The following is a 112,679-nucleotide window of genomic DNA, read 5'->3' as shown; positions in this document are numbered from 1 at the left end:
GCAGCAGACGAGCAGACGAGCAGACAGGCAGGCAAGCAGACAGGCAGACACGCTGCCAATGGCTCAATATGGAATGGGCTTTTTATTGTCCTTCGAGGAGCCGGCGGGTGAAGTGTCAAGTAGTACCAGACCGTATCGTATCCCTCTCAAAACCGTTGGGGAAAACTCAATTTTCTGGCTCATAAATATTTGTTTAAGCTCGAGCTTTGATTCAGTCTTGTTTTCTTTTCTCTCCTCTTCTCTTCTGTACCGTACCCCCATTAAAATTTGTTTACAATTTTCTCGTTTATATTTTTACTCCTGGAATATCCTGCATACCATATATATTACCATCCAATGTATGTCTGGCTCTTTTTTAACGTTTGTGTTTATTGATTTATAATGTTTGCAAAATATAAAAATATTATCCGCATAAAAATATGCATATATGTACGTACTTGCCCCTGCAGCGATATTTGTTCTTCCCGTGAGTTGGAATTGAATTCGTTTGATTGATGGGTAGCGTATTAACATACGTACTCCATATGTACTCCGCATACCTTTCTCCTCCTCTCCCCTATTTATTATTGAATATTGTTTATTTATATGTGTGTTTTTTGCATCAATTTTGCTTGGATTTGGTTCTGTTTTTCGGTTTTCATTGCAACAAGTCAATTTGCCGCATGCTGCATATTCGAGTTCAATTAAATGCATAATAACTCATTTCCAATGACTGATTTATGGCTGATTAATAGGCGAGTGGTAAGCGCTAGGCTTACCTTTAATAATGGCAAATTATCAATTGTAAAATGGCCGACAATTCCAATTATAGATATTTTACACTGACCCCCAACTGAAGAGCTTTATTTGTGCACAATTCGGGAGTTACATTTCATTTTTTACCATTCTCACATTTATGTTTTTTTATACCCGATGCTCAAAATGAGTATAGGGGTATATTAGATTTGTCGCGAAAGTGGATGTGTATAACGTCCAGAAGGTAGCGTTTCCGAACCCATAAGGTATATATATTCTTGATCAACATCAATAGCCGAGTCGATAGAGCCATGTCTGTCCGACCGTTTGAGCGACATTTTGTATCCAGACTTCTGTAATATGTCACTGTTACAAAATACAGCCCTTCCGCCCCCACAAACAACGAAAATCTGTGGAATCCACAATTTATAAGATACGAAAAAATTAAAAAAACGCACAATCATAGATAATGACCATATCTACCAGATTGCCGAATCTGGTTCAGATCGGATCAGATTCCCCCTCGTTTTTTAAGTGTTGTTCCACTTAACGAACCGAACGTACGTTTTCTGATCGATTTGGCGCTTTAAAATTAATTTTTTAGTTATTAAAAAATGGCTAACCATTTCTGACCGCATTAACCAAAAAATCAATTTGTCCCTTTTGCGAACAGCAATACCAAAAGACAGTACCCGCTATAAAAGTAAATCCGCGGCCCTTGCCGCATAACGTTTTTTATATAAGGTAGATTTTAAGTGCAATACAATACAATTTTCAGAAGAATACCGAAAGGTATGGAAATCGATTCGCCTATGGAAATGGAAGGTTTTTATGGTTAAACGACACATCTCCGTTATTAATTAAAACAAGTAATATTTAGCACTCTCATAAGCTTATTGTGCAGAAGTCCAGTGGGTCTACAAATAAACCCGTACCAAAGTTAAGCCGATTTGTTGCATTCGTTGCTTACAGCTGGCCATTTAGCATTGAAATCTTTTTAGCCCTGTTGTCTGGCACTTGTAACTAACCGTTTACTAGGAAAAGGAAAACTTGGTCCCTTAGTTGTGGCCCCCCTCTCTCTCTCTCTTCCTCCATCTTCGACGTGGCCAATTAATGCTCACTTTTGGACAAAATTTCCCAGTAGTTTTGCTGCAATTTCCTTACACTTTACCAGCCCCCCGTAGAACCCAGCCCCATCCCCAGAGCTCACACCCAGCCTGTGGCAAACAACTAATTTGAGGGTGGAGGGGAAATTGCATTGTTTACTTTGAATGTGGCTAGGGCGGTTAGGGGGTAAAGCATTTCCCCAGCCGGCTTAAAATTTCTTTACACTGTTGCATTTTTTTTGTTTTTTGGCTGTTCTGTTATTTTTCAGCTTCATTTTGGTTTTGTTTTTGGGTTGGTATATTTTTTTGTTTTGCCGGCTCTTGGCTGCTGGCTGAAAAAAACTGAAAATCCCCAAACAAGCCAAAATCATTAGCAACAAAATTGCGCCCCCTTTTGGGGCACCACCCCCTCCCTGACTCGCCCATGCAGACTTAACATTTTAATTTAATTTGCGCACAGCACAAAAAAGTGGAATACATTTTTTGTTCAGCTCTGTCTCTGTTGACATTCGTTTGTTGTTTTTGGTGGTTTCCCTGGAGATTTGGGGGCGGAGCAGGCAGATCTCTCTCTCTCTCTCTCTGGTTTGCATATTCGTGTGGTATCTCCACTGTACCACGTATATCCTTCTCTCTCTGTGGGCTACCCTGGAAGAGGGTGTACGGCTGTAATTCAATTTCTATGCAAAGCAGCTCCCGCTAGTTCCGACTGCAGCATGGATGGACCCTTGCCAGGATCGAATCCCAGCCCAGAGATCGTTTGAAAACGATTTGTGAGGAAAATGTGTGCACATACATTACTCACCTCAATCCACCTGCAAGGGTATAAACAGTTTCGCATTCGAGTCAGGCCTGGCTTCTTGTGTTTTTGCATGTCTCGTCCTGTGGCAAACCCTTTTTCGCCTGTTGTCACAATCAGCAAACAGATGGGGTAGAAGGAGAAGAATGTGGTTGCACGGGGGCTGGCTGAGAGGGGCGGGAGAGGCAAAGAATTCCAACGCTCTTGTTCGCTCTTTTAATGTGCATTTGACATGCAAATTTATTTAATTTTCTGCTCCAAATACTATGGTTTCCTACCCGCCTGTCAACCATTCTCCTCCAGCCCTCGCCCATAATTTCCCTGTTGCGCTTTTAATTACGCAACAAATTCCTAGACACCTCCCGTCACCTCCTGGCCAGTTAAAGCTTGCACGCGATGGAGCTTTAAGCCAAAATCAATAGAGTTTTGAAGCGCCTGGCTCCATCAGAAGGTAGGATGGAGAGTGCGGGACCATCCCCAGCCCAGCCCTTCTCCAGATAAATTTGTGCATATATGTACATATACGGCACCCCACGATTATGTTTCGGTATATTCCCCATATGAAAAAACTTTCCGAACGGATGCGGAAGTGTGTGGATCGTCGGCGGCGGTTCTGCCATCGCCTCTTTAACTCACCTCCACCTCCACCTCCACCTGCTTTCACATGCTTCGTCCTACCCTGCCATTTACTCGGCAAAAGTTACCAGACGCCAATGCCAGACGGCGGGGGGAAACGAGCCCAAAACCGCGTCTCATTTTCCAGGGCAACCCCAGAAATATTTGAGCTTGTTATGATTATGCCCTATCTTGGGGGACCGGGACTCGGGCCAGTCCTGCGGGAATACCCAAGGGACATGTCCAACACCAGGAGGGTTTCCAGCATCGCAATTTGTTAGTTTTCTTTGGGTTTCTGCTGCTTTAATAAAATATACTAGAGTCTCCGGTATAGAGATTTACATAGATTTCATTAACTGAAGCCAAGAATACAGTATTTCTCTATGAAACTAATTGCTCATATATTTATACATATTTCCTAAATTAACTAAATGAATTCCTCTTTGAAAAGAGCATTTGCCCGTCTGCTCTGTGGCCGGGTCTTCCGTTTGTGTTTACACTCTTTATGTGGCTGGCTGCTTCCGTTTAGAGCTTGAAGAGGTAGAGGCCCGGCCAGGTCTCTTACCCACATTCCTCGAGTCGCCGTTTGATGTTTGGGGGCACGTGGCTTTGGAGCAGCGCAGCGCAGCGCAACGCAACGCAACCCTTAGCCGAGGTCCAACCCTTTGGTTGACTCCTACCACACGTTTCGGCCATCAGGTGGCGTTAATTTTAGAGTCAGCACACGTTCTGACCCTCGCCGAAAGTTGGCTAAGTCGGCTTCATTTCTGGGTTTTCTCTTCCTTTTGGTTTTTTTGTTTGCCCTCTTCTGTAGCTGTTTTTGTTGCTAGTTTGTGTTTTGGTCTGCCATTTTTCCAGACGATATGTTGCCGCCGCCGCCGCCGCCACCGCCGCCATATTTAATTTGTTGCAAGTTGGCTGGGTGGGTGGCTGGGCCTGATAAGCCCGAAATGAGGGAATGGCTGGCGGCGAGGCTTCCGCTTCCGTTTTTTTGGGGCTGGCAACATCTGTGGCGTCTGCCCCTTTCGGAGGTGGCAAATGCATCACAACGGAAAATCTCTGGACCATAAATTAGTTGTGTGGCAAATTCTCAACAGAGGGCCATAAAAAAGAAAGCCGGGCAGATTCTGTTTACGAGGCAAAATAGTTTAATATAATTGAAGTGGCTCCAACACGGCCCAGCACAGGCCCATCGCAGGTTTGGGTTTGGGCTTGGGTTCAGGGCTCAGATTTTGTTTAGGGATCAACTTGGGTCAGTTCTGTTAATTGGTTGAGGGACTGCTAATCAAATTTGCTTTGAGTAGGGTGAGTCTTTAGCTGTCTCTGGAGAGGGTATACGATTAGTTAATACAGAAAATGAGAGAGAGGGACCTCTGAAAATCCTTAAACTATTACTGGAAAATTCCTTGCATACTGTTTTCAATTAAAGACAGAACAGGCTGAGCCCAAGAGGAGCCGCTTCAGACCCCAAACCCAACCTAAACCCGTCACCAGAACTCTGTTACGCCCAATTAACCAGCATGTCGACAACTCCGCACAAGTCCCAGCTCCCAGCTCCCACTTCCCAGCTCCGTTTCTGCTCGATTCGCCACTCCACTCCATTCTGCCTGCCACAGAGCTCCCCCTCCCGACTATTGGCCAAGTACAACCCGTCGACGCTTCCTCTCGTCTTACTGCATGTAAATCAAATGCAGTTCAAAGTTGAAAATAGGCCGAACAACAAGCGAAAAATCTTTGAGGCCCCGCAGCCAAAGTTGATCAAATCTTCACCCATGGATACGTTGCCACTTCCCCTGCCCGAACCACGGGCAGGCCGGGAAGAGTCGTAAGCCAAATCGCATAAATAACGCCCTAGGCCAAAGCCCCCTCCCTCGCTTGACCGTGATCCGCTATCCGCTGCCAGTTAGAGCAGGAGGAGGAGCAGGAGGGAGAGAGGGCGAGGCACCCGTAGGTGGGCACCGCACACACATTTCCGCTGCTCTTTCTCCCCCCCGCCAGCCTTTACACGCCACACCACGCCCACGCCCACGCCCTCGCCGGGGCACATTTATCACGCATACGCAGCGTATGCTGGTTAGCCAGAGGTACCCCCGCACCGGGGGCCTATTGCAGTGCCAACGCCCAAGCGAATTGCAAATTTCCGTAGCGTAGCCCCAAAAGTGAGTGCCGACCACCGAACGCAGTCAAGGGGCAGCCTTAACCAAATATAGCCGCACGGAACTACAGTATTTCTGACCTCCCGCCGCAGTGTGGGCCGGGCTCAGGGGCGGGGAATGCAATTAATTATGCGAGTGGGTCTAAAAGTACAGACAAGGCAAAAGTCATAAAGATGCAGGAACGAGATGAAAAGAACTTTAGGGTTATGAGGAGAGTCCGCTTTTACGAGTAGTTGAGCTGAGAAAATCAAATGTAGCAGGCATTATGCCTCGGGGGATAGGATTTGCCAGGCTCAATGTCTTAAAAGGTGATTTCATTGGAAAGAAGATGAAACACAGAGCTCTGTCTTACAATGGGCATATCTGAGAGACTGTTTAATTGGTTCAATCCTTAATCGTATACACTCAATATTCAAGTTTTGCCCATTCATTGGCAGGAACCATGCGCATCATGTTCTTTGAAAAATGTCTGTTATTGCCAGGGTAAATCGTATGAAATTGAATATTTAATATTCCATTATAAGGTTATAAGGTTTTAGATACCGTATTTAGGAACTGGCAACCAAATCGATGCACTGGCCGGTCATTCCGTTCCCATTACCTCAAAACACTCGCCCAAAACGGACAGAACGAAACAGGTATCCTAAATTTGTACTGTGCCACATACTGTGCCCTTTTTGAGCCAAATAAAAGAACAAATATTCGTTTTCCAGAGCAAACAAATGTGCACACGAACTCCGTGTTATTCAGAGACTACGCACGAAATTCGGAGTGCTCGAACTAGATGGCGCATGAGTATGGCTGTGATTTTATGAATACTTTGAATACTCTCTAGCCAGAGATCTTAAATTGTGGAACATATTTATTTCTTGCATGGCATTGATTGGCTCACCGGGGATTGACCCGTGAATGTTACAAATATTTCAAAATCAAATGGTATTCCCCGTTGTGCTCCCTCCATGCTTTTCCATTTCCCCCCCAACGCCCGCAGGAATGCAACGTCATGCAACAGTTCGAAGGGAATGGAACGCGAATGGGAGAGACTTAATGAGATTCCGTTTTGCCCTTTGATTGATTGCAGCAAAACGATGCGATGCTGACCAGGTCCATTCCAGTCTCCATCCTCCATCGTCCACCCACCGCCAGTCGTCTCTCCGCCCTGGAACACCGGCCGCAGGACTTTGGCAATTTTTCAAAAAATTTAATTGAGCTTTTGGCCGTTGGCTGTTTTTGAGTAAATAAATGTTTTATTTATGAGAAATGTCTGGATGGGCCTATGGCCGATAGCGCGATGGTTGGGTGGGGAGCTCGGCCTGCCTGGGGCATTTGTGATTGCACAAATGGCAACAAATGATCTGTAAAAATCTCGAACCCAACCAAACACTGTAAACTTTTAATCAAGAGATACACTTGAGGGGCTTTTACCCCAATCCCCAAATAGCCGGCACCCTCTGGAAGAGCTTTTACATCTAATTAGAGGGAAGTATACTTGGTTAGTGGCTTTTCGTGATGGGGAGGGGGTGAGTGGCGACCCTGTTAAAAGTTGACATTTTACTTTGGTTTCTCTTAGTGTGGAGCGGGCCCTGGACGAAAGTTTTGCCTGCCACGTGACCTTTTCGTAGGTTAAGAGTGGGCTGTGTTGGGGGTTAACTAATGTGACTTGAGACGCTCATCCAGACAGGATGGCGAGGGGGAGGGGGAGGGTAGGGGAGTTGGAGTTGGAGTGTTGGTAGGTCAGACGGAAAGTAAAGTAAATACTTGTATTTTTCTATGTAAGTAACTGAAAACCCTTTTTATGGCTTAGGGCCAAGTCCCTTTTGCATTAGGACGCCACACATGTGAGTCCTTAGGGGGGTTTCGAGCGGTGGCTGTTTATTTTTTGGCTTTGGCTTTGGCTTTCCTTTTCGCTTTCCATGCGAGACACGAGACATGACTGAACTTGTGCGGATTGATTTGTTTATCCCCATGTATTTTGTAAGCTACAAATGATTGAGGTCCTGTTTTCTGTTTGTTGAAAAACAAGTCGAAACTCCTTTGTGCGCAAATCAGACTAATTGAAGAGGGAAATCAGAATTAGAAAACCCCATTCAAAGTCCACCAAAGCCAAGAAAATCTCTCCCAATATGAGTTGGATATTTTGGAAACAGTTCTTAAGTTCCCTTGTTCCCAAACCATAAATTAGCCCCACATTAACCATTAAGAATCCAACGCAACGATTATACGTACATATGTATGTATGTATGTTGGATCATTTTAACAGTTCTTAACTTCATTTAAAGCATGTTCTGAAAACCCTTCATTAACTATCATTATACTACTCACACAAACATACATACAAATGTACATGTATAATTATTCTCAATATCAACTACCTCCAAAGCGGGAAGTGGTGGAGCGGACGACGAGGAATTTTCAATTTTACTTTCGCTTATCTCAAGAAGTTCATCTGATTCTTCGTTCCTTCGTTCAGAGTATTTTTTTCTCAAAGCAATTCCATTTTAATTACATTAAATTACATATTCCAAAAACAGACGCGAGAGAGGCGAACAGCAGCAAAAACACTTTCTAACAGGGGAAGAGCGGCAGAGCAATGGTGACGGAGAGAGCGAAACGTCAAAGTTCGTTCACTTGTAAACAGCAAAACAGAGGAACAGAAGGTAAGCTTCGCTGGCCGAAGCTTTAGATACCCTTGAAAGCGCATGGTTCCAGTAGCAGATCACTGAATATGAGCTATATTGCGGGAAAAACTATTAACATAGAACTGCACTGCTCTTGAGGTATCACGAATGTGCCTGTCTTAGCCGATTCTGGGCGCTATGTTGACTCGGATTTCGATTTGGGCAAAACCATAATACCCGCACTTTGGAAGGGTACAACAAACAGCAACGGAAACCGTCGCCGACGAGCAACAACAATGAAGCCAAAGCAAAAGGCAAAAGGCACAGAGAAGAAGCAAAAGACAGAGATAGCGACACCGACAACGGCAACGGCAACGGCAGCGACGGAGATTGGGACAGAGAAGAAAGAGCCTTTTTATGCGGCGCAACTTTGGCGCTTTTTATTAAACAAGCCGACGAAGTGTGGAGCGGGGGCCTGGCGGTGATGATGCTGAGGCGGGTGGTTGGGGGAACAGCATAAGGTGAAGGAGCATAGAATGAACATTGCCGGCTAAACCGGTAACACTTGTTTATCAGCGGCAACCAACCCACACGACCGACAAAAGAGAGATAGAAGGAGAGAGAGAGAGAGTGAGAGAGAGCAAAACCCGTATGTCAGTGGATTGAGCATGGAAATATGTTAAGCAGCGACTGAGTAAGAGGGAGATAGAGCCAGAGGATGATCAGTCAAAAGGGTTGCAGGTGACAAAGACAAAAGACAAAAGAGAGAAACAGAGAGAGAGAGGCAAAGACTCCTCTAATGTCATCATTATTGTCAATATAACAAGTTTATTGACTGCCATCCCCCCGCCCCATGCACCCCTTGGGGTCATTAGAGAAATGCTTGGCATCGGCGAAGTTTGTCCCCCCCTTTTTTCGCGACCCCACACTCTCCGCGCTACTAAGCTTAGATAAAACGCAAGTTAATGACTTAATTAAGTGCATGGCAAAAAAAACAAACAAATGAGAGCCGAAAGAAGAGATGGAACAGATAGATAAAGATAAATGATAGATATTGTCGCAGCAAATTGTGTATATTAACGCGTGCAAATATGCTCCGGCAGAAGAGAGTAGGAGATTGATGAGTGCGGGAGAGGGGGACGACGAGAGCAGGCCTAATGTGTTTTAACGGTACCAGTGCAGGCAGAAATTAGCAGCATAGCGGAGAGGCAGAGGACAATAAGAACTGTAACGGCATCGGCTAATAGATAAAGGTTGAACGACATTTCCCTGAGAACACACACAGCAAATATCCCCAATTACCGCTATGGGGATACCCTCTAACCTTTGAGAATCTCCAAGAAGCCCATTGATAGCTGAATTTAAATTCGAATTAATTCCTTCAGCCCACATAGAACCATTTGTTGATATTTCTTTCGACTAATCAACAGGAGGGAGAGACTGCAAGTGAGAGAGAGAGAGACAGCAGCATCAACAGCAAGAGAGAATATAAAGAGAGCGAGAATCCAAAACAAATGTCCAAGCAGGCCGCGTTGCACTGAGAGCGGTTCAAATTCAAGGTCGCTGTTATATTTAGCAGCCAAAGAGAGCCTATGTTATGTTCCAAATGGCATTCGTACGGCTAACAGCGCTGGCATTATCATCAAGAGAGCCAGAGTCAAGTTAAGCTGTTCTGCTAAGTTCGAATATGTTAAGAAAGCAACCAAGAGCTTCGGTTAAGAGCAAGCGATGTTGGCACTGAAATTAAGAGAGTGGAGTAATAGCATGTTTACACTACCGCGCATTTCCTATCGATGTAGGAAAAGAAGCAATGCGAAGGATTTACTCTGCCAGAAGCAGGTTATTGTTTATTGAGATTAGTTGATTTATGTGTTTAATAAAGAAGGAAGCAATAAAATTTTGAAAATCAACAAAAATATGGAGCACGACATATGTATACATATATATTATTCCCAGCCATTTCTCTGTGGAGTTTGTGGGCAGTGTTTCTACCTTTTTCAGACCTGCGTTCGACAACTATTAGCCACCATTAGACCTGTTTGCTTATCCCTTGTAACATAAAACTGCGTATCCCGCAAGACGCAAAGACGCAAGACGCAGCCGTGGTGGTGTGAACAGCCTATAAGAGAGGCCATAAGAGAGCCCGACCGGTTGTGAGAGCTCGAGCGCTCAATGCTCACTTTTGCGCTGCAGTGCTGAGCGTCACTGCTTCAATGCTACTTCATTTCGTCAATTCGTTTTCAACTTTTCCGAAGGCATGTTGTGTTTTTCCGTGTCACTCCGTGTCCAAGTCGCGCGCGCTTTTTGACGTAAAGTGCTCGAGAAATTCCGGAGTCGCGCCGCGTCGCGAATCAGTGATAAGAGAAACAAATATTAATATCAAATATTTACAGCAAGCAAAAAGCAAAGAAAGAAGGGAAAATAAAAATAAACTGAAATTAAGGGAAATATTTGTCGCGGGCAAACGATGGAAGAGTGCTAAGTGTTTGTATCCCAGATAAATACTACCCCTCCTCTCTGTAACGGTGATTTTTTTCGAGTGTCGCGAGTGTCAATATGTGCGAGATCTGAAGATAAGATAAAGAAAGATATAAGGAGAAAGAGCATAGCGAAAGCAGTCAAGAATTAACCTCTGAAAGCAGCAAATTGCAACGGCGAGAAACCCCAAAATGTGGCTAAAAATCCTCCTCCTAGTGCTCCCCACAATCATCCAGGGCGTCCAGCGGTACGACCAGACGCCCCTGGACGCCAGTCCCTACTACCGCAGTGGCGGCGGCCTGATGGGGCCCGACCTGAGCGGCACCTCCGCCACCTCCTTGGACGGCTTCCCGCACCACAACCGCTGCGAGGCGATCACCATTTCGATCTGCAAGAATATACCCTACAACATGACCATTATGCCCAATCTGATCGGACACACCAAGCAGGAGGAGGCCGGCCTGGAGGTCCACCAGTTCGCGCCGCTAGTCAAGATCGGCTGCAGCGACGACCTGCAGCTCTTCCTCTGCTCCCTGTACGTGCCCGTCTGCACCATCCTCGAGCGCCCGATCCCGCCCTGCCGCTCCCTCTGCGAGTCCGCGCGCGTCTGCGAGAAGCTGATGAAGACCTACAACTTCAACTGGCCGGAGAATCTCGAGTGCTCCAAGTTCCCCGTCCACGGGGGCGAGGACTTGTGCGTTGCCGAGAACACCACCTCCTCCACCCCGGCCCCCACCAGGAGCGCCCCCAAGGTGACCACCAGGAAGCATCAGCTAGGAGTCGAAATACCCCATCGGAACATTGGATTCGTCTGCCCCGTCCAGCTGAAGACGCCGCTGGGCATGGGCTATGAGCTGAAAGTCGGTGGAAAGGTGCGTTCCCAAATGATTATTCCTATAGGAATTGAATAAAAAAATGTTTTCCAGCCCTTAGAAATGTTTAGGAAAGTGTGTGTTTCAGATATTGGTACTGTACATTTCCCAAGGTTTTTTTGTACATTTTTGCCTGTTGCTGCCATCGAAAGAACTGGAAGCAAATGTGTGAATGTCCGACGGGATTCTGAAAAGTTTTTAGGCAGTGAAAAATCATGAAAATAGCTATCAAATATACTGTATAGTTTTCCCGATAGTTTCAGATAATCTTTGGTACGGTTGTAGATCGAATTTTCTTGGGATCGGATCCCATTCGGATTGTTCCTGGAAGTTGATCGGTTACAGATATCGCCCCATCATATAGGTCAAATGTGTTGTGTTTTTTTATGTCTTCATCTGGGGTCTGTAGCAATTTGCTGGCAGGCAGGCAGGTCGGAGGAGAGCAGAATGCATATCCTGTTGCGTTGAGCAGTAAACAATTTCCAACCACCACCAGGAAAACCAGCAGGAGGTCCTGCCAAGACACAGAGCCATAGGACAGGCAGAGACAGAGACAGGGAGAGCGTGCGAGCGAGAAGGAATATTGTATTGAGGAGCCCGCATTCCGATTCCTACCTGCCCGTACCCGTATAGTAACTCATCGAAGAACAGCATTAACCAACGTCAGGTAGATCGCTTCTTTGGCTTCCCTCGAGGAAAGGTAAACCAGTTTTCTCAGTTTTCATCTTTTTTCTCAAGACAGAGACAGGGACAGAGAGAGAGGAGAGAATAATTCTGTAATTTGTAATGCCTGGTTATGTAACCCACAAAAAAAGAAGAAAAAGAAGAAACAGAAAACCTAACAAGAACTGGAGAACATTTAATAATTTGAACTGAACGATGGGGTCAGGCCTGTTGCATTTTCACGTTCTTTAATTAATTTTCCAGCCATTCGCAGCTCATCAGCAAGCAGCAAGCAGCAACATTTTTTGAACATCGTTTGAGTGATGATCAAATGTTTTTCCAATGTTTTTCTTTGGGATTTTGTCCGCTTTTCCTTCAGTCCTTGCCGCTTGCCGCTTCCCTCTCTTTGGCATGTGTAAAGCGCATTAAATACTTTGTGGCAGGATAATTCACACTTTGCTGGGAGTCTGGTGTTTGGTATCTGGCGGATACATGTGTATGTCTTAGCTACTTTAGCCATGCGATTCTGTTGTTTTTTTTTTTCTCTCCCTTCTTTGCTCTGTGTGCTCTCTCCCTGGGTGTGTGTGTGTCATCAGTAACACTCCATCTCCATCTCCATCTCTAGCCCCTTTCCATCATCCTTGCCAGACACCCTGGCAGTCGTCGCAATCGCAATCGTAGTCGTAGTCCGTGCCTGAATGCCTTTCGAGAGCTGCGTGCGAAATTTAGCAGCTTGTTTTCCTCGCTTTCGATTGCATTTGGATTGCCCCCATATCATGATTGTCTGCTGGGCTCTCAGTGTCTGCTAATGATAATGCCACGGCGTGAGAGCGTGAATTAATGCTTATTGGATAGATAATGATCCCGATACACGGGAGGCAGCGGAGGGCCAAATGCGATACATCCCAGAGCATCCCTACTGTTTTTCCTTGTCCCTACAAGTCCAGCTTATTCACTTCCTCAAATCATTAGCCCTAGATCTCCTTTCAGGCCGGAACCCGCAGTTTAGGCAACGCCAATGCCCCATTGATGGTTACATGTGTAGACACCCCTTCCGCAGGCCCCGCCAAAAATAAATTAATCAACGAGCGCGAAAGGACACCGGCTCGAAGGGGGCGAGAGGCGGGGGCTTGTGTAAAACCATTAAAAGCCTCATTTGGAACGCTTTTGACGCATTTAGAGGACGGCTCTATCCCCATTTTGGGGATTATTTGTAGGCGCCCAAATTGATTCATTTCGGGGCAGCCAGAGTGGATCCCTGGCTTCCACTTTTAATTGTGAGCCGATTCCGTAATTGATTGCCCCTGCCCTGCCCACCCTGGAGGAGTAAAAGGATTGTGGTTTTCTGCACTTTTAGGCCGCTTTGGGCCGCTTTGCCTATGATTATTATTTCAGCAAAGACTGAGACCATTTCTCAACTCGATTCAATTCAAATCAGAGTTGCCCTTCGGGCGTTCTGGCTCTCCGACTACCCGACGCCCACGCGCCATCCGACGGGGGTTTGGGTAATTGATTTCCGAAATTACATATTTCGCATGCGGCATTTTTGGTTGTTTGTGCAACATTTTACTGTTGCTGAGTGACTGCTTAATTTAGGCAAAAAGGTGCGGGACGGACGGCTGCGGGTCTGGGTTTGGGCCAGCTTCAATAGAGTTAATATATAATGGATTTGGCATTCGGCATTCGGCATTCGGTTGCTTGTTTCGTTTTCAATAATTCACAAATTCTGGCTAAATAAATGGTTATTTTTGGGATTATAATTAGCCAGTGTTTGGATAGCATTTAAATTAAGCGAATCAAAGTGAAGCCTCCAAAGGCTCAAAGGCTCCCCAAGCTGTTTATCCGTGGCCCATGGCTCAAGCACAAAAGATACAAAACATACGAGTAGATGTACATTCAAAGATACATTTATCACTGTCCAGGGCTACGGCTGTTGCCGTAAAGTAATCCCCGGACTACCACTGGACTTTCAGGCGCTGCTGCCATTGTCTCAAATCAACAACATCATCATCGGCACTCATTCGTGGCAACAACTCACGAGTAAAGCCCACAGATAATCTCTCCCACTACCACTCTCTGGCTAACTTTCCCCTGTGTCCTCCTCATGGAATGGCCTTTAATGTCCTGTGTGTGTGTCTGTGTGCTCTCCACGCATTCAAACTATAATCCACTTTATATTTTACGCTCGAGCTGTTCAATTTATAACCAATAAATGTTAAGCCCAAGTCGATTATTTATTTATTTTTACACACACACACACACGGCTCTCAGGCTCCTCGCAACGAAAAGCGTTTTCAACTCAATTAATTTGCCGGTAACAAAAATCCTGCATAGTACTTCCGGCTACTTAGGCACAGAGACAAACAAAGACAGTCCCCCCCCTCAGCCCCCGTAAAGCCATAAAAATTACCAGAAAATGGGAAAGCAATTTTTCCTATACGTGCCCTGGCCCTGGCCCTGGCTTGGGATCTGGCTTGGGCCCTGGCTCTGGCTCTGGCTCTGAGCGATAAGAGCGCTTTGTTCTGCCGGACAACAATCCTTGTAACAGCACAGCCCATTATAGACTAATATTGTAAGGATTAGAGATTGTTTCGTGCAGAGAATCATTATCTAACAACACACTAGCATTTACACTAGCCGCATGATTATCCAGATACTGTTGCAGGTGAAAACGAGCACTTGCTTAGCCCCATTTTAGGGGGGTACACCCAGTACAATATGCAGGCAGATACAAATACAATTTCCAAAATATGTATCTTTGATGGATGGATTGATAAGCCCCTCCTCGGCCCCCGTACGTTCATGCCCCATTGCTTCGGAGCTGGCACTGGAAATGAAAAAGAAAATGAAAATGAATTTGAAATTGGAATTGTTAGCGAAATGAAATGATAATGCCTGGCTTTGACATTTGCCTGACAGTTTTGGCCACTTAAATATGCCTAAATATTTAATTACTGGCAACCATTTAATGACAGTGCCGTGCCGTGCCCGACCAGTCCGCATTGGCCATTTGCAAATTTACAATTTTTGGCTTAATAACTCCGGCTAACCGCACCTCCATGGCCCCAGCCCACACACCAGCGCCGCCACCCCAAACCCACCACAAAATACAACGCAAAAAATATTCGGAAAATACAGAATTCGATTGACACCTTTTGTGCATTTTAGCCTGGTCTTTTTGTGCATTTACTAAACAGCATGTGGCCTGTTGCCTGTTGCTGTCTGGCTTGGTGGGCGTTCGGGGGGCCGAGGGGAAGTGTGATATCCATTGAAAATGTAACAAGTTTCGGGTAACCTTGGTACCAAAAGTGTCCAGGTCGATGATGGATCTGGGCAGAGAGGCGTTTGGTTTGTTGCCAAAGAACATACTTTTTAACAGCTACAGATACAGATACATATCTGTATCTCTAACTGTAGAAATTGTGGCCCTTTCAGCCATCTATTAGTTGATTTTCTCGTCTTCAAAGATAGATTTTCTGCCTCCAAGGAGTACAATTCGCAGAAGGCTCCAAGTCCGTTCGCTTATGGGATGTTTCGACGTATATCCCTCAAAATTTGAGAAAAATCCCAGTAATGCTGCCATGCCTTCGAATATTTACTTTGGGTCATTCTTTGTGGAAATTCCCTAAGAAGAAAAATGGCTTTTGCTTTGGCTTTTTCTTTGGCTTTCCAAGATGTTTTCTGCCGAGTAATTCCCGCTTGTGTTGTGCAAACTGGAGCATAAAACTGAAACACATACTCGTAATATTCCCTTTTAATCAGAGAAACTAGCAACACCCCTTGCCCCACCCACCCTTCAGATCTGTTCTATGCAGATGTTTTTGTTAGGCTCATGCCACAGAATTCTTTCAATGAAGTGGCTTTCATTTGCACCCACGTGCCCCACTTTCCGCACTCCGCACTCCACCCCCCCCCCGAAGCCCATGGAATATTTGACACAATTAAAAACAAAAGCGAACTGTACAAACAAATGTCAACCTCAGACAGAGGCAGGATTCTTCTTGGCCCAATCTCAGACATAGGAATCCTTTTTTTGTGTTCTGTCTTCGGTCCTCGGTCTTTGCTGTTGTTTGCTGTCTGTTTTGCTGTTTTGCATTGTTCTGTGAAGCGCTGCGCCATTTTGCGATGGCAAAAGGCATCTTACAGATACTTGAGATACACTCGGATACATTATGCAGACCATCCTTTGAGGCTCCACTCCCCACTCCCCACCATCCATCCAACCATCCATTCATCCATTCATTCATATGTAAGCCAGAGAGTAAGTCGGTCTCTGATGAATTTATAATGCCCATTGTCTGCCCGTGCCCAGACAAAGGCAAACACTCACTCTCCATAACTTGTCGTTCTCCATCCACCCTACACTACACCCTACACTACACTACACTACCCTGCCCATCCTGGCCAGAGTAGATACAATATTTGGGTCTCCACAGATGCTCCACCGACTGACACACTAAGTGGGCTCGGCTCCGTTCGGCGGAGGAGGAGGAGAAGGAGAAGGAGGATTATGGGCCAATAAACTACGATATTTTATATGAAAAAGAATTGAAATCCTTGGGGCCACAAATTGTTGCTGTGCCTCGGCCTGGTCAGGTTAACACCTCGCCGTCGCGGATGGCCAAGACTTAATTAAAGAAGTCCGATGGCACGCAGGCGCAGGCCCAAAGTCCACAAATGGCAGGAATGGCTGGAAACGGGTTTCACAATGTGGCACCACCACCGAAAAGGCAAATCATAAATTGTCTGCCCCACCATCTGGCGGGGGGGACTCCGGCTTGTCTGCGTGTCTCGTGTGTGTGTGTGTGTGTGTGTGGGTTCGGATCTGGTTTATATCTAAAAAGCAGACAACAAGAAAGAAAACCAAAGGTTTATGGAGCATCCCAATTGACAAAAAAAAAAAAAACGCCAGCAGTTCTAAGCAGCTGCTGCCAGAAAAGCCATAAAGAATGAATGAATGGGTGAATGGGTGAATGAGTGAATGAGTGAATGAGTGAATGAATGTATGAAAATGAGATTCATTAGGGATCGGCTGGTGTTTCCAGGCCATAAAGATAATGTCCTTTGAGGAATGGCTGAAATAAATATCTTTTGGCGCACTAAAATGAATCCAGGAAATGCCTAATCCATAAAATTGCCATTAATATTAAGAGCCGTCTGTGAGGATCTGAGCAACTAATGAATCTTGATTGCCATGGATCCATGGACCACAGATTCTTTATTAAATATCGTAAGATCAGAGCTCTGCCATTTCTGTGTCTTCTCCGAACATCGAAACATTTTCCAGTCATGAAATCCCGTCATAGCCTAATAGAGAAAGTTCTCTGCTGTCAGGCATTCAGGAAGAAAGAATCTCATCCGAGCAAAAAAAAAAAAAAATCATTCAATTAACGTTGGATCCGCCGCCGCCTCCAACGCGCATGCATGGCCAGCCCGCCAGCCCGCCAGGCACGGGTTAGAGAGAGGGGCGTGGGGGGGGGGGGCAGAGATGAGATACGTAAACAGCCATTAGTTGGATATAATTTAGCGCTTTAGTTATGGCCATAATGCAGCTACTTAAACGCAACTCCAAACAGCAGGGAAGCAGTGTGGCACGAGGGGCAGCAGCAGCGAAGCTGGCGGATGCTTTACTCAAAAACGCTGACAGTGGCTATTAATTAAAGTGCAGGCACACACCACCACCACCACCACCATCACCACGAGTGTGGAGTGGGGCTGGGTTGGTGGTGGTGGTGGGATCCAGACTCCAAATGGATAACGATCGGAGTCACGATGGGGGAGAGAGGAAAATAGTTGTATGCAGTCCATAACAAGACGTTTGTAATCATCTTCAATCATAACACAGCAGACACGACAGACGGATAGACACGACAGACGGATAGACACGCATACAACACGAAAGAGTTACGAGTGCATCTGTGTGTATCTGTGTGTGTGTGCCACTAATGAACCAACTTAAAATTGTCATAACTGTAAATCATCTAAGACTTATGGAGGGAACGGAACGGAACGGAACGGGACGCACATGTGGAGCAATCTTTTGTATGTGACCACAGACGTGGGCAGAGGGTAGGACCCATAAACAATGGGGGGGGGGAAATCGGATCACAAGTACAGGGAATTTCGTATACCCTCACCGACTTTGAAGGCAGATTATTGGACTTCCCCTAGCCAATATGCCTCAAGGCAGAAACATCTTCGAGTCCCATTCAAGAGCCCAAAGATACAAGATGGATCGCTCTGGGAGGGGGGATAACGATGATGCCGCATGATGCCCGACCAATCTGTGGGCAGTTGTGGACCATTGTGCCCCATTCGAGGGGAGGGGCAGGGGGGGGCTTTGACATGGCCGAATGTTCAGATCAATCATGCGACAACATTTGGTGGCTCCGATTTGATTGTCGCGTTAATTAGAATGAGAGGAGGAGGAGGAGCAATCCCCATGGACCATGGCAACGACCATTATCCCGATTGGGTCCCTTGCCCTCTCCCCCCCCGCCCCCCCATCCATCAGTGCCGTGACGAATCACCATTCCCGGCATGATTTGTGATTTGTCTGGATTTATGTTTACTGCAAACTCGAATTGCGTTTGGCGGATCATTTCCACGTCTCGGCGGTGCTCCTACCCGAAATCACATTTTCCTTTTTGACAAGTGGAAATTGTTTTTCCCGTTTTCATGTGTGTGCGTGTGTGTGTGTGTGTGTGTGTTGCTATCGAGATTTGCGTGACGCGTCACAAAACTTCGATTGTTCCCCTCGTGCAGGACACGACACGACAGAACAGGACAGGACAGGGCAGGTCTCTTTTGATTTATGTCGGGAGCCATAAAAGCTAGTTCCCCATTTGGTGGGGTAGCCATCGGGGTGGGGGGGGGGGACGAGTCGTCTCTGCTCACATTACAGTGAGAAATTTGGTGTAATTTGGCGCATGTTTTTGGCTAAACGCTTCTTATCAGGCAAATTGGATGATTGGATGGATGGTCCCAGTCCGCCGAGAGCTTTGCATGTTGATGAATTTTTGGCGTGTGCGTCCCCCAAATCGTGACCAAATTGTGTTAAGTTTATGTTCCCCTCTATTTCTGTGTGCATGTTTCTTCTGCCATCTATTCGCCGCTTGGATACGGTCTAAAGGGCTCACAGACACGATAGATCCATTGACTGAGTGGCTGAATAAGTCAAATGTTTTATGGAAAAGGTTATTTATGGGCCAAGCGAAAGTTTTCTCGGTCGATGTGGGTCAAATTAGCTGGAACAAGTCAAAGTCTCCAAATGAATGGCTTCAACTATTTTTTGGAAACGAAAAAAGTGCACGCAAAAGCCAGATATTTCGTTTTTAGATGGTTTTAGTGTGCCCCTAGTCCACTGGAAGAGTTTCCCATAAGCGAACGGATCAAATATTCCCTCCCTGCCAACCCCCGGTTCACTCGCTTCGATTGTTCGGCTCGATTGCTTCGTTCGTGCTCGCTTCGCTCGTGCCTGCTCCCTATCTCGCGCAGATATGAGCTAGATACCCAAAACTTGTTTATATAATAGATACAACTTTAAAGATATGCGACTCAATGATGGCCAATCTATAGCTCTTCGATGTATATATTTCTTGAATTTTTTTGCCCCACCTGTCCGCTCCGAGGCCTTACCGCCTGACACTCTATTTCCATATCCTGGGAACGGACAGTCCCAACTTTAATTGAATAACACGAACCAGAAGAGATGGTAGAACAAAGCTGTCGTTAAAATGGTACGGCCCAATCCGCATCCCAGTCCCAGTCCCTGGGCCTACGATGGGAGGTGCGAGATGTCGATAGCGAGTGATATGTGAGACGCTCGAGGGGAGTGGAGTCTGCCTGTCCACCTGTCCATTCGGTCCCCCCAGACACGTGTCTCAAAGTAAAGTTTAATTTAATTAAAATTTCTGCATTCACTTGGAGGGGTAAAGGAGACGGAGAGGGAGACGGACACGGAGACGGACACGGAGACGGAGACTGCAGATCATCTTCGGCACGCATGCCGGCCAAGGCAAACACAATCAGAGCAGCTGCACCACCTGCAGATACCGATGCCGATGCAGATGGAGATGGAGATGCCGCTGCAGAATGGGGGCTCGGATTGAGGCTGCTGGTTCGAGCGTCTCTTTGGTGGAAGCGATAAAATACAATTTAAACTAGTCCACATTTGGACAGGGTCTATATATAAATATATATATATATCCCATATTTAACAACCTGGAAACACTATATACCCCGTCAACGAATGGCATACCCTCGAAAAAGTCCTTCAGTTTTCTAGGGCCATCCTCGTCCTCTGCCCCCCCTGGCCGTTGCCGTTGCCGTTGAGCAAACAATCAAGCAGAATCTCGTTTTTCTTCGAGTGTTTGCTGCCACATTCTGGATATACATTCTACATACTCGTATACCATATTTTTGTGGTCAGTAGGCCCCCCGTTCCCCCCTCATCCCGTGCTGGCCGTTGCCTGCTGCTTTGTTGGCCAGCTGTCAATGCTTCAAGTGAAAATTGCTGGCCATGTCAGGGAGCCGAAGTCCCTATATGGCAGGCTGGCATAACGCCTATGGCCATCGAACTATTACCAGAGCATTATTTTAATGCCGAGCAGCCGCACCAAACGGAGCCGTTAATAGCCCCCGACAGGGGTCGGGCTGCCACCACTATATGCTCGGCTGTGCCACTTTTTGTGGCAAAGATTTACAATTAAAGTTGGCGATTAAATTGTTGCGATAGCCTTGCTTTGATTTGCAATATGCGTTGCATTGATTATATTATTTATAGAGTGAAAGCCGCAGCCCCAGCCACAGCCACAGCCCCAGTGGCCAGGCCTCCAGTCGATGCATATCTAGAGACCATCGGCCGATCGATCCGATGACCACATTTATCCAAGGCACTCGCCTATGCAGTACCGAAGTGTAACTCTTGGCCAGCGCTTCGAGTGCGTAATTTATGGCCATTTCTGTGACTATGACTTTATCTTGAAAGGAAATTTGTTCGGCGCTGGGGCCATAGAGGCGATAAAACGATAAACGATAAATGTTTCTTGCGTCTCTGGTGTTTACGGTGTTGGCGTGTCAGAAATGGGCGGACTGGTAGGGCGGGGCGCACTGGGCGGGACTCTAAAAATGGCCACCGCCAAATCAATTTGCCATGGCTAATACGGGTTAAATGCCATGATTTTGGCTTTTACAACTTCAACCGTTACTTAGCGCATTTATGTGCCGTTATAATGGCACAAAACGGTACAAAATATGCTCGCTACCCGAATTCAATTGTAGCTAAATTAAATTCAAATTGCCGCCCTAATGGCTCCGAATTATTAGGAGTTTTTTCCCCTCATTTCTTTTAATGTGGTTCCTTGGAGGTGTCTCGGTGCGTTGATTTTATTGCCGTACTCGTTTACGGCTAATCAATAAAGGGAGAACCATTAAAGGTTCTATCTCCCATTCACAGAAGAGCCACACTATCCGAAAAATCACAGCTGTTTTCGATCCTCCTTCGGATCACCCCGAATCCCTCAAAGCCGAAGGCGAGCACTGCGCAAATTATTGTATTGCTTGCTCACTCACTCTGCCTGAAATTCAAATGGAAAGTGAGCGAGAAAAAAAAACCGAAATTTTTTTTAGATTTAATTTAGACAAATAATTCACTCTTCGGCAGCTGTTTGACTCAGATCGAACATAATTCCGAAGATCAAACAATTGTGTATTGATTTTAGGGCATTTTCCTGTAGCTTCCTGTCTTTTGGCCACACTTTGAATATTCATTTGCATAGTTTTTGGGGAATACAATAATATTGGATGCCATACCTCGGGGAGTACTGGAAGTAGATTGAACAGGAAACCGTTTGCTGCAATGCCTGTCAACAATTAACCTTTCAGTGCATTGAGTTCTTGGGTATATTTAAAGCTACACTTTTGCCTTGGCACCCAGATTAGGTACACTTAAGCACTCACTTGAGACGAGGCTAGGCCCACTCCACTCGGAGCTCCAAGCTCCAAGCTGCAAGCTCCAATCTACTCCACTCCAGTCGAAGCAGTAGTCCCACCGAAAAACCAACCCCATCATTTATAACTGTCATCAGTTTTTGTGGCCCCAAACACACAGCAACAACAACAACAACAAGAACAACAAAATACGGTAACTGGAAAGAGCAACAACTAATGTTTAAGCCATCAGCAGCGGTGTGGCCGAAAGGAGGAGCAGGAGGAGGAGGAGGAGGTGGAGGAGGCCTCTGAGGCAATTGCCACTCCACTGCCACTTGGGCACTTTTACGCGGTCCGATCCCCGCCAGCCCCTGCCGCCACTGCCGCCGCTAGACAAACAAATTATGGTTACTGTCAATAGACGTGCATTTCGAAGCCAGACAACAGGAGAACGAGTCAAACAAGAAAGAGACGAGGGACGGCACGGAACCGGACGGAACAGGGCCAAGAAGAGATGCACCCACAGTGGCGGCAGTTGGACGTTTGACTGATGCCACAGCATGAGGCAAGCAGAAGTGGAAGAAACGAATTTAGCTGCACTTTTTCTTGGCCATTCTTGCTCTCTCTCTCTCCTCTCTCTCTCTCTTCCTTTCTCTCATTCTGTTTGACAAACTGTGAAAATCGCCGTCGGGCAGTTTGGGCCAAAAACCGAAGCCAAAGCCAAAGCCAAAGCCAAGAAAGCAACAGGCAGCAGGCAGCCCCCGGATCCGCAACAAGACCTGCAGCTAATCACAGTCTGGCCTGCCACATGTTGAACGCTTCGCCAATTGCAAATTTCTAAGCCAACTCAATAATTGACCCAAAAACAAAAACAAAAACCAAAAACAAAGAAAAACGTTGGTGTTTTTTTTCTTTCAATTTATCTAAAATGTTTTTTTTTGTTTGTTGTTTTTTTTTTTACAGAAATTTTTGTTTGTTTGTTTGTGTTTTTTTTTGTTGCTTCGTTTCGTGCCCCCAGGACTTTTGTTGGAGATATTTGGGCCAGGCCAACGAGTTTGTCAGGAATTCAGTTTCCATATCCTGCAGCAGTTTTTGTGCTTTTCTAAATTATTTGTGCACTGCTTTTGTAGTTTTTTGCCTTTTGTTTGGCTGCAAAATATTTTCTGATTGTTGAAGTTTTCGTTTCGTTTCGTTTCGTTTCAAAAGCTGTTGATAGCGAATTTCCATGGGCTTTCCAGTGGGATGTTGAGAAAGTTTTTCCAACAACAACAACAACAAAAATGAGTGTTGTACAGCTGAGAATTTAAGAACAATTAAAAAAATCCTTAAGGAAGAATTGCCCGATAATCCCACAACCAAAATAATTTTTTAAATTTCCCAAAAATCTAACACAAATCTGATTTTTGTTTGGGGTAAAAAAAATCTACAAAACATCTGCGATGTCTCTCGCGCCATCTTCCAGTCTTTCATGGAAATGTTCCGCCCCTCGTGCCCCACCCCATTTTCCGTTACTTAAATACACAGTTTCAGTGGCTTTTCAGTTTTCTTTCCTTCGGCCTGGCTGCAATTTGCATTTTGAGAAATGACCAGAGCAAGAGCCAGGAGTTAAGTAGAAATCGCAGTCTGGCACTTGAAGCGTATCCCCGAAAATAGAAGGGGCGCCAGGCCGCAGGGGGGCCCGAGGGGGCATCCTCTGTGGCAGTGGTCCGTCTCGGCTCCATTTCGTGGCATAATTAAAAACGTGCTAAGCGTTTTAACGATGCCTGGACAGTGTCGGACAACTGCGATGATGATGATGATGATGATGATGATGATGATTCCTCAGGCTCTCCTGCCCTTCTGCGACCCTTCTCTGGCACTCGATTGTCGGACTCTCGGACTCTTGGACTCTTGGGCTCTTGGCCATGGCCAACGCCAACGATGATATGCCAGTTTCAAGAGCTTCATACACACGATGAGAGGCAGCAGCAGAGGCAGCAGCAGAGGCAGCCAGCAGAGGCAGCCAGCAGAGAATAAAATAAACTTCAATCTTGGTCTGGTATGCGTCTGCCTTTCCCTTCCCCTTTCCCTCTTTATTGTTGTTTATTTATTTAGCATTCTTCGCTTTTTTCCATTCAATGATTTGAAAACTGAATTTCCAGTCTCAGATTTGTTCCTCCTGCGTTTGGATTTCTTTTTGCTTATGCTTTCGAGTGCTTATGCTACCGTTAAGTGGCGAAGGGAGGAAGACACTAAGGGAAGTGCTCTAATGAGATGAGACTTGGACTTGGAGCCCGACTTGGACTCGGACTCGGACTCGGACACGGACACGGACTCGGGGCCTGGTCAGGGAGCGGCTGGCCCAAGGCAGTGGCTTCCCTCTTGCTGGATTGCATGGCTTTTATTTTTTTTAATTACGAAAATTGGATTTTTATGTACCACAACTGAGGTGGGGCATGGGGCAGGGACCAGGGGGCAGGGAGCAGGGGGCATGCGAGCCAGAGACACTTGACATGCATGGTGGCGATGAGTGGCCCTGGCTCTGGCTCTGTCTCTGCCGCTGGATGGGGTCCAAATGAGAGTGCGAAGATACATAGATGGGAGGAGGGGCAACAGTAGCCGGAGACTGGGGCTGATGCTGGGGCTGTATGCTGTCCCCATTCGAGTTTTTATCTCCTCCGCTGTGTGGCTTAATTGAGTTGGTGGTGAGTGGTACAGTCACCGCTCGCCACCGCTCACCCCCCCTGGGTAATAAAATTAGGTTAAAGCGGTTGTAAATAGGCAAGAAAAGAGAAAAACAGATGCCAGATGCCGGGAAACTCGGACTCGGAATCGGACTCTTACTCGGACTCTTACTTGGACTCCAATCCAACGAGAATAAGTGATTCTGCCCGCATGCATGTGCAACATTGCACAAAATTGCAGCACCTTCCCCCCGAATGGGAGTGGGTTGGGGCCTGGTGGGGTCCCAGTGAAAGCCTCAGAAGTCGAGGCCTGCCAATTGGAATACTTCACCGCAATTGCTGTCGGTTAACTGGGGGGGATTGGGGTTCTGTGGGTAAATGCTAATGATAGTAATAGGATAGGTGGATTACAGGAGCCGAACGAGCCTGTGGGTGGGTGGGCACCACACAACTTTCCCATCAGAAAGGAGGAAAGACCTGGATACTCCTCCGTCTCCACTTGTCTTGAATTTTGCTTGGAAAACGTGCTAGTTTTAGACCAAAACGGATTGAACGAAGCTGGTATCCGAAAATTTCGGTTTTTCTTTCTCGCTCACTCTCTGTTTGATTTGATGAATACTCGGGACCCATCTGTACAGAACTTAACTGTTGAAAGAATCCTTCGAGATGATAATATTCCAAAATCACCTTTGAAGCTCCCCTGGATCAATCGGTCGCCTTTGAACCCCTCTTCCAAGGTCACACGCAGGCGATTCGCATCGAAAACTCCCCTGGTGGAAACTCTAAACCTTGCATGCTGGGCTGCTTCCTGTCTGGAAGTGTGGAAGGGCCACACACTGGCCAATTGTTGCACTACCGTGCACTCTTTGCGCTCCTCCCTCGCCCACAGATGGCAACAGGAGCCCCTCTGGTGGCTCTGTAGTTTATTTACCGCATATCATATCGTGTTTCCCAGCCTCGACCACAATGTGTGCCCTGGCGATACACCCAATGCCGGTGGAGTTGTCAGCGGGCCCGCAACTCCCTGGAACTGCAGCTCCTTGGTGCTCCGTCCCCTGTAGATGGATGGTTATGGATGCCTCCGATCCATCTTCATAATGAAACGTGTCAATTTACATGAAAATGATTTTTCCCTTACTCTCTTGCTCTCTCTCTCTCTGTGGCTCTCGGGAAAAGTGGCAACGTGTTCTTAAGCAACCCATTAGAGGCTTATTCCTCGGCTCTTTCCCGCAGCACACCAAGAGACGTCTCTTACCTCCATCTCTCACTCGTCGCTTAAGTGTTTTTTATGGCACGCTCAAACTTTTTATGGGTGCCTGCATCCTGCCACAAAGACAGAGAGAGAGACAGAGAGAGCTGGAGCTGGAGCACTCCTCTTGTTTATTATTTAAAGCAAATTATCAAAATGCGTTTGCATATCGTAAAAAAAGGATTTTTTATGTTGTACATCATTAAGCATAATAATCTTGCCACCGGTGGCAGATGCACGTCGGGGCATGGAGTATGCCCGCCCGACGAGTGGGAAATTCACTTTTTATGGCTACTAATTTTTAAGCTGATTAAAAGCCATCAAAATGAAATCAGTAATTCCTCTTATATTCGTATTTCTTTTATTTTTTGAGTGATTGTATCCCTTGCCAAAGGTGTGCACTGAATTTCGATGTGGCCAGTGCTCCAGAGACGATTGCGATGAGGCCTCGTTAAGCGCAAAACTCTCAGGCCGAACCCCATTTGATGGCCTCGGCTTTTACGAGTATTTCAAACTCCTTTTGGCTGGGATTCATGTTTTTTTTTTTGTGGTATATTTTTTGAAGATGTTTCTTGTTTCTTCTGTCTATTGCAGGTACGTGTGTGTCCCCCCCCCCATTCCCCCATGTGTGTGAGTAACGAAAGTCCTGCCTCGAGCTTCAAAACTGTCAAAACTTTAGCCCGAAGCCAATTGGGAAGAAACTTTCCAGGGGGGGCGGCCCAAAGGGTCAAGTCAACCATAAATACGCAATTATTTGGAGAGCTCTCTCTCTCTCTCTCTCCAGTCCTCTGTCGGGATTAAAGTTTCCCGGCAGCTGTCTTACCTGTTAGTCCTCTTAACTTACTGTCTTTTCGTCTCCATTATCTCGCAGAGCCAGACCCAGAGCCAGACCCATACCCAAAAACCCACAAACATTATTATTATTCTAATTTTTTTGGGCAATTAACAAAAAACCGAAAATTGTCAAAAGTTTGTAGAACTTTGACGGCCTTCGGGGTTTCGTATCTCCTGGGGATTGTCTTCGCTTGAACAAGTCTCAAACAAACATTTTTCTGATTCTTTGACGAGACTTTCGCCTCGTTTTTTGGTGCCACGCATTGTTGCAGGTGCGGCGGACTCCTAGTTTCGTTTCGAAAATGTTTTGCAAAATACGCAAAAAAAGAGGAGAACTTTTCAGGGGTGTGGCCGGGGAGGAGGGTCGATGGCTTAATTTGCTTTTCATGGAATGGAATATCCACAAAACAAACAGAATTCCATTTTTTTCCTCTTTTTCCGTGTGTTTTTTTTTTGTTATGCGAGCCATTGACTTTTATATCCAGAAACGAGTACTCTATGTGGAAGAATAGAACCAGAAGCAGGACCAGAACCCAGAACCCAAACCCGAACCCGAACCTCATCGACTCTGAAACTGAACTGAACTGAACTGAACCGAATTGAAGTTCCAATCTCTCCCACTCTCCGTCCCCCGCTCTGTGGCACTGTCGTTGTCGCACTTCTGGCTGGCACTGTTCACGCTCAAGTGAAGCGATGTTGTTTTTAGCTATTGCCTATAAATTTTCCTGTGGTCGTCGCTCTACGGGGAATGAATGGGGGATTTCGGGCAGAGTTAGTGTTTGGTTCATGGGGCGGGGGCGGGGGCGGGGGGAGGAGGCGAACGGGTTCTGGTATATCGGTATTTTTGGTGCCATTTTTGGGGCAGCCATCCCAGGCCCTACCATCCGTTCAGCCATTCATCCATTCTTGTGCTCCTTTTCGTAGGTAGGTGCGTTGGAGAACGCATTTTTGCATGCCCCCCCACCCCACGTCTCTGGGCGCCTCCAAGCCTCAGTGTTGACAAATGGCTTAAAGTTTTCGGCCATGGGTCGTTTCATGGCTTTAATTTGAGGCAATTTGGAGGGGACTACAGACCGGAAAAAGGATGGCGATTAGCCGTGAGAGGACACTCGATGGGCGAGTAGGGTTCTAGTTCTAGTATGGGAAAAAGAAAAAAAAAAAAAACGGGAAGCGGAAGTGCCACCTTTAGGGACGTGCCACAATGAGCTTTATTTCGATCACAATCGTTCCGTGTTGCACAATATTTTCAGCGAATTTCCCATTCGTGCAAATTTTCAGGTCTCGCACATTAAAGCTTTTTACCATAAGCCCGTAAGAGGGTTTCCCAGCCGCAGCCGCAGCCCCACTCCCGCCCCACTCCCAATCCCAATCCCATTGCCCGCTCGTCTATCGGTACTCTATCTTATTGAAAAGCAAAAACCTTTAAACCGCGCACACTGATGACTGATAAATGTGGCCTGAAAGCAGCGCTTACAAATAATTCAATGCCAAATGCTGAATCACTTCCCTTCCAGCCCCAGCCGCAGCACCGGCCAGGGCCCATCCTGTTCCGTCCTGGCCTGTCCCCCCACTGATGATCCCTCGACCAGAACAGCAGGTTGGGCCTTCATTATCAGATAGTTTTCCATGGGCGCAAAGCATTTTCCAGCAATTGAATATCCAGCGATGCCGGACAAAGCATTTGAATGTCAGTCCGTCCGTCGGTCGTCTCTCTTTTTACGCTTTTTATTTTCCCTTTTATGCTGTTGTTGTTGTTGTTGTTGTTGTTGGTGCGGAAATTAATGAGACTGACAGGCTTTTGACGCAATTTGATGCCCCGCAGTTTCTGTTTCTGTTCGCCATTTTTTTTTGTTGTATATTTTTTTTTATAAATATTGAAATCATTTATCAGCAGCAGCCACAAAAGAAAGACCGACGACGATGGCCCGGCAGTGCGGTGTGGGTCACTGAGGAATGCGCGAAATCAATGAGCGATTGTGTATAATTTTTTTTTTTTTTCGCTGGATCCGCGTAAATAGAGTTCTCGTTGGGGCGATAATCATTCCCAGAATAAATTCAGAAAATTATCCGTAAAGGCTTTTTGGGGACTTTTTGTTTATGCTAAAGTTTCGGATGATATTGGTTTACCAGCTTTGATGATCCGTTGATCTGTTGATCTTTGGCTGGATCTCATTTGCCTCGAAATTCTGAGATCTCCTTCTGTGGAAAGAACAACATTGAAATGGGATATGTACCGATGTTTAATGATCCAATTCATGGAATCTGTAGGTGTTTATCTCCAACTGTTTATCATGGAAGCGATTTTGAAACACAGCAGAAGGGACAAAGCACCGCTTTAGCCACACAAATAAGGACCTTCAAACAGAAGACGAAGCAAAGAACCAGTAGATTTGACCAGAAAATCAAATAGAGAGTGAGCGAGAAAAAAAAACCGAAATTTTCGGTTCAGAAACCATCAAAATTGCGAGACCTGCTTCGTTTTGACCGAGCTTTTTGAGGCAATGAGAAAAGTGAGACGCTGAGCGACCGAAGCGAATACCGAATCCGAATACATCCGATCTTTCATCCATTTTGAGACGCTTTTGAATCTCCAAGCGAAGCGAAAATACAGCTGGAATACCATCTGAAATAAACTGCCCAACATTCGGTACAAGAATCGTATACTTCTACCAAAGAATACTGGAAAAATGCGATCTGTATTCATGGAAACCGTTTTGAGTGCTGCGGGGAATCGGTTATGTCTGCTCGCTTATGGGAAATTTGCTGCCAAATGAGTTCTAAAAATGCACTACAACGGGGGGGCGGGGCGTAGCAAAAATGAATACCAATGGGCTCCTAATGTTAGTCATACACACTCGTAATTAGTACCAAAGTCCGTAGCTTGAACAATTGGACCTACTCTGGCAAATGCCTTCCATCCTGGACCTGGAGGCGAGCGGGCGAGCCCGCATGGATAATTAGTGTAACCTCAGTTGAAATTTACACTGAGAGAGGGATACGGAGGGCACTCTTGATACAAAGAATGCTGTCGGGCTGTTGGGATGTTGGGATGTTGGGCTGTCATCATCGTGGGTACACGGCCGAAATAAATACGAAATCATTTGTATACCGAGTATTTCCCGGAGTTTCGAAGCTTGTATTTGCTGAATGCTGAAACATTTATCGCTGTCGTGGCCCCAACAGATGAGCGGCGGAGGAGCAGAGGACGCGGCGGAGGACAATGCGGATGCGGACATGGCAAATGGCAAATGGCCTGGCAGGAGATGAGTCCGATGAGCCTGCCGCTGAGCTGCTAAAAACTTGCAGAGGGCCAGCAGTCGGTTTTGTTTAGACTGCAAACTGTGAGATAAATTGTGGTGTATCTGTATCTGAGCATGGCATCTGCAGCAAATGCAGGCCCAATACCAGTCGCAGTCGCAGTCGCACTCCCAAACCCTCTCTCCCTCTATCCATGGTTGATTACAAAGCGTTGGCCAGTCTACCGAGAAATGGAAATGAAAATGCAGTCGGGGAATCGCGAACAGTCGCTCTATCCGCAGTCCTCGTCCTCGTCCTCGTCCACGACCTCCTCCTGCCACTGCCGCTGCTCCCCATCTAAACGTCATCGTTTAAAGTGTTAAAATAAAAGCAAAAGATTCTCATCCGACTCGGGCCCGGCACTGGACCCCATGTTCATCTGCGGGGTTTTTGTGTGAAAAATTATGGCAGCTGACTGTGAAAAATTGTTGCAAATAGTTTTCAGTGAATGTTTTTTATTTCTCCTTCGTTTTTGCCCGCCACACCGTCAATAGCTCCGCTTCGCTCCGCTCAGAGCTCCACTGGAGTGGAGGCTTTTAGTTAATGCGCACTCGACTTGGCCCAACCAACCAACGTCAAGTGGTTTCGGTTTATCGGCAGTGGAATGGGCAGTGGAATGAGGATGGGGACGGCTTTGGCTGTGGCTGTGGCCATGGTTATGGGCTGGAGGGCTGGCAGGAGGAAAGATTATGCTGCAGAAGCACCATCGATGGGATCGATGTCAGTGGCTTTGGATGCTGGAAATGTGGATGATGTGCACAAGTGCCTCACATGTGTTGCTGTGTTGCCAGCATCAGTTTTGTAAGCATTTCAAGTGTCAGTGGGGTTCGATGTTCGCCCAACTCTGACATTTCCCAGCATCGGGAGATACAATTTTTGCAATTTGTACGTGATATGATAACTGAAACTTATCTATCCCTAAAATGGCGCCCAAGAGGGGAGCCAAAGCACACTGATTGATTGTTTTTGCCAATCAACAATCACAGAACAACACCAAATAAGAGATAAACGCATCAACTCAATGCGAAATGTCAGAAATGGGGAAGAGAAGGACTAGGTAGGACCCACTAGTACCCATTAGAGCCCTGCTTGAATCTACAGTATTTATAAATTTACAGCCATCACTCCTGCCTCTTCGGATCCGACCGAATCACTAAAAGCCGAGTGCGAGCACTGCGAAAATTATTGTAGTCCTTGCTCTTTCTCTTTACTAGAAATTCAAAAGAAAAGTGAGCGAGAAAAATTACCGAAATTTTGTGATCGGCGATACCTGAAGCGCGATTTTTGATGGAATGAGAGACGAAGCGAATACCGAATCCCAGCAAAGCCCACCGAATAGATTCGGTTTTCTGTTCATGAAGGCCTCCCCTACTCCCCATCTAGAGGAAAACAAACGAAGATTCTGCGGAACAACTCTGATTTGGTGGTCGTTTAAACGCACTACCAGTATTTAAACACTTAAACACACACCAATTCCATTTAATTGCCTGCCATTCGGCACCACTTAAAGCAATGAAAACTCTTCGATTCCACTCCCTTTGCCAATGGGTCAGAGCCAGTGATCCTCCAGCAGAGACATCAATCACGGCCTGGTCTTTCATTTCGCTGACGCTTCTGCTGGCGCACATTTTGTTGATGTAATTTGATGCGTTATTATTCAAATAATATATAATTTGCAGCATTATATCGCCCCGGCTGACAGCCAGACCTGAGCTTTTGTTCACTTTTCCTTGTGGCTGGCTGCCCCCTGTGCGCCCCTGACCATGGTCCGTGGTCCCTGCCACCTGCCATAAGTTCTTGTTCTTGTAATTATTATGGTGGCAGTGTCCAGGAGCGAGGCAAACCGGCTTGACTGTGGCTTCTTTTGCGTTGGCTATCGGCTGAACGCCTTCGTCTAACTGTACGCGCAGCCAGGCACCACCAGGCCTCATCCCGATGCCGATGCCGATGCCGATGCCGATGCCGATCCCGATCTGTGGCATACCGAACATCTCCGATGTTCCGTACGTGTATGTACTCGAAGAGGTAGGTTTCAGGCGCACACTTTTTGCCGTTAGCCGCGTGGTCTTGTGGCGTATCTGTATCTCGGCTGGTTGCATGCCACAGACGCCATCGCTGTTGGAATCGCCATCGTTGCCGCCGCCACCACCGCCGCTGTCGTCTCCGAATCGTAACAGTAACAGACTTTATGCAAATTGTTGTAATATTTTGTCTTCTTCCTACTCTTTCTCTTTCCATGATTTCGTTCTTATTGCGTGTAGTGTGTCCATGCTACAGGGGCGGGAGGGGTGGCTAGGGGGGCTGCCTGCTGGTCAGGTGGGGGATTGGATGGCACATCAAATGGACCGTTGCTTGTTACGGTCCGCATAGGCGACACTCCATGAAACGGAATTACCGTTTTGGTAGTTTGATTCTGACAAAGCTCATTGGGCATTTATTTGGCTTTATTATGCGACTTTCGGGCGGAACTCTGCCCTGCCTCCTCTTTCCGCCAGTCCATCTCTGATATATGGTTAATGGCCGCCGTTAAGCCGGGGATTTGTCACAGATGGGAATCTATTAGTGAAGAGACTGCTGGAAATTCACGCCACTCACGGCAAGCGACCGAATGATTTTCCAGTCATTTTTTTCATGCATTTCCCCTGTACGGATTACATTTCTTACATTTTCGAATAAATAATCACAAAACTCTCGCGTTCTTCTCAATTTCATGGACAAATTGTCTGAAATCTTTCATGGACATGACATAAGTAATGGGGGCCTCCCCTTCAGGCAGACACGCCTACTTTAACACAGTTCCCTCCGCCCCATCCCCTCCCCCCACTCTGGCATATACATTTCACTGAACAGAGAGAGAGGGAGAGAGAGAGAGAGAGAGCCACCACAAAATTGTGGCCACGCAAACACGTTCCTCTCTATTAAATTTCATAAATTTATTAAATTATGCCCCACCAAAGCCAGAAAAACGAAGACAACAGAGAATCCCCAATGAAGTCGCTTAAATATAGAATAATATGCGGGGCAAGACGAAGGGGTTGGGTAGGGAGAAGAACAAGTTGGAAAACTAGAGGGGGGGAAAAAAAAGAAAAGAAACAAATGCCACCAACTGAGAGACGAGTGCAATTGGGTGCAGATACAAAGAGGCAACTCAACGGGGGGCAAAATGCTTAGGAGGGTGGGGAAAGATGGGTATCTGAACTAAACCCCATCCCACCCCCCTGCTCATTAGTTGTTGTCAGGCAGGAGACACGACAGACACGACAGACACGGCCTGCTAAAAATTAATATGTCAAATTATGCAGCATTCGGGAGGGGAGGGGAGGGGAGAGAGCATTAAAAGAGAGACTGAAGCGTGTCCAGGCAACATGCAAAGAGGTTCCACTGTGCCACCAGAACTCTCTTCCCTCCCCCCGGCATCCCTCCACTCCGTTCTGCGTCTTTCGTGCAATTAGAAAGAAGCTCGACTGAAGCTCCTGCCAAAATGTCAAACCGAAAATATGCTGCGTTTGCTGCTGTCTCCATGTCAATGTCACAAGAGAAAGATAGAGCGAAAGAGAGCGAAAGAGAGCGAAAGAGAGAGAAAGAGAGTGGTGCCAGGTACTGGTTTTGGGTGAAAAGTGGAAAATGGGAACTGGGAAATGCACCTGCTTGCCGCCCCCTGTGGCAGCATCATCTGAGAATGTTTCCAATAAGCCAAGTCTGATTTTCGGGCCAACAACATCTTGAGCAACATGTAGCAAGTGATTGTCCAACAAATTATTTAATTTGCATACGAGCTAATGCCTCCTGATGCTGAATGATGTGACAGGGGATCTGTTACGCCCCCACCACACTCCAGCCCTCCCACCACAGTCTCTCCATATATATAGATATACATATATACGAGTTGGTTAGCATGTTTAACGTGTATTTGAGGCCGTCAGATGGTCAATGAGTGTTAGCGTCACGTTGGCGTCGTCGTCGTCGTCGTCGTCGTCGTTGTCCCCCTGCGGAGCTCTCTTCCCAGCTTTACTCCACTTGGGAGTACGTGACATGCATGACCGATATGTATTTGTTGTACTCCGGCATTATACGCATACGTATACGGCGTGAGATATCTCCTTGTACGACTATGCGTAAAACTTTGCCTGGCAGACGCTGAAACTGAAGCCGAAGCTGGAGCTCGAGCTTAAGTTGGTTTTAAGTTGTAAGCATTTAGTTGACATTAACTGGGATTTGGCCCTCGGAGGGGAAAGAACTTGACTGGGATTATTTATCGGATGATTCCTTTCAGGGTGGAGGTCGGAGAATCGATAGAAAAACCCCAACAAAATAATTACATTTTATGGCAAAATATCACTTTCTAGAACAGCAGCCATTTTGCATGAGAGTGAGCAGGGAAAAAAAACCGAAATTTTTCACATTAAGCGACTACCGAAAGCCAGATTCGGTTTCTCTTTTTTTGTTTCTCCTTTCTTTTTCTTTGATCAAATTAAATGCAATAAATTTGAATAATTAAATGAATAATAATAAAAGGACGAGCAAGAGGGCAACCCTAATTCATATGCACAGCCATAGCCACAACCACAACCCTTTTGGTAGCCTCAATTTTCAATGACTAATTACCAGGCTGCAAAGCGAGGCAGAGCGGCACGGGCACCGACAGGGAACCACCTGTGGTCCTTTATAAATACAATATTCATACGTGCGACACACGGAAAAAATTCCCCCAGCTTAACACCTTGCATGTATAATGGCCTGTTGGTCGGTCTTCTGCCTCAACACCGCCCCCAGAAAAGACCAGACCAGACCAGACCGGGCCTACAGACCCTACAATGACCCGACAACAATTCGCATAGCTTCGGGGCGCGGACCTTGTGCCGTGTCACCTTTCCGAGGCCGAACGGTGCGGGGTACCAAAAGAATACGAGTCAAAATTTAAAACAGATGCTCATTATAAATATCCATTAAAATTACATGGGCTGTAATCAAGGGGTGGACCGTGGGCACACGCGGGGGGACGGCGGGGGGGGGATGCGCGCGCGGAGTTGCCTATTCCCGTCTTCTCGCTGGAGGCATAATTTGCATGTAGTCAAGTGTAGACCTTAACAGCATCTCTTTTTTTTCTCCTCCTGTTTCTCGTTGGCTCTGAAAGGGTTAAGCGAGCAGCCGGCCCCGGCAGGGACATGGGCGAGGGGGCGTTAACCGAAAAAGGAAATCGCGCTAAAAGTTGTCGGGCCTCGGGTTGCCAATCCTCTGCTACTCTGCTCCTCTGCTCCCCTTCCGCTTCCTTCCGAGACCCGGCTAACATATGGACGGGTCGACATTTTATAGCCCCGGGATCAGTTTCGTTTTTGGCAGACCGCAAAAAATGTTCGCATAAAAAAAAAGGGGATTCGAGGAGGAGAAATCCTCCAATATCGAATCGGAATCCTTAAAACCCTTTTTTGTCTGCCTTTGGTTTGGCTTTTAATAAAGTGTCGACATGTGTAATTTGCGGGGCCTTTTGTAGGCACCGGGAAGGGACCAGGGAGGTGCTGTTGGTGACCCCGACACCGACCAATAATATTAATAAATTATGGGGGACAGGAATTTTGAGCATTGTGTTGCGGTCAGGCAAGAAAATGTGTGAAATGTGCTTGTTGACTCTTTGACTCCTTTTTACGGGTATTATTATTATTGTTTTGTGTGTGTCTGTGTGTGTGTGTGTGTGTGTCCATTTGAACTTTTGACCCGACTTGGGGTCCGGCGGGTAGCACTTCCTGGTATTCTACTCCTTCTCTTTCGTCGCATCCTTATTGAATTCAAATTGTTGTTTTTTTTTTGTCTGTGTCTGTGTCTGTGTCCGTGTCTGTCTGGGGTTTTCTTCTTCTGCTTTGTTTGTGTTTCAAGAGGAAAAGGAAAGAAGAAGAATAACAGCAAAGAGAAAAGAGAGAGAGAGAGAAAAACAACAACAGTTGACAGCTTGTCCTTTTGGGCCTTTCAATCGGCCGGCTATGCCAGTTCCATCCTGTACCATCCTGCTCAAATCAACCCTTAGGACAATCCAATTCTCTCTATTACTCCATCTCTCTCTCTCTCCCTCTATCCCTCTCTGTCTCTTTCTGTGTGTTGTTGCTAGTCTCTTTACGGTGCTGTCTGTTGCCCTGTCTATTTTGACTTTAACAACGTCAGCAACACCCCCAAAAATACGCAGAAACATGCATATACTCGTACATCGTCCGAGGGGGGGGAGTCAGAGTCATCATTAACGCTGTCCGAGGGTTGTCTGAGCAGTCAAGAGGGGGTGGCATGAGGGGGGCATCGGTCTGAAACTGAAGGCTAAAACTGAAGTGCGTTCGAATAAGGTGTTCGGCTGTTGTCGGACAGTGGAATCTACAGATAATAACGGGCACCAAAAGATGGGGAAGAGTGTTTGCGGAGGAAGTATTTCCCATTCAAATGAACCTCGTTTCAATGATCAAAACCCATACAGATTCTCTCCGTGATACCTTCGTCTTTTATGCCCCCATTCATTCCGTTTCGTTCCACTGTATCCCACAGGATGACTGGCTCTTCCGCTGCCTCAACGCTTCGACTCTTAATAATTTGCAGCATCTCCACCATCATCATCAACACGCCCCCAACTCAAACAACGGCCAGCTGGAAGAGTTCTCTTCTCTTCTCCCCTCCCCTTCCCTTCCCTGCTGTACCTCTCTTGCCCTTTGGCCTTTCATAACTCGCGCTGGGCATAAAATGTATCTGCAATAAATTAAAAACTCCTTAAATGTTGGCAAAACTTCGTTTATTCCTCAACGGTCTCTCCTACTCCATACCGGTCTTCCCCCGCCTCGGAGTCCCACCCCCTTTGGTCCATTGTCTGCCATCTTTTTTGTTGCATTATATTTGTGGCCTCCAGCCAAAAATACAAAAACTGAAACATTATTTTTATATTGTTTTGTTCTTGTAGAATTGCCACTTTGGACTAGGCGTGGCCAGGGGGGTGGGGGGGCGTAGAAATACAGGGACTGGGATATACTCGGTTTGAGGGCATTTTGGTCGGTTGTCCGGCCTTTGTTGCTGCTCCTGGTCGGATGCTCACGCGGCCGGCATGAAAACTTATGTCGGCGGCCTTTGGGCGCAATTATTTATACATGCCTCATAAAAATCGCAAGACAATGGGACCCCAGACTGGGACCAGAGTCCCAAGCCCCCAGACCCCAGACCCCAGACCCCAGACCCTAGACTCCAGGCAGAGGCCCAGACCAGATCAGGCCGAAAAGGGACAGCACCAAAAACAACTTGGAGTCCACTCCGACTTGGGCCTAACAATGCAGTCTCTGGACTCCTTTTGTTGTGGTCAATGTTGCAACTAGTTGTTGTTGTTGTTGCTGCTGCTGTCGATGGTTGCTCTTGGGGCATTCTCTTGTAAGCCGAGGTAAGGGCTGGCTGAGGGAAGTCCACACTACAATTACCCATAGAAGAGGCCGTCTGTTTGATTTTGGTTTGGTAATAAAGATAGATCGATGGATCAGTGGAACAGGAAGCGATCGTTGCGAATGGATTCGAGCATGATAAATACCCATATGGATGGACCTATATGAACCTATAAACTGATGCATCAGCCATGGCTGTGGGGAAAGTACTAGGAATTTTCCATAGAAATTTCGTAGAGAGCGGACTGGCAGTTCCAGCTGTTCGCTGGGGGAATAGATTTTTGATAACGATAAGTACAACCCCACCCCGCCCTTAAAGCTAAAGTTGAATTGGCCCAATTGTCTTGCCGCCCTGCCGCCTGCCACTTGGCCCTGCCAATCCCTCAAAATGAGTTCATTAAAATTTAAATTTTCAACGCTGCCTTGGCTTGGCAGGAAGCTTAAGCTTGAAGGATAATTTCAGATAAATGTGGCTACTTTTCCATGGACTACAGACAACAAAAAAAAACTGCGGGCAATTTAGAGGAGTACCGAGCCCCAGTTCCAGTTCCAGTCACAGTCCTTCTCCCCAGCCAGGCAGGGCTCTCTCTTTCTTCGCCAGGCTTTATGTTATTGTTGCGGATCTGTTGCTTTATGCGTCTCAAATATGCGTAAATATTGTTCCCCCAGCAGTCTCTGTTCTCTGTTCTCTCCGTATAACATTACCATTGGCTGTTGGCATCCCTTTTGCTCTCTCCCTTCCTTGGAGGAAAAAACGCAATTTGCGCCGCTAACCTAACGATGATTGCCAAAAACGATGCCCACGGATAGCCGTGGGGGGGGAGGATTTTAAATTTTTAATGGGAATTTGAAATAAGTCCCAGTGCCCAGACAGCCACAGGGACAGGCACAGCGACAGCGACTGGGACGAGAACGAATACGAGGACGAGGACGAATACGAAGACGACAGACAGGGGCAGATAACACTTTTTGGTGGAGTTTGCTCTTTGACAGAGAGACTGACGACGGCTTCTGTTGCTCTGCTTTCTCTCAGCCTCAGTCACAGACTTATGGGGGGAGGGAGGGGAAGAACCTGCAGTCACTGTCAGCCCGAGTTTGAACGACTCTTCCTCGTTCTCCTGCCTCCTGCCTGCTGCCATGCAAGAAATTGTGATACCCAGCAGAGTCTGCTCCTGCGTGTCTGAAATCTGAATATTTGCACTTCAAATAGATTTGCCTCGAGAGGAAAGTGCTTTCGCTTGTATTTTGACATTAATATGAGATTATTCTATTGAAATTTACACATGTCGTATTTAAAACAACATATTACATTCAAGTTAAATAATTTCTTAGTCCGATTAAAGATATTTCCTAAAAATTGTGCGTTTTGTGCGAAAAGTTTCGTTTTCGTTTTTAGGTGCTCGCGTTTTCGCATATTTTTGTCCACAATTTAGTGCTGTAAAGAGCACATTTGGTGCTGTTAAGCGCACATTTGGTGCTGTTATGTGCAAAAATCGGCCTGCGTCAGCTGTTTGCCTGAGACCGCAAGGTGTTGTTGAGTTTAAAAAAAAGAATTATTACATATAAAAACAGACAAAAGCTAAGTTACCCTCGAAATGGTGTCGGATTTATGTCAATAAGCCCTCTATTTTGTTCCTTTTGCAGGGTACCTCAAGCCTCGACTACTTCTTCGTCTGCTTGCCTCTTCTTTTCTCTTCCTTTCACGAATTGTTTTCGCTTGCCAGCCGCCTGCCTGCCTGCCTGCCTGCCTGCCTGCGTGTGTGTGTGTGTGTGTGTGTGTGTGAGTGTGTGTGTGCGTGTCGAGTCGAGCTATCTAAAATTCAAATCTTTTGCGGTTTACAATGCGCCACCAGAAGAGAACAACTCCGCTTTTCTCTCTTCTCTCTGCCACAAAACGAGCAGAGCCTTGGGGCGTCTGTCTGTCGTTGTTTTTGTTGTTGTTGTTGTTTGTCCGTTTGCATTGTTGCCACACTTCGTAATGCAATTTTGTGGGGGTTGATTTCGCCTTCAGTTTTTGGAGTTCAAGGTTGAGTCCCGGGTTCCGGCTCCCGGGTCCCGGGCCCCTGTTTCGGGCAAATCTCATTAAACTGCAGTTATTTCGATGAGATTTTTGACGCCGCTGAGGGTTGCAGTCGTCCCACCAGTCCCTGGTGACATTTCTGTGCTGATTCCACCCTGAAAGTGGTAAATATATTCGAATATATCTCAAAATTTATGCTAATATTTTCGTTACATTTCGAGTCAGTCTTTTTGGCAATAAAAAAATGAAAGAAAGATTAATTAAATTGAAATCTATGAAAAGCTCCCAATCCAAACAATTTCTTTATTCTTAAAAAAACTAAGATACAACTGAGGCTTGCTTAAGATACTTTTCAAGGTATTTACTTATAGATCTGTAAGTTCTGTAATCCCAATATGTACATGTGATGCTGTAATTCGGATTTCCCCGAATCTGCAGAAAATACCATACAGAGTGAGCGAGAAAAAGCACCGAAATTTTCGGATCTGACACAGTAAAGGCTACGATACCGGATTCGTTCAGTCCGCGAAAGCTGTGACGAATCCGAATTGATTCGGCTGCCTATTCAGGCAGGGCTCTAATATGTATCTGTCCATATAAAAATTGTTGAATCTACATATTGTTTGTATGTAACTCTCTATCCCTTAAGTTTGTGTACACATCGTTTGTCCTCATTACATTAGCCCAATCCCCTCCACTCCCCTCCACGGCAAGCCACGCCACTCATTCATATTCGTTTTCCATAAGTCTCCTCCTTTAATCCCCTTTAATTACAACCCACAATCCCATTTTGCCCACATTTAATTTAAGCCTTATTAATTAATCGCTGCCAGCAAATGAATTTGCCTCTTTGTGGGCTTCCCTTTACGCCCATAGCAATTTAATCATTTGTATCTCCTTTATTCCTCCGCAGGATCTCCATGACTGCGGGGCCCCATGCCATGCCATGTTCTTCCCGGAAAGAGAGCGGACCGTTCTCCGCTACTGGGTGGGATCCTGGGCGGCGGTCTGCGTGGCGAGCTGCCTTTTCACAGTAAGTTTTTGATCCGATGCTTCCGTTGAGAATCATATGATATAAGATATTGTACCATAGGGGCCTTCGGCTACCCTCCACTTACGTCTTCCTGCTGCCAGCCACACATCCAGCCACCCAGCCACCCAGCCACCCAGCCACCCAACCAGCCACCCAGCCAGCCATCCACCTTTGTTATCCTTTGCTGAGTGCTGCCATATTTTCTTTAAGTAGAGCTGAAAGCAAACATCTTTCCCCACGTAAAAACGACTGAATCCTGATGCTCTTCTCCTCCAGCAAGTCTATTATTAAGGGGTACAGCGAGGGGTACAGCGAGGGGTGGCGAGAGGTAGCGTGAGGTAGCCAGGACGAGGTCGTTTGGCACTTTGGCAAATCCCACGCTTTGACATATTACCTGTCAGTGCATATTTTTCAATAAACTTGGCAAAACATATGCAGAAGCCAGCGCCAGCGCACATCCCTCCTCTCGGCACCCTGCGGCGCTCTTGGCAAGGATCAAGGTAGCATGATGGCGGAGGAGGGGCAGCAGAGCACGGCAGAATGGCTGGCGGGCTGGCTGGGTGGGTGGTTGAATGTATCCATAGATGGAAGGACAAATACCAGAGAACAAAAGTAAATTTCAAATATTATTAGAATTGCCCTTTGATATTCCGGAATGTCCTGACATGCCTCAATGTCTCCCATTCCTTTGACTCGCCCCGAGCATAGATGGCCTCCAAACTAATATTGGAAATAGTTCTCGCATAGTAATACGCGGTGTTTTATTCGCTTTCGTGTGTCGGAAGTCAGGCGTGGATAGCCTTCAAGTGGGGGACCCTCTTTAAGGGTTCAAAGATAGGGATTACGGATTGTTACAAAGTAATCGAACAGGATGGACAGTCCTTCGATAGATGGGATGCCATAATTCATTGGTAATACTCTTCGTACAAGGTCCTTCTTTGGCATTCTGGCAACTCAATTCCAGTGGCAGCCGTTTACCATAAAATATCCATTCATTTCGAACAGTTTAAACAATATTTATGCCTGCCTTCCCTTTCGTTTCCAATAACCATAAATCAATCAATTTTCGTTGTCTAATTATCTCGTCTCGTCCCGTCTCGCTGGAACTCTATTCATCATGTGAAAGGTCCTGTGGAGGAAACTCTCTTGCTTCCCTCCCTGCCCCTCCCTCCTCTCTGATCTGTCACTTTACTTGAGCGTATGGAAATCAACTTGTTAGCAAAGCATTTTCCCCATTTTCCCTCCACCCCCCCCCATGCTAATATTTGTTACCTTTTTTACGTATATCCATCATGTTCAGGAAAAGGACCATAAGTTGGAATAAAAAATCAATTTAGTTGTGAGGTCTGCTCCGAAGCAGGCTCACGACAGGCCCTCGAATCAAAAGCAACCAAAACGGGGAGACCGAACCTGCTCCAATGCTAATAATTCCCAAGTAATCACAGGGACCAGCCATCGGTAGGCTAGGGGGGGGGACCCAAAAAAGAACATCTATCAAAGCGGGAGAGGCCCCAGCTTCCAGCTACCAGCTCCCAGCTACCAAGGACTCTGAGTGACACACACACGTCATAAAGTTGTGCTACATCCATCAAGCCCTGCAGAGGTCTTGGGTCTAGGGGCGGGCCACCCCCTGGGGGACAGTGTCACTCACATGGCGACATGTTTTTGCATGCTGTCTCTGGTTTTTTCACCCTCCACACTCCACCCCTCTCTCCGTTCACCGTTCTCCACTGCGATACATTTTTGTCATTGCATATAATTTGTCGCCCATTGTCAGCGCCAGATCCTGCCCACGCCATGCGAGGGCGTGGCATATCAGTGCAATCCAGAAGAAGAATAACAACAGCAACAACAACAACAACAACAACAGCAACAAATTCTATGCAAATTTCAAAATTGTTTTCCCAAAAAGGGGGGAAAAAGCAGAGAGAGGTTTTTCATTTGCCTGCTCATTCTACTTACTTTTTACGATTATGATTATGTTCTCTCCGAGTGTTCATTCCCATTCCCATTCCCATTTTCATTCTCGTTCTCATTCGTCGTATATTTATTTTGTAATTTTTTTTTGCCCTGGCTGAAACATTTTGCATTTTCCACGCATCCATCAGTCCAGACGGAGCTGAGTTCATGCAAATTTTCTCCATGCTTTCCCTTTCCATTACCATTTCCCTTTCCCTTTATTCGCTGTTATTTAGTCAACTGCAACATTTCCACTGATTTGATTATTTCTTTTTTTCTATTTATTTATATTTCTTTGTTGGATTTACTGATTGATTGCAATTCATCGAAATCAGTGCATTTGAAGCTATTTATGGAGTGTTTTTCACGAGATTTGATCAGAGACAAACCAGATTTAATTTGGTTTTTAATCACCCCGAAAAGTGTCTGGCCTTTAAGGATCCCTTTAAGATTTTCCCTTGGAAAGCCACAAATATTCCGCCCCCCCTCCCACATGCTAAATATGTGAATGGTTTTCATTTTGATTCCTTCTCCGTTTGCCGTTTTCCATTTTCCATTTTGCAGCTTTCAGATGTATTTATATTTTCGTATGCTTATATTTGTGATGCCCCTGCGAATTGTAGTCAATACATCTCAATAAATTCCCCATGAAATGTGGGTTATGTTTGTTGTCTGTTTGTTGATTTTAATAAACTTTCTCTCCCCCCTCTCTGTCTCTATAGAAAAACTGCAATGCCACAAAAATATGTCAATAAAAATGGCAATAGTAAAAAAAATATATGACACATGAGAAAGCATTAGAAAATTGCAGTTGAAGCTTAGAGGTTGTCGGAAAGGGGGAATGGGCGGGAAAAGGGGGTAAAATACTCGATGATTGTTTGCCTTTGTACTTGAAATACTTCGCATTTATTCAGATTTAGTTGTGACATTTCTGGGCATTTGGTATTCAATAAATAAAGTACTCAACTAAATGAATGGGTTTGGAAATTGGCATGGAAATGATTGTTAAAGAAAACAGATTTTTGTTTAAAATTTTACTAAAAATTTTTGAAAACGAATTTGAGAAAATTGAACAAAAATTGCTAAAAAATATTGAAATTTAAATGAAGTAAATTCAAGAATTTTAAAGAGTATAGCTCTCGGATAAAAGTATCTTTAAACCAAATGAAAGAAAGCATTCTCCTCCTTCAGCATATTCGCCAACCAATTTTCCACTGACAGCGGCCCCGGTAAGACCTTTGGGGGCTTTTCATTTCCACTATCAACAGAAATTATAAGCAAACAAATTTTATTTCAATTTTCGCGAAACTAAAACTAAAACAAAAATATTTTCGCCCCAGAAACTTTTGTCTCAAGTTGAGGGCTCCGAATGTCAGAATGGAGCCAGGTAAAAGTGTCAGGAAATTTCTGAAGGGAAAACTTATTGCCATGCGGTGAGGGGGTGGCTGCTGGGGGAGGTTTGCCGGTGTGGAGGTGGGAGTGTGTCACATCAACTGTCAACAATCAACACCTTTTTCATTAAACGCATTAGATGAGATGAGACAATGACTCTGCCTGACGTGCAGACTGTGTCTCTCTCTCTCTCTCTCTCTTCCTCTCTCTCTGACTTGACATTTGTTTTTCAATGAAAAGCGTAAAGAGGAAATGACAATGTGTGTGTTTGGGTGGAGGAAAATGGCTTGATAGCTGAGCAGCGGCAGGGGGCAGGGGGCAGGGACATAGAGGATGAGGATGTTCGTTGCTGACTTTGATGACTTTTCCTTAATTACAAAACCTGTGAACAGGGGACCTTCAATTGAAAACAACGAGTAGTACACGGGCAAACCGAATGCAGTTCATCGAGCCGCATATTTCAATAGGTATACACATGTATGTACATCTGTTGGATATCCAAATACACACAACCCTCCGACAGCTGAATAGCAGGAAGCCATTTCGGGCTCTATAGGGCCTTTAAAGGCTTCAATGTTGATACATTTTTCACTCTAGATATTGTTTTAAATATATATAATAATTTAATCTAAACTAAAGCTCTTTTTGTGATGTCTGAATTCAGGTTTTAACATTTGGCGTGTGCTCTCCCCTGAAACGATTAATAATAGTTATTAAATAGGCTTGCGTGCTCGTAATTTTTAATTATTGAAATGTATATTCCATAAACGTCAAAACTGTCAGAGACAGCAAATACTCGCACAAAAACCTCAAACATTTACCACAAATTTATGCCACATTCGCTGTGGCTGCCGCTGCCCCCAACCTGACTGAAATGTTTATGTTAATAGTTAGTTGTTCTAATAGACGATCCGCCCCGCCCCGCCCCGCCCCGCCCTCGACTAGACCCGACTAAAAACAATAAAAACTATCCCATTGCTGATGCTGTTTCCCTATGCAAATTTATGCAATTTTTGTTCAAAGTATTTTCTTTTTTTTTTTGTTGTCAGTTGAGTTAAATCTAATTTATGCAAAATTCAAAAACTGCCAACCGCTGGCAAAGCTCTCAAAGCTTTTCTGTGGCTTTTAGTTTTCAACACTCCTTAGCTGTGGGTGGAGATGGACGGGGAGGGGGAGGGGCTGCCGCGGAGGTGGGTGTAACCACTTTAGTTTTTGGGCTGATTTTAATGACCCAAGCCAAGGAAATTTATGAGCGCTAAAAATTGAAATAAAATTTGTTTTTTTTCTTCCCCTCTTTTTTTTTTGGTTTCTGTTGACCGTGAAAGGCTCTGTGCTAGCGAAATAATTTATTCAGAGTTGAAGGAAGCCTAAACGAAGGCGTTAAGGAGGTTATTATTTTGTGTGTTTTATACCCGATACTCAAAATGAGTATATTAGGGGTATATTAGAGCTTTCCAGTGGCGTCTTCTGGTGTGAAGATTGTAAACTAATCTCAATTACTGGTTTAAATAAATAATTATCAAGTATTTTACACAAACGCCTCCGCTGTAGTGGGTTGAAGATATAGTTCCACCTACAACAAATCCAAAAAAAGGTTCAAAAAGGTACATGTGCTCTCAAAAATGCACATTTGTATTGTTGTAAGTCTTAGGACTTGAGGACTTGAGAGATGGAATTGGAGAAGAGCCCTGCTTCGTTTCGTTTAGTGTTTTTGTATGTTTTGTGGCATGAAAATGTTTTTAAAATTAATACTGATTACTTGTCAAAGAGCTCTATATCGGCCGTCTGCTCCTCGGCGGTGAGCTCCTGCAAATCATTCGATTGTATATCTAGGATAATGGGAGGACCTGCTTCCATATCCGGCATGGGTTCACACTCGGCATTCTTGTCACCTGAGGGACCTCCAAAATCCGCAATATGTAGCCTCTCAGCATAGATTCCGACTGTGGCTTGGGATTGGGGGCACTGGTTATCACAGAGTCCGTGTGGAGTGGCCACAGATTTAGATTATCCATGTGGTTCAGCCATCCCACATCCCACTCCTGGGCGCCGGCACTCAGCGTTTCGCTGTCCATGAGCTCATCCGTCTCCTCGGCATCGAGGGAGCCCACCGTCGAATTGAGCTTTCCAAAAATCAAAGTTTCCTTGTTCTTTGCCAACTTCGATAAATTCCTTTTGGGCTTAGGTGCCCCCTGCGCCACCTTCGATGTCACCTGGAGGTCCCTCAGGCAAGCCTGTCGATGTGCGAGCATTCAAAACCGCCGACATACGCAATGCATCGATGTAGACCTTGGCCGAGGCATCCAGCCAAGAGCCAGCCATCTGTGAAGGTAGAAAAGTGGGTTAGGAGCTCTCCATATTGGTCGGAGGGGTAAGGAGTAGCTTTTTGAGACGTCTATCCATTATCAACATCAATCGACGACATATCCAAGGCATTGTCCTTGCTCAGCTCATAGCGTTTGTAGAGATCCAAGCAAGAGCGTAGCGTCTCGATCGGATCGACGCAGTGGGATCGTGTATAAATGAAGAGTTGCGGTCGCAGCAGCAACACACAACGTTCCCCCTCGTTTTTTGGGTGGATTCAAAGATGTTATTCATCCAGAGCAGGACCCGCACCATGATGGTTGACAAGTCTTGAAGGCTTTAAAGCAATTAAAATCCACACACACACATCAGGCACAAAGAGAGGTCAGAGGTTCTTCACTCCATATCTGATTACGCGCCATTGAAACAAATTCATTATCATGCCCAGGCCAAGGCGGGTTGGTCCTTTGTCTACGAGCAGCAGATCCCCGAAAACCCCCCCAAAAAGTCATTTAATTCGAACAAAACTCGAACTGAGAGAAACAGTTGGGTTTTTCGGGTCAAAATGGAGTTCAGAATACGCACTCGCATTCCCATGTGTGTGTGTGTGTGTGTGTGTGTGTGTGTGTTGTTGGCCTTGCATTAATGTGGCGAGTATTATTGTTACCACGACTAGACCTTTTGAATAATTCATGGCTGCAGCAACGCACTTCTCAGACTCTCGGAAATTTATTCATTTGGAAATCGTTTTTCTCCTCCGAAATTATAGTTCTCTTAGCCAGCTTACATCTAATTTCCACCTACGCAACCCCTTCCCTTCCCTTTCCTTCCCCCTCTCATCATTTACATATATGGTAAGTGAAGGGGTGCGGTGGGGGTAGGTGTGGGGTGCCAGTGAGTCACTTCATTTTGTAACTCGTTTTGTCGACAGACAGAGAAAAGCTGAGAAATTGAATTGAATTGTTTATTTATGCCAAGCTGCAAAAACAGTCAACAAAAAAGGGGGTGGGGGGGGGGGGAGTTCCTGTCGCATCTCCCCATCCCTCGTCCCCTGTGTCTCACTACCTCTGGCCGTCTAGCAATTTGTTGTGCCACGCATCGGAGGGGGTTTTGTAGGTGTGACCAGATACAAATGAAACGAAATCAGCTGAAAATGTTGCGAAAACATTTGCCCCGGACCCGCCCACAAATGATGCGTCAGTGGGCGGCCAGAAAGAGCGAAAGAGAGACATCTGTGGGTGAAGTTTCCTCAAGTTGGGAGACTTTTGTTTGTGCCACACCCACACACGAAAAACTTGAGAGGAAAATCGCAATAGTAGAAGAGTTTTCCCCCACTTGAAGACGGAAGTGTAGGAAATTGTAGGTTTCGCAGAAACCATCGACATTGGGTGTACCAAAGACAACAGATTAAAGCCGTTTTTTTTTTGGGGCCCATCTCCACCTCAGAGACCCATTCCAGCTAAGGAATTTTTTGGCCATATTCATTAAGGCCAACACCAACCCCAAAGGAGAAGCAAAATGAGACCCTCTTGCGAGTTAATGCCACAACAATCGCAATCACAATCAGCTAATGTGTAGTGCCTAATGACCAGGGCCGAGCCCCGAAGATCCTTAATAGGTCCAGCGACAAGACAAGACCGACTAATGCGATTTTAAGAGATTCTCAAAGAACAATCTCTTGGGTTAATTAAGGCAAACATAATTAAATCTAAATTCATATTTAATATGTTGCATTCTCCTTCTTTTTATTCCATTCTCCTCCTGCCAGGTGCTCACCTTCCTGATCGACTCGTCGCGCTTTCGCTACCCCGAGCGGGCCATCGTCTTTCTGGCCGTCTGCTATCTGGTCGTCGGCTGTGCCTATGTGGCCGGCCTCGGAGCGGGCGACTCCGTGTCGTGCCGCGAACCATTTCCGCCGCCAGTCAAGCTCGGACGACTGCAGATGATGTCCACCATAACCCAGGTAAGATGACACGAAGGCAGAGGCCCCCCCTAACCCCTCCCCTCGCAGAGAACTTTCACACACAGATGGTAATCATTATGGTCCGTAAGTCAATGGATTATTCAGATCTATCTATGAAACATAGCTGAGATGTGAACGATCCATAGTAAGACTTTACTTCGCGTGATCTATAAGCGTTTTCCGCATAAGGAAACCCTTCTTTATGAACAACTATCCCCATAGTTCCATCATATCATATACCTTAAACAAAACAGACCTCCATATGCTGAGTGTGTGGATGTTGTTGCTTATTTTTGTTTTTTATATTGACCAAAATCTCGGTTTGCCTTTGGTTTGATGCAGGGCCACCGTCAGACGACCTCATGCACCGTATTATTCATGGCATTGTATTTCTGCTGCATGGCCGCCTTCGCGTGGTGGTCGTGCCTCGCGTTCGCCTGGTTCCTGGCTGCCGGCCTCAAATGGGGCCACGAGGCAATTGAAAATAAATCGCATTTATTCCATTTGGTTGCCTGGGCGGTGCCCGCCCTGCAGACCATCTCCGTCCTGGCCCTGGCCAAAGTTGAAGGTAAGTCCACCGCCACAAAAAAAAAAAAAAAGAAATAACCAAAAAGAAAACAAAAAAGAAAATATTATTATTGTTATTGATTTACTAACACAGCGACCTTGAACCTGGGGGTTCATTCATCCATTAACCACATAAATCTCTATCGGTAACACCCTACCCGGCCCCAAAATAGACCCCGGCCTGGACCCCAACCATTTCGTCAGTCTGGAGGCAATTTCATCGTGTAAGGCGAAACCGTCATTAGACATCATTTGTGGCATTAACTGTATCTGTATCTACTTCTCGTGGCTCGCACCGGACGAGGGGGAAAACTTGAAGAAAACCCTAAAAAATAAGCGATGAAATAGCGCGAACGGTGGGCCCTGTGACGCGATTTGAATGTAAATTTTAGTGAAACAAATTTGTGGCGAGAATTCGTAAGGAATTTATAGAACAACGATATCCACAGTTTCCCACAAATTTCACACTTGTTCTGATAAATCCCAGCAAACAAATGGAAAATAATATTAATATTTAGGCTCTTGGCATCAGTGCCTGTCCCACTGTACGCGCAGTGTGCGTGTGCCGTGCCGTGCCTTCCGTTTCATAGTCATTTTGTGGTTCATTTGAAAATGTGGCCTCAGCATGGGCTTGGGTTGGGTTTTGGGCATCTGAGCACTTGGGTCTTTTGCCTGGTAACTGAGATACTTTCGGGAGGAGCTGAAGCAGAAGCTGGGTTTACGTCCGCGATTTCTAAACAATTTAATGACCTACGTGGTCGAAAGCAGACACGAAATAAATCTTGTCGGCCACCAAAAATGCCTGGCTAAAATGGTCACGTTAAAGTGCCGTAAAAATTGTGTGGACTTTGGATGAGTTGGAGTTCAGGTTCGGTTCGTTCTTGGGGTGGAGTCAAAGAACAAGACCCAAACTAATTCGCCTAACGCGCGCTCTCTCTCTCCCTGTCTCTAAGCCTCTCTCCTTGCCAATTCGACGGCCAGAAAAGAATTGGAGACTTTCGGCCATTCTTTTGGCTCATTTCACATTTTCGGGCTTAATTAGATTGCGGCTTAATGACTCAATTGTGTTTGGCATTATGGAGCTTTCGAAATTCGGGGCCCAAAGTCGTATAGCCCATCCGCATCCCCATCCGCAGCCTTCTCTTGCTCCTCGTCTTTCCCCATTCCCGACAATTTCCAATATGACCAGACGGCAGTAATTAAATACAGCAGCACATGATTATGGCTTGTTAGGCAAATCGAATGAAAGTCATAGACAATTGGGTTGCGGGTGCGGGTGCGGGTTGCGGGTTGCGGTAGGTAAAGAGCGGGTGCGGAGGGCCACTTATAGCCCAATAGTAGCTGGGCCTCCTTAATGGACAGTTAAGTAATTTACGGTGGTGGGGGGGGGAGGAGTGCGAGTGCGAGTGCCAGGCCTGTGCTTATCACTGGATCATTGCTGCATTTGGTGGGGCCAATCGTTGTGGAAATTATCTGGCTTCGGCATCGCTTTGTGAAATGCGGATTTCGTATGATAAGTCAATCAATGCGAAGGGGCAATCTCATCACAGAATTTGATGGATTAACGATGGATTTGAGCCAAGAACTGTCTTAGCTTGAAGGAGCCCTTATAGATGGATCATTTCACGGAAGTCAGTTGCTCTGTATTCCCTCCCCAGCAAATTTCCTTTAAAATTCATGCCTCCATGTATCCGTTTTGTTATGAGAAATTTATGCAACGAATGAGCCCAAGTGGAACAGAGTTATTGGTCATTGACTGACCAAGCTCATTGAAAATCTGGGAAAAATGTTTATTATTTTTGTCCCTGTTCCTTTCGAATCCTACGGTCTCTGTCCGCCTCTCATTTTCCGACACTTTGAGAAGCAATTTCCATATCGGAGCTCCCTTCTCTCCGCCTAATTGCTTTGCGATGCAAAATTTTTCAATTGCTTAACAAATATAATCAAAAATGTTCACTCTACCAAAGAGGCAGAGACCCAGCCAGCGACCCGCTAATGCATGCAAAATGCCAAAAGCCATAAAAAACATATTTACCTCCCCCCCCCTTCCCCAATCGCCATCCCTATGCGCACCCCTCCATGGCATCTTATATAAAAACATTAACATCCGTGAGTCAAAGGCAAAGGCGATTTATGGGGAAAATCTACCGAAAAAAATGACGACTTAATGCACTGCAAAAGACGAACCATCGGGAGGGGGGAGGGGGGAAGGGGGGAACTGTCTGCCTGGCACTCCTTGTGATGGTTCGGCGAGAAAACGGTAAATGGAAAGGAGTCCGTGGCCGGAGACGGGGCCTGGCCCGCAGAGGAACGGCTACGTAGCAGCCCATTCAGGAACCATTCAGTGACAATTAATGTTAAATTTAAAAATACATTATTTTAATGTGTCGTCGGTGCGAGAAGGAGATGGCAGCAGAGACAGTTGTTGCTGCCTTGGGCGTTGATGATGGAAGGAAGGGAGACAACAGCAGCAGCAGCAGCAGCAGCAGCAGCAGAGCTTTGGGTAAACAGAGACAGGGCAGAGGCAGCGTCAGCGGCAGAGGCAGAGCGGCAGCTTCAGGCTGGAAGCTTTTGCCGTCGGCTACGTGCATTGAATTTGTAATTTGCGCACGTTCGTTGCAAACATTGAATAATGCTCACAGATATACCCTACCCTGCCTTCCCATCACTGCCCCCCCCTCTTCCCTCACCGCCGTCCGACACTTCCAGAAAAGTAAATAACTGTAGGAACAGAGCGGGAGGGAGATAGAGAGAGTACAAAAAGGGAAGCTAACAATTTGTATTGACTGCACAACGCGTTGGCAGCTCATTTGATGGATTTCCCTTTCAAGAGAGTGGAGAGTGCAGAGTACAGAGTACAGAGTGTGGAGAGAGCCAAGGCCTATGAATCACCTGCATAAATGTCCAGCTGAGGACATTTGCTTCATTCTGACACTTGCTCTGCGTGTGGCATACTAAACAAACTCAATTGGTTAACCGTTTGATTCCGAACAGACACACACAAACACACACACACACACACAAGCACTTCCTTGGGGAGACGTCCAGCCAGAGGCAACAATTATCTTTACTTGTCTAGAATTTATTACCATTTATTTTTTGCTTTTGCTGCTGCTCAACAATTATTTTACATTTATAAGAAGAAGACGAAATATGCAAATTACAAAAGAGACAGAAACAGAAACAGAAAAAGAAACATAGGCGAAGACGAATACCAAGATGAAGCAGAAGGCAGAAGGCAGAGCAAAGGAAAATTAGCAATTTGTTGCGCTTTAGCAAAAATTATACGCCTTGCCAGGCAGTCAAAGAGAGAGGGAGAGTTCTCTTCTTTATTTGTCAAGTTATTAAAGAGTAACCCGAGAGAGGGAGCGGGAGCGGGAGTGGGAGTGGGAGGCTGCTGTGAAATTAGCATAATTTATCCAAGGCGGAGCAGTGCTTGAGGACAAAATGAGGGAGGGAGGGACGAGAGCAATTGAGAGCAACGCAACTTATTGAATGGCATAAAAATACTACCGTATGAATGATTTATGAAAGGCAAGGCAAGGCAATGGTTCCGTTCGGTACGGTACGGCAGGAAGCAATGAGTGGCAGTAGAAGCTGCTGAAAGCTTTTGGTCAGCCAAAAGGGAAGTCCGCTTAAAATGTTATGCAAGTGGCAGAGGAAACTCGGTTGAAGGATCGCATCACAGAAGCCTCCACTCTGCGAGGCTCTCTCTCTCTCTCTCTCTCTCTCTCTCTCTCTCTAGCTGCATAATCAAATAATGCGCTTGGCCATTGCCATGGCAAACTTTGGCCCAAACATAACCCCCCACACAAAAAGGCGAAACGAAACAGAATGAAATGAAAGAGAGTTAGAATGATGAGCAGAAGAAAGAGAGAGAGAGAGAGCAGAGCAAAATCGCATGCGAGTCACATACAGTTGGACAGAAGACTGCTCTGCTCTGCTTGCATGGAATTCATAAGCAAGCTGTGGATGATGAACGGAAGAGTCGACTGCAGCGATACCCTGCATTTTAAGCATCTACTCACATACATATACCTTATAGTGGAGTACTCCATGCTGAAACTGCTGAAATTGAATGTAATAATTGCGCATTTCTTTGAACTTTTTGTGCGCCGCCTATAACCGCTGGTGGTTGAGTGAATATACCCTTGAAATGATTGAATTTTCAATCCTTAAGAAGAATCCACAATGCAGCTGGACAAGCTATCAGCAGCAGCAGCAGCAGCAACAACATAGCAGCACGAACAATGTGCGTTGAATGGCATGTGGCAAAAGTTATGGAGACTTTGGCGCGTAAAACCGGTAGCTAAAATGGCTGCCAATGACGCTGGAGCAGGGGAGTAGGGTGGAACAGGGGGAAACAACAGCAAAAAGCGCGAAACGTGTGCGTGAGCCCCAGCGACAGCGGCAGAAACAGCGTTGCGACAACAGCAGCGGCAGTGGCAGTGGCAGTGGCAACTGATACGCATTTTGAGATACCGCGATGTTGTTGCTACACTGGGGGTACATGACTACAAGTTGCTATTCACTTGGCGCTGCCTGTTGGCATGGCCACTGTGGAGTGCCAAGAGTGTCAAGAGGGGAGTCAATGAAAAAGTATCTTTTTTTTTTTTCAGTCGCATCTTTGATTTCATTTACAATTTGAGAGCACATCCTCGAATACCCTACATACAAAATGGTATGAGATCACCGACACCATTCTATCCACACAGTGAGCATTGTAGGGGATTTTCCTTACACGTAGGGTATTCTGCATGTCGACTATCTGTGCAAGTCACGAATCAAGACAGCTTCCAGTTCCCTTACGAGTACTCCATGGTACGCGCTTCATTTGTGGGGCTTCTGTTTCTGCTTCTGCCTCTGCCACTGCCTCTGATGTTGTTTTCCTCGCAGATTATTTGTTTGATTTCATTTTGATATTTTGTTTATATCCCAGCCCTGTGATCCGCTGTCGAGTCATCTTTGACGCTGATGGGAGGGGGGGTGGGGAGGGGTGGCTGAGAGTTGAGGGACTACGTGCTCCATTTGTCTAATGTCGTTTTTATGAGGTTTTTATACCACTCGTCGCCATAATTTGATTGTCATGACTGATGCTTCTCTTTTATGGATTTTTCTATTAGATAATTGTTCGGCAAGTCTTTTCGTACATAAATTCTGCGATATTTAGCGTAACCCTTGATTACCTGCCGGCTAAAGCGGTCGGGCCAAGTTTAATTTTAATAATTATGTAGAACTTGTAACGGCTTGGCGATCATTATAACTCCATAAAGCTTTTGTCGGTCCGCGGTGGTCTCTGGTGGTCGTCGCCCGTTCCCACTAATTTGTGGCAATTAAATTCATTAATTCAAATTAATATGATTCGAAAAACATTAAATTTAGGCAAAAGATACGCGGCTCTTGTGAAAAATACTTTTGCGTTCCGCTTCTGACATGCCCAAGGGCGAAATGAAACAGAACTGTAAAAGACCAAGACAAAGAAACGTAGGGCCAATGACCAGAAGAGGGAACAATGGAATGGGTGACCGTGCAAAGTGCGGCCAAAGACGCCAAAGACGCCAAAGACGGCATAGTGTGAAGAGAGCCATGTTAATGATGCGGGATCCGAACTAATGAACAGCGCCGCGACGGAGGTTGAGTGGCCATCTGGGAAAGCTTATGCTGGCGAGTGTCCTTGCGAGCACTTATGGGATTGACAGAGGAGGTACAGTACGGTAAGCCACTGGACGGAAGAAAGGCATTCGACATTCTTAAGCCACTGATTGATGGTCAGAAAAACCAAGAAAGGCCCCTCCAATCTGCTAATTAATGCGGGACTGTACTAAATACTATGTAAGAAAACAAATTATCTATTTCCCGTTTATGCATGGCTAAAAATCCCATTTAAACGATTTACAGTTCGATTTGGTTTCAATCTCAAAGAAAACCCAAACCCCAAACAGAAACCCCAAAAAACCAAAGAACTTCTTTAAAATTTCATCGATGTGTTCAGAGTTAGGGGAAAAAAGTGTACACTTATGTTGGGAAAAAATGATTCCCCCTCTGGCAAATTGATTCCAGGCCTATAGCGGCTGTTTCTCTTCGGCCGGCATCCCCTTGGCGGCATCCTGCTGTTCTGTTTATTTCTAATATCCTGCCATCGTTTTTCGGGGCGACAATAAACACGCCCCCACATGAAAATTCGGGTCGAAAATTGTCTTTTGCGGCGGCGGCCATAAAGCGCAGCCGACACGGCGATGTCATTAAAATCTCTTTTCGACAGAAAGTTTTTCTCGCCCCCCCATCCCCCCATATCGATGGGATATCCTCGGGTGCCAGAGGCAATTCAAATGCTTCCTGCGGCGCTTGCCAACACCTTTGACCTGCTCACCAGCCAACCAGCCTCCAGCCCCCAGCCACCAGCCACCACCCGCCAGGAAAAGCCAGCTCCATCGACAACAGCAGCAGCAACAACAACCTCATTGAGAGGCATTCGAAAAGGCTTTTCCACGAAATTTCTCCCCTTTGTCTAATTTGATAAGCGACAGAAAAAAAAACCCCGAAAAATCCTTCAGCGTGTAAATTGCTTTTGCCTCTCATTTTCGGGATCTTCTGCTTTTATTCTTTAGAAATACATTTTCGGGGTAGCCGTGGGTTAAAGTGCTCAAATCGCAGGCGGATATTTCCTTCCTCCTGCCGCTTTGATTTCCCACGATTTCAATTGTGCCGTGGAAAAACTTTTCTTAATTACGTTCGGTCATAATTTTTTCAGAATTTCATTTTACTGGTTTTTTTTTTGTGGTCTTTGGTTTTTGCTTTTGTTTTGTTTGCAGGGAGAACTTTCGCTTAACCCCACTGTGGCCCGCAAAATTTATTGGCACAACTTCAAAAAAGTTTTTCCAGGGTTTTGCGTTGCGTTGCGTTTCGTTTCGTTTTTCTTTTGTTTTTGCTTTTGTTTCCAGCCAACACCTTTAGCATGTTTTTGGCAGCCCTGGCAGGCAAATAAAAAATGTGCAAAAGTGCCCTCCCCACTGCCCCTCCCGCTGGCACTCCTTCGTCCTTTGCATGACGCGTTGAATAGTTTGCAGTTTTTTGTTTGTTCATGTGCCAGGTGCCAGGTGCCAGGTAATGGGTTAATTACCGCTACGCCTGGACCACCAAGGGTTAATTAAGTGGCATGAAATTTCAGCGAAAATCCAAGCTCAAATAGATTATAAAAAGGAGAAAAACTTGCTGGCGAAATTACCAAATTGAAAATGGGTCAGCCAAGGAAAGTGTTTGGACGGAAAAAGGTAGGGCAGGCCCCGTAGATTGCCATCGAAAGTAATTGTGATTTGGGTTCGGCTTTGGGTCTCGTCTCGGTCAGAGATCGGAGACTTATAACTGGGTGTGCGATTACGTTGATGGGTGGATTTCTTTGATTTTGCGGCTTAAAGTAGAGTCGCTTTGGCGGTTATGTGGTAAGAAGTAGGTATTAGCTGCTGGGTTTTATTGTAGAGGGTTCAAAGGCAAATCTTGCCATTCAGTGGCTGTGGCTCTCTATAAAATAAAACAAATTTCTGCGTCGTCATCTGATATATTACTCATATCGGCGCGAGTGAGCCGGGGGTTGGCTTTAAAGTTTTGCTGAAGTTGGTATGGGGGCTACTTCTCCGACGTAAGTTAATTAGGATTGCAAGACTTAGATTTCTGGATGGATTCGATATTCTTTGAAGTAAAGACGTTCGATTTATTTACTTCACAAGTGTCTCTGTCTCTCCCCCTGGATGTGGTTGTGTTTGACTTGGGGGTGACTTTCGATCGGTCAATTTATCCAACAAATGGACTACTTTCCTACCCCAAAATTTCAATTACTTCTTCGCCCAACAATAACTCAATCAAAGATGCGTGTGCCCGTGCCCACAGATGATTCAACCCCACACACATGGGGGAGATTTCACCCCCCCCTTTTTCAAAAATCATGAGAAATTCAAGTGTAATATCATCCCTTAAAAGTCTTGTGGTCTCCCCCCTCAGCTGAATATTTATTTTATAAAGCTTACAAATTTTTTCGCAAACATTTTTTGGGCAGACCCCAAGAATGCATTAGATCTGTTCGAAAGAAAGAAAGAAAGGGAGAAAAAAAAAACCAGGAAGGAAGAGCATAAAAGCCAAACACAAAGGAACTAACAAGCGGTTCCCTTCTCGTCTCTATCGTCGTCTTTGTCCCAGCAAACTCTTTTAAGTGATTTCAACCCGGAAATGCCCATAAATCGATTCTGGTGCGGGTGGTGACAGGGGGTGGGCTGGGGGGAGGGGCTCTCTAAGAGTTCCCCTTGTCGGATGCATCAGACGATGGCGTGGGGCTTTATGGGCTAAATGAATGAATTGAAATGGGTGTGTGTGTCTGTCTGTCTGTCTGTGTGTGTGTGCGGTTGTATCGACTTGTGGCCCACTTGTCTACACCCTGTACATGGATGTATCTTCTACCCTATACCCTCTATCAGCCTCTTGTGTAGGCTACAATGCAAATAAAAGTTCATTACAAGCTTAGGGCCAGGCATTGCAAGGCAAGGCAAAGCAAGGCGCTTAAAAAAGCTCTCTCTGACTGAGGTTTTTGTTATATTCTCTTGTCTGTCTGTCTGTCTGTCTCTCTTTCTGTCCCACATTGTATTGTGTTTTCTGGGGCTCTTCCTCTTTTATGCTGGTCAATGTTCCCGTCCCCGTCCCCCATCTCTGCTTAGGATTGCGGGGGTACAGAGTGGGAGACGACTCCTTACCGGAAATGCCACATCCGTGTACGAGTCCATAAAGTCAATAAAAGCGAGAGAGAGAGAGAGAGAGACAGAAAAAGAATGGGGGAAAAAACGAAGGAAATTTCCACAGCCAAAAGGGAAATAAATTAACAATAAGCAATGATTTTTCAACTGCTTTTTCATCACATTCATGATATGCGATCTGGGATCTGGGATATAGGATATCCGGTAGGGAATCGACAAATATTATAACGCAAAAATTAGCCCCAAAGTCTGTTCACAATTGAATGGAGTTTTATCGGTGACAACTGTTGATACAGTGAAGCACCGAATTAATTGAAAATGTCACAACTTCGTGGCAATTATCGTAAATTATACACACGCGCTGGGTGGGGTGGGGTCGGAGTACGGCTTGGGGTAGGGGCAAAATATTATTATTATTTTTATTACGTGTGTAGGCAAAACAAAAATCTGGATATAGCAACCCCCGAAATCCGGAAAATCCCTTAACATCTCGCGGCCAGGGGTGGGTTATGCTGTGCATAATGAAATGTCAACAAATGCGGAGATGATGGGTCTCTGGATTGGGGAACTGGCGTTACTCGCATGTCCATGTGCCGGTGGCTTTGTTTCTGCGGGGGTGGCATCCCTCGAGCATCTTTGAAGTTGACTTGCGGAAATTGAAAACATAATTGGCAGAGCCGTCATATGCCCATCTGTTGTATGAGAACTGGGAAAGGGAACTCTCTAAGAAAGGAATCTCGGAAATATATTTAGAACTCCATTAGCTGAAATGCCCCTAAAAACCATTCGAATACCTTCATAAAATGACATAAAAATGTAGACTTCTAAGAGGCGATTCACGATTTCCACTAATGAAATATTTCTTCAACACAAATCCATTAAAACGGCTATAGCCCACGATCCCTTCACTGACCCATTTGGGGCCTGGGCCCCCCCCCCCCCCCCCCGCTGGTTGTGTTTACACTTTCAATACCAATTCCACTTTCCACTTTCGGCTGGCCACGTCTAGAGGTGGCCCGCCCCCTTCCGGCGCACAATTATGGCCTTTAACCCTTTGTCAAGATCTCGAGTTTATTTGAGCTTTACGAGAATATGTGCACATGCTGAGTCTGATTTTTGGCCGAGTCCAGGAAGGCCTCCGAGCCACGTCCCTGCCTCACGTTCCTCGTCACATAATAATTTTATATGCTTTTTGGCTGCTGCATTTTTGCATAGTCAGACCCTGAATCCTCGATGGGGATGGAGATGGAGCGAGCGGTGGAGCTGCAGCTGAAGCTGTATCTGGAGCTGGAGCTGGAAAGGGAACGCTGAGCAAAGCTGCGACAAAAGCAGAAAATGTTAAAAAAAAAAAAACGTTGAAATTATTATGGTCTGTTGCATTTTTTATGGTTTCTTTTTATATACATATATAATACATATACGGGGAATGTACATATATTTGCTTGTCTGGCTCCTCGGCGGAGAGGAGGAGTGGCGAAAAAATGCATAGAAAATTTGCGATTTACTGAATCTGGTTGGCTCTGATTTTCCTGTGGGGTTTATGTGTTTTGCTTGCTCATGAGTCAGGCCGTGATATATTTGAGGGAGAGATACGTATGTACACTTTTTCGCTGCGAGAAATGGAATAATAAAAACTCTATGAAAATGGGGGGGGGGTGGGGGGTGGCTGGAATACTAAGTGGTAATAATCCAAGAAGATAATTTTAAGAGCTTTTCAAAGATGCTTTTGATTCCACGCTCCGAATTCTCCAGTTACAACTCTCCCTCCTCCCGCCCCCCATTGCCTTCGGTTTTCTGTGTCCTTCTTTTTCTTCTTTTTTTTTCTCTTTTTTTCTGCAGAGCTAATAAAATGTATTATCAAACTTTTTGCAGAAGTTCTTTCAAACGCAAGTAGATAAAATCAAATTTATGTATTACCTGCATTCCGACCAAGGCACTGGCACTAACCCTCCCTCTTTCATTCATTTCCCATATACCACCGACACCCACCACCCGCTGTTTCGGGTTGTGCTCGCACTTTAAATAAGCATTAAATTGATACAGGAGCAAAGTTTTTCCTGCTCTCTTTCTGTCGCTGTCGCTGTCTCTGTCTCTGACAACCCCCAAAGAAACACTCCAGACACATTCTAATCGCTTTATAACTTCTAACGCAGTTTATCAGAGCCCCACCGCAGCTCACCCCCCCCATAAGCCCCGTCCCCTTACCCGTACCCGTACACCATTAAAAAGGCTCAAAGGCAAAAGTTATTGTCACGCACTAAAGTCGCTTTCACATGAGAGAAAGCAAAGCGAGACAGAGAGAGAGAGAGAGAGAGAGCGACAGTCAGGGAGCTACTGAGCGAAGGGGCAACAGAGAACCTCAAGCCCATCAAACCAATCTCCATATAAAGCCGGCAGACAGACTCCTTCCATAGAAGCAACCATCGTCGTCTCTCTGCCGCTGTCTCCCTCTTGGGTTTTGTTTGGGGTCTCCAGTGTGTTCTGGCTTTCGTTTCCTCTTTTTTCCGGGTTCCGTTCCTCCACGTTTTCCACGCTTTTCCATACCCTGGCTGAGAGTATCCCAAAATTAGTCATACGTTTCGTACAGAGATCTGCAAAAATCTCAATAATACTCGGATCATGAATAAGATCACCTTTGAGTCACTCACCCAAATCACTCAAGACCCCAAGAGAGCCGAACCCGAGGAGTCCCACCCGAAGAGGCCTTGGCTCTTGGCGCTGGGAGCTCTAGAGCGTCGACCACTGCTGCACATGAATCAAATCAGACTAGTTGACGTTTACTCATTGCGGTTTTACTCACAATCAATACGATTATTGTTGAGCCGAAGCAGCAAACACCCGATACGGAAATGAGCATGAGCACATGCAGGGGATTTTCATGTAATCACCCAATCATGGCAATCACCCAAAGCCGTACTCGTACTTGTATTGCTTCTCAGCTTAAAAGTTGCCATTTGAATGGGATAGGATTGAACCTTTATATCAAGGGTATATACACTTCGGTGCGGCCACGCTTTTACCTATTCTATCTGGTAAATAAGGCGGAAAGAGTAGAAGTATTCTTCGCTCTCACTCGCTTTCATGCGAGCACCTCGCGGTCCAAACTAAACAAAGAAACGGCAGAGGAGTGTTATGTGTGTTCTAAACATCCGTTTGTATTCAATATATTTGATTAGTGGCATGGAAAGTACCCGCAAAGGGAGGGAGTGCCAGAGTGTGGGTATTACTCATGGATATGAACAATAATACAACCATCTTTATGATCCGATTGGCGTGCTAGAGTACAGTGAATCCCCATTGAGTCACCCGCAGCAATTGCCTCTCGATAAGATACAGCAATCGAAGTAATCTTATCTGAACAAATGTAACACAACAAGCGATATTCCCATGTATGATGTATATAAGCGGGCATTTCGTCAGGTTGAAAGCACAGTTCGCATTCTACAGCCACGGAGAGGAGGTCTGAATACACAAAGGAATTAATCACTAGATAAAAAGAAGGAATCTAACCACAAAATGCCGCCACCACATCACGAGGAACGAGGCTTGTTCGGCATCACCCTTGGCCTGAATGTGGGCGGTCATGGACACCATCACCACCACCACCACGGACCACCTCCACCGCCGCCCCACTACGATCATCACCACCACCACCACCACGGACCACCGCCGCCGCCCCACTACGATCATCACCACCACCACCATGGACCGCCGCCACACCACTTCGATCATCACCACCACGCACATCACGGACCCCACGGACCCCACGGACACCATGGACACCACGGACACTTTGACCATCACCATGGCCCTCCATCGCATCATCATCATCATCACTGCTAGAAAAGGGTAGTGATGAAAGGGCTCAGCAGTGATCCATAGCCAGGCCAGTGATGAAATCAGGCAGGCCGATGATTCATGCCCCATAATGCCTCCTGCCTTCTCTACTGGTGGAGTGATAAGTGATTGCCCAATTTTTTTTTCATAAAACGAATTTAATTTGTATAACACTAAAAATAAAAAAACCACAAAAAAAATAATAATAAAACACAACAAAAAAATATTTATCAAACCAAAATTCTCAAAATATCTTTCATTGAGAAATGGAAAAAATATGAATACCTCGAACAAAAATACTACGAAAATAGTAATTAATATTCGGTAATTAATGGGAGTGCCCTTACCTTATATACTCGTATTTCATATATAATTACCCCCATCGATATCTGATTGGAAATGGGCAAATAGACAAGCCAAGTTCTTGCCAAGTTAGTTCCAATCAATCAAGATAAGAAACACCAAAAAATACCCTATCTTATCATCTTATCTCTGATGTGTACAAAAAAAGAAATCACCCTAAACGAATTCTCGGACTTGTCAGAATATACAGATGTACATTTGGCTGCGCTGAGACGTTGGTAAGCTGCTTATTAATTCCCTGTCATATTTTTAAAGAATTCTCAATTGATAAAATTTGGAAAAATAAGAGGCTTATATAGAACCCGAGATCCGACCCGGAACCAGACCACCCACCCACCAGACGGCAGCGACGACAAATCAATTTGCTAAGTCCAAAGCCGATAAATACAAATGAAATTAAATAAATAATTTTCGCTCGGGTCAGGCAAAATGTTTGCCAATTACAAAACTATTTCAAAGTGTTTTTTTTTGTTCTCTGCTTGTCACAAAACGCTAATTAGACAGCAGCTACCATATACAGTGGGTTTCTGCCAATAGATTTATACACGAGTGTACGAGGCCTGGACGAGTGTGTGTGTGTGTGTGTTTTGTCTGTGGGTTATATGGCCTGTCATAAAATGCAAAATGCTGCCCCTGGCGTGGGTCGAGTGGGTATCGACACCTGGAAAATATTGGTAATTAAAATTGGCCAGTGGTTGGTCTGCAACCGAAAAACCAAACAAAAAACTGGCTTCCATTTCGGCCTGTCTAATAATGTTGTAAAACATGTTGCCATTAAGTAAAGCGACAGACACCAAAACGCCCAAAAGCCAGGCGGCGGGAAGAGAGCCGAAACACTCGTAAATTTCGAGAATATGCGTAGCCTAGACTAAGGGATACCATATATAAAAAACACAAATTGTTCTGTACATATAAGAGCACTGACCGAATCCACAGTATTCATAAAATCAGAGCTATACCCATGCCCCTTTTAATGCTTTCGATCATTACGAATCCTTCAGTGGGAATTCTGATGAATATCAGCAGACTCCGAATGAACGCAGTCTCTGAAATGACTCAATACATAATACACGGAGTTCGTGTGCCTTTGGCTATGCAATGAATATTTTCTTTTATTTGGCTCTATCTGCAATTCATTTTTTTTTCAGTGTAAAGCAAGAAAACGTACGCACACACAAGTGAAAATCAAATGGAGAGTGAGCGAGAAATAAAAACCGAAATTTCGTATAAAATATCGATGCAGAAAAAAGGAAAAGGTGAAACATTCTCTGCATTCTCCGATCAAAGGGTATTTGCGTAATACTATCGCTACTCCGCTGACAAGTCGCGCTAATGGAATTGGTAGCACTGACAGGCACTGGCACTCGCACTCGCACTGGCACTCTCTTTCAGACCAGCCCCAAACTGTCAATTAAATATGAAAATTATTTTCGGTCTGCCTATCAAAGATATATTTCGATAGATAGATATATTTTTTTTTTTTTGACAATTTCATGGGACAGGCCTGTCCCGGCAATTGACGAACCGCACCGAACAGAGGCGAACCCCCGAATCTAATAGAGTGGATGACAATTAACGTCTCAATTCATAAATGTCGTGGCTGGAAAACCATTTCTCAAAGCAAGTCGGTTGCTTTTAATTAAAAAACTTAAATTATGTTTTTTGCCCGACTTGATCCGTGCTCGCAGCCGCAAATGGAGCTGCCAGCCAGCCCCCCCCCCCACTTCAACTTCAACTTGCGGCTGAGCTCTTCGTATATCTTAATTGTTATTTGTATTTAATTATATGGCAAGTCAGGCACAACATCGGCCTTATACGTGTAGAGAGGGGACAGAGGGGAGAGGAGAGAGGGGAGCTGTGCCCCCCCGGTTTACCTGAAAAGTTGAAGACGAAACAAGTGGAAAAAGTCAAGTCAAAGTTGCTTTGGCTTTTTTCGTAATTAAAATGTTTACTTTACATAGATGGCCCAGTGCTGGCTCTCCCTGGGATCTGCTGAGCGGTGGGATCTGGGTGCACTCCCGATGGGTGGTGGGAGGGACGGTAGAAGACAATGAGAGGCAGAAGTTGCCACTGCCATGGGAAGAGATGGCCAGGTGGCAGGGCATCCATCAGATACAGTCTGTGATTATGCAACAGCATGAAAATGCCAACAATAAAAGTGAAATATTGTTGAGTCACTGAAGAGTCTCCCGGCAGTCACGCTATAATTTCCACACGAGTTGCCAGCCCATTGTACTTGGAAAATTGTTTTCAATATATTCTTATGTTTATTTTTCCGAATGGAAAGTGTTTTCCTTCAGAAGAGCGAGTAGAGAAAACCAGTTTGCAGCTCTATTCGCTCTGTTCTGCAGTCTCTAATCAAACAAAATGTATTTACTCAACTAATATCATACTTTTTTCCATCTTGCAGGTATGTAATCCAGTCGCAGGCCATTAAGCTCTTGTACCCACATAATTACGAGTAGAGTAAGTAATGAAATGTTCAGGCACAGATCATCAATCGGATCTGATTAGTCGGATATGAGTACGCAGGGCAATAAAAAAGCAAAATAGTATAGAGAATAAACCCATTAGCCACGTAACCATCTGTGGGGGGGACCAATCATATGTCCATTCACATAACAATCAAAGCCAATTTCTGGACCAACTCATACGATTACATCGAAATAATATAATAAACCCATGAAAAATAAAAAATACGATAAGTACGCGGACAGACTCCGCCCCAAAACTTGAGGACTGGCGGGGACCGTGACGGTGACGGGGCCATCCTCCGCATGGGGCAATAAAAATTCCACAAAAGTTCTCATTAAATAAACATACCCAAAGGAGAGACAAAGGCTAAGACTGCTGCGGCTCAAAGACCAAGACCATATCAAATACGCATTCCGAAAACTAGCCCCAAACTAAAGCCGCGTAATGTCGCTTGTTAGTACTAATGATGGGCCGGTCCAGGCCGGACTGCTAGCCTCCACAGAGCACCATTCGGCTCTATCCAAACGCAAAAATAAATTTGTACATCTGCGATAGAAGCCGCGATATGAGAGGCAACGCAACCCATGGCAGCCGGGGTCCTCGGCCACGGCCACAGCCACGGCCATGACCATAGCCAAGGAAAGAAGAAGCGTTGCCTGCTTGTCATAAATTGCCATGGAGCGCCAACAAGATTCCTGCCTTTCCGACTGGGAGCTAGGGATGGGAGCGTTGCCGTGAGTGGATCGTCCAGGCGATAGACCGACGATCGATACGATAGTTAACGAAACACTTATTGGGGCTCTTCCAATTATCGATAGTTTGCAAACCAAAGAACCGATTGATGCCTCAGCATTTATAGTCCATAGTCTACATGCCCATTATCATCTCTAGTCTTGCCCATCTCTAGTCTTTTCCCCAGCCCGGCCCAGCCCAGCCCAGCCAAGACGATCTCAGAACCGCACCAACCACAGGCGACTTGGGGCATTGGGTCCCCACAGTCGCGTCCAGGCTGTAAAAATTAATAGCCAACATAATAAGCGGCATTTTATGACAAGCGTGCACCTCAACACACAAACACACACACAGACAAACACAGACACCGCCACGCCCCACTGCAGGCCTCCCTCCTCGTGGACGTGGACTTTCGGGCATCCATTTCTCATAGCATCACACGGCAGAAGTCATTAGGTGAGGGATCAGTTGGCCACGCTTCTTCCTCGCAGTCACTTTGAAAATTACGCAAATTGAAAGTTACATCGTTATGAACCCCACCAAATGGGTAGGACTCCAGCCTCCAGCCCCCCCCCAGACCCCATCTCCCGGACAACCTCCAGCCCGGACTCCTGGGTCTTGGACAAGTTATGAGCTTCATATTGGCGCTACGAGATTTCGCTTTATGATAATTACACGCAGCGTTTCGGATTTGTTTTTGGTGTACGAGACGAGTGTTTGGGTCTTTGGAAAATTGAAAAACTTTTCCTCCAAGTGTCTGTGCGTGTGTGTGTGTCTCTGTGTAGGTAATATATTGTCGATTATGCAAGATATGGGAAGTTTTTTTTTCTTTCGTTTTTCGTTTTTTTTATATAAACAAGCTAATGGATACTGTGGCTATTAAATGGTTGTGGCCCAAAGCCAAGGAATTGGTTAAGTTCGGGCCAACGAAAAACTAGTTAAGGTTCAACTGGGATCCTGCAAACGATCGAATCAACCTCTGAACCCTTGGGAATAGGCTTAATCGGTAATCGGTAAAACATAGCCCTAATTACGTGAAGCCGTAAACCAGCTGTAGAAACCTGCTTCGGGCTTCGGGCTCCGGGCTCCCTCCCATCCCTATACATACCATATACTGTATATACGACCGACCCACTCATAAAAAGAGAACTCAGCTCTCGAAATCGTTAACGTTTTATGCCCCACTTCTGGCTAAGTAAAAAACCAAACCCAAAACTGGACACAAAGTTGCCATTTTAAAACTGAATTTTAAATGTAACTTTATAGGGGGATTTCTGTTATGATGATTTTTATTTTTATTTTTATTTACAACCCCATTGATTGAGTGATAGCTTCAAATGGTAATGGCCAAAAGACAAAACGCCTGGCCCACTATAATGCGGACCACTGTATTGATGATGCTAATTAGCTTTGAATGGCAATAAAACCCATTGAGGAACACCATCTGGGTAGCCCAAGCGAATGAATTCCCCCCGATAAATCTTTCAACAAAGAGGCGACCACGACCACGACCGAAAACCGAAGACGAATCACCAAAAACTGGCACTTGTCAACGTCTTTATTCTGCCTCAGCGAACACTCTTTGGGGTACATAAAATGCAAATTAGCTACAAAATGGGTTCTCTTCCACTTCCCCTTCCTCTTCCCCTTCCCCTTCCCCTTCCCCTTCCTCTTCCTCTTCTCCTATTTCCATTATATATTTTCGGATTTCCCTTGAAATGCATTTTCTTGCATTTATTTTATTTCATTTCATTTTTTCTTTCGGTCTGTGGCCTGCATTTTTATTACTTGTCAAAATACAATAAAATTTATGGCAATTTGGCAATATTTTTAACGCCAAATGCAGAGCGGAGCAGTTCGAGGGGGCCACCAACTGCAGAGGGTGCCCGATTCAAATTCAAAGAAATCTCCCCATAAATCATCCGAGCGGAGTCTGGAGCCAAAAAGACAAAAGAAAATCTGCCACAAAAAATAAGCAACAACAAAAATACGTACGAATATACATTAAAACGCAAATTCGCGGCGCATAAAAGTCGTAAAAATGAAATTAGCCCATGGGGGCGGCGATACATATGAAGAAAAAAAAATCGAAAATAAAATGTGTTGTACATTTTTTAAGGGGGATAAAGTTTTGAATCAATAATAAGTTATTTCTATATTTAAAAGCAGAGACAGAGGAGCCTCCCACAACCGACTGCTTGCTCGAAATGTATCTTTCAGATACATGTTGCCAGAATATACAATGAATTATTTGCCACATTCAGGGGAAAATCATTTGCTTTCGCTGTAAATTATAGGAAATTGCGAATCCGCTAATCCCCATTATTCAGGGATCCCTGCCCATTTCCCTGAGAGATTCGATCCAAATAATTAATGCCTAAACACTTTTCTTTTTGTTCGTCGCTGTTCATGTTTTTCGCATATTTCTCAAGAGGTTCAGAGACACCTACCTCCCCACGACTTTCCCTCCACTGAGCCCTGAGCTGCGCTAATAATGTGAAAAACGAGAAAATGAAAGGCACTTTTGTCTAATGAATTTCCACGTGTCTTCAGCTCTCTCTTTCCCACCTCATTCCTGGCGTTGCCGTTCTGTTTGTGGTACGTGCCTGTGTGAAAAGCGCATTTAAATGCGGTTGAGGCAAATTAGTTAATAAATCACACGTGGAAAATTGATGAGTTGCCATTTTCCTCTTTCAGCTAAGTGCCAGAATAAGGGGGCGAGAGGACGAGAGGCCCAGAGGCTGACAGGCTGAAAGGCGGAGCATTTCATTTGATTGTCTTCCATTTGTTTGGAAAATTATTTCCCTCTTTATGTGTTTTTTTTTTTTTTCGGCTGCAAGAGGAAGAGGAACTCTCAAGGGATTCCTCCTCCCACCGCCCGGTCTGTCTTTAATTAAGCGTATTTGCCCAATTGAATACCAAATTTGGTTTATGATTTTCATCACGCAGCAAACAATTGCGGGAAATTATTAGTCACTGAGGCATCGGCAGTGGCAGTGCCAGTGGAAGAGGCAGTGGCAGCCAGGAAATCCATCAAAAGCGAGCCTGAAAAGTTCACGAGCCGAAATCCGAAATCGGAAACCGTACGACTCTGTGTACGTGTCCGAGTACCTTGAAGCCTCTGCAGCACCGACACCCAAATGAACCCATTGTGGTAGCAGTGTTCCCAATATCTCATTGTCATGTTACCCAAATCGCTCCAGCAGTCAACAAACTACAACAAGAACAACTACAACTACAACTACAGCCTGGAATACAGCAAATACAACACTTTGCTCAACAAACAAAAAAACACACACACACACACACAACAACAACAAGAACAGCTAACGAACAAACAACCTAAAAAAAGAGTGTAACCGAAGAAAAGAAAACAAAAGCAAACCAAAAAAAAAGAAACAAACACAAAAAAAACAAGTAGAACTTGTCTAGGCCTAAGCACATGGCCGTAGATCGAAAGGGGATCGAAAGTATCGGATTACCGCCAATTTACTACCAATTTCAGTGGGAAGTAGATCTGTAGATTGTAGACTGACTTCTCCATTAATCCTGCCCCTTCTCTCAGATATCTCTTCATTCTTGCAGCCGAACCATTTCGAGCGCTGAATCATACTACAAATAATCCCCTGATCCTATAAATATATAGGATTTATTTGTACACCACCGCCTCTGCCCACTTCTTGCTCAGGACGGAACAAATGTTTCCCTTGAGATTTGGTTATACATACGAGTATATACCTACATTTCCATAGAATATACGAGTACAAGAAAGACTCCCACTTTGGGAGCAGCTCCAAGCCATTTAAATGACTTTTCTTTGGCTATATTTCGCCCGGTTCGGTTTCGCTTGGGGCTTGGGGCTATTTCATTTGTGTTCTGTGGCACTTTTCTGCCTGAAACTGAGGCTCAGGTCGGTCTGATGTCTAAAGTCAAGATCACAAACGTGATTTGTTGTTGTTGCGCCTGCTTGGGGTTTTTGCTCATTTTGGCAAATGTTCCAAAGACTGTGGAAGATCGTGATCTTTAAACTAAGCAACTCCGTCTGTAGTCTTTGTATTGTTATTGTTTTCTTTTATACTCGTATATATGTAGTATTTTTTCCACCTATTTTCTGTTGCTGACTCGATCAGTCGTCACTTTGTAATTCGGCGGAGGGAGGAAGAGAGATTTCCTTTGAGTAAAACTTTGTGGTTTTGGTTTTGGTTTTGGTTTTGTCTGTTGTTTGGTGTTACCCGATTTATGTTTGTTCATTTATTTTGACAAAGCCTTTGGCTTTGGCTTTGGTTTTGGCTCTGGCTCGTTTCGAACCGAACAGGAATTGTGTGGGTGTCCCTATGGCTGTCTCTCTCTAGCACACTCTCGGAATCGTTTGTGCGGCGCCGCCCCGCTAAAGATTTGTGTGTTTATGCTGCAAGAGACCCGAGGCCCGAGACCCGACCCCCGAGACCCCCGAGCCCCAGCACACACTCTGATTGATGTGGGGCACATTAATCAAGCCATTGAAGCGGCCGTCTGTTTGATGTTGTTGATGTTGCTGTTGCTGCAGATCTGATCAAGCGATCTTGTACCACTCATAACGATCCCCTGTCTCCCTCTCTCCATTCCTCTCTGTCTCTGTCTCTGTCTGTTTGTCTATCTATCTGCTCCCTCGCTCCACTCCGCAATGGACTTTAATCGAAGCGATCGCCAGGCCAAGTGAATTTTGGTTTCGTTTACCGATCGCACGCTCTGCCTCTCTCTCTCTCCCTCGCTCTCTCTCTCTCCTGACGATCGTTTTATAGGTCTTTGTTATTTGGCCAAGTTAATGGGCAATTTGTTTTCAATTAATTGGCTTGTTGTGTTAACTGCTTACTGATTACACATACATGGCTCTGGGGCTTCCGTTGATCGTCTGTGCATATCTGAATCTGAATCTGAATCCGAGTATCGTTGGTCGTTAGTCGTTTTCGTTTTCACTTGCACTCTTTCCCTGCCGCAGATCATAAATTCTGTTTGAATGAGACGCAAACGTTGCTGTCCATTAAGAAAGATCAAAGAGAGAGAGAGAGAGAGAAAAAACAGAAGGGTGGAGAGGGATCAGTACGCAAATCATAGCGGAATGGGGCATGACCTTTGGGAACGGCTACGAAAGCCACACAAAGGCTTACAAAATGCAAATAGTTTTCTAATATATAACCAACTGGAAAAAACCGAAATATCTGTATCTGCCCAAATCCCCAGACGCGATGACACAACATCCAACCATCCATCCATCCAACTATTTGCTGTCTCTCCATCTCCATCTCCACCTCCATTCCCCGCAGACCATGCAAAATTTGTACGTTTAATGCCACATTTTCAAATGAGAGCAAAATTCTTGTCCGTCTGTGTCTGTATCTGTATCTGTGTCTGCGGGGAACACGTTGGAGGCCCTTTTTTTGAAATGCCGCCATCGCGTCGTCTGATTTGTGTGTGCTTCTGAGAATTGGCTTGGAGGCAAATGAGGAAATGCTGAACTACAGAACTACAGAACTACAACAGAACTCATCCATAGAACTCAACCATTCGTAATGGAAATGGAAATGATCGCCGACAGCTCTGGAAATTGTGGTACGCTGAAGAAGATGAATGGCAGATGGTCGTCTATGATGGTTCTTTGAAGTTGAAGTGTTTTGTGTTCATTAGCTCATTGCCACTAATTTGTTTCGGTTCTTTTCTGTTCGGTTCTGTTTGGGGGCAAATCTACACGTAGCTCCAAGAAATCTTAATTATGTCCATCGTTTTGTGCCAGAGTCTTTTGAAGTTGCTGATTGATGTAGATTAAAAGGGATCTTGTTGTTAAGACAAGACGAAAATACTATTAGAGGCTCTCTCTCTCTCTCTATCTATCTATCTTATATGGGAGTGTGCGAGCGAGGCGAGTGAGCCGGGGGTTGGGTACAATGCAAATCCCATTCTACTCGTAATCCTTTCTGTTCTCAATTCATTCACCTACATTTCCCAATCACAACTTAACCTTTTGACCACATTTTGCCCGCTCTTAGGCTGGGCCCACAGATAATATCATATTTCCATGCCGAAGCCCCACACACTTGCCCACTTGTGGGCTCGCAGGCATCTTAGAAATTTAGTTCCACCTGGGCCCCACCTAGGAGGAGGTGCTGCCTGGAGGAAGGTGGCTGAGTAACTCATACAGTTAACCACTTCAAGGTGTCCGCTTACATGTGCTTTTTCATTCTTTCTACTCTGCATTCTAAGTGCTCTCCCCGCCTCTCTCTTTGTCTCTCTCTCTCGCTTGATGCCTTCGGGCTGGGAAAGTGTGAAAAGACATAAGAAAGGCCGCGCGCCAGAGCAAAATCTCAACATAAAAGCGAACTTTCTGCACTATAAAAAAGCACAGCAACAACAAAACTTTTTTTTACATGACATGACACAATTTGCAGGCACTGTCGCCGCTCTTCTAGCCGCTGTAGCCGCTGTTGTCGCTGCTGCTGCTGCTGCTGCTGTTGTTGTTGGTTTGCCACTTCGACATGTTTGTCTGTGGCTTGGCTGAGGCTCACTTCAGGTAGATAGACCAAAAGCTCTCGCCAAAGTACTGGCTAAACGGGGCAGCAGCAGCCCAGCTGGGAAGCTTCTCTCACATTTATTCGATTGCTAGCATCGGAGTCTCGTTTGTCCAGTGCTGAAATATCTGCTGCTCCCGAGACTCTATGCTGCTTTGTTGATTCTTCTATTGCTCCTCTACAAGACTCTGCTTGCTCTTTGCTGCATCTGCTCTGACGCTGCCGCTGCTGCTGCTGCTGCTCGACTCTTACCGTTTTGACTGCTTCGCCCCTGCGCTGCCCTGCTCCGCTCCCCCCGCTTTGGGAGTCGCTTTGTTTATCGCGTGTGAACATTTTTTTTGCGCTTTTAGTGGCCGAAAACTTTTCAGCACACATAAAATTGTTTAAGTTTTCGGCATAAACAAGGAGAGCAATGGCGTTGGAGAGAGGGGAGACCGAGGAAGTTGCATTCCAAAAATTGTTGTTTATATTTATGCCAACGTGTGTGTGTGTGTGTGTGTTTGTGTGTGTCATCCATATATTACGCCATTCAATCCGAGAAAATCTTCGCTTTTTCAGAGAATTCTATGTCTTTATTTCGAATTTGGCGGAACAGGCAATGATTTTCAAAAGATTTTCGACAATAAATCATTGGTATTTTTAGAAATGTTTATTCAATCCGTAAAGAATAGAAATGTACCATTTTAAGAGATTTTTCAATATACCTTTAAAAATATCTGAAATTTAAATATAACTCAATTATTTAAAATTTGTGTACGTTTAATTTCCAAATAATTTATTATATTTTTCACGCGATCTGGCATTTGATCAACCTTTTACGTAAAGGAATTTTACGAATTTCAATTGAAGATAAATAAGAATAAAATTGGGCAACACGAAACAGAAGAAAAATATGCTGTGCTGTGGCTGGTATTTATTCAGTAAATAAATTGCTACATTGTGCGATAAATGAATGAAAGTTTATTAATAAATTATGCACGAAAATGGAACAATGGAACAGTTTGGTTGGTGAAAAGAAGGCGGTAAAGAATGTGGGAGGGGGGACTGGGGACTGGGGACTGGCTGTTCGATTGGCTGTTAATTAACATATCGGCAAAGTTCAATTAATTGGCAATCAATCATTTTTAATGAAACAGCAACAACAGCAACGACGACGACAGTTGTTAGAGAAGAGACTGAGACTGAGACCGAGACCGAGGCTGAGACCACGAAGAATCGGGCGACACTATCGTCTCGCTGCGATCTTGAACTCGGCGGAAGAGTTGGAAAATGGCAAAAACAGCAAACGGAAAATAGAAAATGGCCAATGGCAAATGGCAAATGGCGAAACGTGCCACAGAGGAAGAGAGCCAAGAGATGCGATGAAGAAATAATGCTGCAATTCTATTTGGCGGGGGGGTGGGGGCAGCAACGAAACGTGCCACACGATTGACAAGCGGTTTGGCCCGGGTCCCGCTTCGACTGCCCTCCCTCTGGGTCCCTCCCTCTTTGACTGCCCCAGGCAGTTGGCTGTGAGTGGCGAGGCAGAGTCGCCTGCAGCTGGTCTGTCAGAGAGGCCTGTGGCAGTTTTGCCATCCAGCCATCGGAGGAGGAGGAGCAGCAGCAGCAGCGGGCTGACCAACGAGTTGCGGGTGCCACTGCATTTGGCATTCCCCCATCCAGCCAGGCAGAGCCAGAGCCAGAGCCAGAGCCGGAGCCAGGGCCAAGATCCAGCCAGGGATGCCTCTGGAAACTGCGACTTGGTGGGGCATGGCAGCGCAGCTTGTGGGAAACTTATAAAGTTTCAAGTGGAAAGCACTGGTAGCCTCAGCCCAGAAGTTGTGAGCGAAAAGTGAGTGGGAAAATAGTTACTTTTTTGTTTTTGTAAGAGTCACAGTCACAGTCACTGTTTCTCCCAGAAAGTGAACAGCCAGGCAATCACCTCCCTCCGGTACAAGCTATTAAGCTTCTCATTTGGCTAAAGAACCCCCCGGACGGATCCGCGCACTTCTCGAACATATTTCAAACAAATTTATTTGCGCCTGCAATTTACAAGCGACTTCTTCTAAGCAACAGCAGCAAGAACAAGAGAGAGAGAGAGAGAGAGAGAGAGAGAACAACAACAGGAGCATGAACGAACAACTACAGAAAACACAGAGAGGAGGTGCTGGCCGCCGAATTCATGTTGCGACCATGTGATACCCACTATAAACATTTCTTGTGCGGTGCGAAAAGTGAGTGGCAGAGAGGTGAAAATTTCAACAATTAATGAAAGTCTAATATGTTTTCTGGGCTTGGATTCCGTTTGTGTGGCTCTTCAAAACTTCCCAGTACGGGGTATCAAAACTAACGGCACGGCGAGGCATAATTAAAATGTTACAGCAGCAGCAGCAGGCAAATGAGGAAGCTGCTGCAGAAGGAGGATGGCTGGATGGGCGGATAGTTGGCTGGGGTGGTGGAGGGGGGAGCAGAACAGAACATGTTGCAACAGAACATTGCAGCATTCAACTTTCTGGACAAGTCGCGCATGCGCTTGACGCAAATTAATTTTCCACATTTTTTCTCCCTCTCCATCGTTAACATGCAGAGAAAATTATGCTAATCAACTCTCTGCCAAGAAGAGGGATAGAAGGAAAGAACAGAAAATTCAACTTAATTAAGTTGCATTTTTTCTGTTTCTTTTCTTTTTTCTTTTTGTTCCCTCACGAGTTTTTGACGAAATGAAAATCTGTTTCGTGCTGCCTCTGCTCCGGCCCTTGTTGCCAGCAACAAAGTTGCTTAGCAACAAGCTCGCTCCCTCTGCCGGCAATCAGCGTGCAGCTTGTTAAACTTTTGCTCTCTCTTAAAATTGGCCATGTGTGAAATGAAATGCACGATTGCAGCAAGGCGGAAGAGAGAAGAGATGAGAAGAGGAGGGATAACACTTGTACGACGGTAGAGGGGGGGTCGGGGGCGGGGGCTAGCAAGACAGTTTTGAGGCCACGCACGCGCTTTTAAGCGAGTGTGCGTCTACTTGTGCGTGTGTGCGGGTGTGTGGGAAATTTGTTGATTAAACTTTTGCAGGAACTTTTTAATTGCCTCCGTGTAGTCGTTGTTGCTGTCGCAGCCTCAGCCACAGCCACAGTCACCTTCGTCGTCTGCAGTCAGTCGGCAATGACAAGTACGAGTATATGTATTTACATATATGCAAAAGAGAATCCAATAGAGAGAGAGAGAGAGAGAGTGGAGAGGAGGGGGAGAGTTTACATGGCTTTTGGTGTACAATATGTTCATCTTTTCTTCTAAAAGTTTATCTCGGAATAAATACCTGGGAACGAGTGGAATTTACGTTGATCCTGTTTATGAAGAGCATTCAAAGTTCTACCGCGTTTCTCCATGGAGTAACACTAATAAAGACCATAAATGTGGGCTAAAGTCTGCCACCTACGAAAACACTTAAGTATTTCACAAACAATTCTCTTTGAGTTCTGAAGTGGAAATAAATTCCAGCATCTAATTACCATTTGCCGTCAGCTCTAAGCTGTTTCTGACCAATTTCTGTCAGCCCTAAACTTTATTTGAACTTTCAGCCAAGTGTCCAGGCCGAAAACAAAAATCCTACTCAAATAAAGTTTAATATTTAATAATCCGCTCCAGCGCCCAGCACCCAAGGCCCAGCGCCCAGCGTACCCTACGTACTCGTATCATCTGCTCTGCCCATGGTGCAAGAGTGGCTCCTCCCCTATTCGGCCTCCTCTGTTATATATCGTACGATTTAGTTGTAGCCCCTAGTAATGATCTATGGCGCCTTTAGTCAAGATTTATGCCCTCAACCTCGACGATTGGTATAATATGCAAAGGGAAGAAGCAGCTGCCGAGGCCGGGGGAGGGGCCACATCCAAGAAGCCATAAAGCCAAAGAAGCAGAAACTTGTATGCAGAAGTCGAGCGCCTTTTTTGTTGTACAATAAAAATAAATAAAAGAGCGGGAGAGGGAGAGAGGTAGACAGAGCTGGAGGAGGAGGAGGAGGAGGCATAAAATTGTATAAATTTATGAGGGGACCCAGTTTGGTAGCCCTCTAACTGCCTTCCGATGTTTGTTTTTCTGGTTTTTTGGCTTTGGTTTGGTTTGGGGTTGAGCTTTGTTTTTTTTTCTTTAGAATTTAATTGGACATTATATCGCATATTCTTATATAGGCAAAATCAATGCCTGACCATATATCAAAAAGCGAAACCAACTGCTGGCAGGAGAGGGGGTGGGATACGGGGATACTGGGTAGTGGATACTGGAAGAGGGACATCCAACGGTAATGGCCGAAAAAGCTTTTCCATTGTCTGGCCAAGTTTCAGCTGCCTCTTCGATTGTTGCTCTTGGTGTTATTTATGGTTGCTCAGGATGGTTCTCCTACTTTTGCCTTCTGCCTTGGTAATGTGTGAACGAAAGATTCCATCTTTCTCTGGGAACGCGAACATCTGGGAATCGGGGATGGGGGTCGGGGATGTGGATGTGGATGTCGCGCCTAAGTACCACCAACTTCCTTCTCTGTCTAATCACGTTTCATTCCGCCAGCTCCCCGACTTCTCTCTACAATAGATTTTCCCTCTGGGCAACTCATTCAAATGTAATAATCGGATAAATATTACCCCATCTTCTGTTCTCTTAGCATCTTACCATCTGTCCAGTTGGGCCAAAAAGCTGTCGCATCTAAGGAGCTTTGCGTACGTATATCTGTCCTCTATTGTGCTTTGGGCCTATGATGCAAGTCAGATGCCACGCCCACTCAGCAAGCCCACAGAGCCCATGGCCGACTTAACTGGCGCCAGTTTTTAAATCGGCTTAAATTATGATGCTCAACGCTAAGAAGAATGAGCAGAAATTGTCTCTCCATTATTATTATTAAGATGTTTGCACTAGGAACAGACAGCCCTCTCTCAGGGAGAGGCTCAAATTTGCCTAAGCCTTCGACAAAGTTTCCATGTGGCTGCTTTGATTACTCAAGCTGGGAAAATAGATTAAGAAAACATCCGAAAGAGTTTCATTATTATGTTTCTATTTGCGATTTTTGGGTATTGAAGTGGAAAGGTTAAAGAATAGAATTTACTGCCCATCGGGGAGCCATTTAAAGTGACTCCCTCCCTCCTTCTTTTATCCTGCTTAAATTAAAACTATACTCCCAAATCAGAAATCGCGCCCCACTACCCCAGAAATATTTTGAATACCTCACATCGTAATTGTTCCGCTCCCAAAGCCTCCCCAACTTCCTCTGGCAGTCATACTCGTATGTTTAAGCCTCTGGGGCCCTCGACAATAATGCCCTGCCACTAGAGTGGAACAATGCTGGACCCTAATTAATGTTGACATGGGATATATTTTTGCGTCCTCCTCCATTCCCAAGCCCACAACTGGGCCCCAGCTGGAAATATGAAAGGAAAAAATGGAAAAATGGAGTAAAAAATCTGTTAGATTAGTGCGTTAACAAGGGGTCATCAGATGGGACAGTTGGGGTCCGAGTCCGAGTCCGAGTTAGAGTCGAGGGCCATGTCTACCCTTGTCTTTATTTGCAGATTATCAGGTCATTTAATGGAGATATTTAATTTCAAGAATTTCCCTTCTCCTTGGCCACCAGAATGTGGCAAACTTTAACCTCAAGAACATATTTTTCTGCTTCGCTTTTTTTTCGGTTATAATTAATTTTTACTGTCAAATTACGGCAGCCCTCTGACAGGATGACAAGTGAAACTTTTATACACATAATTAAATAATTTTCTTCTTTTTTTTTTGGTTTTTTTTTGTCACTTTTTGCCACTTCTCTCCGTGTGGAAATAAAAGTTGAGCACCCGAGCACCCCTCCACCTGCCGCTCAACTTTACTTGCATAATTTACAATTCTTTTTTGTCGCCCTGCTGCTGCTCTCTTGGTCTCTCATAAATTAAGATGAATCATGAAATAATAAAAAGCGAAAATGCGTAAACTAATTAAATTGGCTGGGGGATAGGGGACGCGCCACAGAGGCGGGGCCCGGACACAATGACATCGAACATTGAAAGTGCTTAATGAAGGGAAAACTCGGTACAGACATCGGCATGACTTTGCCAGTTGGTGGACAGGAAAGAGCTGCAGGAATGCATCAAAGAGGTTTCACCCTTGAAAAGGGAACTCAATTTATGAAGAAAATCTGTTCGAAAGTAGCTTAAAATCTTTATACCCGGTAATGAGCCATCTGCAGATAGAAGTTAGCCATATTTCAATGGGTCCTAAGGGCTATTGAGGTATTACTTTCCCTTAAGAGAGCAGGAGAGGAATCACGATACTTAGGTTATTATTATTACTCTTGCATTTCGAATTTAGAATGTTTGATCTGTTTCCATTTAAATCGCTAGATGTATCTCTCACTCTTCTCACACCAACACCAGCCGTTATATTTCGCTCCCCTCCGCCAGAGAGCGCACACTGCACGAGGAAGCGTGCGTGAGAGAGAGAGAGGGAGGGAGCTTGCTGATAAAGTTTCTAATTTATAATAGAGTTCAAAAGAAAGTTTTCTCTAGAGTTTCCTAAGAGAAGCCCAAGCCATCGTAAGCTCATACGCTTAGGACGCATGTTTGAATCGAATTTCAGTGTGCATACAGCAGAAGCCGACCCTATTAGCGATATTTCATTGTGTGGTTTAATTGAAATATAGCCAGAACGACGAACCGCTTACCACTCCTGCGGAGTGCATGGAGGAGAGGGGGCACGATTGAAAGGGAAAATTTGTTGCGGCAACGCGAGAGAGCATTGTAATCTCTAGAACAAAGGACACATAAATCTCCCCGTCCAAGGAATTCGCCGTATTCTTTTCATTTTGGTCATTTAAATTGCCCCCGACTTGCGGTGAAACTTTGGCTTTAACTATGCCGCCTGCTTGTTCCTTGTTGCGCCTTGTTAACCCACGAAAAGCCAACAGCAAATACCAGCAAAAAGCAAAAAATAAATAAACAGCCAAGATGCGAACAAAAACCGAACTGAAATTCAAGCGAAAAGAGTGAGGAATCGTCAGCATTTTGCATACAAGTCTCGTACTGGTAATGGTACTGGGGGTACTCGTACTCGTACGGTTCTTGGTGCTGTTCTACGACTGCTACTGGCAGCAGCTACTGCTGTTCCCACTGCTGCCTGTGCTGCTGCTGCTGCACACTCCACTTAAAAAATCGTTAAGCATAAGAAACAATAAAAACAAATACCTATAAACACTTAAAATGGCACAGGTAACCCCCGTGTCTCGACCTCGCCAGCTGAGTACCGAGCAAAGAGTACATCAGGCAGTAAATGCCTGTTGCCTGTTGCCTACTGCCGTTACCGAGCCAGAGCCAGAGCCAACTCTACGGCCTGGCGTTTTTGGCCAGTTGTAAATGTCAAGCAAATTTGGTTGGCTGCATTTCTCGTTTGTGTTTTCCTCCGATTCGGCACTCCACTGGATTTCGTGTCGATGTTGTGACCATGGAACCATGGTGGTGGATCGGTGGGTCTTCGCCATGTCAAAGAATGAGTTATGGGAACATACTTGAATCGAAGTCGTTGGGCAATCGAATAGAAACCGAAAGAGGATACTGGATCTGCATGTGGCTCCTCTCCACAGATACGCTTGATTATTTCTGAATGTAACCTTCCACCTCCACCTCCAACCGCACCACTAACCATTTTCCCCCGCTTCTTGTCGTTGCAGGTATGTTAATCCATCACCCATTGACCCCCCGGAGTTGAACGACCCCAAGCCCCCCCCCCCCCCCCCCCCCCCCCCCCCCCGAATGTAAAGCGTGCAGCCGTGGAGCGTTGATTTATGGCACAACTCTGGCTAATTTGCCATAATTAGACACGACATAAACGCACCGTGGGCCCTAAATATTTATGTGCACTCGTATTTAGTGGTTAAATTGGCATTCCATTGGCCACGACGGCGACGAACATCGATATGCACTCGAGCCACTTGGCCGGCACTCACTTGACATCGCCATCAAATCACAAACATCGAACCGCAAATGAAGGCAATTAAGTCCCAGCACTTGAGCCCGAACCCAAACCCAAACAATAATGGAACTTGACTCTGACTTTGATTCTGGCTGTGGCTGTGGATTAGTGAATTAGTGAATTAGTTTAAAATGCAATCTGGAACAGAGTCCAGAGCCGGGGCGAGCAGAGCTGGTTAGGCAGTGGCTGTGGCCTCTCTATAATTAGGCCATAAATACGTATTACTTTGATTCTGGGCCACAATTGCCGCTGGCCCTCCAACTATTACTATATAAATTTAATTATAGATATTTCAAGTCCTCTCGGGATACACCTTTTGTAAATGAAACCGGTTTCACTTGGACTCCTCAACATCATCGTCATGAACAGCCTGAATCTCTGTTCGCGTCTCCGGTCTCCAGTCGCCAGTCTCTGGTCTCTGGTTTCGTCTTCCTTGAATGGCGGCATGTGAAGCACGGCGCTAGGAAATGGTAACCAGACCAGACTAGGGCTCACTCGCTTGCTGCCCAGTCCAACAAGAGCCTCCGCACCCACCCTGATCCCTAGCTCCCTAGCTCCCTAGCCTCTCCCCTGCACTACACTACACTACATCCCACTTCAGTTGGTATTCTAACACACTTGAGACTGGTTTCTCAAAAAGCCACTTGAGCTGCCCGTCAAGTGTCTCTGTGTGGCTGGGTTTTTGTGGCCCGCCTGTCAATAGACATCTTGCCATGACTTGTGTAAAACCAACCATCAAAAAAATATGGAAAAAAGAGAAAAATATGGAAATATATACATATTATATGTATATTCGTGTATTGTAGTTTTCTGTATATACATATGTACACTTGAAGAAATCATAATTATTGCCAGTCAAGTTTTGAGTGGCCCCAAACGCAGACTGGTTCATAAATTTCCATACAAGATAAAACTGTGCCTAAAATATGATTCCCTCTCTCTCTCTGGCAGTTGCATACGGAGACGGAGATGGAGATCTGTAACGATCGTGAAACGATCTCTGCCTACCATTAGTCATATTGGAATGGCTGGGACTTGGCTTGGACCCACACATAACTTGTCCGATGGAGATCGCTAACCGAATTCGAATGTTATTTATAGGCAGATGTCGGGGCCAGGGCGACAGGAATATTTGGACACTCTTTAGCAACAATAATACGAGTAGATTGCTCTACTCTCATGGGATGCTATGGCAGGAAAATATTACTAGAGAACACTAGATGTTTTCGGATTCATGGCTTGGCATAGATTATGATGCATATGGCGGCTCGATTCTGCGATAAGTAGAATCTAATGTTTGAAATTACAATCGAAATGGGGTTTATTTTTTTGTGGTCAATGGAACTATGGCAAATTATTCATACAACTTTATCAATAGGCCATTAATGGCCCACTCGGAGCTGTCCAATGCAAATAAATCATAATTTTTTTCGCTGCAAGTACTGTGTGTGTGTGTGTGTGTGTGTGTTTTTGAAAGTGCGTTTCGCATTACCAGAGAAACTGAAATTCAAACTCACTCGCACACACACAAATGGCGCAATATGTGGCGAGGTGGAGACCAATTAAGCGACTACCCACCTAGCCCCTAGACTAACCAAAAAACCCCACCCAGCCCAGGATCGGAGTCCGACTCCGACTCCGACTCCAATTCCGATGGCAACTGCAGCTGTAAATCAACTTTGCAGCTTTGCAGACAGAGGGAGACAGGGCGAGACATGCGTGGCAAGAAAGCCAAGTGAAACATACATAAATTAACATCAATACAGCAGCAGGAGCAGCGGCAGCGGCAGCAGCAGCAGCAGCAGCACACAAACTAAATTCAACTTATGAATACCATTTTTATGCGATACCCTTCGAGAGAGGTTAGTCCACTGATCCCAGAAGCCGGCGATTCGGCTTGAAGACACTTGCCACAGGCACTATGTGCGAGCATATCGTGCAGATACGTTAAGAATGATCCTCCAGGACTTACACTTTGTAAAAATTCTTCCGAAGGAATGCGTCGATCGGTCCTCAAGGGTATTCTCAGCTTCGATCTCATGGCCCTGTCATTCTTTCTTGGCTTTTTGTGCATTTGCCACTCGGCATAAATCATTTTTAATGGGCCCTTGATTTCTTCGCTCCCTCTCTCTCTCTCTCTTTCTCTCTCTCTCTCTCTCTCTCTCTCTCTTGAGTGCATGCTGAACACGTAAATGCCTGCGTAGGGACTGGGACTGGTGCAAGGATTCAGATTCGGATTCGGATCAGGTTCACTAAGCAAACTGGAACGGGAAGTCGTCTGTCGGATACATTTGTATCTTGTAGTTGCTGATTTGCAAATTTAGATACGATTTCCATGCCGAGAGAAATATGTGTGTGACATCGTTTTTCTTTTTGGCAAAGTGCTTTGCGCCCCGCCAATATGTTTTGGCAACACTTGCATAACAACAACCACAACCACTACCACTACCACTATCACTGCCACTGCCACAACGACAGCGACAGCGACAACGACACTTGTAGCTGGTGCGTGCCCCAGACTGCGCCCCAGCGTCTGTGTCTGAGTACCGTTAAATGCAACGTTTAGATCCAAATGCCGAGATAACAAATTGTTGTACAACGCACTGCGAACTATGTATGTACAGAGAGTTTCCTCATTTTCCCCATTTTCTTTGTGCGGTGTGAAAAATTGGCCAATCCCAGGCATCGCTTACCCCCCCCGGCTCCTGGGCCCATTTGTCTTTTCCCTCTGTCTCTACCGCCGTTCCTCTGATCTGCTCTCAGCCATCTATCTGCAGAACTTTGTCCAGAATTCGTATCTGCATCTGCATCTGCATCTGTATCTGCAGTTGTCTATCAGCTGTCTCTCGCAGTCTCCTCTTTTCGGGTCTCGAGCTTTTAGCCATATCATTTTTACCCCTCCCTGACCCGCTCTCTGCACGTTTTGAGCGACATTTTGACGCGGCCATTTCAAGTGCAATTCGGTGTTGGGTTCCCTCCATGTGTTTGGCTCTGGCACTGGCTTCTGACGTGGCCGAGTGATTGGAAGTGTTCCGTCCGGAAGCTGTAACTGTTATACGCTTACTTTGGCCAGTGAAGGCCTGTCAGCCTGTCAAAGGTATCGCTGCTGACCGTGGCACCGTGTAACGCTGATCGCTGATCGCCGATCGCCGATCGCCGAGTAGCAGTACTTTTGTAGTACAGTCGCTGAAAGGTTGATTCCAGTTAGATATTCTAGTGGTATATCTAATAGTTACAAGGCACTTCTGTATATCGCTGGCTTCTGTTACTCGTACGCCAACCCCCGGCTCACTAGCTTGATGCTTGATGCCTAGGTGCCTTGTCTTTCCATCTGAATTATCCCCACCGCCGCTGAAAATTAAAGTTGAAATAATTTTAAATTAATTATACCTGGTTCGCTTCCTTTGACCCGCATCGTTTATGGACTCACAAATGGCCCAGAACTCTGCCCTCCCCCACCCCCTCCCCCTCCCCCGCCCCACGCCACGCCTCCTGCCTCACTTGGATGACATCAAACGCCCCTCGCTGTTGGAGTATTTCGCTCCACTTGCTGCTGCTGCTGCTGCTGCTGGGAGCTTCCGCAGCGCTTCATTAATTTTTCAGGCACATTAACAGTTTCGTTATTGCTTTTGTCAGAATTTACAGAAGTGGGGAAAAGAGGGCCTCCAAAAGTAACTCCCCCTATGACTCGCAATTCCTTCGTCCCTTCAGCCCCTCGCGCGCCCCTCGGGTACTGGGACTGGCCTGAACATCAATCTGGCCAAAACTAATCATTTTTAATAACCAATAATTTATTTTTAATCAAATTTTAATGAAAACTTTGCCGCCCCAGAATCGAGAGGGGGCCAACGCATAAAAAGTTCAACAAAAGTGGGAGTTGGGGAAACGAGGATGGAACGTGGATGGAGATGGGGAGATGGCTAAGGATATGAGCCTGGTGGGACGTACATTTTGGCCAAAAGACTTTGTAGGCCTTGTCATGCATAAAAATTAGAGTAGAACAGAAGCAGCCGGAGGAGGAGCCTCGTCTGAGGCGTGGCAGAGAGTGAGCCGAAGATTTATTATGGCCAAGATTGAAGGACTGGGACTGGGACTGGGAATGGGAATGGGAGATGCGAGGCAGCGATAGCCTCGAAGGAAGGTCGTGCAGAAATCAAACAACCCACCCGACAACGCCATCAACATCGGTATAGACGTGGACTCCGACTTGGATGGGGACGTGGACCTGGACTGTAGCTAGGACTGGGACTGGGACTGGGACTGGGACTCATGGCAACGACATCCACATCCACATCAACATCAACATCAACATCGACGACTGCGACTGCGACGCCTCAATCGGTCGGCCCCTTGCCTTAATTAATTTCCTTTTGCCGCCGTTCGGCTCCCAGTCTGTCCAGCCTGTCCAGCCCGTCCAGCCCGTCTCCTGCCCCCAGTTCCTCAGTGCCGCATCGCACTGGACCAAAAGGGTTACACAGCTCATTATTTTTACCGTCCCCCATCTCCATCACTACTTGCAGGCCCAGCTTCTTCCTTCCTCCATCCTCCTTCATCCTTCTTTCCCGTCATCTCATCGTTCCATTCTGCTGCTGCTCGACCAGCGACACTTGCAATTGGATTGGGCCAGGGACTGTGCTGGGAGTGGAGTGGGGCTTTGATTGCCCACAGCCCCACAGCAGCAGCAGCAGCAGCAGCACACCGCCGAGAGCTGGACACTGCAGCCGGGAAACTGTGGGCGCTGTCCAGCATGGATTTGTGGCAGTCACAGTGGCAGTGGCAGTGTCAGTGGCTTACCCCAGATTTCCCATAGGATGGCAAAACTACTACGATATGAATATTGTTTATTTTTTATAAGCAAAGAAAATATTGGGTGGTGGCGTTCGAAAAGCCGCCAGATAGCGCTCAAAAGCCTTGAATATGTATCCTGTGTAAGCCATGTCCGTGTCCTCTGTGTCTCTGAATCTTGAAGATCACATCTGACTGCCAGGGGAACGATCGAACTTCGAGGGTATCTAAACATTCGGCCAAGACGTCCGTCTTCTTTTCAAGCCTACTCCACTCGTACTTAAAGAAGCCCCCTCTTGGCCTTGACACTCGCTTCCACTCAGTGCCACTGCAAGCCTCTGGCCAAGCACTTTTACCCATGTTTGGTCATTCTTTTTGCGCCTCTTCTCGGTCGACGCTCGGGATTTGCCATTTAGTTGCTTGTTCAGTCTGAGTCTAAGGCTGGGGCTGAGGCTGGGGCTGGGGCTGGGGTTGGGGCTGGCGTTGGGGTCTTTTTCTCTTTTTTCTCGTCGTGGCATCTCAAAAATGTCGCCGGTTAACTTGCTTTCAGTTTACTTTGCCTCGCTTTTCCCCGGCTTTGGCTTTGGCTTTGGCTTTGGCTCTGGCTTTGCCTTGGACTTTGATTGTCCTCGGCTCGGCCGCCCACTTGCCACTGACCAGAAGATGAAAATGAAGAAGAAGATGATGATGATGACAATTATTGCCACTGCAGAGGCTTCCTTGTGGCCAGCTATTGTTATCAAGCCCTGTCTGGGATGCAATGCGATGGGTTGGGTTGGGTTGGGATGTCTCTCCATTCTTTCGTCGTCGAAGTGTCGTCTGGCTGGGGCGACCCAGGGGGGTGGCGGGGAACCACAACCGCAGACTAGCCGCCACTTATAACTATTATTTTAAGCAACGTGCAGCGATGAGGCAACAATTATTTTTCCTCTGTTTTTCGCTGACAGAGACAGAGGCAGAGACAGAGACGGGCCCCACGCCAGCTTCATCGCGTTCCATTTCATTTGCTCTCTCTCTGTCTCTGTATCTGTCTCTGTCCCTCTGGACAAACGTGACAAGCAATTAATTAAAAAATTAAAGACTGATGAAGAAGGTGGGGAGCAGGAGCGGCTTTAGGGGCGGGGGCGGAGAAAGAAAGCTAAGCAATCTAGTGGTCCATTTCCGTTCCATCAATCCACTGCAGTGGATGTGGATGTGGATGTCAGGCCACAAAACGTCCCCCTACTCTCTCTGTGTGTGTGTGTGTGTGTGTGTGCGGTCAAGATAATAATTTGCCAATGAGGCACATGGGAAAAGGCCAAAACATGGTCGGGTTCGGGTCTGTTATTGGGTAGGCCATTAGGCCATAGCCTTATAAGTGGAGAGCATGGCCTGGCATGGCCTGGCATGGCATGGCATGGCATGGTATATCGATAGTACCGGGGGGGCTGCCATGACAGCTGTTTGAAGATGACAGACAACATTTCAAGTGGACATTGTCGTTGTCGTCTGTAACTAATTTTGTGGAAAGATAAAACAAGCCAGCAGCTGCCATTTTCTGTTAATATTTTATGTGCTTTTGGCTGGCAAAGACAGCAGAGGACGTGCGAGGGAGAGCTCCGAGTACTTCAATGGAAGTCACTGAATTATGAGCAAAGGCAGCTCATTACAAGCAACTAAGTGAGCCAGGCATATGCTAAATTGTGGCTAAAAAGAAGTGGTAACAATAGAGGACAGAGTTGGGGACAGACAGAGACAGAGCTAGAGATAGAGCTGGCTCCGGGCCCCGACTTCCAATGAAACGAGACAAAACTGGCAAAATGCGAACAAGCCAAAGGGGCGGGCAGTGGCACGGGTGCAGCAAACAGCCATTATGGATGCATGCAGCAACAGCAAACAACTTTGGCAACAACAACCATCCAGCAGTCCAGCCATCCAACCATCCAGCAACAAGCAACAACGAACCGACGTTGACAACATGGCTCAAATGTCAGGCAATGGTCAACGGCTGTTCACTGAGTTATACCCCCGCCCTGCCGTCATCATCCCCACTCCCCTGCATCCACAGCATCTATTGTAGTTTTCTGTTTTTTTTGTTGTTGTTCTGCTGAGCTGCTGTTGCCATATGTGTCTGTCTCTCCCTCTCTTGGCCGGGACGCTGATGGGAATGTTTAGTCAGAGGCTGCCGATTTTACATGTGTGCTCTGTCCGGAGATCGGACCAAGACCGAGGCCGAAACCGAGACCGTACCGGGTACGGGTCCTGCTCCCAGCTTCCGCCTGACAAACGTAACACAACATTTTTTTTTTTTCGGTGAGTTCGAGTCATTGATGAGGGGGCGAATGCCCCATGAATGCAAAGATGTCTCCTCTCTCTCTCTCTCTCTCTTTGTGTGTGTGTGTGCGCCGTGTCGAGTCAGGTAAGGGTCATAACTTGTCCCATAGAAGGGCATTAAGACATGCGAACATAACGCAGCAGGAGAAAGCGGAAGAGGTAGTCGAAGAAATTTGCATGCAAGGCATTTGAATGCAAGGACAGAGTCGATGTCGACGCCGACGTTGCCTAGTGGGAAACTCAAGTGGCATCTGCACTGGACGCTGATATGCAATGTATAACAGTGTGTATAACAGCACAGCATGGGAAAATATCTGTTGCCTGGGTGGCATGCGACAGGGACAGAGACAGAGCCGGACAGGAGCGGACAGGAGCGGACAGGAGCGGACAGGAACGGACAGGACAGTAGCTACCGTTCTTGGGCTGGCAATGTGCTTATGACAGTCTATTTAAGTTTCAGTGTTTCAGAAATACCCCATAACAGACCGAAAATTTCGGTTTTTCTTTCGCGCTCACTCTCCATACGTTTTTCGTGTAGAGAGATCGAGAGGCATGGGTATAGCTCTGATACCACACACGATTGTTGGAACAGTAGACAGTTTACAGTGTGGAAGTAATAAGTTTGGTAAAATATAAGCTGTAATTCATTCCCCACTGCCGTTCCACCTTCTCCTTGGCGGCATTAAGTCCTCATATTTATGTCTTTAAAGCTCAGATCCCCCCCTTCCGACCAGGTTACTAGTAAGTTGGCTTTATGTCTTGGAATTTTTATGCCTAATGCATGCAGAGGGCTGACTGCCACCACGCCGACTAAGGCCTGTTTATTAGCAGTTTTCCTTCCACCCACTCTTTACCCTGAGAGCGCCCACACATGGTATCTGGCTCTGGCTTTTGCACAGCGGTTTGCAATTTTTCTTGAGCATTTTCATGTTATTTTTCTTTCTTTCTTTGGTTTGTCATAATTTTTGTTTATTTTCCTTGCCACCCGCCGTCTGTTTGCTGAGAAAATAAAGCCAACTGAAGGCGGCAAGTGGTGGGGGTGGGGGCTGGGCTTATATGCGATATTTCTTTGGCCTAAACACAGCTGTTTCTTCTTTCTGGGACAGTTTTCATACGATTTGCCCATCCCGAACAATGGCTGGCAATTTCTGTTTGCCGAGGGGGAAAAAGCAATGCAAAGTTTTGAAAACTGTTTACTCGGTCAACATTTTAGAGAAATTTTGTATTTATCCAGCTTTTTAAGCCACCTCACCCTGTTTAACCTCCCCACCCTCCCCAGCCCGCATGTTGATTTCCGCAGGGGAAAGTGGAACGCACACAAATTGATTAAACTGTCAAGTGACTTTATAGTTGACGGACAGACAGCGTTGACATTTCGATTATTAATCATTTGCCAATCGAGGAACAGATGGGGAGAGAGGGATTGACAGAGGGATGGCAGGAGGGGGGGAGGAAAACAGAGACATCGACTACTCGTATATCGCGATGGCCATCGATGCGGGTCATGGAGGTGGCTTTTGTCTGGAGATAAATTGCATAATCAAGTTCCCAGCTCCAGCTCCAGCTCCGCCCCGAATTTTCAACCAAGAAAACTCTCATCTGATCATAATTAAGTGTTCATCCCGACCGCCCAACAGAAAAGCCATTTCTAGCTGCTTTTGCCCCCCTTCGCCTAGTCCCCCCTCTCCCCATGCCACTTATTAAGTTTTACGCAAATGAGCCAAAAACTTTTGTGTCAAAACTATCGACAGAATGGGACAGAGATGGCACCTGTTGGAAATGTTTGACGGTAATGGCAGGGCGCAGAGGGGGGCTGGGGGGTGGCCAGAGAGGGATCCAATTTACTCAGTTAGTTTTACAGCTTTGAACTTTTGTGTCTGGCAATTGTGTTAAATGCGTTTTGATAGCCCATGAAGAGGTCGAATGAAATGAATTCACTTTTTTGCACAAGGGTTAAAGTTACAATTGCAGTGTCAAGGGGCAAAGCCAAGGGGGAAGAGAGGGGGATATACGAGTAACTTTCTGTGAAATAACTTTGGGGCTGAAAGGCTACACTGCTCTTAGGAAGTTTGCTGGATAGTTTCCATTTATATTCTTTGAAGTCTTTCCTCCTCTCATCCTTTAATCCGTAAATTGAGTATTCTTTTTAGGGATTTGTATCGAGCATCGACGATTACATTCTATATTTATATTTCTACAGGAATAGAATGTGGCCCATCCTTCATTCTCAGAACCAGAGCCAAGACCGTTTCAGAGCAGCAGCAGAGAAAATACACTGTTTCAAGTCTGTGAACTCCCACAAATGGCTACAATTTTCCTACATTTCAGCCACTTTCCTCTTGGACAAGGCGAAACAGCAAACAGCAAACAGCTTCAGATGTTAATTACACGTTACAGGAACAACTCACAAAAGCGTGAAGGCGAAAAGGAAATCCTCAACAGTTTGAAGGGCTCCGCAGAGAGCGCTGCAGATGGAAATCTAAGGCTAAAGCTAAAGGGGAAAAGGAGATATCCTTGGAATGAGCTTGAAGTGGGAGAGAAATGGAGCTATGTGGCTCCTCTTAAGCCGAGCTCCGCTTGAACTAATGAGCTGCTCGGTCTCCGTCTCCGTCTCCATCTACATCGCCGTCTTCTTCCTATTTCTCGCCCATTTCTGTTGTCCATTTTTGGCAAGTGCTACCCTATATAATAAGGAGCCGCCATGTGAAACAGGAGACGGAAAACCCCCAAAAAAGATACCCAAAGTGGAAGGAAGAAGAGGAGGAATACCCCACCCCCCCAAAAAAACAACAGCAGACATTCTGGGGGGAACTTTTGGCACTGGGGCGTCCGTCCTACGACAAAAGCTGCTTAGCTTGCGGTGAGGCAGGGGCTACAGGGGTGGTGATCAGAGGGGATCTCTCTCCCCATAAGAACTTGGTTTACCTCACCTCATGTGAAGGTATGCGTAGGTGTGTGTGTGTGTGTGTGTGTGTGTATGGCAATTTCTCGTTAGTTGCACATTTTGCATTTTGCTGCCTTTTTTGGCGAGGCTTTTGCAGTTGTGCCTTTCTCCACCCGATCTCCCGTGCCCCTCCTGTCGCCACAATCGCCTTGCCATTGTCTTGCCCTCAGGTGGGGGGTGCGGCGGGTTGTTGGAGTCATCAATATTGCTTATTTGCAGCAGTTCTTGTTTTTGTTTTTGTCCTTATTGCTGCTTGTCGTAGGAAGCTTTTTGTTCATTCAAGAATTATTTTCAATAGCGTTTAAGTACCCTCCTATTGGACAGCGCCCTACCTCATATTTAATGCCCCTTGTCCCCTTTAATTCTGTCCTACGATGCATATTATGGCTTTGCTCTTTTATTCCATCAATGCTGGTGACTCTTCTTCGGTTTTCGGTTGCTCTCCCTCTCTCTCTCTGTCTCTCTCTCGCTGCTTGCATTCACTCAAAGAGAGAAGGAATCCTCTGCCTCTCAGCACAAATTGCGTTCTGTTGTTGTGGTGTTGGTTTTTTCTGTCGGTCTTCGGTTGTTCTTCATCTTGAAGGTTCCATTTCCCCTTTCCCCCTTTCCCTTTCCCCGTCTACTGCCTTTTGCTATTGTTCCTTTTGTGCGTTGATTTATGGGCGCTGGCATGTGTGTGCGTGCGTGTGGCTCTGCAAGTCCATGTGGGTGTGGGTGTGGGTGTGGGTGCGGGTGTGGGAGGGCAGGCCATGAATTGCAGTTGTCTCTGTTGTTCGCCGTTGCTGTTGTTGTTTCTCCTCCTCCCAGGAGGAGCCATTGAGTGCACCGCCAGCTCCCACTCCTCCCCCGCCGTCTCTCTTGTTGCGCATACAAATTGGTTTTAGTTATTAATGGTGTGTATAATTAAGCGGGGTGCCTTTTGTTGCCAACTTTGTCTGCAGTTTGTTAGAATGTTTCTTAATAATTTGTGGGCGCATAGCTCAAGAGACGGCAAAGGACGGGGGCAGAGGCAGCGGGCAGAGGGAGTAAGCGAAACTTGTAAATGGCGAGGAGGGGGGCGGGAAATTTCCCGTATAATTGAAATTGGAAGCATCGGAATGAAAGAGATGAAAGTGCTCATGTGGCCAACGAAATTCCCAAAAAGAGGAGAGACGCTCTCTTATGGTTTGCAAAGCCTCAGGGTAAAAGACCCAAGGCCCTGTCTTCTCTATGTAATTTAATCAGTCGAACACTTATCTATAATGATCCAATATTTACTGAACCTTGGCTGAATTATTTCCCTTCGGCTGTGCTCTGCTTCATTGGAGATATCCCTTACTCTCCAGTCGTCAGCCAATACCAATACCAATACCAATGCCAAATTCTCTCTGCTGACCCTTTCAATTAAAAAAGTGCCAAAAACAGAAAGAGGGAGCAAGACAGCTGCATAGAATGGAAAGGGAAGGAAGGGGAGAGCAAACAATGGGCAACCCCAAAGCTTGTTTGTTTGTCTATCAATCAGACTTTCGGCCTTCCGGCTTAACAAATTTCTCTTTTGCAATTGAAACCCGAAACCCTTTTTTTCTGCTCGGCGGGAAAATCTCATTACAAATGCAGGAACCACAAAAAAAATGGGGGAAGAAGAATATTCCGGAAGGAGGAAGTGTGGAACAAATTGGTTGTGTGTGGATTTTGACCTTTCTTCGATATTTGCTTTCATTTGAATTTATTTCTGTTTTTGTTTGTGGGCGTGTTTCACATCTGACGCCTTCATAAACTTTGATTTCCCTGTCTGTCTCTGCCCTTTCTCCCATCTGCCCATCCCACTCCCTCCTTGGACACTAAATGGTAAACAAATGTGGCCCAAAGAACTTTTAATTGAATGTACACCAGACTTTTGCCTCACTTCTGATAAAATATTAATAAATTTTGTATAGAGCGAAACTTTGAGAGGGCCTACAGAGAAAGACAGAAAGGGGGGGAGACAGAGAGAGAGAGGGGGAGAGTGAGAGAGTGAGAGAGGGATGAAAGTAAACTTGAACTTTTCTAATTTATTTTCCATATGCGTCTCCCGCCAGTGTTAATACATATTATATAATACTTGATATTTTTCTTTGAGCTGCGCTTTTCCCCGTACTTCGGCCATTTTCGGCGCCTTTTGTTCTAAGTCCTGGCGGGGCCTGGCCCTGGCCCTGGCACAGGCCCCAGTCCTGGCTGTGGCGGCAAATGTAAGCAAAACTCTTTGGGGAAAACTCCGGAAAAAGTTTCGCAGCACACGCTGCCTGGGTGGAAAGGGGCCACTGCTTACCTAGACGAGCTCCTCGTGGGTCCCGACACCCCTGGTGTTGACTGCTGCGGCTGAAAGAGAGCTCCCAAAAGCGAAGCTGCGGTACGGACTCTGGGGAGGATGTTGTCTTCTTTAGTGCCTCGGTTCTGTTGCATATTTCTTGGGGCTTCTTGGTGCGTTTTGGGGTTTCTTGGGCTTGCAAGAAGTGACAAATAGGTTTAAGATTAGAGGCAGGGCAGGGATAGGGTACCGAGGGAATCGGGAAGAATTTCACGCGATTCTCGTTGGTATTAGAAGCAAAGCGCGTGAGCCGGGGGCTGACGTACGAACAAATCTAAATCCCGCATTCTATTCGGTATTCCCCACCAAACCAGACTCACTTTCAAGCATCCAAACCATCATCGTTGCGAATCTCATCTTCCCCTTGACACGAGTAACAATCCTCGAGCATCTCCGAGAGTTCTCCTAAAATGCATACCATTTTCCCGCCATTTCAGCACTCTCCGCGATGGAACCCTTACCGTTTCTGCCCGTTTGGCTACCTCAATGGGGGAGCCCGAGCCCCAAAACAATTTCATTAAATGGAATTTCCCCTAATGAACATTTCTCTGCTGCCTTTTTCCACTGCCTGATTTTTTATGCGTGGTCGTGTCGCTGGATAATTGAGCTTAAGCTCAGCAGCAGCAGCAGCAGCAGAAGAGGCAGAGAAGCAGCACGCGACCAGCGGCAGCGGCACGAGCGAGTTAAGGGTTAAGGGTTAAGGGTTAAGGATGTGGAAAAAGGGTTTTATGGGTCGTCCGCAGAAACCGCACGCGAACGTGGGGCCAAAAAGGAGCAATAGCAAAACGAGAGAAGAGATTTATTCTGTGCTATGCGCTCTGTGGAAAATGGTAAATGGGAAGCTAAAAAATTAAAACGGATCTCTTGGGGGAGGGGCGGTAGCATTAAAAGGATATTTTGTAATTATTCGAGGCAACAATCACAGAGCAAAGGAAGCGTCTTCATCGGCCTAAGAGGACAAGAGGAAGATTTATTCGAAGATATCCCCAAGCAGATAGGAAATTCCGAATATCCTACCTTCTTCAATTTGGCCATTCGCCCGCTGTAAAAAGTATATCCCATGTATCATGATTTACGTCAAATGTTCTCATCCCTGGAGAGAGAGAGTTCCATGGAATCCATTCGCTTACTTATGGATCACACATCTTGGGCTTAACCACAAGCACGTTTCACTTTCATTTCCATTTTACTAAAGCCAAGAAACCAAAAATGCCAGAACCCAAAGCAATTTCATAAATTCTAATCCTTTTTTATTGCTCAGAGAGAGAGAGAGAGAGGCAGAGAGAGACAGAGAGAGCGGTGTGGTAAAGGTGTGCGCGGAAAATGGAAAGTGAAATACACAAAACTCATTTCCGTTGCACGTGGCTACTGGGGAGGGAATGAAAAGCTGTGCTTAACCTCTCCAGCGAGCGACAGGAACTAACATGAAACTAACTGCATGACCACGACAACAATTGCAGAGACAGGCAAAGCAGAAGGTGCGACTTAGAGGACTCTCCCGCTCACTCTCCGGCGCGCCGTTCTCTTGGTGCTCACTAATTACTTTGCCACCTTTAGCATATTACGAGAATGGGCCGACAGAGGGCGCCACACTTAATGTTAAGCATATGCTCCAGGCGGACCATAGCCAGCCAGCTCTCTCTGCTCTTTCCATTTGAAAATCTCGAAATGGAAGAAAAGAGAGGGGGGAAGCGTGTGTGTGTGTGTGTGTGTGCCTGACGTTGAAAAGAACGCTGTCATAGAGATGGAGCGAGAGTGAGAGATCCCCTCGTACCCTGTCGCCCGCAAATTATGCACGTCTAAGCTGGCTCTCCGGCATTGGCCTTTCGGGACATGAGCCAAAGGCTAAAGGTGGCCCCACTGTGCGTGCAGACAGCCAGAGACATGCCAAAGAGACTCTCAAATGGGGGACTGTTTTTCTCCTAAGTGCAATTTGATGAATTTCAAAAGCAAGGACAGAGGGCACACAAAATTGAATTCGTAAGCCGAATCTAAGCCGATTCCGCCGGCAATTATAGGGTGTACTCCCACTCGCCCACTCCCCCCGCTCCCCCCACTCCATCCCTTGCCATTGACCCAAAATCTCTAGCATCTCGAACAAAACATGTTCATTCAACAGTCAACAGCAGCGTTCCTTATGTGGCCTGCGACAACAAACTAGCACACAACTAAGCTTCACACCTCGCACTCGCACTTGTGCAACACTTGGAACATTCGACATACAGCCATGCCACACCCCCATCCAGCCCCAGCTCAGCCCCATCCCCATCCCCATCCCCAACCCCATCCACTTTCTCGACATGCAAATTGAAATTGTTTGCCTTGTCGGAGAGTGTGTGAACCGGATTGAACCTTGGCCGCCAGCTGTTGTTGCTCCTAACAGTCGTTGCTGTTGCTCTTGCTGTTGCTGTTGCTGTTGCTGTCGTTGTCGACACGTAATATAAATTCTCAACAAATTTTGGGGACCACCCCTCCACCTTCCACCCTCCACCCTTCAAGCTCCAACCTCAACTCTCTTGCGCTTTATGTTTGATTTTCAAATATTTGCCTCTTTTACTATTAACGAAACACACACGCAAAATGCGCTGACAACTACAACCGAGCCGAGCCGAGCCGAGCCGACCCCCTGCTCCACTGCCTCATGAACTTTTACTAAATAAAATGTCCCACAAAATGGCATTTAATTGTTGCACAAAAAAATACATATGCATATAGTATACAGCACATATAGCATGTTTGTATGTGCAATACCGTGGTCGTTATTTTGTATATTTTTTTAAGTGTAGCCACAGCAGCGGTGGGTCTCTGCCGGGGGCTTGTGGGCACGAGGGGCGTTTGCTAATGACACTTGTCGCGTGTGCAGATTTCATGTTGTTTTTGTTACTGCCTGAATTTTCCATTTTGTGTGTGTTCTCTCCTCTCCTCTCCTCTCCTCTCCGTGGCCTTCCCTTCTCCACTGTACGTTGCACATTTCCATATTTAATTGCGCATCTTGATAAGAGTCCTATGCCCCTTGTCCACTCTTCCTTCTACGGCACTCTGCTGTTGACATTTTCAATGCGAAATTATGCGACACGGCAACTCTGGTTTTTTTCCGCTTTTATTGTTGCTGTCTCTGTCTTCGACGCCGTCTCCGTCTCCATCTCCGTCTCTGTCTGTTTTGCGCTTTGTGCTCTGTTATTCATTAGCTTCTGTTGCTGTTGACCTCAATTTTTATTGCCTGCCACGTTTTTAATGTCGCGTGTCGCATGCCGCTTCCCCATTTCGGTGTGCTGGGGAGCCCCCCTGCCACCGCCTGCAGCTGTGCAACAGGTTGTTGAACCTTGGATTTGCCAAAAGGTTTGTTGCCAAAGAACTTAATTGAGATATTTACATAAATGTGCGGAGAGTGTGGACTGGCGATGAGAACATAATGCGATGTACGTGATCTGGAAGGGATTTCTGTCGAAATCACTTCTCAGCCTGCTCTATCAAATCCCCATGAAAGTGCGACAGTGAAGCCTACAAATTGCATAGTACTTGGACATAATCTAACCTTTTCCTTTGCCGCCTCAACCCCTCAGTGCCATCACTCATTTCCAATGGAAACTTTATGACTCTGTTGTCAAAATGTTTATCTAACACTTGAGAAGCGTTGCCCATAAAATGATAGAAAAAGAAACGCATTAAGAGCGCAAATAAACTTTTATTGAGATAGAATTCTCGTTACTACTCGTAAAACAGATGGGCACCCGCCGGTAGCCGACCACCTCCCCCTGGCACAATGCTCCCCCCAATGGCCCTCGGCTTTTCGTGGATGAATGGATGGCTGGATGGCTGGATGGATGGGTCAACGGACACACATTGAACAAATAGCAGATGCACGATCGTATCTACAGGGTAGTACTAGTAGAGTAGTAGAGGGAGTGAGTGAGCCAGCCAGCACACAAGCTGCCCGACAATTGTTTTATAATTACTAGTATTTTATCATGACCAAAGGGAGAAGCAGTGACTAACAGAAAATTTCGAGTAAAAGTGTGGCAGTGAGAAAATACCCTAGGCAACCGCATTCATCTCCTTATAATAGGGACGAACCGCGAACCCGTTTGCTGCAACTAAAGTGAAAGCCTTCGGCTATAAAAAAAAATGTTCTTGCTGTATCTTAAATGAAAGTGTTTCGGTGTAAAGCAAGTAAATGTTACCAGCAAATTTGTGTGTTATCTTGGAGAGTGAGCGTGACAGAAAAACCGAAATTTGCGGATCTCAAACAGTGCAAATATCGATACCTGCTTCGTTTCGGCGAGCACTTCGATGAAATGGGAGAGCTGAGGAACGAAGGGCATACCGAATGCCCATGAATCTATTCGGCAGAGAACTTTTCAATCCGCTCGCTTTCAAGTCGCAAGCTCAGTGAGCAGCCCAGCACGCCCCTCCAGTGTTCGCGGAGTAGCGGGTAGCATAAAAGGAAAATTGCTTAATTTATGTGTCATTTATCTAAATGGAGCAGCCGAGCAAAGCAAGAGCAAATGAAAGAAAAAGGAAACAGCAACAGCAGACGAACCCAATGACTGTCTCACTCTATATTCTTTTTGTAAAACTCTCGCGCGATAAGCGACTGACAGCGAGTGCAATGGCGAGGGATGGGGGGGTGCTGGTGCTGAGGAGTCGGAACTTTTGTGCCAGTGTTGTCGTGGTGCCAGAGTAATTAAAAATCTTCAGTCATGTTGTTGTTGCTGGCGACAAATAATCGTCGTCGGCAGCTCAGGGGCGACAGAGGAGCACACAAAGCGAGAGGCCAAACGCGAAGAGAAACACAGGGCGGACGAAGGGAGGAAGGGAGGAACATGCGATTAAAATTTTAAATGACAGTTGACAGTTTCATCATCTCAGCATGTGTACAAGAAATTTACATACATATGTACATAGATATGGATGCCGAGATAGCCGTATGTACGCCGGACAGGGGCAGTGGACCGAGAGGGACAGAGATAGAGGGTGTAGCATGAACAGGAACTGCAGAGCAGGTGGAAACGTCACATGCGATTGACTTTACAGCAGACTGAAGCTGAAGCTGCGAGCAGGATTTCTGGGGCTGTGCTCGAGGATAGGGCATATGGTGGCCAGCCATTTCCATACACGAGTATAATTTAGAATTTAGAGTGTGCTCTTAGCCCGCCATCGAGTCCAGCAGTGGCGAGGAATGCGAAAAAGTGTCACCTAAGCCAACCGCAACAAAGAGACACCACTCTCCTTGGAGAGTTCATTACCACACTGTCACTGCCCCAGCCCCTCCCGCCCAGCCACCCCCTGGGCTAAGTACAAAGCTCTGGCTTTGTTGTGCCGGTGAGCTCTGTCCGAAGCGGATACACCTGCACACACATAAGTATTTGCCCAGCAGATTAACACCTCGAGGAGTGGACAAAGAGTATCATCACGAAGAAACAGCAACCTTATTTCTGCTCTCACTCTGCGTCTGCCTTTGCCTCTGTCTTTTTGCTGTGGCCTGGCCTGGGCCTCATAATCAAATGCAATGTGGCATTGGCTAAAAATGGAATTCTGCTGTCTGCACTTCATCAGAGATCCAGGGAAAAGGCTGGGGACTGGGACTGCGACTGGGACTGGGACTGTGACTGGGGGCAGCATGAAGGTAAAGCTGGACTGTCTGACTGACTGACAGACAGCTGAAAGAGTCAGCTCACTCTCTGTGCCTTCTCTGTGAGTCTCTGTGCTGCAGCAGGAACCCGTTTCCCCGCTCAGTGGTGCAACATGCATTCCTCATGCCACACGAAACAATTGACATGCATTGTTGGTGTTTCAGTTGCTCCTCTTGTTGCTGTTGCTGTTTCTGTTGCTGAAGCTGAAGCTGCTGAAGATTCTGCAGCCACAGAATTGTCACAGCAACCGCCCCCCGCATCACTTCCTCTCTCCAGTTCCAGCTCCAGCTTGGTTTGCCATTTTCCAAAATGAAGTTCAAATAAATGGGCAGCAAAAAGAAACTGGTTTCCACTGGCTTCCACAGTAAAGGACACGAATAGAACTGGTTCTCTCCGGCCGGCTCCGATCTGCTCTGCTCTGCATTTATCAATTCCCGATCGGGGCTCTGTCCCTGTCCCAGGCCGGTTTCCCTGCCTTGTATTTCATTTCATTTCATTTGAGTTGGATTCCCTTTCGTATTCCAATTCCAAAGCTCCGATATAAATTAAGATCCATATCGGAAGGGAAACTTGAAATGGAACTGGAACTGGGAGCACGGATCGACAGATCGACAGATCAACAGATCGACAGAAAGAAGCCAGCAGCGGCAGGTGGTATGATACGAGTGTTTTCATATCGGTTTTCGGCTTCGGATGCGAATGCGAATGCGAATGCAGAATCGAAATCATATTCGGATTCAGATTCGGAGCTATACAAATTTGATTTATGTATATTCGATCTTCTTCGGGAAGGAAACATCTTTTACCGGTTCACCTCCATCTCCGATATCAGTGGAGGAAGTGGCGGACTGCCCGCTGTTATTTATTGTATGCATTTATCTGCATTTTCCCGGCTCTCAACTTGCTTAATTTGCAGCGCATCCTCCGTGCAGCCGTCTCCCTCCAGCACTCCCTCTCTCTGTCTCTCTCTCGCGGGCTCTGCGAACAGGCGGCTCTATGCATTGTCAGCATGACATGACTTTTATGGTATAAAGTTATATTTCAGCCTGCCTGCCTGCCTGCCTGCTACCCATAGACATACCTACCATACTCGTACTTTCTCGCAGATAACTTCAAAGGCATGCGATTTGTAAGGCGCCATCTGGCGTCGGGAATGTACATTCAATGGCCATAAATGTCAGCCTCGGATGGCTTAAGGATTTATGTAACAGCCGGGCCCATAAAAACAGGACTATACGAGTAGTGTTTCTCCTGAGATCGACATCGCCATCGGTTGAGCCGAATCGGTTGCAAACTTCGAAACAGAAATTCAAGAACACTCCTAATAATCAATCAATTCAAAAAAACACCACAAAAAATACATGATATGAAGCGCATTAATGGAAAGTATTTACAACTCAACGACCCATGACAAATCGGTGTGTGGCAACAGCCTGGAAAACGCGACAAGTTTCCCAGGAAAAAGCAAAAAAAAAAAAAAAACCCAAATTAACATGTCACGTAAGGAAGAAAAAAGGCAACAAGAAGCGCCAACGAGGGGCTAATCGATAATTTATGAGCGGAAATATGGCACACCGAACAAATGATGGATTCGGCGGGGCAGAGTGGCAGGGGAATGTGGGGGCAGGGCAGGTGCGAGGTGTAAGGGATATTGTAACATGTTTATAAATAACGCTAATGAGGCTGGGGGGCCGTCAGAAAAGAGAGAGTGTTGGGGGACACACAGCCGGGGTAACCGCTTGTGAATTGTTTAAACAAGCGAAGCGGCGCATTGACTTTGAACTACGCCACGGATGGGAGGTGAAGGGGGCGGAGGTGCTATCGCTGTGTAAATATTTACCCCGAAAGAGGTACATGGCTATCACCCCTTGCCCCTCAGTTGAAACATTCATTTAACCGTTGATACCGAACATCTACTGAACGGCTACCATCGAACTAAAGTTCGTTTTGGATTGGCGATTGGGGATTGGGGATTGGTGATTGGTGATTGGTGATTGGTGATTGGTGATTGGAGATTGAAGATTGGGGATAGCTGGTAGCTTTTTTAGTTTCCAGCTTATTCCATTCTTCTACCATTGATAAATGTATCTTAAATTAAATTGAATCCTTTCCATCTACTCCTTTCAGGCGACATTCTCTCGGGCGTTTGCTTTGTCGGACAGTTGGATACCTACTCGCTGGGCGCCTTCCTCATACTGCCCCTGTGCATATACCTTTCGATCGGAGCGCTCTTCCTTTTGGCTGGCTTCATTTCCCTATTCCGCATACGGACCGTGATGAAGACGGACGGCAAGCGAACGGACAAGCTGGAGCGTCTGATGCTGAGGATCGGCTTCTTTTCGGGGCTTTTCATACTGCCCGCCGTGGGACTGTTGGGCTGCCTGTTCTACGAGTACTACAACTTCGACGAGTGGATGATACAGTGGCATCGTGACATATGCAAGCCCTTCTCCATACCCTGTCCGGCTGCCAGGGCGCCGGGCATGCCCGAGGCCCGGCCCATTTTCCAGATCTTCATGGTGAAGTATCTGTGCTCGATGCTGGTCGGAGTCACCTCCAGCGTCTGGCTATACTCCAGCAAGACCATGGTCAGCTGGCGCAACTTCGTGGAGCGGCTTCAGGGCAAGGAGCCGCGGACGCGGGCCCAGGCGTATGTCTAGTATGAGACGGGCGCAGCGGGCACCGGAGCTGGACCCAATGGCGGCACGGCGGCGGCGGGGGACCCCGAGGCGGCTAACGAGAGTTACTTAGTGTTTAGCACGTAGATCCCCGATCCCCAATCCTCAATCTCCCAGACTCAGACCCCAGTCGTAACCGTAACCGTATCCTTAACCGTAACCGCAACCATAAATGCAGTCGTAGTTTGTAGTGCTCGTAGCTTGTATAAAGTTCATCTCCTCACCCCATCCCCATCCCCGCCCCCCACTCTGATCATAGAAATCAAAAGTTGACCCTAGGGCCAAGGCTATTGTTTTTTGAATCGTCTTAGTTGATACGAAAGCAAGCTTGTTGAACCAAAACTATCCATTAAGTCGAGTTGTATTTTGTATTTGTAGTGTTCTAGTTAGGCTTTCATCGCTTTCATTGCTCTACGTACGAGTATACGACTTCAATTCTGATCTTTCATCTTTGGACGACGCATTGGAATTCATGTGGATTAAGTTAGACTTTTTTTTTATTTTTGAAAGCTTTAAATGTGCCCTATCATTAAAGAACATATAATATATATATATATATATATATAAATACATATATAGAAATTAAGTTGTGACGATAATGATATGAGTGTTAGAATTTAGATGTGATGTGGATGTGAGCAGCGACTGGTCTCTCAATTTCAGTAGTCAGTAGATCAGACACAAAACACGAATCGTTTACTATAAAGTAACCACAAACCACACCGAAAGCAGCTACTGTCCTTTACTGTACTGTACTGTACTGTACTGTCCTGTGTCGACTGCTCACATCGTTGGAAGTGCTTGAAATCTATGTATAAAGGGAAACCATACGCAGTTGAAATGTATTATGTAGTAGCAATAAATGTCCTCCATGTGCTAAACCTAATGCAGATACGATTATTATAATGTTAACTGTAACTCTAACTGTAACGTAACTCTACTCTAACTGTAATTGTATATTTGTTGAGCTAATTAATTCTAAATGCGTAACGGAATACTTTTAATTCAATTTTTTTTTTTGTTTTTTTTTTTAAATGACGTTGTAGTCATAGCACTTAAGTGAACAAACAACACGAAAATAAGCAAAAATTTGTTGCCACTTTATGGAAATTTTTGCTCCAACCACACCCCCAGGACGCACCCCTAACTAAATAAGAGTTGAAACTGCCATTTAAATATTTGTAGACGAGAGACGAGAGAAAACCAGAGAAGCAGCAAAAGCCAACTGTGGTATCGGCCAACTGTTGATTCGCATTTGTTTTCAGCGCATTTAATTGAGTCCTCGAATTGAATTGGATTGGTTATTATATGGCGAGCATTAAAGTCCAAGCCAAGCCAGATTTGTGTAGCATTTAAGTACGCTGATGGAAGCGCATATTAATTATAATTATAGCAATTATCGATAGTCGGTGTAACATAGCAAACGAACAATTATAAGTGTATAAACATAAACATAAACATAAAGCATCCCTGGCAGCATCATAGCAAACACACACAGAATATGCAAAAATAAAACATTTTTTTTGATTGTTAAAGACTGAAAATTGTACAGAGTGCTTTCATTTCCCATTTCCATTGGGTTCGGGAGAATACTTATGTGAAGGCAAAGAAATACCGTGAAATTTGTAAGTAAACTCTCTGTTGAAACAGGATATCGGATATCAGCAAATACAGGCTGTTGGAATGGCGGAGATGATTACCGACATCTCAGAAATGACATCGATATTTTAGGTGCTCGATGAACCCGAAGCTTACTATATGAAGGTCGACAGTCATACAGTTCGGAAGAAACCTATATATCACTGGCTCAACCGGCAAACCATTCGCCGCAGTATTTTGAACTATTTCTGTTGGTCCGGAGGATGTCATTTGGAACATGAATGGAATGTGCGATTGGATTTCAGGAAGAGGTTTGAATCTGGATCCGTGCCGATGGGTAATGGTTCTGGTGGTGTCTCAATTTTGTTGTAGATGCGCAACACATACCATCTGCCTATTTATTTTTAAGTTGGGTGCATGACAATGGGGACATTCTTGGTCGATAGCACCAATCAGCACTTTCGGATGAGCGGAATATTCAATATCTGGCTTGTGCTCGAAGGCGAGACGAGGGATCGAAGTGGATGAAAGTGCTCGATATACTTCTTGACGTTCTTTGTCGCGTTTGTCTCCGTTCCAATTGTCCTCGTTTAGTGCCACTTGTGCTTGATAACAGAATTACAGGAACAACTGCTACTCCCTCTGCAACATTGAATTAAATTGCTCCCCAACAATTATTGCTTACGAATGCTCAGATCATTTATGTTTTACACCTAAACATTTACAATCAGTGAGCAGTCGACAACATATTAACTGTCCAAACACTGTTCACAGGAAGCAACCTCTTTACTAAAACATTGAAATATTTTACAGCACAAGTCCTAGCTTCTCTCCCTCCTACCTCATCCCTCCTCCTACACGAACATCTAAAGTTTTCCCATTAGAAGCAACTATACATTCGGACAGACAGACCAGACCAACTATGGCCGCAAAAGCAGCTCGAAATTCAATCATAACTTGCCAACACTCGTATCCCAGAGGCAGAAGACTGCACCGTCCCACTTGAAACACATGGCCGTAAGCCTTGAAATTTACGAGTGGAAACGAGAAATCCACGCCCATATAATTTTGATTACACTTGTTTTCTAAATACTCTCCCGGCTCTGCTGAGAATGGAGGAACCACAAAAAAGAAAACCCCTGTAAAAAGGAAAACTCGCAAACAAAAACAAAACCATTTGAAGCACATGTGTGCGGTGAAAAGGCCGAAATAGAATCCGCAGCGAGACTGTACTTATGTATGTGCGGGGGAGTGGGTGGGGCAGAGGCAGAGGCAGCTGGGGAAGAGGACTTCAGTCAGTCGCTAAGCTCCTTGGCAACAAATTGCAGTTAAAAAACAGACGGAGGTGGGGGCGGGGGCGGGGGCGAGGGAAAATCACTCTCTCCCACCTATCCGCCTCCGCTTGGGGCCAGAGCTCACGCAGAGGGACATGTATTAAAGGATATGAAGGATATGGCAATGTTTTACAAAACACGTGTGCGATTTAACAACTACAACAGCCACAGAAAACTTTTCAGCAACAAAAAGTCCGGACGGGAGAACAGAACTGCACGAAAATGGAATCCAATGTTCGCTTCGCGGTGGGTTTTGTTGCGTTTTTATGTGACCACCATAAAAAAGTTATTAATGTTTGTGTGAGTGTGAGTGTGGGTGTGGGTGTAGAGGAAGTGGATAGAGAGCTAGGGAATGCCGACTGCACACGGCCGCAAAATGGCGCGGGCGTGTTCAGGCGTTAATGTGGCAAAAAATGTTTCTGAAGCATGAGAGCTCCGCAGGTTGGCAGACCCCGACTCACCGCATGCTCTAACCGAATACAGTATTCATTTCAATATTGCGTTTTCCAGTTTTCCAGTCTTTTCCACTGCCGAACTGGTTAATTTGCCAATACTTCCTCGACTACAACTGACATTATCTATACGAGTATATGCAGCTCCTTCATAGAATAAACTTTTTTTTAGAGCTATATGAATATATTCCGTTGAATAGTTACCCTTTTTTGCCCCATTCCAGGGCATCCAATTTTCGACACACTCCTTGCTATTTTCATTCAACTTCATTCAACTTTTATTTGCAGTGCAGTTTTGTTGGTGCCGAATGCGGGCGTGAAAATCATAAAGCAAAACATATGAGTAGATGGGAAGTTACTAAAAAGAACTATAAAGAACAGAAGCAAGCCGGGAGTATATGGGGGAAAAATAATCGCCCCCAAAAGGACATCGAGGAGTGTCGAAATGGGATACATTTGTGCGGTTGCACGTTCCCCACTTTACGGATATGGATACGGATGTGGATACGGATATGGATATGGATACGAACAGGGATTCAGTCAGTCCAGCTGACACTGTTCGAGAAATGATGTTCTGCTTTGTAGAGGATTATTCTAGTAAGCCATGTATTTCCAAACTTTTCCGTGAGTCTCAAAATATATCAGCTCTATAGACAGCATCTTCAGGTTGTGGTTTGTGGATATTCGCCACCCTTATGTTCATGTCACTGGCCCATGCATAATTCCATTGGGATCAGCTGATTCTCCATTTTGTGGGCCGAGATTCAGAACATCTGAATCAGTGCATCAAAAACATATACAGATATCGACGCGATAGCTAGTGCATGTTGGAACAATTGCGCATAAGAAATGGAACAGCGGAATGGTGGAATGGTGGACTGTTTGATGTTTTCCTGAATGTTGTGCAGCACTTTTATTTGTCTCCTCTTTTTGGGTGTCCAATCCCAGCAAATATCACTTCCAAAAGCAGCCAAAAGGGAGTTTCATTTAATTAATTGCCGAATTTGTCGCGACAAAAATCGACTGCAAAAAAATTGCCTGGCTGGGGGAGGCAGCAGCCTTTAATTGAAATTTTCAATTAGGAAACTGCACAAGTGGGCCAACAAAAAAAACAAAAAATACTGCACTTCTCTGTGTAGTTTACTTAATTAATGTTTGTCGTGGAGAGCTTAGGGACTTACTGCCCAAGGGACAACGGAGCGAGTCCAAAAAAGTATACAACAGAAGTCTGTGGGTCGGAGTAGAGGTTCGGATTAAACCATCTTTTATTAAGATATTTATTTCGTTCTTTAAAAACTATTTAAAGTCGAACACCCAACATAACCTGCTATTCTGTTCTGTATCTTTCCTCAGAAATCTAAACAGCTGCGCTAAACTAGCAATGAAATTTCATTGGCCCTTGGCCTGAATTAAATTTCATTGCCAATGTGGGGGACCCTAATTCCTTTATTCTTACCCCCAAAATCAGCACTCATCCTGCATGAAATCATACGAACGACTGCAATAAATTCAGCACCACCACTATGGTAGACCTCGTCACAGTACACCCTCGCATCTCAGCTGGAAAACCAGCTCGATTCGGATGGGGAAAGCGCGGTAGAGTGTTGGCTCAATATTTGCTTTAGATGAGGCAGAAAAGGCAGGAGGAGCTGCTAATTTTTCGCTGCGAAAAGTCAATTAAATCTTTCGGCAAGAGAGGGTTGCAAAACTTTTCGGCGCCGAAATGAATAAATGATGGAGCATGAATGTCAATCAAAGTTAAGCGCTGCAAAATGAAGACAAACAATCGGAACGGATCGGGGAGGAGAGGAGAGGATTGAGAACTGGAGAGGAAGTCGAAACCGAATCGAACCGAACCGAAACAAAGATGAGTCATGTCAGAGGAAGTCAATTTCCATTAGCTGTCGGGGGGCGGAATAAAATTTCCCTCGCCACGCCCACAAATTGATAAAGTTTCTCTTTGGGGGCTGCCCCCGGCTAATCCAACAATGCCTAATGACAGTTGTCGAAAAGTTTTAGCCGAAAATCGATTTTAATGGCATCGCAAATAATCGAATCGAGTTGTTTATCGGAATGAATAGTTCTCTATGGTAGGGGGGTGGGCCGAGGGTGAGACTGGGAGTGGGACTGGGAGTGCGACCCGAAAAGTTGTCAAATTTTATAGTTATCAAGGGTGAAAACGAATTTGCAAGCATTTCAGTGCACTGCAAACCTTTTGGGTACTAACTTTTATGTGGCTTATTGATAAAGTTTCCTGGCCCTCTTCCGCTCTTCCGCTGTACCTCTTTCTCCTTCGTTTGCCTCTCTCTCTCTGGGCTATAAATCAGCTGCGGACTCGTGCTGAGTGAGCTACGGAAAGGTGAGGCTTCAATGAGACATAAACCATGCAGCAGGTGGCCTCCTCCGCTGTCTTCTATTCCCCTCATCCCTCATCTCTCACGGCAGGCTTCTCTTTCCTCTTCTTTGAGTAATTAAAGCAATTGCCTCAAAAGAGCCACAAAACCCGAACACAGCAGGTGGCCTCTGTTGCCGGGTATCTGTGGGTGGCTGTGGATGCGGGCTTAATCAGATTTATGCTGCGGTTTCCCGACATCCGCACGGGCTTTGCTTAATTGTCATAATATCTTTTGAGCGCACGCCCAAAAAGCACCAAAAATGTGTTAAAATGATGTGCAAAGCCGGTAGTGCAAAAAAGAGGAAGCAAAGTTTGGCTTCTATTACGGAAAAGGAAGCATTTCGAAGCTAAATATACCTTTAAGAGAAAAACTAAACTGATGGTACAGAAACTTGGAGCACGGGCGGATATGGACTATGGAGGCTGATAGCCCTGGGATTTATTATACCTCCTATTAGAACAGCCTTCTTGTAGAATTCTTCAAATCGATAAGCTGCAACATTCTCTTCGCTGTGAGCAGCCTTCAGGCTTCCATCACTCACCTACGCAATTGAAATCCGCTTGGAACGTCCACTGTTGAACAGCTATCAGCTCCTCAGGCTCCCGGGACTTAATGAAAACCCATTGAGTGGTTGAGTGGTTGAATGGTTGAGTGGCGTATGATCTCATGCAGAACTGTGCTCTGTCAGAGGTCGGGGTCGGGACAAATCAAGTTCCATCAACCGAACAACAATAGCGACTCATTAATGATCTTACGAATATTTTCTACATTGCGGAATTATTCGGGACGAGCGCAAATAAGTAATAAAAGGGGGAGAGGCGGAGGAGAAAGAAGAATCAAAATAATTTTGTTCGGTCCGGCAATGGTGATGGTGGGGGGAGGGGGTGACTTCGTAAAGGTCGTGAGCATAAATTTAAAAATTGTTTCTTGGCCCCTCAGCCAACGACATTGATGATGTACGTCAAGGGGAAGGAGGCGGAGGAGGCGGAGGAGAAGGAGGAGAAGGAGGAGGGCGGTGGACGTGGACTGGCCTCATATGCCACAGGGCAACTTATGGCGCAAACTTTACCAGGAAAGGTGGAGATCGGAGAGTGCCACAGAAAAAAGGAGCGGACAGGGAATGGAAAGGGGACGAACGCCAATGTCTGGGACCTGGCACCCATTGTACTGCGCTCTCCGCAGTTCCCTTAGCCATTCTTGATGGTCGATGCTGTGCGGGTGATAAGTAACATGAATCACGTTTTATTTTGCCTTCGGACTTTAACGATGTAGTACGTCTGGGCACCAGGAGGGGCAGACTGTTGTACAGGAGGAGGTACACTCGACTCCAGACCTCAATGGCTGACTGACTCCGACTCCGACTCCAACTCCAGCTCCGAATGCGACTTCGTCTTCCACTTCCACATCCACATCCACATCTACATCGACTTGGAGTCGTAGTCGGAGTTGGCGTTGTAGTCTACGGCTGAAAGGTCAGAGCGTTGGTTGTTTCCTGCCATTTTTATTTGCCTTTTGTGTATGAGAACAACCTGGTTCTATTCTGCTTATGACTCTTCCTCTTCCTCTTCTGGCTCTGCCTCCGCCTTTGGTTTATTTTGTATGGAGTGCTGGCAGGGATTTTCGTCGTCGTCGTCGTCTCCGTCGTCGTCGTCGTCGTCGTCGTCGTCTGTGCCGCCGCTTCTTTCCATTCGCCTCGGAACGTGAGAATTTAATATTTCTTTTCATTAGCCACGGTCGAGCTTTGGGTCTCTCGTTCTTCTTCGCTATTTTATGGGACGGTGGCCGGGGCAGGGGCAGCACTGAAGTGGAGTGCAGGGAGGGCGGCTCTGGCGACACTTACAAATTTCATGGCTCCATTTTGAGCAGGTCAACAGCAACAGCACATTAATTTTGTCAAAACGGGGCCAAATTCGTTATGGAAAAGCAGAGGAGAGGAGAAGAGAGGCAAGGAAAGGAAAGGAAAGGCCCAATGGGCAGAGGTGTCGATCGAAGGTGGGAGGAGTCTGTAATAGAGGGAATGGAGTTTGATCCTCCATACAAATGCGATTGAACTTCATTGGTACTCCGCAGAGTGAAAGATCAGGGAGTTGGAACATTCCATCTGTGCTCTTGAATAATTGACCGCCCATTTTCATGGTCCAATCTAAACGTCACCTTCAATATGCCAAAGTTTCCGTCCCTCCATCTGCGAAGAAAACACCCACAGCCCTGTGCCCCATCCGAAGTTAAGCCCTTGTCAAAACTTTCGGTACGGGAAAACAGAAGTTAAGCCCAACTATTTGCCAGTCACGTTCGTCTTGATAACTTGTCGCCAGCTGGAAATCTTTGGAGCGTGCGAGACATTGTCGCCAAATCCGCAGCCAAGTGTTGCAGCCAACAGGCAACAGTGTTGCACTCTCAGTGGCAGTGGCAGTGGCAGTGGCTGAGGCAGAGTGGCACTGTGGCTGTGTTGCAGCCCGCATACTTGGGCTGGCATCCGACCGAACCAACCATCAGGCATCAAACGCAGCTTAGGCGCGATGAGCCATGCCGACGACATCCTTCCCCTCCTGCCTTCTTGCCGACAATGCTTGTCACCGCTGCCTTCCTCCCTCCACTCCCTACCACTACACTACCCTTTTGCATGTGTGTGTCGCCCTGTTTTTGGCCACATTTTGGCCGCCGTTTTCCGCGGCTTCGCGACTCTGCATCTTTGGTTGGGTTCCTAAAAGTCTGCTAAAGCATGGAAACGAACTACGGATACCCTAAATGATGGAATGTCTGAGGGCTGAACGCAATGAGGGATCCCTTTTCAAAGAGTTCCCTTCCCATTCCCAGTAGTGAATACAACACACGAGTGACACAAGAAAGTATCTAGCAGACCGTCGGACGAATAGAGCAACAAAAATGCTTAATAGTAGAGCAGAGAGAACAGACGAACGAAAAACGATGCCAAAAATGTGCGTGTGAGCGTGTCGCAATCGCGTCAATCTCCATCTCAAGAGGCACGACATGAACAAAATCACCAAAAACAATTGGAACGGAGACAAATTAAGTATTTATCTCTCTATTATATAAAAAGGTTTTGGGCGGTCGTCGTCGTCGGCCGATATCTTGTTCAAAGGCATACATATGTGGGCAAAAATGAAAAGTCTGACCGCTAAATAGTTTCTCCACGTAAACTTTTTGATAAATCGCGGTCCATCCAGGGTATTTCTTTGTTATTTGAGAAAGTGAGACCGGGGTTACATAAATATATAATTTAATTTCAAACAAAACTCTAGATGCAAAAAAGTTTAAATAAACGCGAAATACCCGCCAAGAGACATAGTTATTCTACAAGTATGTGGAGATTAAGTTAAGTAAAACTTTAATATAAATGCCGCGCACTCTTTGTGCACGTATTATGGATGCACATGTATCCATGTTGTTGGTCACAGTATCGACTGTCTCCAAGCTACAGAAGTAATATTCAGTTTGAGCGTCTGACAGATACAAAGGCACGAGTACGAGTATCTTTGTGATGGCTGCTAATGCAGTACTCATGCCCGGACTCTGCTCGATTCCCATCCTCCACCGTCGCCGCTTCTTGGCTGGTATTCGTGTCCCGCCAGCATTTAGCATAGCATCATCGTCATGCCCCTCCTCCGCTGCCATCACGCGGCAACTGCTTTTGGCGCAACTAATTTTTCTCCTGTGTTTTCCCGGTCTTGTCCGTGGCTCTTTTCGGTTGCAGCTATTGCATTATGCATCTTATGCATCCGCCAGGGCTGACTCGAGTCGAGGCAAGTCGGGTCGAGGAGCGTGTAGCGTGTAGCGTAGCCCTCCATTGTTCCCAGGCGCTGAGCAATGTTAACGCTTGCAACATCTATTTTGCATGGCAATCCCCCCCGATTCTGCTTCGCCCTGCTCCCCCGCTCCACTGCTCAGCTGCTCCCCTTGCCCCTCCCAGTTGGTAAACGTAATGCCAATTTGGTGCACTCCACTTGCTCTACTCGGATAGCTCGCAGGCGTTGGCTTCTTGGTTGCCTTGGCTTTTGGTTTTGCTTTGCAGATGCCTCTTGTGGCTCTGGTTCTGGCTCTGGCTGTAGCTCTGGCTCCTGCTCCGGCTCCGCAACTTTCGACAAGCAGAGTTAACTTCATAGTTTTTGTGCCCCAAAGCAAATTGAGTGATTATCAGTTTGGCTCACCTGAAGGAGGAAGCGGGATTTCCAGTTGAAACTGCGTGTGGGTAAAATCTTCTTGGCTACGCTTTAATTATGAACTGGAATGAACTCTTGCTTGCCTTGGATCTGCACAGTTTTTGACAAACCAACTTTGCATATTAATTGAATTAGTTCCAGTCTCGTTGGGTGTTGGGACTGGGGTCAACAGTCAGTCGACAACCTGTAAAATATTATTTGCCAGATCGAATGGATTCCCATGGAAGAAAGACAAAGATGAAAAGAAAAGCAATGAAATGACCTCTCGGCAATGTTATGAAAATATTCGTAGCTTCTTGGTTGAAAGTTGGTCCAAGCCGAAACCTGATCGAACCCCAACATGGAAACTGCTCTCTGAGGTAGGATATCGTTCACCAATTACCTGATTTTATAAACGATAACATCAGCAGGAGCAGCAACATCTTCTAAAAACATACATTTACCCCATACCATACCCATAACCACAACACTACTAAAACACAACTCGATGACTGGCTCTGGCTAACCTCAAACTGAAATACGGAGTCCTGCAAAATGCTGCACATTGCCAGCTCGGCGCACGAGAAATGCATGAGCACAAATTAAAACCATAAAATATTTGCAATCCCAACAGGACGACGATGCAAACAACTAAATGGAAAGCCGAAGGGAAATACTCGTAAATTCCCCTGAGAGAGAAGCGGGGCACCGCAAAATCAAGCAAAGTACAGTTTGCATTAAAAAAATTAAAGTGGAAAGTGTGGAAAGGAGTTGAGAGGGAAACTTCTACGACTTGGCTCCTGATATGCTGGTACAGTAATTGACTAGTTGTGTAACTTTAATTCATTTGCTTACTGCTAAATTATGTCCAGACAAAATCAAGCTTTGTCAAGTAAACCCAGTACACTGACAGAAAAATGGCATGTAAAAGAATCACAGCCATATAGCGGGCAGGTCCTAGAAATGAATCCCTTTGCTCGGTTTTGACTTTAACAATTGAGAATATTTGTAGAGTTTGCGCTGCAGAGTTCCGCGTGTAACAGGCCCTACAGATGATGATGGCATAGTCACGCACGTCACAGTGAGATTCAAAAGAAAGCCACGGCCAATGCCCATCTCTACTTGGGACGATGTTCCTGTCGATCCTCCTGTCCTGTCCTTCTGGCCACTTTCAATGCCGTAGCAAGCCACTTAACAACTGCCCGCCCCAAGCTGCCGGCTTAAGTAAAGGAGTAAGCAAGAGGGGCTGGTGCCGGGGCAGGGGCAGGTGCAGGGACAGGAGCAGAGTGGAGCCATATTTATGTTTTCATAGCTAGAGGGCGGTTGGCAGCTGAATGAGTTCTTCAGCCTTTATCTTTTTCCTGAGCATTTTGTCAATTCCACATGCAAGACGTTTTCATTGCCAACTGCAGACTCGAATTACTCCTACGGGGCGAATATCCCGAGCACGGAACGTGCCCAAGTCGTCCTCGACCAGGATATGCAGGGATAGACGGATTCCAAATGCATACGGAATGCTGCAGTGGAGATAAAAGCAGGGAGCACACAACAGAAAAACAAACATTGTGCATCCTGCAGAGATGGCCAATGAAGGGGGGACGGATGGCTTCGTGACTCACGGCCGATTCAAAGCATCGTATCCCTGCACATCCACAGAGTCCTTCCGAAACGACAATTCACGCTTTCATCTCTCGGCTGCGAGGGTATCCTATTATCCCCGACATGCGCCTCACATGAAAAGTCGAGCAAGTCATCAGAATTCATAGTCTGTCTTTTTTGTATATCTTTCCCTCGCCCTCTATTCCCTCTATCCCCACCAGCCCCTCGTTCCCACTACTGGTTGCAATTGCAAGTTGCAGCGTCAAATGCAAAATGTGATTTAATGCCCCTTGGTGTGGCATGCTAATGAGGCCAGGAAAGTTTCTTCTTTCTGCCGGCGTTGCAACTTTTCCCTGGCACGTGCCTGCCCCAAGTCCAAGTCCAAGTCAGAGTCGGAGTCGGAGCTGGTACCGATTCGGGAACGGCACAGGGTCACCCTGTTGGCTAAAAATTCTGCCTAGCTGTGTGTGTGACGGGCATAAGGGTATGAGTACGAGTACGAGTGTATTTGGAATTACATGCTAAATAGTTTCAGTTTCCCCTTCGAGTTGAGTTATGAACCCGTCCGTCGTGCTAATTGTGTGGCCAGGCCTGCTCAACTGAAGAGTAAGGCCAGGCCAGGCCAGGCCGGTACTGGACGTGGACGTGACTGGATGTGCATGTGCTCTCAAGGAACTTTTCTGCAGCTCTCCAAAACGTGTGTGTGTTTCTGGGAGACTTCGTTGGGGGCCTGAAGTTGGGTGTACAATTTATGGCATGCGGGGAAGAAAAAAGCGACGTATCTTTTGAGAATACGATGTACGTGGCCACAGGACTTATCGTAGTGCTACAAGATTTAGTTATATTTAATGCACTGATATATATACATAATATTTAATAATTGATTTTTAATTCTAAACATTTGATTAATCTCTATTGATTTATTTGAATTATAATCTATTACTTTTATATTTTAATGAGAATATTTTGGTATTGTTTTGATTAAATTGTATTTAAAGTTACAGTTTTTGTTTTGGTTTTGTGATTGTGTGTTAAATTTTGGCAGACGATCTGCCTGAATCTTTCCTCTTCTTCGTATATTCATCCCATATCTGATGGACACTGGATAGCAGCTCTCTTCTACTTTGGCTTGATGAGTATTTCTATTTCTATCCATAATCAATAATA

General features: G+C 45.8%; 2 protein-coding genes across 2 annotated transcripts; both read left to right on the top strand.

The window, feature by feature from the left end:
- Positions 1-10,243: 10,243 nt before the first annotated feature.
- Positions 10,244-101,465, top strand: LOC108152197 (frizzled). Its single transcript, XM_017281355.2, has 5 exons — positions 10,244-11,376; positions 40,340-40,459; positions 47,883-48,077; positions 48,420-48,645; positions 99,422-101,465. The coding sequence occupies exons 1-5, from the start codon at positions 10,696-10,698 to the stop codon at positions 99,952-99,954; spliced, it is 1,755 nt and encodes a 584-aa protein (XP_017136844.1). The 5' UTR covers positions 10,244-10,695; the 3' UTR covers positions 99,955-101,465.
- Positions 60,800-61,460, top strand: LOC108152198 (histidine-rich glycoprotein). Its single transcript, XM_017281357.2, has one exon. The coding sequence runs from the start codon at positions 60,899-60,901 to the stop codon at positions 61,223-61,225; it is 327 nt and encodes a 108-aa protein (XP_017136846.1). The 5' UTR covers positions 60,800-60,898; the 3' UTR covers positions 61,226-61,460.
- Positions 101,466-112,679: the final 11,214 nt, after the last annotated feature.

The sequence above is a fragment of the Drosophila miranda genome, chromosome XR (genome assembly GCF_003369915.1).
Source record: "Drosophila miranda strain MSH22 chromosome XR, D.miranda_PacBio2.1, whole genome shotgun sequence".
Lineage (NCBI taxonomy): Eukaryota > Metazoa > Arthropoda > Insecta > Diptera > Drosophilidae > Drosophila > Drosophila miranda.
Note: the sequence above shows the minus strand (reverse complement) of the source record. Positions and strands in the feature narration are given on the sequence as shown.

Bases quoted from the DNA above. Each gene is read 5' to 3' on its own strand.
- LOC108152198 (XM_017281357.2), top strand. From the start codon at position 60,899: ATGCCGCCACCACATCACGAGGAACGAGGCTTGTTCGGCATCACCCTT.
- LOC108152197 (XM_017281355.2), top strand. From the start codon at position 10,696: ATGTGGCTAAAAATCCTCCTCCTAGTGCTCCCCACAATCATCCAGGGC. The intron at 48,078-48,419 runs GTAAGATGACAC...GGTTTGATGCAG, and splicing joins TGATGTCCACCATAACCCAG to GGCCACCGTCAGACGACCTC. The intron at 48,646-99,421 runs GTAAGTCCACCG...TACTCCTTTCAG, and splicing joins GGCCCTGGCCAAAGTTGAAG to GCGACATTCTCTCGGGCGTT.